General features: G+C 45.7%; 3 protein-coding genes and 1 long non-coding RNA gene across 10 annotated transcripts; 2 read left to right on the top strand and 2 right to left on the bottom strand.

Moving 5' to 3' along the window:
• The first annotated feature begins 6696 nt into the window (after nucleotides 1-6696).
• Nucleotides 6697-91450, top strand: LOC121825728 (uncharacterized). The gene is made up of 2 exons (XR_013051705.1): nucleotides 6697-7534; nucleotides 90295-91450. It is a non-coding gene; the product is annotated as an uncharacterized LOC121825728 (long non-coding RNA).
• Nucleotides 19623-24008, bottom strand: LOC121825727 (CD177 antigen-like). Its single transcript, XM_076561216.1, has 5 exons — nucleotides 23880-24008; nucleotides 21622-21796; nucleotides 20591-20815; nucleotides 20376-20501; nucleotides 19623-20077 (listed from the first exon to the last, which is right to left on the bottom strand). The coding sequence occupies exons 1-5, from the start codon at nucleotides 24006-24008 to the stop codon at nucleotides 19857-19859; spliced, it is 876 nt and encodes a 291-aa protein (XP_076417331.1). The 3' UTR covers nucleotides 19623-19856.
• Nucleotides 29669-52782, bottom strand: LOC102926461 (CD177 antigen). 7 transcript variants are annotated; one of them, XM_042271581.2, is made up of 17 exons: nucleotides 52699-52782; nucleotides 49166-49306; nucleotides 48779-48964; nucleotides 47412-47531; nucleotides 47110-47229; nucleotides 44733-44873; nucleotides 44352-44537; nucleotides 42638-42757; nucleotides 42322-42441; nucleotides 40223-40357; nucleotides 39925-40110; nucleotides 38345-38464; nucleotides 38024-38143; nucleotides 32728-32868; nucleotides 31614-31805; nucleotides 31376-31510; nucleotides 29669-30126 (listed from the first exon to the last, which is right to left on the bottom strand). In XM_042271581.2, the coding sequence occupies exons 1-17, from the start codon at nucleotides 52736-52738 to the stop codon at nucleotides 29852-29854; spliced, it is 2478 nt and encodes an 825-aa protein (XP_042127515.1). In that variant the 5' UTR covers nucleotides 52739-52782; the 3' UTR covers nucleotides 29669-29851. The 7 variants fall into 7 exon arrangements, with proteins under 7 accessions (XP_042127515.1, XP_076429609.1, XP_076429592.1 ...); XM_076573494.1 differs by having other exon boundaries at nucleotides 31614-31802; XM_076573477.1 differs by lacking the exon at nucleotides 52699-52782 and adding an exon at nucleotides 49401-49513.
• A 5261-nt stretch (nucleotides 91451-96711) lies between the features above and the next one.
• Nucleotides 96712-101743, top strand: Tex101 (testis expressed 101). The gene is made up of 6 exons (XM_006993245.4): nucleotides 96712-97571; nucleotides 98818-98922; nucleotides 99034-99174; nucleotides 99599-99784; nucleotides 101119-101250; nucleotides 101362-101743. The coding sequence occupies exons 2-6, from the start codon at nucleotides 98859-98861 to the stop codon at nucleotides 101592-101594; spliced, it is 756 nt and encodes a 251-aa protein (XP_006993307.1). The 5' UTR covers nucleotides 96712-97571; nucleotides 98818-98858; the 3' UTR covers nucleotides 101595-101743.
• The last annotated feature ends 3334 nt before the right edge of the window (nucleotides 101744-105077 follow it).

The raw sequence follows: 105077 nt of genomic DNA, 5'->3' as shown, positions 1-105077 counted from the left end.
GGGGTCTTTAGGATTCAGAGAGAAGTATACCCCTTAAATCCTGTTTTGTCTAGTTTCTTCTCTCTGGGATGTTGGTAGTGGTTATTGGAGCTAACTAACTCAGGAGAGCAAATGTTTAAATTTTCAGAAAAGAGTCAACCTAATTTCGAAACACAGACATTATTAAAAATTATGTGCATTTACTATTAGACTGAATTTTAAAGTAAATATTCCACAACCACTATTTGTCTTTGGACATTCCCGATTTCCAGTGTTTTTGATGTCACTTACCCTTGTCCCAGCTCTATGGTGGAAATATATGATTGCTTCTGAGAAAACCTATTCATCATCTATGCCAGTGTGTCCCCAGGTAGGTACGGCCTCAATTTTTGGGGGTCTGAGGTGCTACAATTAGAGCTTTGTACCTCACCTGGCTTGGAATTGTTGTTTATAAAAGGGGCCTCGTGTAGCCTAGGCTGGTCTTGAACTCACAGTGTAGCCAGAGAAGATAGCCTGGAACTTTTGATCCTCCTGCCTCTACCTCTGATATTCTGGGATTGCAGGTGTGCACCCCAACACCTGGTTTATACAGTGCTGGGCATCAAACTGGTACTTCATGCATGTGAGATGAACACTCTACAGTCTCAGTCCTTGGAGTTGTTCTCAAATGTTAGAGTGTCAGTGTGGTCTGGAGACCTTCTGCCAACAGCATGATCACTGCTGAGCTACATGATCACTACTGGACTGAACTACATGATCAATACTGAACTACATGGTCACTACTGGACTGAACTACATGATCACTACTGGACTGAACTACAATGATCACTACTGAATTGAACTATATGATCACTACTGAACTATATGATCACTACTGAACTACATGATCACTGCTGGACTACATGATCACTAATGAACTGAACTACATGATCAATCACTACTGGACTGAACTACATGATCACTACTAAACTGAACTACATGATCATTACTGAACTACATGATCACTACTGGACTACATGATCACTACTGGACTACATGATCACTACTGGACTGAACTACATGATCACTACTAAACTGAACTACATGATCACTACTGAACTGAACTACGTGATCACTATTGGACTGAACAGTGGAAATGCAATATGGTGATATTTTAATTGTACTGAAATGTGATTTTATTTGTATGTTAATAAATAAAGTTGCCTGGGGGTCAGATCTAATAGCAAGCCATAGCAGAAACTGGGCTGTGGTGGTGCACACCTTTAATCCCAGCTCTTGGGAGGCAGAGCTAGGCGGATCTCTGTGTGTTCAGGGATACAGCCAGCATGGAGACACACGCCTTTAATCTCAATACCAACCATGGAAGACCTGGAGGTCTGTACAGACAGGCAGTGATGAGGAGGTCATGTGGTTGGGTTTACAGCCAATGAGAAGGCAGAATAGAAAGTCTATAAAAAGACAAACAGACAGGAAGTAGGTCTCTTGCTGAGAAAGATAGCAGCAGCAGTGAAGGATAAGGTTTTTAGTTCTTAGCTATCGCTCTGACCTCTTGGGCTTTCATCTTTGCATTGGCTCTGTGTTTCTTATTTAATAAGATGGTTGCATCTACATTTGGCGCCCACATGACAAGAATTCATTAAAAACCTCTTGGCTTAGTGGTGGGTCTGGTATCCCGCCTGGGCAGAGGCTCCCTAGCTCGGCTTAGGACTCAGGCCTGCTGGAGCGACCGCTAATTGCAGTAGCTCCGCACAACTGCAGATAGGCTGCTCTCTGCTGAAACACCAACGCACATGGTCAGAGCTTAAGGAAGCTGGAGCACAGGCTCAACTGGACTCAAATGGGAACACGTGGCTGGATTTAAGCTTTTAGTCAGAAATTGTGGCTACACTTTCTTGCTTTCTCTCTCTCTCTCTCTCTCTCTCTCTCTCTCTCTCTCTCTCTCTCTTTGGATTCACACCTCGGACACTACGTAGCTGTTTTGAAATTCCCTTGGATTTCTACTGTTCTATGCAGACTTGGTAAGTCAATTAAGATATCAGATATTTTAAAGGAAACTATTTAAAAGAGAAATTTTTTCCACATTAAGAAAAATGGCTTTTATGTGTACATTGGAAGAAAACTGGGCTTTGTTTGAAATTTTAGGCAGTCTGACAATGGAACAACTATATGAGAAGATTGATGTTGATCGAATTATGCACTTTATTCATTTTCTTATCCTTATATTACTATTTCAAAAGATAGTCAATCTAAGTGCCAGGATAAAAGTTTTAGAAAAACCTGTTAAACCTGTTAAAATGAATTATAGAGAAATTTAAATTCAGACAGAAGATATTAACAGTGAAGCTGTTTCAAGATTGGATCATAAGGTTACAGAAAGAAAGCCTGTTTTCACACAATCACCCTTAATTTATCCGGTAACCGTACAGCAGTTACCTGATCAAGTGAATACACAAAATATTTGCACTGTAATTGAAATATTAGATTTACAAAGGTTTAAGGAGGCAATAGTATCTTATGGCATGCATTCCCCATATATAAAGCAAATGCTAAACACCTGATCAACTTATAATAGGATTCTACCACAGGACTGGTGGGAGCTGGCACAGGCTGTTCTGGAACCAGGACAACAGCTCCAGTGGCAATTGTGGTTCAAGGAGGAGGCTAAAAACATAGAAAAACAATGGAGGGATAAAGGAATACAAGTCTTCCAGGATCAGCTTGTTGGAGAAGGCCAATATGCTGCAGTACAAACACAATGTTTATATGATATCCAAACCTTAATTCTATGTTGAATGGCAGCCTTGAATACATGGGACAGAGTTGAGGAAACATGAAAGAAAACTGAGTCATTTACAAAGGTTATACAAGGCCCAAAAGAATCTTTCACAGATCTCTTACAAAGACTGGCTTCAGCAGTAAAGTCCCGAATTTAGAAGCTAGTCAGATAATAATTGAATCTTTGGCTTTTGAGAACACAAATGCAGCATGCAAGAGAATAATCAGGCCGATAAAGGCAAGATCTGCACCCTTGGAAGATTGGATTAGAGACATGGTTAATGTTGAGTCTCATGACCAAGATGATATGTGGGTAGGAGAAGCAATTTCAAAAGGTTTGAGGAATGTTAGATGTTTTGGATGTGGAAAGCAAAGACATGTGAAAAGGGACTGAAAACAGGTCATTCCTAGAAACAATGTTTCTTCAAGTAACAATGGCAACAGAATGACCCTTCCTTCTGGAGTATACAGAAGGTGTGGTAAGGGAAAACACTGGACCAATGAATGTAGATCAACAAGGGACAGACAAGGTAATACTTTGCCTCAGTTTTCGGGAAACTCCCAGAGGAGCCTCAGGCAGGCCCCCACAGTGAATCGAGTTAAGACCTTTCCTGTAGTCATAGAGGAAACCCCTACTCAGAGCAATTAAATAACCAAATGCCTATTGGAATAAATCATGTTGCTCAGGATGATAAAACAGAGAATATAGAAAATTAAGGAGAAAACATAAAGAAAAATTTTTGGCAAACTTATATAAATGAACAAAGACCAAAATTAACAATAAGAATAAATGGTGTTTTGTTCTCTAGTCTGGTAGACACAGGTGCGGACATTACCATAACTGCACCAGAATTTTGGCATCCAGCTTGGCCTCTTCAGGAGGTAAACTACAGACACTTAATGACTTTCAAAGATTATTTGGAGACATTTCTCATCTACAAACTATTGTTGGGGTAAAAAAATGATGAACAGAAAAATTTGTTCAAAACCTTAGAAGGTGACAAGGACTTAAATAGTCCAAGAGAATTATCACCTGAAGCTGAGAAAGAATTGGCCTTAGTAGAAAAGAAGGTACATGGTGGGCATATGGATCGTATTGATCCAAAGCTGGATTGCATTTTGGTTATTTTACCTTCTAGGCATTCTCCTACAGGAATATTAATGCAGAGGGAAGATATTACATTGGAATGGATATTTTTACCAAATAAACTGAATAAAAAATTAAAAACTTATGTGGAAAAAAATCTCTGACTTGATTTTGAAAGGAAAATTGAGACTTCGTCAATTAGCAGGAATATACCTGGCAGAAATTGTCATACCTTTAACTAAAGAGGACATTGAAAAATTATGGACAGAAAGTGAACCTTGGCAAAGAGCTTGCAGTAATTTTTTGGGAGAAATTAACAGCAAATATCCCAAAAGCGATAGAATTGATCTTATAAAGAGAGCTGATTGGATCTTGCCTCGAATTGTACAGGAAAAACCCATATCTGGAATTCGTACATTTTATGCAGATGCCAACAAACAAGAAAAGGCAGGTTACAAATCAGAAAATTTAAGTAAAGTGATTCAAAGTCCTTATAATTCAGTTCAAAAATCAGAATTGTATGCTATTCTGTTGGTATTAATGGATTTTTCAGAACATCTCAACATAGTAACTGACTCTCTGTATGCTCAAAGACTGGTATTACATATTGAGACTGCAGAATTTATCCCTGATGCTTCAGAATTAACTTCACTATTTATTCAATTACAAGATACAATCAGGAAAAGGAGTCATCCTTTATATATAACTCACATCCGATCCCATACTGGTCTGCCAGGCCCTCTAGCACAAGGCAATCATGAGATTGATAAATTAATGATAGGAAATATGCTGGAGGCCTCAGAATTTCATAAAAAACATCATGTCAATAGTAAAGGTTTAAAAAAGGATTTTTCTATAACCTGGCAACAAACCAAAAGAAATAGTAAAGAAATGTCCTACTTGTTCCTTCTACAATCAAACGCCATTACCAGCAGGATGTAACCCAAAGGGTACTCAGAGGAATAATATCTGGCATATGGACGTGTTTCACTTTGTAGAATTTGAAAAACTGAAATATGTACACCATACCATCGATACTTATTCAGGATTTCAATGGGCAACTGCTTTGAGTTCTGAAAAAGCTGATTCTGTAATCACTCATTTGCTAGAGGTTATGGCCATCATGGGTATACCTGCACAAATCAAAACTGACAATGCTCCAGCATATGTCTCTGGTAAAATGAAACAGTTTTTTATTTATTATAATATAAAGCATATTACAGGTATACCACATAATCCTACAGGTCAAGCAGTTATAGAAAGATTAAACAGAACTCTAAAGGATATGCTAAATAAACAGAAAGGGGTAACAAAAACCCCCAGAAACAGACTGCATAATGCTCTATTAACTTTGAATTTTCTCAATGCCAATGAGAAAGGAACAACAGCTGCAGAGAGACATTGGATAATAGAAAAAACTACAGAATTAAATCAGCCTATAAACTTTAAGGATGTGCTGACCTCAGAATGGAAACCAGGGTATGTATTACATTGGGGACGAGGTTTTGCTTTTGTTTCTACAGAAGAAAATAAGCTATGGATACCCTCAAAATTGATAACGGTTCAATTTGAACAAGAAAGACCTCTTAATTAGAAGAGGTGATAATTCATCAACCAGCATGACCATCCAATTTAAACTAACTTATACCAGTAACACATGCCTTTTCATTTAATCAGATAATAACTTGCCAAAAAGGAACATCCCCAAAATTAGTCTTGAGGAAAGGTTTTTGTTTTTGTCTTTTAGGAGAATGAAGGCTAAGGAATCTGAAGAACAAATGAGACAACTGAAGAAAAAGGACATCTATCCCAAGAAAGAGTGAAATGGCCTATTGGTATATCATCTATAAAATTTTGTAAGTCTTCCTAAATGTTTGTTTCTGCTCTTCTCTAAAGATATTTAACACTATTGGTCTTCTTGTAGTCCCAGTTCAATTAAAATTTAAAGCTGACTTTGGAGTTAGAGAATGGCTCTCTCTTTCTTTAAACTCAAGCATGTTGTTAAAAGGAAAATGCAAACTCCCTGTATCATGCCACAAGAAAAGAGCCATCTTCTGCTATGGGACAGGAGAAAAACCAAATTAATAAAGGGACTTTTCTATTACTAATCTCAACTCTTTGATTCTATTCTGATTCTTTAAACTTTTCTTAAAGTATGAGTCTATATCAAAATTCACAAGATTAATATACAGATATATATACATTTTAAACTTTGTTAAGATATGAATGATCATACAGAGTACTAACTAATTCTAGAAAAAAAGGCTTCAATTAGCTGCCTATACATGTCTTTGTGTTCGAGTCTCTTATCAGTTTTCTGCAGGAAATCACGGCCAGGCCTAACATCAACTGAAGTCCATGAAGAAGATGGGTCCCCACAACAACAACAATTCCACGTGGACAATAATAATATCACTAAGCTGACAAACATCATTTACAGGTCAGCTTTGAACTACAAAGTGCTCAGAGCAATTTTGAGATGACTAGCTGAGATGTTGCAGTCTCAAAGACTACCTGAATAAGGACTTGAGTTAAACCTTGAACTTTGGCATTATACACAGACTGGATAACGAAGGATATAGTTACATTTCCTAGAATTTGACAATTAACCTAAATTTTTCTTTTCAGGATAAAGATACCTTCGCCCATACCCAGAAGGAGGCAATTTTAAGAATACGACGTCCACATTCCCAAAGAGGTGGTATGGGGCAAGTGGTTTTTTGGTTTTTTAATGGGTTTTGGGTCTGGGATAATTTTCATTGTTTAGGGGGGGTGGTTACAAGTTGTTGACAAGGGTTAGAAAAAGGGCTAAGCAAAGGAGATTAGATTTAAGGTTCTTGTTTTTTGTTTTTTGTTTTTTGTTTTTTTAAAGAGCCGGGCAGTGGTGATACATGCCTTTAATCCAAGCACTCGGGAGGCAGAACCAGGCGGATTTCTGTGAGTTCAAGGCTAGCCTGGGCTACCAAGTAAGTTCCAGGAAAGGCACAAAGCTACACAGAGAAACCCTGTCTCAAAAAACAAAAAACAAAAGAAAAAGAAAAAGACAATTACTAGTTTTAAATACTTTACATTGGATTGGATTGTTTTATATTATATACAAATTATATATATTGAAATTGATATTGTTAGAAAATGCTATATGTATATTTCTAATTGTACTTATACCATTCATTTAACAATGTAATGCAATTTTCTGATCCTTGAATGTTATTATTACCAACTGTTAGGATATAAAGAAATGAAAGTTAGTAGTTAGACATTATAATAGAACTTGTAGTCATATTAGGTATGTTTTCAAGATTGAGCAGATATATTTTAGATAGACAGGTCATCTTCAAACCCTTCAGAGATCTACAGAATATGGCATTTGAAATGTTTTAATAACTTAGAAATTTTTTCCTTTTTGTTATGACATTTTGGCTCCTGGCAGTACCAATCTACTTCAGAGAGAATATGGGCATTGAAGAAACTGCATATGGAGTTAACTTTCATTGTGGCAAAAGTTAGCCACTGAACAACAAAGTATCCTCGAATCAACTGCTGACAACAGGACAAAATGGACAGACAAGACATGAAACAAAGGACTACTGATTCTTGCCAAAACAAGTGTGGTTATGGCTTTATCAAAAGGCATCTTCTGAGGCCAGGACAATATGGCACCATCCCTGAAGTGGCCTTCGCAATCCGGAAAAGGTACAGTGCCCTTTTCTTCGAAGGCAGCTGAACAGGCAGTGGGCCAATAGCTTCTGATGTGCAGCTTCTGATGAATGGCAACTGAAACAGTTATTTTTGAAGAGTAACTAAACTCACACCTCTCAATAGTAGACTGGCATTTAATAGAAGGATATGGAGAAGAACGGGATGCTGAGATAAAGCCCCCCCCCCCACACACACACACATAGCCAAGAAGAATGGACAGCTGAATTCAAAAAACATCAATAATTTCCAGAAATTAAAATCCTGAATCATGGCATGACACCAGTGGAATTCAGGTGTTTCTGGTACATAGACTGCTCTCACCCAATGTCAGGTCGAACTATTAACTATTGTAGTAGTGTACATCCTACTTCACAAATGAGTCTGTCAGATACACTAAGCCTATAGGCTGGAGATGCTGCCCCAGCACTGCGGAGAAACCTCAGGTGACTGTCCAGGCAGCTGGCTCTTTCTGTTAACTCACACTTTTTTGGGAAGCTGCTTGTATGCACTTCCTGTTTTTATTTTTTTTAGGTAATATTATTTACTTCTTGGGTCTCTGAGGGAGTTAAAATAGTTAGTTATAGTTGAAGATTAGTTATGATAGAAAGTGAATTAGGTACATTTTGGACTTACCAAAATAGGATAGATAATGGACTTCTTTTCTGTGAATTTGTCAAATACAAATGGACTAGACATTGTTTAGGTATTTATTACTTGTATATATGGTATATAGTTATTGTACTTTTGTATATAGTTTTTCTTATGTTAGTTATAACCTTTTTCCTTTTTTCTTTTTACTAAAATAGAAAAGGGGAAATATGGTGATATTTTATTTGTACTGAAATGTGATTTTATTTGTATGTTAATAAATAAAGTTGCCTGGGGGTCAGAGCTAATAGCAAGCCATAGCAGAAACTGGGCAGTGGTAGTGCACACCTTTAATCCCAGCTCTTGGGAGGCAGAGCTAGGCGGATCTCTGTGTGTTCAGGGATACAGCCAGAATGGAGACACACGCCTTTAATCTCAATACCAACCATGGAAGACCTGGAGGTCTGTACAGACAGGCAGTGATGAGGAGGTCATGTGGTTGGGTTTACAACCAATGAGAAGGCAGAATAGAAAGTTTATAAAAAAAGACAGACAGGAAGTAGGTCTCTTACTGAGGAAGATAGCAGCAGCAGTGAAGGGTAAGGTTTTTAGCTCTTAGCTATCGCTCTGACCTCTTGGGCTTTCATCTTTGCATTGGCTCTGTGTTTCTTATTTAATAAGACTGTTATATATACAAAATGCTAACAACCAAAATTTGTTTTCTGTTTTCATTTTGAGACAGAATCTCATGGAGCCCAGGCTGGCTCTGTAAGAGCTTCTTTTTTTAACCATTTATTAATAAACAAATCCTGTGCACAAATATTAAGGAAAAAGAAGACCAGAGGCTAATGCAAGTGACTTTGAAATACTTCCTGGCTGGAAAAGGCCCAAGCTCCTTCTCACCCTGCCTCTTCTTCCTGGTCTTGTCCATCCCTAATATAAATCCCACCTCTTAGACTAAAAAGCTCCTTTCAATTGGATAATGGACCAGGGATAGAATTCCAGTAACATTTCCTCCTTTTTGTCTAATTAAGAAGGAAAGGTTCTAAGCCTAATGTAGTACAATTATATACAATAAGAATTATTATCAAGTATTGTCCAAATAGGAAAGAAAGGTAATAATTTAACAAAAATGAAGCTACATACAACAAGAACAATTATCAAGTAAGAAATACATTCTCAATATGCTGTCCACAAGGGATTGTCAAATTTATAGAGATTATTCCATTAGTTGTCCTCTCCTGAAGAGTCCAAATATCTTTCACCAAGATTCAGGAAAGCCGAAACTGTAACTGTCTAGTCTACAACCCCATCAAAGACCTGAGAAGGATGGGTGTGCATAGCAAGCGACTTCCAAAAATATGAGAAATGACAGAAAGAGCTGTCTGTCTGGACAGTCACCCAAGGTTCCTCTGCAACATTGGGACATTTGTCTTGCTTGCAAGCATAAAATATCTGACAGACTTTTCTCAGAAGCAGGAAAATTTGAAGGTCTGTCCTAATCTGTCTTGGCAAAGTTCAATAGTCACTTTTCTTTTGTCCTGCTGGTCCAGTTTGGACAGCATACTGTCAGTAGTCAAGGCAATGGCATTTACTTGCCCAAATGGCTAGCTTTTGCCACAAAGAAACCAAACTCCATAAGAGGTTTCTTTTGCCCATCATTCTTTTTTTTTTTTTTTTGAAGTAGATTGGTGCTACCAGGAGCATATGTGTCTCATGTCATAAAAAGCCAAAATCATTAAAACATTTTAAATGCCATATTCTGTAGGCCTTTCAAATATTTGAATATTACCTATCTCTCTACATTATATCTCTGTATGATCTTGAAAACCTAACTAATTTGACTGTAACTTTGGTAGTTACAGGTGGCTATTAACCTGTATTTCTTAATTATGTTAAATAGTTTACACAGATAACTTTCAAGAACTAGAAATTTACATTACATTGTGAAATGAATTACAAAGGTACAATACCTTAAACAAGAGCATAAATGCATGTACAGTATGTTCTAACAACAATAACCTTAAATTTGTATCAATATACAAAAATCCATACCAATGTAAAATATTTGAGACTAGTATTTGGGGTTTTTTTGTTTTGGTTTGGTTTGGTTTGGGTTTTTTTTGGTTTTTCAAGGCAGGGTTTCTCTGTATAGTTTTGGTGCCTGTCCTGGATCTCACTCTGTAGACCAGGCTGGCCTCAAACTCACAGAGATCTGCCTGGCTCTGCCTCCCGAGTGCTGAGATTAAAGGCATGTGCCACCACCGCCCAGCTATTTGTGTGTGTATGTTTTTTTAAGTTTAAAAGTAGATTCAATGCTGGGCGGTGGTGGTGCATGCCTTTAACCCCAGCACTCGGGAGGCAGAGCCAGGCGGATCTCTGTGAGTTCGAGGCCAGCCTGGGCTACCAAGTGAGTCCCAGGAAAGGCGCAAAGCTACACAGAGAAACCCTGTCTCGAAAAACCAAAAAAAAAAAAGTAGATTCAATAATTTTCCCTTTTATCTTATCATCTCCATATCCCCCTTTTTCTTCTCAGAATGAGATACCCGAATCTAATCTCCTCTGTTCAGCTTTTTCCCTGACCATTACACATAACAACTTGTAACTAACTCCCCTAGCGATGACAAATATCCATCCCCCAGTGAAGGACCAAAAACCACCCACCCCACCTCTTGTGAATGTGGGTGTCATGTTTTCTAGATTGCTTCCTATTGTATTGGGGACAGAGGCGTCTCTAGGAGACCCTGATAAACTTGAAACAGTGGTCAAGTCCTGGGAGAGGTAGCTGTATCATTTGTTGTCATCTCTGTGTGAAAAGAAAGTGTAAGGCTTATCAGAAGTGCTGGACTATCTCAGCTAGCCACCTTGAAATTGTCCTGAGCACTTTATAGTCTAGAGCCGATCTTTGGGTGGTATTCTTCAGTTTATCAGCATTACTACAATCCAAGTAGAATCATCCTTGTGGGACCCCATCATGCTTTTGGAGACTTCAGAGACCTCTGCTACTAATGTTTATTGTTCACTGTGGAAAGCGTAGACACATTAAATGTCATATGCTGTAAATCTTAGGTAGGTTAAAGGGGCATGATCTATTAAATATATCTGGGATATACAGGCTTAATTCCTAAATATCTGCTTTAGACTCCAGCCTGAAATCACATACAGGAAGGTACATGAAGCCTAAGGTTAGAATTAGTACTCTATGAGACCATTAATATCAAAACAGAAAGTTTAAAATTTTGAGATAATATTCACACTTTAAGAAAAATTTTAAAGATTCAGAATAAATCTGAGGGGTATGAGATTTGACAATAGCAGTCCCTAGATTTTGGTCTTCATCTGTCCCATACCAAGTGGCTCTTCTGATAGGAGATAGTGACTGGATTTTCTTTTAACAAGCATGCTTGGGTTTAGAGAAGGAGAGGCACACTCCAACTCCAAAGCCAGATTTAGTTTTGAATTGGACTACATAAAGATCACCTGCTTAACCTGTATGTAGAGTCCAGCAAAAACAGACTTTGAAAGGTTTATGAAATTTTACCCTGTTGGAAGTATTCTATATTACTAGGGCAGATTACCCCTTTTTGGAGGGATAATTTTTGGGGAGTGGTTCTCTTTTTTTGATGTTACATTTGTTTAAAAGTCTTTAGATTCCTCAGTTGGATGGTTTTATTTTCCTGGAAAGACAAAAGCAAAACCCTGCCCTGACCTCAAAGTTTTTCCTTTGTTGGGTATCATTTGATGTCATTTTAATCAAGAGGTCTCTCTCGTTTGAATGGAATCTTTACCAGCTTTGATGGTATCCATAGGTTTTCTTCTCCTGTGGAAACAAAAGCAAAATCCACTTTACTTAATTTCTTGATTTATAACCTGCCTTTCTTGATTTATTTGCATTGAGGTAGTATGTAGAATATAGAGGCTTCAGAAATTGGTGTTCCTCATACAATGTGAGGAAGAATACAACTAGTTCTTTTTGTAAATTGAAGCCTGTTGCTTTTGGGATATTTGTTGTTAATGTCTCCCAAAAATTACTGCAAGCTCTTTGTCAATGGTTATTTTCTGCCCATAAAGAAGAAATTTCAGCATTAGTAAAAGGTACTACAATTTCTGCTATATTCATTTCCATTAATTGACAAAGACTCAATTTTCTTTTAGAATCAATTTAGAACCCTGTTCTATATAGGTCTTTATTTTTTGTTCTGTTTGTGTGGCAAAACTATTCATTCCAGAATGTTATCTTCTCCATACACAAGAATTCCAGTAGGAGAATGAGTAGGAGATAGAATGACCAGGATACAGTCAAGTCTGGATCCAAGCAATACACATGGGCATCTGTAATTTTTTTCTCTACCAGAACCAATTCTCTCTCAGCTTCAGCTAACAAGTTTCTAGGACTATTTTAAGTCCTCATCACCTTGTTAGGTTTGAAATAAAATTCTTAGTTCTTGATTTGTTAATCTAGTTGTGGGCTCTAGTCAGTCAATGTCTCCCAGTAATTTTTGAAAGTCATTAAGAGTCTGCAGTTGATTTCTCCTGATTTGTACTTTCTGTAGTTGAATTTTTCTTGTAAACCTATCTTATATCCTTGTAGTTAATAGAATCTCCTCTTTGTATTTTTTTTCCGGGAGCCATTTGTAATCCCCAGCAAGACAATATTTTCTTCACTTTCTTCAACTTTTCTAAAGTATCTACATTTGAATCAGATAGTAAAATATCATTAATATAATGGTAAATTATAGATTGAGGAAACTGTTTACAAATTATTTTCAATGGCTGTTGTACAAAATATTGGCACAAGGTGGGGCTGTTTAACATCCATTGTGGGAGAACTTTCCATTGCTACCTTTAAATGGGCTAGGAATTATTATAAGTAGGCACCAGGAAGGCAAAGTTTTCTCTATCCTGTTCTTTTAAAGGTATAATAAAAAAAAAACAGTCTTTTAAATCAAACACTATAATACGCCACCTTTAGATAATGAGAAGGCAGGTTACTTCCAGGTTGTAGGGAGTCCATTGGCTGAATTATTTTATTTACAACTCTTAGATCTGTTACCATTCTCCATTTTCCAGATTTGTTTTTAATGACAAATATAGGAGAATTCCAAAGACTGGTTGATTCTTCAGTATGGGGAGCTGCTCCTGTACCAGCTAGTCTGACCCTTGTAATTTTTCTGATGTCAAAGGTCATTGTTCCACCCAGACAGCCATTTAAAGGTAGGGTTGTTGGTGCCTTCAAGAGGTCATCAGCTGTTTTGACCTGTTTATGTACAATTTGAACAGTCTGTGACTGCTCTAGAGAATACCTTTTAATATTGCTCTCAGAAGCATTCTCTACTTTATGGTTTGTTTTTGAGATTGGAGGAATGTTGATCTCTGTTTTTTACTGCTGTAATAAATCACATCCCCATAAGTTCATGGCTATATTAACCACATATGGATTTAATTTTCTTCACTGTCATTTCGGCCCTAAGCATTCGACCCATCTTGTGCTTTGTTTCTCCTGAGATAAAGTTCTAATTCCTAGAAGCTGTATGTTTATCTCCTGAAGAGGCCAATTTGAATGCCAAGATTTCAGCTCAGTTAGAGTTGCATTTGCTCCAGTGTCCATAAGACCTTCATTTTCAATGCCATTTATCTGTATTGTTAACTTTGGTCTTTGATTGTTTATAGAAGTTTATCAAAATATTTGTTTTATGATTTCTCCTGAAATTTTTGCTTTATCTTCTAAAGCTGTTCTGTCATCCAGAGCAGTCTTTTTTCTTTTCTTTCTTTCTTTTTTTTTTTACAATAGGCATTAGGTCTTTTAATTGCTCTGTGGAGGAGTTTCCCTGATGGCAACAGAAAATGGTTGAACCAAAGTTCACATGGGGACCTCTGAGAGGCATCCCCAAGAGTCATCTTGATGGCAAGGGGTTGCCTCGCCTGACCTTTGTTGATCTGGATTCATTAGTCCAATGTCAGCCTTTGCCACACATTCTGCATATTCCAGAAGGCTGGGGCCTTGTGTTTACATGATTGCTAGGAAAAAAAAAACCCAAACTATTGTTTTAGGAATGCCCTGCCAACAGTCCCTTTTTGGGTGATCTTGTTTACCACAACTAAAACATATGACATTTTGATTTTTCTTTAAGCCTTTGGAAACCACCTCTCCTATGCAAGCCTTGTCATGATTATGAGATTCAATATTGAATGTATTGCTGTGGGATGGTCTGTATGTCAAATGTGTTGCTCTGATTGGTCAATAAATAAAACACTGATTGGCCAGTAATCAGGCAGGAAGTGTAGGCGGGACTAACAGAGAGGAGAATTGAGAGAACAGGAAGGTGGAGGGAGACACTGCCAGCCTCCGCCACAACAAGCAGCATGTGAAGATGCCGGTAAGCCACGAGCCACGTGGCAAGGTATAGATTTATAGAAATGGATTAGTTTAAGATGTAAGAACTAGATAGCTAGAAGCCTGAGCCATTAGGCCAAACAGTTTAAATAATATAAGCATCTGTGTGTTTATTTTATAAGTGGGCTGTTGGACTGCCAGGGCTTGGTGGGACCCAGAGAGAAAACTCTCCAGCTACAATATATCTTGGATTCATTCCTCAATGGGTGCTGATCTTGCCTTTAAAGGCCTAATTACCCTTTTGCATTATGAATTAGAATTTTCTTTTTTATTTTTATAATAAGCTTTACTTTTTTTCTTAAAATAGATCCTCCACTAAATTAAAGAAGCACACTTAATGCCATTCAGTCCTTCACAGTTTGAATAATGAGATCTTCTTCTACTTGATCCTTTTAATAATTGTTATTCACAGAGAACAAGTGCTGATGTGTAATCGTGGGTCAGAGTGCTTTTGTCCAGGAACCAGCAAAGCATTTCTGAAAGTCCAGAAGAATCATTTCCACCTGTGTGAAAGTCCAGGCAGAGCCTAGGAATTTTCAGTAGACCATGAAGGCTGGAATTCTACTTCAAACTTTTCCTTGAATTTTAAACAGTCTCTTCTTTTGTCAAAATATTTTATCCAATGGTGGGGGCAGCTGGCCTTGAATGAGCTCCTCAGCGGATGGCACTGAGCTGCGTGCGTCCTCTGCCACTACACCTGCCTTTCCTTCACGGACAGGGCTGCCATTCCTGAAGGGGTCATGCAGGGAAGGATGTGACTGACATGTGATCACAGGACTAGCCTACAACCTGAGGCTGAGGTGCTAAGGGCCCTGAGACTTCTGGTCCCACACTCAGCCAACTGAGGATCAGCCAGCGTGGGAGAGTGTGGTGCAGAGTTCAGTTCCTGTGCTGCAGAGTCGCCCAGCAAATTCATGACCAACACAAGGAATCTCTCACTGAGAAAGTGCCAGCCTCGGGTTGACCCTTCCGGACCACCATGAATTAACATTTTCAAAAGCCAGATATTCAATTAGTATTTGTCTAGCTTCTGGAGTTGGCATCATTCTATTTACAGCTGAAGTCAATCTTTGTAAAAAAAAAAAAAATTGTGAATGTTTCTTTTGGGCCTTGTATAACTTTAATAAATAACTCAGTTCTCTTTCTGACTTTCTTAACTCTGTCCCAATCATTCAAAGCTGTTGTACAGCCTAGAGTCAAGGTGTGTTCATCATATATAGAGTGTCTTTGTACATTAGCATAATCATCCTCTCCAAGAAAGGGGTCTTGGGAAATAACAATACCTCTAGTCCTACTTCCTTGTTCAACAGTCCTAGCCTCATCTTTCCACCAATTCTTCCACTGTAATTGAGGACCAGGCTCCAATACTGCTGTAACTAAATCTTCTCAGTCTTGTGGGACAATTCTGTTACTAGTTGCCCATGAATTTAACATCTGCCTCACAAAAGGGAATGCATATCATATGAGACTATTGCTTCCTTAAGTCAACTCTAACATTTCTACAGGATTCCAGTGAGATCTGACACAGCTTTGAGGATATCTGTCATTTGGTGGTTGTTCCTGTGTGGTGACTGGATAAATTAAGGTTTATTTTTTTATAATCTTAGACTGCTCCTTTCTAATTTCATAATGTAATAATGAGGTTGGTTCTCATTTAAACTCCTTTGTCTGTATCTGAATATTTTTATTATCTGTTTTAATAACTTCTTTCAATGCTTCTAACTTATCAGTCAAAAGTTTATTATCTTCTTTAGTAATAATTTGTAGGACTTATATATTATCAGTACTAATATTTTCTAAGGCTTATATCTTGTGGTGTTTTCAAGGTTGATTTCTCATCAGTCCATTTCTCCTATTTGGCACTGATATAAAAGCAATTTTTAAGGATAAAATACAAATTGCCAGACTGATAATATGACCGACTTTATTTAGTTGTTTATCTCCTCATTTATTTTACTATATGTATCCTGTCCATAGTAGGAAGACGGCCTCGTTCTCTGCATTGTGATCATTCCCATTTTTAACATAGGGAAGGTTTTAAAATTATCCTTTCCCTTTTTTCTTTTTTAAATTTGATTATTTATTTATTTTAATTAATAAATTCATTTAATAGCCTAGTTTACCATTTAAAAGTTCTCAGGTGTCTTTCCAGTTCTGATGCCTATCCTCTGGGTTGTGCAGATGTAGTGACCATGTCTGACCAGCAGGTGGAGCAGGCGCAGCACCAAGGCAGCATTGCTATGGGAGCTGCAGGTGCAGAAGCTGCAGTGACTTGTGCTCTGGCTGGCGTCCTTGGTGACTGCCTTGGGGAAATTCAGCAAAGCAACTGGGCTAGCCTCTACCCTGGTGCTTGCTAGTGCCAGGTAGAATTGGCCGGAGAGGCACAGCTATGATACAAGGGCCTTGCTGGAGGCAACTACAGTAGCTGTGGGGTGTGGCTTTCCTTCCTGCCGCCAGGGGCTTGATAACAGCTGTAGGGCCCTGGCCCCCCATTTTGGGTAGCTGTTGCCTTGCTTGCCGACCTTGACCAGGTGTCCTCCCTATGCTGATTCCCTGCTGGTTTTATTCCTCCTGAATGCTCACCTGAGGTTCTTTGTTTGTGTATCCTGCATAATGGGTGTTAACAGCTTAGATGCAAGAATGTAGCGAACTTCTGCCCTCCAGGGTTCTCCCATTGTGCTGTAAGCCTGTATTTAAGGTTTCCTCCCTCCTTCAATAAACAGCATTCGGCATTCTGCTGGGGCGAATGACCCGCTGTTTCTTGTCTCTATTTTTTAATCCACAGCCCCTCACTCAGATGTGGTGATCAGGTGGTGGTAACCACAACAAACAGCAGCCTCAAAAGTTCCAAGCCCTGAGCCTGTCTCAAGGCCAGCTGAGCTGCCTGGATTGGGAGCCTGGATTGGTTGGAAAAAGCTCCTCAGGCAGGAAAGCAGCCTAGAAGGGGGTATGAGGAAATAGTGAAGGGTCACTCTGGCTCCCCTTCTCAGGACTAACAATGGCGCTCATAAAGTCTACCAATGCCCTACTTTGAGTGCCAGATATAAATGATTTCTTTTACCATTTATTAATAAACAAATCCTGAGCACAAATATTTAAAGGCAAAAGAAAACCTGAGGCATATCCAAGGGACCATGAAAACATACCACCTCTGCTCGTTTCTCCACTCGAGAAGTCCCTTGCTCCTCACCCCACCTCCCCCACCCCAGCTTTTGTGGTCCTAATTTTTTTGTTTTAAATTGTTTTTGAAACAGGGTTTCTCTGTACAGTACTGGCTGTCCTGGAACTGGCTCCATTTACCAAGCTGGTCTTAAACTCAGACCGGCAGGCCTCTGTGTCAGGAGTGATGGAATTAAAACAGCGTGTTTCAAAGGCAGGTCTGTGCCTTTGTCTTCCAGCATCTGTTTCCCAGGACTCTGATGCTCCATCACTGGGTGTGGTGGCATGAACCAGGATGGGGTGCAGAAGCAGGATGTCGGGAGTCAAGGCAATTCTGATTGCTACCAGCTGTCACCCCCACCCCGAACTGCTTTTCTGTGTAATCTTTTCCCTCTTTTTCTGTTCATGATGTGAACTAAGGGGGACGCTGTGTAAGGTTATTACATAACAATACGATGATGGAGCAATGGTTCATGGGATCTTACCCTTCTATACGGAAGACTCCAACATGTCAAAGAAAGGTGGCTAGTAAGGATGTGGTATCTTTTGATAAGTAATTAGATTGAGAGACAGATAGGGCATTAATAGCACACATTTGGGGATGTGTCTCTTGAGTGTGTTTCCAGAGAGAAAAAAATGGGAGTAGGGGCAACCCACCTGGCTATGGGCAGGGCACCATGGCATGGCTGAGACCCATCATAACAATGTTGCCATGCTTCCCTTCCAAAATGAGCTATCATGCTGCCAACAAATCTTCCCTCCATTTAGACTTTTTTTTTCAGGTTTGCATCACAGCAATGAAGAAATTGATTAATCCATGGGCCAGTGTGTGTGGACTCCCCTGCCGCAGTGGATCAATGGCCATTTCTGCCTCTCCAGATCCACTCTTCCAGAGTTTCCCTATCTCAGCAATGTGGGTGTCAGATCTATGGGGACTGCCTTAGTCTCTAGGTTCAGCCTTTGCATGTCCAAAAGGACAGTGACAACTGGGATATGAATTTCCCAGCTCCCTCCTTACAGAGCCACTGCTGGGCAGGATGCAAGTTTCAGCCCAGAATGAAAACTCTAAAAACATCAGTCAGTGAGATGGTTCATTGTGGGTAATGGGACCTGCCTCTCTCTAAGCTGATGAACTGAGTTCAATGCCCCAGAACCACACTGTGGAAAAATAGAACCAAATCCTCACACACACAAACAGCCGAGCGAGGGTCACAGGTCACACAGAGTAAGGCCCAGTGACCAGTGATCTCCCAGGCCCCAGTGAGGCCCTGTGCTTTAGCTGCAGCACCAGGAAAAAGCAAGGCAAAGCAAAGCAGCCTTGGAGTCACCCATGTGTTGTGAAAGTTTCCTCTGAGATGGAAACATTCCATCCTGCAGGGCAGCTGCTTAAGCAGGAAGCTAAACAACTCAAAAGACCTTCAGGAAGTCCCTGAAACCAACCAGATCCCCCAGGCCCCTCTCAGCCAGGGCAAGCAGTAAGTTACAAAGGAGACTCAAAGACCAGACCAGCTGCCTGGAAGAAGCAGAACCCAGGCGAGCTGCCTGGATGAGGTTTAGACCAACTGAGGCCCCTGGGAGGACGCCCTCTGACATGCTGAGCTGCCTGCAGGCTGTGCTGTGTGCTCCAGGATCCCAGCTCTGGGAGCTGTCACTCATGCAGGGGTGGGCTCTGGTGAGGAGCTGTCTTTGAGTCATTTCTGCTCCTGTAAGTAATTCTTGACCCAAACATTTTCTTGTAAGTAACTCCAATATAAAATGGATTGGTTCGCCAAGTTAGACTTTGGCCAAGGGGTCCCAATCTGCAGTGAGTAGATGTGTATGTTGAGTCTCCCCAGGAAACATTTTGTCACAGAGCACTATGGAGGCCAGGCCTTGGCAGAGCAATGGATCCCACTGTTGGTGTTCAGCTGGTTACATAGAAAAACAAGTATTTGGGGAAAAAACAGTGAGTTTATTATTCCACATGTGTGTTGAACGTGTGTATGTCCCCTCTGGGGCACAGTGAGTTCAGCGCCTCCCATGTAGAAATATCAGGAGGCAGAAATGTGTGGTGAGGGTTGATGGCACCAGGACAGCACAGGGTGACACTTTCATGTGTAAGGTCATAGGTTATGACGTCAGAGGAGGGATGGGTATGGGCAGCCAATAGGGATTAGGAATCACCGGGAAATGGGTTCATCTGAGAGGACCAAGCCCTCCAGACAAAGGGCTAAGGAGAGCCCCAGCCCTAACACCCAAGCCAGGGTGACAGGGACAAACACATGTGTGAATGAGTTTAGTCATTGAGTTCATGTTTTCCAACACGCTGAAGATCCCAAGTGTTTCGTCTTTCTTAAATATGTCTCCAGCAGTCACGTCCAGACATCCTTTAATGCTAAAATTGGCATTAACTCCACCTAGAAGATGAAGATCCAGTCAGGTTCAAAAGGAAGGAAGGGATCGTTCAGGAAACCTAAACAACCTCACACCCAGGAGTCCAAGCTCCAGCCCCCCTCCTATGGATGCAGGAGCCCAGGTCCTGAATTTTTCCCTCAGTCCCAGGGTTCTAGACTCCATCCACATTCCCTCTGCTGCAGCAGTGAGGGCCTCTGACCTCCCCTCACACTCAGGGGTCAGTCCCCATCCCTCCTGCTGAGTCCCTGGAGTCATGGCCTCTGTCTCACTCATCCTGGGGATGCAGCCTCCAGCACTCACCTCCTTCAATGGCAATGTCGCCGTCATAACAACCAGTGTCCTTTGGACAGAAGACAAAGTTTTTGTGGCAGGAGCCCTGATAGTGCAAGCAGACAGGACACCTGATGTTTTTTGACTGATAGGAGGCTGAGGAGAGAGGAGGAGGTGGCTGCACAGTGCGTTCTCAGCTGCAGCCCCAGGCAGATCCCTCAAGTCTCTGTACCCAGAACCCAAACCTGAAATATTGATGTAGTCAAGTAGGACTTGGCTGATGGCAGCACTATTGTGCAGATCACTTTCACAGCATTTGATATACATGGCAGCCAAGATTCCAGGTCTATTGGCATAAACCTGGACATGTCCTGCATCAGGAAACTCATCACCACACATAGTGAAATCGTGGGTATCCTTATCTACATGAATGCCTGAGCCTTTGCTCCTCACTAGGAGAGATTTTTCACTTAAGAGGCACGAGAATGAAAGCCAGGCTTGGATGGGGAGGATGGCCAGGCCTGGGCGCCCACTTCTTGGGTCCCCCGACGTTCCCCCTCCCAGGGAGAGCACACTGCCCAGTGACAGTGGGACACAGCATGTCCTGTGTCAGCCAAAGCCTGCAGCACAAGCCTGGCTCCTTCTGCCCTGCCCCTGCACATCCCATTGAACAGTCTCCACAGCCTGCCCTGAGCCCCTCCTTCAGGCTGCAGCCTCACTCTGCTCACCACCTCCTCTACCCTGCTGGATTTCCCTGCACACTCTGCCCTTCACACCCACAGCTGGCTCCCTGTGGTCTGCTTCTCTCCTTCCCCACTTCCCTGAAAAGCTGCCAAAGGACCCAGTGGCTTAGCAGAGCCGGAAACAGGCCCAGCATCCTTCCTTCCTGTTTCCCATCCTCCCTCTGTCCCTTAGTCCCTCCTCCCCGTTCCTGCACTCTTCCCCAGTCCTGAGTCTCACCCAGTCCAGGCTGCTCGGGAGCTCCCTATACAGCTGCAGATGAGGTCGGCTGTCTCCACCCACAGCTCATGCTGTCTTTACAGACAGGTGCCACACACACACACACACAGTTCACGTGATAGTGGGGAGCCAGCCCAGGGCTTTCCCCCTTAATCTTCCCAGAGCTTCCTCATATACTCCCATCAAGACCCGGAAAGCAAGGCATGGGAAGAGAGCCCAGGCCTGGGGGGAGCTGTGCAGGCACGGCAGGGAACACAATCCAGGGCAGGGCTGGGCTGGCCAGTACAGGAGTGTGGCTGTCCATCTCATCTCACACCTACGTCTACTTTCAGGACTGTCTCCTGGCATATCTCCTCATGTCCGGTTTCCTTGGTCGCAAATGATTTCCATTCAAAAGGTCTTTTAGTGAAGCCACTGCCAAATTTACACAAGATTCTCTTGTGACATTTCAGAGTATCTGTGGAGAGGAAAATCAGTAGGGTGTGTGAGAGTCAGGGAGCCGCAGTGTCTGTCCCTGCAGCTTGTAGCTTAAGGGAGAACATTACATTCTGAGTTACATTCCCAGTGCCCTGGTTGTGACATCCCTGTCTGGATTAAGAAGGGACTCAGAAGTCAAGGCTTCCAAGTCTGCAGCTCTGCTCACCCTGTTCCTCCCTGAACACCTGCTCTTCTCAGAGCCTCCTCATGGATTTAAGCTGGTTTTTGAAACTTGGGAAGAATTTTGAAAAATGTTAAGAAGCAACCATGAAAAGATTAGGGACAATATGTGGTGTTTAGTACTCTGCTTGTATTGGTTAGTGTTAATGGGAGAGACAGAGAGATTGGAACATACTAAGTCTTATCAGAGACAGATTATTTTAAAGCACCTGTTTCCTTTACTAGTTTAGCATCTAGGAGACAGGTGATCAATTGTTTAAAGCATTTTACAGTAATAGATGTTTACATTAAAGTCTTTTTTGTAGCGCCCAGATGCTTTTGGATCTGGGGGTGTAAATACCTTTTAGCTGTTACAGTTTCTTACTTGATGATCCCTGGACTCCAGTTCTGTGGTGGTCCTGTACCATTAGCTGAACAGTGAGTTAGAACAGGGAACTGGGAAGAGAAAAGCTTGTGGTGAATGAGAACTTTTCTTTTTTGGAATTAGGGACAAGGCAAAGATCAGGGCCCTGTCTGTGCATGTGAGAAACACAGGCGAGTAGATCTGGAGTGAGGTAATGAAATGAAAGCTCCTATCTTAGCTGGAAATCTTTTCCCATTAAGTAACTCTCAAAGTGCAATTAAGTCTGGTCAGATGGGTAAAGCTGTCCTCTGTACCCCGACAATAGGGAAATGAGGAGAGGTGACATCCCAAAACTCCCAGGACCAAGTCAGTGGCTCTGGTGTTCAGAAGGAAAGAAACAGATCGCTTCCCTGCTGCGTTCTGGGTTCCCTGCCATGTCTGTAGCCAAGCCTAGGTCTGCTGGAGGTCTTAGCTTGATGTACCCATGTGTCTTGGTGCCCGGGGGCAGTCAGCTGACCGGTTGTCTTTCTAGGAGGCACTTTCAACAAGGCTGTTGATGGCCTGGCAGGGCATTCGCTATCCCGTGGCCTTTTCCGCACTTAAAACAGGGACCCAACAGCTTTTGGGAGTTAGTGAGTGCCAGCACTTGGCAATTTTGTTTTCAGCCTTTTGATCTCTTCCCTGGCACACCTTAAATGCCACAGATGACTCTTTTGTCTGTGGGGTCAGGAGCCTTGCTCTCCAGATGCTTAAGTTTTAGTCGGGGAGATCTGGGGAACAAGAGATGGATTTTACTCCATGTCCTGATTTTTTTTTTAATGATTGATGGCTTAAGGACAGCTTTTGGAAGATCTGCCAGGAGGCAGACTATACACTGATCCTTTTGGAAGACTTGCCTGAGGCTATAAGCAGATTTTTGGTTTAAGAGCCATCCTGACTACTGTAAACTTGTTTGCATGGATCTTAGCCACTTCCAGACCGACTGGGCCTCTCATGGAAGTTTGAGTCAGCAGAAGAGGAACAGTACAGAGCCCACCCACCGCCAGAGACCGGAAGTCAGCAGAAGAGGTTGCAGGTGGCAGAGGAAAAGAAGACATCAGACATGGGGAGGGAGGAGGGTTCAGAGCTTTAGCAGAAAGCTTGGGGATAAAGTAACTCTTTTATTTGCCCGTTAGCTGGCAAAAGTTCCCGCAAAGTTGTTATGTGGCCAGATTTACTGGTATCCACCAGTGTAAGGGGTAAATGTATCCGCCCCCTTGTCCCATGGCTGTAGCCGAGAGAAAAATAAAAAATTAAAATAACAAACTGGGATCAGACTCCAATCTCAGGCAATCCCGAGGAGAGAAGAAAGATCTATGAATCAGCTCAGGTTAACCCTCCGCTTTGTCAAGGGAGAGCTAAGGACTGAGGCATGTGCGGCAGGTGGTCCACCTGGTGGACCAAGGCAGCACTGACCCCCTCCTCAGGAGCAAAAATGTGCCATTGCCAGCGCAGCAGCCCGAGGACAACCCCAGGGGTGTCCGTCACAAAGAATATAGGTCAGACCGCAGCCGCGAGAACGGGGGAGCACTCACTGTGTAGTGAAGAAACATGGCAGTAGTGGCAGCAGTTGCGGTAGTATTGGGGGGTCCAGCGGAGGCGAGGAATGTGGGCTCGAGGTCTCGCTGGAGTGGGGAGGAGGTGGCAGCAGTGGTGGTGGTCATAGCTGGGCAGGTCCTCGGTGATCTCCCTGAGTCTGAACAGCACCAATGAAGGGGTGGAGTGGCGCTCGTGGCTGGCCGTGGCTGCTGAAGGTATACAGTGCTAGTGGCTGGCACTAGATGCTGTGGTGGTGGCAGAATCATGAGCCATGGTTACCTTTTTAGAGCTTTATTAGGAGAGAGAGAGAGAGAGAGAGAGAGAGAGAGAGAGAGAGAGAGAGCCAAAGAGACACAGAGACAGAGACAGAGAGACTGTGTGGAGGAAGAGTACAGAGAGAGAACACAGAACATTTGAGAAGGCACGTTCACATTTTAGGCTGGGATGCAGTTGCCTGCTGATGAGGTAATAAGGCACCAGATGAGATTCCGGAGCAGCTGAGCTGCTGCATGTATACAGAATTCTTACACCCTTCCCTTCTCCTCCACCTATTTACCACCCATAACTGGTGTCCTCTTAAAGGATAAGGTAATCATGTCAGGCCTCTGAGAAACTCTGAGAAGCCTTTAGAAGGCAGAAAATTGTGGTTGGTCCCCATCTCCCCAGATTAAAGCCAGCTTCTTAAAGGGTTGTAGAGATGGCTACAGAGCACTTGCCGCTCTTCAAAACACTGCGTTTGGTGCCCAGTACTTAGGAGCACATACCCTCCTGCAGGCAGACAGGCAAACAGGTAGGCAAGCAGACAGAATGAAGAGAACTGAGAAGGAGCTGAAACCCTGATTATTGCTCTTAAACTGACGAAGCTGTCACTAACCTAGTCGTCAGTGCTATCAGAGATCTGAGAAGGATGACTTTCACCTGAGTAAGCAGGAAGTACAGACCAAGCCACTCCCAAATCTATTAAAAACCACAGTGACATGCTAGCTCCCTGGACAATCACCGTGGGTTCCTCTGCGGTCTTTGGGGACAGAGGTCACAGGGCAAGGCCAGTCTGTAGCCACCAGACTGTGAACATCTGACAGGCTTTCCTGTGGAGTAGAGACTTGGACGGAACTGGCCTACCCTGCCTAGGGAAAGGGAGGCAATCAGCTCCCCATATCCTGCATGTCTACAGTTTGCACAGGGTCCTGGTGGCAGGCAAAGCAAAGGGTAGTTTTTCATCCAATGGCTGGCTTTGTCACATTTAAAGCCAGCTCCAGGTGGAGTTCTTCTGGGCCCTATCATCTTCTTTGGAGAGCTTGTGGTCACTGCCAGGAGCTGGGGTCTCTGTCTGCCATAGTAAACTTTTTCCATTAAACATTTTAACAGCTATTTTTTTGCAGATCTCTGAAGAGTTTGAGGACCATCTACCTATTAATATCTATACTAAACAAACTTGGCTTGTTGCTAGTTATTTGTTTCAGGCTTAGCTCTCAATAGATATACACAAGGCTAAATAGTGCTTGTTCCTGTAAGTTATCACATTAGTACATAGCATGACTACAAGTATAGTTCTGAACACATTAAAGTATTTGATCATTTATACGGTGCCTATTAACTTGAATGTCTTAATCATCTTTAACAGTTTTCAATATGTTAATATCTTTTATAATATTTGGATTTTATAGCTTTATCCCTGTTAAGCTTGAGCCTTAAAAACAACAATTTTTGAATCAAAGTTCTTTTTGTATCAAAATAAAACTTTTAAACATAGCCACAGTCCATAGGGAGACTGGCCACTTTTCTGATCCTTTTAGAGTGCACCATTATAGAATATTGCAGTTTTTGTGTGGCTTAGTTTATTCAAATAGCTAAAGCTTAAAGTGAGCAAAGATGCAGAAGCTAGACAACTATTACTGTGAATCCGAGTGGACCTTAGACATCTCTAATTCTTATTTATCAAATAACACCTCATTTATCAAACATATGTTGTTACTTACCTAAAATTTTTTTCGAAGCCTAGTGTTGAACACTTAGCAAAAACATAAGTAGTTAGGTGTAAATCTCCAAGTCAGCTTTTGTTAATCTGAGAAGATCGTTATAATCTTAAAATTTCACCATCATATACAGTATATTCCAAACCAGAGTTGAATCACATGTGTAGTGTAGCAAATGTAATCTTACATTTCTATCATCATACAAAAATCCATACCAAGCTACTGTATTTTGGAGACTCGTTGCTTCTTTTGTCTGAGAAGAGGTACAGTGATAAACTACAGGGCTTAGTGGGCTGATTTTATACTTGTTGCTGTATGCCACATGGTCATCTAAAAATGAAGTCACTTGGTCTGTACTCCTTAACCTTAGTCAAGGTGACTGCTAGTCATGTGGCTGCTTACATCTTCATGAGGTCATCAGCTAAGATGGTTGCTGCTTAAAACATGTTTTCCTGGTAGATCTATTTTTCAAAACAAGAGTTGAATCCAAGTTACATAAAGAATGTACTCTGCACCAGAGTTAAATCACATACATAGGATGTGGTAGCAAATTAAAATTCCTATGTATAGGTTTTATTATAAGCCATTTGCTGTAACTTTGTAGCCAAGTTTTATTACAGATTTTACAGATCCTATAACCACATGCAATGAATTTACAAATCCTGAAATAAGCCCTGTTTACACAATAGTCTTTACAGATTTCTTGAGAGCAGAACACAGAAATCATAGAGATAAAAGATTTAAGAGTGGAAAGTTGTAGAACCTTAGAGATAAGAGACTTTGGGATCACTGGCTTGTGCTGGCAGAAGCTGTTACAGTCTATGAGAATTTGGAACTTGAGTGTGCTGTCTTTGGCCATTGAGCTCTACTGAGGCCAGGCTGTTTTCAGTAAGACAGCGAGCAAGACTTTGTAAGAAAATCTCTGAGTCTGAGAAAGGAATTGAGTCAGAGGAGAAAAGGTCGAGAAAAGAACTCCACCATGGGGAGGGTTAGGCAGCTAAGAAGAAGAGAACAGTGTGACCCAAGGGACAAGGAGGAACTAGCAGGAGCTGCACTGAGGGAGGGCTCCAATGTCACAGAAGGCACGAGGACATAGGGAAACTGAGGGACTTAGCAGGCAGCTCCTAGGGGAGGCAAGGCAACTGGCAAGATGAAAGCCCAGGAGGGCTGGAGAAGAGACAGACAGGTAGCTCTGAGGGGAAGGAGGCCAGGAAAGGGTCACAGACCCAGGAGCGTGTGGAGAAGCTGTGGAATTTAGTAGGCAGCTTCTACCGGCAGGTGAGGAAGTTCCAGGAAGGCACTGAGATGAGCCGTGAGGGAGCTGCATGGGTAAGTGCTGTAGTAACAAGAATTTCAATCCAGGGTGTCCCCAAGCAGACTTAGAGACTAGTCAAAGAGAAATGTCCCAAAGCACAGGGGGAGACATCCATGTCGCAAGTGCAGGAAAACATATGGACTCCAGCTACTATCCCAGAAGCTACTACTTGGAAAGGTCAAGGACTTTTCTGAAGGTCAAGCCATGGCTTAAGAAGGCTTGGTGATATTTTGGCTTTTGTATGTACAATGATTTTCTTGTAGCTATATATGCTTCCAAGAACTCCTAACAGTGTATTTTATCTGAAATACCTGTCAAGTACCCAAGGCCAAATGATCTCCTGAATTAAGGCCAGTTAAACTCAGGCCCTCCTTTCTTATACAGCTTTAGTGGTGTTTATACTAACATCATAGACTCCTAAAAGTTACCTAACCACCTCTAGGAATGTAGTTTGAGCATATAAATTCCCTTTTTTTGATATACTATCTAATCTTAGCTCTTAGTTGACTTCCTCTACCACTCGCCTTTTGGGTTGTAAAAGAAAGCCTGATGGTCGCTGCCTGCCTTTATGACCCTGTAAGAAATCAAGCCTGAGCCGCGTGGTGGTGGCGCACACCTTTAATCCTAGCACTCCCGAGGCAGAGGCAGGTGGATCTCTGTGAGTTCGAGGCCAGCCTGGGCTACAAAGTGAGTTCCAGGAAAGGTGCAAAACTACACAGAGAAACCCTGTCTCAAAAAAAAAAAAAAATCAAGCCTGGTGAGCTTGCCTTAGCTAGAGCACTGCTATTGCATGGTATATAAGTGTGAACCTCAGAGACAGAGGAGGATTTTGACTGGAGAACTAGAAGAATGAGATAGAAGATGGGAAGAGTCAGATGGGTAAGAAAGAGATGAGAAAGACCAAGATGGGGCAGAACTAAGATGAGAGAATTAAGGTAGAACTTAGAGGGGACAGCAGATAAAGGTAGAGAGGGATCAGGCAAGGAAGGAGCTGGGCGTGAGAACAGAACTGAAACTGTGTAGACAGAATTTTATCCCAGAGGAATAAAGAAGACGGACGAAAGAGTTCGGTGTACTTAGATTTATTTCTTGCAGATTATTCCCGCTGTTCGTAGCTTCTCCTCTGGGCCCCTGGGAAGAAGATCATCAAGGCTGGACCATGATAATTTTCAGTGAACCCCTTTGTCTTTGAAAGTAGAATTGCACACGTGGTGGGCACCCCAAAAGGGTGTCGCAGGGGGTGGACACTTGCTGAGTAGGTAAGCACAGGTGGATGTTTGGTAATGTGGGGGAAAGAAGCAGCTGAAGAAGTGGGCTCTAGAATCAAGTGATGGGTGGCGAAAGCCAGCAGGAACATACTGAGAGCTCCAGGGGCTGCGGTATCCCATCACCATGGCAACCTTGTTTCTTCGGGCATTTCTAGAAGGCCAGCATGGGCCAACAAGAAGGATGCAGAAGTGCTGGTGTTGGGATGGAGATGGTGGGGGTCTCCTTCTGTGAACCCCATCTCCTGTCACCTGTGGTCCTAGGAGCCAGTGTCTGTGTGGACCGCTTTTGGAGAGCCAGGTTAAGTGCTGTTAAGGAGAATTCAAGGGATGGGCTTGGCTGCTGCCCCAGCCTGTCTAGGACTTGCAAGTAGAGCACATGAGAACCCAAGATGGAGCTCCAAAACCCGTGTGAAAGTTGCCTGCAGTCTCTTCCCCTGGTCCTTCCACATGTGAGGAGTGCTAGCTGCATGCTTTCCTCTGCCAGCGTGCCTTCCCTGCATCGACCCACCTACATCCCAGCAAACCCGGAGGCATGAGGAACCTTCCCTCCCTAAGCTGCCTTTTGTCGAGGCAGTGACTGAGGGGCCCTGTGGACTGGCCTGGCTGCTTCTGTGTCCCTAGATTCATTCTTCTTTCCACTTCCCAGGGGCGTAGACGTCAGTTCTGTGGGAACTGCCTTATTCAGCCCATGCAGGGTCCCAAGAACCACCGCTGGACAATGCGAATTTCAGCCTGGAATGAAAATGTCTACAATGCCTGTCTTTGTCTGACTGACTGACTGACTGACTGACTGACTGACTGATTGTGTGTATATATGTTGTGTGGATGTGGTGTGTGTGGATGGTATGTGTGTGTGTCCTCTGATCCTCACCCTCTCAAGGCTACCATGGCAACACTCACCTGGTATAATGAATGGCCTGAGAAACTGTATCAAGCCTTATTCTCAGCTCCTTTCCTCCCGACTCAATTACCCGCCCTTCGTGCCACTCACAGCCCCTTGCCTGGCTCCTCAGGTGAGGGGCCAGCCCTTGGCTGTGGTCCTGCCCTTCCCAGGTCACAGTGAGGCCTGGTGCTTTAGGCCGCAGCATCCTGAGGGCTCTGTGCTGCCACAGGTTAGGAAGAAGACATGGGGGTGGGGTGGGGACACAGGGAGACCAGGCCTTGGCAGCAGGTCTCTCAATGGATCCTCTGAGTGCTATCATTTCCTCACATAGAGAAACCCAGTATTCGGAGAAACAACAGCAACTTTATTATTCCACAGGTGTGGCCGATACGTGGATGGCCACCAACAAGGGTGAGTTCAGCGCCTCCCATGTAGAAATATCACCACACCTCACCATGTGTGAGGGTTGATGGTACCAGGACAGCACAGGCTGACACTTTCATGTGTAAGGTCATAGGTTATGATGTCAGAGGAGGGATGGCTGTGGGCAGCCAATAGGGGTTAGGAACCACAGGAAAATGGGTTCATCTGAGAGGACCAGACAAAGGGCTAAGGAGAGCCCCAGCCCTAACACCCAGGCGAGGGAAGGGGCTGAGGCACCTCCATCCAGAGGCTTTTCATCATTTTCGTCCTCAAAGAATTCTTTTGCGGAGAAGATCCCAATTGTTTTGGAGTCCCCCAGTAAAGTTTTGCCAGATGAGGACATGCATCCCTGAATGCTCATTGTGAAAGACAGGTCACCTGGAGGGTGAAGGGCAGTTACAGGCTATACAATCCAGCAGTGCTGGGAAACTCAGACCCAGGAATCCCAGCCCCATCCTTTTCCCCAAACCATGAATCTAACCCTGCCTTCCTTCCTCCATCCAGGACTCCAGGGCCCAGCTCTACTCCCTGACAGGCTAAAGGCCCAACCCTCAGCCTCATGAGTCCAGACCCAGCCCTCCTCCTTCAGACCCAGGGATCCAGGCCCAGCCCTCCTCCCTCAGACCCAGGGGTCCAGACCCCAGCCCTCCTCCCTCAGACCCAGGGATCCAGGCCCAGCCCTCCTCCCTCAGACCCAGGGATCCAGACCCCAGCCCTCCTCCCTCAGACCCAGGGATCCAGGCCCAGCCCTCCTCCCTCAGACCCAGGGATCCAGGCCCAGCCCTCCTCCCTCAGACCCAGGGGTCCAGACCCCAGCCCTCCTCCCTCAGACCCAGGGATCCAGGCCCAGCCCTCCTCCCTCAGACCCAGGGATCCAGACCCCAGCCCTCCTCCCTCAGACCCAGGGATCCAGGCCCAGCCCTCCTCCCTCAGACCCAGGGATCCAGGCCCAGCCCTCCTCCCTCAGACCCAGGGGTCCAGACCCCAGCCCTCCTCCCTCAGACCCAGGGATCCAGGCCCAGCCCTCCTCCCTCAGACCCAGGGATCCAGACCCCAGCCCTCCTCCCTCAGACCCAGGGATCCAGGCCCAGCCCTCCTCCCTCAGACCCAGGGATCCAGGCCCAGCCCTCCTCCCTCAGACCCAGGGATCCAGGCCCAGCCCTCCTCCCTCAGACCCAGGGATCCAGGCCCAGCCCTCCTCCCTCAGACCCAGGGATCCAGGCCCAGCCCTCCTCCCTCAGACCCAGGGGTCCAGACCCCAGCCCTCCTCCCTCAGACCCAGGGATCCAGGCCCAGCCCTCCTCCCTCAGACCCAGGGTCCAGACCCAGCCCTCCTCCCTCAGACCTCAGGTTTTGGGTCCCAGCCCTCCTCCTTCATCCTAATGAGTCCAGACTCCTGTAATCCTCCCTCAGATCACAGATTCCAGGCCTCAACTCTTCCTTCAGATGAGTCTTGGCCACAAACCTCCTCTCTTAGACCCAGTGGTCCCGGCCCATCCCTCTTCCATCTGAGGTAGACTCATCTCTTCTCCCTCAGACCTAGGAGTTAGGGAACAACCCTCCACCCTCAACCCTGGAGCCCTGGCCCTGCCTCTTCCAATCCTGCAGCCTAGCCTTCAGCACTCACCTCCCTGGAGCACAATGTCACCGTTATAACAGCGAGTGGTACCCCGGGGGCAGGCGACAAAGCTGTTGTAATTGAAGCAGGATCCGTATAACCCCACACACACCGGACACCGCAGGTCTCCAGGGGCAAGGGCAGCTGAGGACAGAGAGAAGAGCTGGGATGCACTGCACGCTCTCAGCTACAGCCACCCGCTTAACTCCCAAATGTCTGGGTCCTTCCATGTTCCCGGATCCCATACTTGGACGAGGGAGGGGGCTCAGCAGGACGCTGCTGCTGTTGCTGGCCTCGTTGCACAGGTTGGAGGAACAGAAGCGTGAATAGGAAGCCACCAGTATTCCAGGGGGCCGGGAGTGTATGGAGACACCGGCACTGTCCTCTGCCCCAGGCCTGATGCAGCCTTTGCTCCCTATTAGGAGTGTTTTTGGTCCTGCTGGTATAAGAGAGTGAAAGCCAGGCTTGGATGGGGAGGATGGCCAGGCCTGGGCGCCCACCTCTTGGGTCCCCCGATGTTCCCCCTCCCAGGGAGAGCACACTGCCCAGTGACAGTGGGACACAGCATGTCCTGTGTCAGCCAAAGCCTGCAGCACAAGCCTGGCTCCTTCTGCCCTGCCCTGCACATCCCATTGAACAGTCTCCACAGCCTGCCCTGAGCCCCTCCTTCAGGCTGCAGCCTCACTCTGCTCACCACCTCCTCTACCCTGCTGGATTTCCCTGCACACTCTGCCCTTCACACCCACAGCTGGCTCCCTGTGGTCTGCTTCTCTCCTTCCCCACTTCCCTGAAAAGCTGCCAAAGGCTGATCCCCAAACAGGTGTTAGACTCCCCCCCCCCACGCCCCATGCCCTCACCCGGTCCCTCTTCTCCCCTCCCCCGTCCCTCCCTCCCTTCCTTCCTCTCTGTTTCTCTAGCTCTTTGCCTCACTCTCTTGTTTGTCTCTCGGAGAGTCTCGGATAGCCCAGCCAGGTCTTGAATTAACTATATAGGTGTGGATGGCATTGAATTTCAATTTAACTGTCTCTTCCCTCCCAGCCCTGGGATTACAGGCATGCCCAGTTTACCTGGTACCAGGAATCAAACTCAGGGCTTTATGCATGCTAAGCAGGCACTATACCAAATGAGCCACACCCAGCCCAATAATCCTCCTTCAAATGATGGAGGTCATCAGGGTCCCTTGGGTTTTTACAGCACCATTCTCATTTCTGGGCTTGGGGCTGGGCTTGGGGCTACCTTACACCACTGCCCAGCAAGACAAGGCACAGAGAGAGGAGCTGGGCAGGAACTGCAGGGCACACAACCGAGGGCAGGGCTGTGCTGGCCAGTACGGGAGTGAGGCCGTCCACCACATCACACACCTACGTCCACAAGCAGGAGGGTCTCCTGACATAACTCCTCAGGTTCACACGCCAGGGTGGATGGTGCAGACCACTCGACAGCTGTCTCAGCAAAGCCACTGCCAGGTTTCACAATGATCCCCTTGTAACAGGTCAGAGTAGCTGTGGAGAGGAAAACCACCAGGGCTTGTGAGAGTCCGGGAGGCACCATGTCTGTCCCTGCAGTGTTTGGGCTAAGGGAGGCCATGACACTCTGAGTCATACTCCCAGTGCCCTGGCTGTGACCTCCCTGTCTGGATTAAGAAGGGACTCAGAATCCAAGTCTGCAGCTCTGCTCACCCTGTTCCTCCCTGAGCAGACGCTCTTCTCAGAGCCTCCTGAGGAAGGCTTGCTCCTCACAGATGGCTCCCCCTTCAGCCGTTCTCTCCTCCCCATCCATTTCATGTCCTCCTTAGAATAATGAGTAAGGTGGCCTGGAGCCTTCTCTTCCTCTGTGTGTGTGTGTGTGTGTGTGTGTGTGTGTGTGTGTGTGTGTGTGTGTGTGTGTGTTTGTGTGTGTACACGTGTATGTATGCCTGTTCATGTGTGTGGGTGTACATGTGTGTGTGTGCATGCATGTAGAAGCCAGAGGAAGCCGCAGCTGCCATCTTGGGGGAGTTACACATCTTGCTTCTCTGCAGTATGTACTTTTATTTTGTTATCTCCCTAGTCGACCTTCTCCGTTTTTTACTTATATAACTTTTATTACATTGAAGTGTGTGTGTGTGTGTGTGTGTGTGTGTGTGCCACAACTTTGAGAGTTAGTTCTCTCCTGCCACAAGGAACCGAGGGAGTGCTTTAACCCGCTGAGCCCTCTCAGCAACCCTGTTTTTTGAGACAGGATCTCTCAATGATCTGAAGCTCTTGAAGTAAGGCAAAGAAAGTAGGCGAGGAGGGCTGGCCAGCAAGTCCTGGGGGTCTGTCCATCACTGCCTTGCCAGGGCTGGGATTACAAGCATGTTCCACCGCCTCCCCCTTCTCTCTCTCCTCCCTCCCTCCCTCCCTCAACATGGATTCTAGGAATTGGACTCAGATTTTCATGTTTGCATAACAAACACCTACTGACTGGGCCATATCCCCAGCCTTAGACATTTCTTTGGACTGAGAAGCCCTAGATTACAAACAAATCCCTGGATCCACCTCTAGTGAGCACTGGGTCTGCTGGGTGCTAGGGTACAGAAGTGGCTCTCCACAGATGAGTGTCCCCGTGTGTGTGTGTGTGTGTGTGTGTGTGTGTGTGTGTGTGTGTGTGTGTGCATGTCTGTCAGCTCTGCTGTGTGGTCCAGGCTGGCCTCCAGCTCGCAGCCCTCTAGCCTCTGCCTCTGGAGCACTGGGATTGCAGAGCAGCTCTGTCTTCGCTGCCCACTGGACTGTCTCATGTCCCCACCACAACCCACAGCAAGTGGCAGCATCAAGGCAGGGAAGCAGAGCAGTAAGTGCTGAGGACTTTGCCCAGTGTCACCAGGCATTAGGTGGCAGAGCTGGACTCACAATTCAGGCTTTCTGTCCCCTTAGAGTCAGGGTCGAACACAGCAGTCTAGTTTGAGGACCTTGAACTTGGCCTTCCCTAAGGACCTGACGTGATCATCATCACATAATGTCGAGTACCCGGTGATGAAGAAACTCTTAGAGCTGGGACTGGGTGTCCACCAGCACCCCAGCCTTCTCGATGGCTCACAGTGGGGTGCTGGCCAGTTCCTCATTTCCCAGGTGACAAATGTGCAGCTCCAGCTGCTCTGCTCCTGCAGACCAGATGTGCACTCTCCCCGCTCCACCCCTCCACACCCTCCCCTTTTGCTCAAAGGTTCCCCTGTAGCAGAAGGAGCATGGCCCCCGGATTCTCACCCACGTTTTCTCTCCAGCCCATGTGGCCGTCTCCAGGAAACCCTGTGGCTTAGGCTGCACAGTATTGCAGAACCCTAGCACTGTCACCACCTCGAGTGTGCTGCAAGGTCCCAGGGCCGTTGCCTGACTGTCATGGGTCTCTCTGAGCCCCCCTTACCTTCTCCTCCACCTATTTACCACCCATAACTGGAGTCCTCTTAAAGGATAAGGCAATCATGTCAGCCCTCTGAGAAACCCGAGAAGCCCCGAGAAGGCAGAAACTTCTGTTAGGTCCCCATCTCCCCCAGAATAAAATCTGTTGTCTTAAAATGGTCCCCGGGCCCCCGTGTGACCTATCCTTCCTACTTCTTCATGGTCGCATCCTCCTGTCTGCCTGGTCACTATGCCACAGAAACAGCCCGTAAGGCTAAGGGGATGACAGTGTCAGGGACTAATGGAAGACAGAGGATGTGCTCTGGGGACAGCCAGGGGAGGAAGGCAGTCTGTCAGTCTGCCGTGGGCCATCACACAGCTCACACCTAACTCTCTCTCACCCCTGAACCTTCGCACGAGCTGTTCTGTTCCCCCAGACCTCCCCACCTGACACATCCTGTGCTTCTAGCATTTGCCACTGGCTTTTGCTGATCCCCAATAAATGTTTGCTAAACTGCCCAGCCGAACCCAACCCCGGGATGGCCATGCTCCTCCAAGGCTTGGCTCCCATGCCAAGAGCTCATTACCTGCAGGATAATGGCTGTGTTTTATGCAGCTGGCATGGGGTTTCTGTGTATGCTATTTGGGATGTGAGGGGTGCACATGTGGTGTGTGCAGATGTGTGATTTGTGGCGTAGGTTTTCGTGTGTTGGGTGAGGGGGGTGTTCTGTATTGTCAGTGTTTAGTCTGTGTGTGGCCTGTAGCACGAGCTGCGTGTATAATGCACTGTGGGTTCTATGGGGGTGTGGGCACATGAGGTTTCTGGGGTTTCCATGTATATGAGGAACACAGGATCCAAAATGCATGAGACAGGATTATGAAGCACAGTGTGGTGCATCTGTGAGGCTGCTGTGTGCATTGTGTGTGATATGCACAGTGTGTGTGGAATGTGTTTTCTCTTTTTAAAAAAATTATGTGAAATGTCCTTTTCTATTGCTTTTCATCTTATTCCCTCCCTTGAGACAGTGTCTGTCATTGACCTGGAGATAGCAATCAGCAGGAGTCTCCTGTCTCTGCCTCTCACAGCACTGGGTTACAGGTGTGTGTGTGTGTGTGTGTGTGTGTGTGTGTGTGTGTGTGTGTGTGTGTGTGTGTGGTGTGTGGCCATGCCCACCTTTGTAGGTGAATGCTATGGACTTGAACTCGCGTCCTCATGTTCACACAGCAAATACTCTTACCCACAGAGCCCTCTCCTGGTGTGGAATTCCCTTACATTGTGTGCAGATGTGTCACTGTGATTGGTTTAATAAAAAGTTAAATGGCCAATAGCTAGGCAGGAGGTATAGGTGGGACTCCTGGACAGAGAGGACTGTGGGAAGAAGAGAGGTGGAGTCCCCATCCAGATGGGGGACAACTGCTGTGGGATGTTAAATGTGTTGTTCTGATTGGTTGATAAATAAAACACTGATTGGCCAGTAGCCAGGCAGAAAGTATAGGTGAGACAAGGAGAGAAGAGAATGCTGGGAAGTGGAAAGCTGAGTCAGAGAGACGCTGCCAGCCACTGCCATGACAAGCGAGATGCAAGGTGCTAGTAAGCCATGAGCCACATGGCTACTTATAGACTAATAGATATGAATTAATTTAAGATAAAAGAACTAGATAACAAGAAGCCTGCCATGGCCCTACAGTTTGTAAACAAACTGTGTGTTTACTCAGTTAGGTCTGAGCAGCTGCGGGACTGGCGGGTGAGAGAGATTGATTTGTCCTGATCGTGGGCCAGGCAGGACTGGAGAAAACTCCAGCTACAGGCAACCAGGATGGGCACAGTGGAGAGATGAGGTAACAAGTGTGTGGAAAAATATAGATTAAAAATTATGGGTTAATTTAAGTTATAAGAGCTAGTTAGAGACAAGCCTAACCTAAGGCCAAGCTTTCATAATTAATAATAAGTCTCCATGCCATTTTCTGTGAGCTGGTGGCCCCAAAAGAAAAATCCATCTACACTCTCTGCAGTCCCTGACAAGCCATTTCTACCAGGAAAGCTAAGACAAGTTACCTCCTTGACAGAGCTCTTTCTGACACCACCGTCAATCTCTGCCAGTTGTGGGTCCCATATTCAGTACTGCCTCAGCTCAGAATGACCAAGTGGAGATGTCTCCCCCGGACAGCCCAGGAGGCCCCTTAGATGTGCCGCATTAGTTTATGCTGTGAATATTTGTTTAACTATGTAAAGATGTTTGCATTTGTTCATGCTGAGGAATATTTGCTTAATTGGGTGAAGGTGTGCTGCATTTGTTTATGTCACGGAATCTCTGTTTAACTATGTAAAGATGTGTTGCTATCTTACCTTGCCTGCCTAAGGCATCTGATTGATCTAATAAAAAGCTGAATGGCCAATAGTAAGGGAGGAGGTATAGGTGGGACTTCCAGGCAGGGAGAATAAGTAGGAGGAGGAATTTAGGCTGGGGTCGGGGAAAGGTGGGAAGGAAGAAAAGAGACGCCAGGGGTCAGACCGACAGGGAGGAAGCAGGAAAGTAGCACATACAGAAAAAAGAAAGGTAAAAAGCCCTGAGGCAAAACATAGATGAATAGAAACCATTTAAATTAAGGAAAAGGAGCTAGTGGGACAAGCCTAAGCTAAGGCTGAGCGTCCATAGTTAATAATAAGTCACTATGTCTTTATTTGGGAACTGGGTGGAAGCCCAAAGAAAATTCCAACTATACCCACCCATTCTTACGATTTTCTCTCCCATGGAGCAAGGCCACTGGAGTTCTACAGCCTCATGAATGGGGATGAAAGGAGGTGCAGAGAATGGGGGGGTGTCATCTCAGTGAAGTGGGATATATGGGGTGACCAGAGGTCAGGGTACATGGAAATGAAATCAGAAATAAACACTTGTGTTCTGAATGAACCTGGCCAGGCGCCAGGATGCTGACAGTAGCAAGCGCTGTGCACCCCAGCTGTCCTCCTTACATCTCACCTCCCACATGGACGGGTCACCCAAGTTCAGTTTTCTCAAACTTATTTAAAGCTCTCCCCAGTGGGCTCGTTGTCCCAGTGCCTTGGGCCACACTCCCTCCCTCTCTCAACAGGACACCTCTCTCCGGCCCTCTACCTCCCAACCTCCTCTAACCTTGGAGAATTACTTCCTGTGTGCATGGCTGAAAGGATGATGCTCCTTTAAATGTCGGGGTGGCTGGTTCAGTTGATAACTTTCGGTGTCCCACACCCCATAAGGATCATCTTGCCTTGAGGTTGCAGTGTAAGGTGTGGCTTACTTTTCTCCCATATGCTTCTCACCTTTCTGAGGACTGCAGTCCTCACGTACATTCATGGGTCCAATTGTCTGGGTGCCATTGAGCAGATTGCAGCCTGGCTGGGACATGCAGCCCTGCACCCTCAGATTGGAGATGATCTCCCCTAGGATAGGAGGAGAGGGGAGAGAGAGACCTCACACACGTAGGTCATGAGAGCCTCGGAGGCAAGCCCAGCTCTGGGAGGTTGGTTTCACACTCCTCGAGGCTCTTTCCTTCACTCAGTTTACCTTTCCTCCCCAGACACCCAGATCCCCACTCCCAGCCCACCATGTTCAGTCCCGCAGGGTCCTCCATCCAGGCTTACCTCCCCTGAGGCTGAGGACTCCACTGTAGCAGTGTGAGCTGCCTGCAGGGCAGACCTGCTTGGGTGGATTCTCACAGCCATGGGTAGAAAAGCAGAGTGGGCAGCGTGTGGTCCCTGGGACTGGGAGGCAAGGGGCGTAGTGAGGGGCAGTGGGAAGCTCTGGGTTTGGATCAGATATCCCTTCTTAGTTCCCCAAGGTGCCTCACTTTCCCTAGCAAGCGCTCCTGGGCTCCTCTCATGCAGGCCTGCAGGAACTGGGGCTGTGACTGGAGGACAGGGGAACCTGCAGAGACCCTGGGACTGGGTGTAGGAAGAGCAGCCTGTGGGGACCTTTGGGGATAGCCACAGACTTCACTGAGTAGGGGGAGGGGCGAGAAGCAGCCAGTGGCTCTACTCACAACCTTTACTAAATAGTTAAGAAAATCCCCTCATAACAAAATATTGCAGAACACAGAAACATGAAGCCTGCCAGTTTACCACCCGACAAGGACTGTGGAAAGCCCCATCCCACTGTCCAGTAGGAAGAAGAAATGGGAAAGTCCCAAATGAGATACGAGTGAACCAAAGCCAGCCATATGGAAAGAGGGCAAACACACAAGAAAAGCAGGGCTGCTCAGGACTGGAGTGTGAGGCTGGGAGTTTGGCAGGAAACCCACCCAGGGGGTCAGTGAGATGGCTCAGCAGGAGAAGAACCTGCCACCGAGCCAGACAGCCTGAGTTCAGTCCCTGGGACCCACATGTTGGAGGACAGAACAGATTCACGTGGGTTGTACTCCACAGACTCACTGGTGCTCGTGGGCAACCCCCACTTATAATTAAATAAAATAAAAAGACGAAAACGATCCGGGGCTGGAGAGATAGCTCAGCAGTTAAGAATGGATAACACCAGTGCCAGCAGGGGCTGTCTCTGACTCTTTTGCTGGCTTTTGGGATCCTGCTCTTCATACTTAATACATGGGGAGGTGCTTAGTCTCACCACCATTTGATGTGGCAAGCTGTGTTGATGTCCATGGGCGGCCTGCCTTTCCTGAACAGAAATGGAGGAGGAGTGGATTGCAGGGTGGGGGAGAGGGGCTGGGAGTAGATGAGGGAGGGGAAACGTTGGACAGGATGTAAAAAAAGAAAAAAGGATAACACCCTTGCAGAGGACCCAAGTGTGGCTCCTAGCACCCATGTTGGGAGGCTTACAACAACCTATAACTCCATCGCCAGGGGACCCAATGCCTCTTCTGGACGCACGCACGCACGCACGCACGCACCTAAAAATAAGATTTTTTTAAAGGGAAATCCACTTTGTTCAGGGTTGCTAGAAGAGGTCAGCCAGGGGACTTTGGAATTGTGGGTCTCAGGGAAGTGCAGATGAGGGAATGCAGAAGGCCTGGAGAGGGAAGGGCCCTGAAGAGGGACTGGGAACTGTGGGCTGTGGAGAAAGCAGGAGCAGGCAAAGTGGAGGAAGTGAGCTGGCTGGGTGCTGTCCAGCAAGGGAGAGTCTGTAAATGAACGTCTTCCCTCAAAACGCACTTCAGCAGCTGGCACCCTGCCTTTCTCCCCAGCACCCAGCTTCCCCCTGATGCCCTCACCTGTCACAGGGGGTGGAGCCCAGAGAGGGGCTGTGGTAGACAGGCCATTGCAGAAGTCTCCTAGGCGGCACACTCGGGTGTAGGAGGTGACAGACAGCCCCGGGCCAGTCCTGTGCTCTGTGACTTTGGCCTCTTGGTCCTCAGCAGTAGTGCAGCCCTTGGTGAGAACCAAATTCACCTTCTCCCCTAGACAGATAGAAATGGGCGGGTTGAGGCAGAGGTCAGGGCAGTTGCCCAACAGAGCTAAGGGGGCAGGGCCAGGAAAGGGGGCGTGTCTGTACCCAGAGGGCCTTCTCACCGTTCTCTATCATCACCAGCGTGTCTTGGCAGCCTTCACCAACATCACAGGTTGTCTGGCCAGCTGTCCATTGGAGCGGCAGCTGCGATACATTCCTTGTGATCTCCAATGTCCCATGCTGGCATTTCAGAGCCTCTGCAGTTAGAAAGAGGAGAGAGAGCAAATCCCTCTCAGTATTGAACTGACCCTGCTTGGTGGGACTTCATTCACAGGCAGCAACAAGTGGACCCTTCCAGAATCTTCTCTCATGCTGTTCAAGGCAGGAAGCCTTGGTGCCTGTGACATCCAGCCCATGCCCTGCAGTCCCCAGATCTAGCTGTGGGAAAACCAGCGAACATGAAGATTAATGTTGGTTGAACTCAGTCCCCCCTTGAAGTTAGAGAGACACAGGCAGATGAGGACATGGAGACAGGGTCAGAGCAGACCGTGCTTCCAGGTGAGCCAGGGTTCCTATGGGTCTTCTTTCCCTACCATGACTCTCTATTGCCTTGCCAGAAAAGGGTCTAGATGCTGAACAAGAAAATAGTTCTAACTGCAATTTTACTTCTCGAGATACAAATATTTCTCCAGTGTCTTCAGAGTGCAGTGTTGTGGAAAGAACCATTGCTGTCTGCCGAGAATCCCGGAGAAAATGCAAAAGCTACATTGTTATGTCTCCTGAGAGTCCTGTAAAATGAAGTTTTTCTCTTACTTCCACTCGAACAGCATGGCCATGTGTGTACTAAAAAAATAAATAAAATGCAAGCGGAACATTTGAGGAAACCACTCAAATGTCTAAAGTTTTTATTTGTGTGTGCATGCATGTGTGTGTACGGATGTGTGAGCGTGTGTGTGTGTGTGTGTGTGTGTGTGTGTGTGTATGGATGTGTGAGTGTGTGTGTGTGTGTGTGTGTGTGCTTGGTTGTGAACATGCATGTGTGTGTACGGATGTGTGAGCTCGCGCACGTGTGTGTGTGTGTGTGTGTGTGTGTGTGTGTGTGCTTGGTTGTGAACATGCATGTGTGTGTGCTTGGTTGTGAACATGCATGTGTGTGTGCTTGGTTGTGAACATGCATGTGTGTGTGCTTGGTTGTGAACATGCATGTGTGTGTGCTTGGTGTGTCACGAGCATGTGGAGGTCAGAGCTTGATGATGGATATCTCCCACTCTGACTCTCACGGAACCCGGACCTCACTGATTGGCCAGCCAGGAGACTCGGAAATTCATCTGTTTTTCCCTTCCCCCTCCCAACCGCAGGTCTAGGGTTTTGGGTGTGTGCTGCTGTGCTCAGTTTTATATGGTGCTGGGGTTTCAAACTCTGGACTTCACGCCATGTGGCAAGTACTTTCTCTGCTGGGCCATCTCCCCAGGTCCCTCTACACTCTCTCCTTGAAGCTCTGAGGGTTAAGACGACACAGGCCTATTAGGAGACTGAGGCAGGGACAGACAAGACCATACGCTTAGGGAAGATAAGACTCTAAATCTATTTTCCATCTCTACGATAGCTTCTCTTTGCCTTGCGACCCTTCTGAGAAGCTCCACGCCACCCCCATCTGCCAAGTGAATGCCACCGTGGCTGCGTGTGAATGCACTAGTAGGGACACGCCTGGAGCCCTCACGTGACTCTTGCATTCTCCACCATAACCAAACCCCCTTGATTCTCTCTCTGATTTTCTTTCCAGTGGAGCGTGGAGGCTGCTGGGTATCATAGATGAGGATGGGAGAAGGTGATGGAGAGACTGGAGGCGGTCAAAATGAACCATGAGACCTGATATGACACCAGGTCTGGGTGTGTAGAATGGGGACAACCAAGCAGGTGGCTGTGCACCAGGCACTTTCCCATTGAGCCTGGACAGGCCGTGTGAGCTCACTTGTTCCAGAATTATTCAAAGCTCCCTCAACACTTTTCTCTCCTGGGCCACACCCCCTCTCTCCTTCACATGTACAGCCTCCCTGGAGAATCCCCCCCACCCCCACCTTGCTTGCACACATCTGAGTGAGTGATGCTCTGGGCTGGCTAGCCATGCTGGATGGCTTTGAGTGTCCCACACCCCACAAGGACCACCTTGTCCCTGGCTGCACTGCAGGCGATTTGCCTACTTTTCCTATGAGAAACTCACGTGACTGGGGTCCACAGTCCTCAAGCACATCTATAGGTCCAATTGCCTTGGTACCATCAAACAGGTTGCAGCCTGCCTGTGGCACGCAGCCCTGTACCTTCAGGCTGGTATCAATGCCCTCTAGGAAAGGAGGAGATGGGGAGAGACAGAAACAGAGACATAAGGATCATGCAAGTCTCAGAGGCAAGCCCAGCTCCAGGAGGCCAGCCCTGCTCCCCTCTGGGTCTTATGCCCTGTCTCAGTTTACCCTTGTTCTCCAGACACTCGGCTATCAATGCCTAGCCCACTCTCCCAGGGTCCCCGTGTCCAGGCTTACCTCCCCTGAGCCTGAGGACTCCACTGTAGCAGTGTGTGCTGCCTTCAGGGCAGACCTGCTCAGGGGCGTTCTCACAACCACGGGTTGAAAGGCAGTGTGGGCAGCGCAGCGTCCCTGGGACTGGAAGCAGCAGATGCAGTGAGGGACAGTGGGAGGTTTTGGGATTTGGTTCAGAGGGCCCTCAGCTCATTCCCCCAGCATGCCTCAGCCTCTCTGGATAGGCCAGACGCAGGGAATTTGGGCTGTGGCCTAGTAGGGGAGCAAAGGTGTAGAGAGTGTGGGGGAAGCCCTCTGGCCAGGAACACCAGAGGTGCTATTTTCCTAGGTGGGGTCTGCAGGGAGTTTCCAGTCTGACAAGAGACATGAACTTAGATAGGGAAGAAGGGGGTACCCAAAGGGACCACTGACTTTACGCCAAACTTCTTTTTAAAAAAGGATTTATCTTTATTATTTTATTCATGTGTATTTGTGTATAGGTGGAGGGTGAGGGGTGGGTTTGTATATGTGTGTGTAGGTGCCCAGGCTTCAGGGTCTTTGGAACTAGACTTGTTACAGGCTGTTGTGAGCCATCCAAGGTGAGTGCTGGGAACTCAACTTGGGTCCTTTGAGAGCAACAGGTTTCTTAGCTGCTGAGTCGTCTCTCTACCCCACCCCACCCCAGTTGCTCCCGAGGTTTGTCAAATAACCAAGAGAAAGAAGACTGCCCTGTTCTCAAACTATTTCAGATTAAAGAAAGGCAAAGCACCATCTGAAGCTATTTTTGATGCCAGGCAACAAGAAGGGAATGTTCTAGGCTCATGTTCAACAGGAAGAGGAAGTGTGAAGTACATGATCTGTGAAATCAGGATTCCACATCAGCCGTAGAGGAAGTAGAAGGAACAAGGTGGGAACAAGGCCTCTCTGAGGTTGGTGGTGCAGCACCAGAAAACCTATAGGGGAGTTAATGAGGCGCACATAGACAAGGCCAGTGTGGGGTCACAGGAAGGAAGTGCAGAAGAGACACACAGTAGGAACCTGGAGGGTGTGCAAGTATTCAAGGCCAAGGTGGAGGGAGCTAACAGGCTGCCAGCCAGTAGAGTTGATTTTAAAACAGCCCCAAGGGTTGGGATGTCACTCAGTGGTAGAGCCCCTGCCTAGAATCCCCCAGTGAGGGCCTGGGGGTGTGGCTCAGAGGTAGAGCCCCTACCTAGAATCCCCCAGTGAGGGGCTGGGGTGTGGTTCAATGGTAGAGCCCCTGCCTAGAATGCACCAGTGAGGGGCTGGGGTGTGGCTCAGTGGTAGAGCACCTGCCTAGAATCCCCCAGTGAGGGGCTGGGGTGTGGCTCAGTGGTAGAGCCCCTGCCTAGAATCCCCCATTGAGGGGCTGGGGGTGTGGCTCAGTGGTAGAGCTCCTGCCTAGAATCCCCCATTGAGGGGCTGGGGGTGTGGCTCAGTGGTAGAGCTCCTGCCTAGAATCCCCCAGTGAGGGGCTAGGGTGTGGCTCAATGGTAGAGCCCCTGCCTAGAATCCCCCAGTGAGGGGCTGGGGATGTGACTCAGTGGTAGAACACCTGTCTAGTTTGTACAAGGCCCTGGATTCCATCCCCAGTACCACCAAATATATTAAAAAAATTACAATAAAGTGAATAACCCCTGTGTACTTATTTCTTCCCCACAGCCCTGTCTTTCCTCTAGACAATCCCTTCCCTTCTCTGGGGATCTGCCTACTCAGATACCTGTGCCAGAGGGTGGGATCCAAAGATTTCTAGTTGTAGACAGGTCATTACAGAAGTCCTGGTGGCGGCACACATGGACGTAGGTGATTATGGAGATTCCGGGGCCTGTCCTATGCCTGGTGATTTGAGCCTCTCTGTTTGAATCACTAGTACATCCTTTAGTGAGAACCATGTGAAATTCTTGTCCTGGAAAAAGAGGGAGGCTGTTGTGAGCACAGACCTTTATTGTCCTCGTGAAGGTGGTTTAGATGCAGGTGAGGAGAGGACCAGGCACAGGAGGGGGTTCATCTGATCATGAAGGAGCCCTAGATTCCAGTGCCATGGAGTCCTTCCCAGGATGCAGTGGGAGGGGCTAGTGACAAGGGTGGGGCCTCTTCTTACCATTCTGTATTAGCATCAATGTTTCCTGGCATCCCTGGCCGGCCTCGCAGGTTTTCCAGCCAGTTGTCCAGCTCAGGTGCAGATCCAATACGTTCCGTACAGTGTCTAAGGTCCCACTGTTGCAGTCCAGAGCTTGTGGCCCTGGACAGGGAGATCAAATCCACCTCAGGGGCTTCCCCAGCTCCACGCCCCAGGAAACCCCTTCCTGGTGGGACATGAATCATAAACACTAACAGGTCGGCCCCCTTTATGCACCATTCTTGTGGTACGTGAGGCAGGAATCCTTGGTGTCAGTGACATCCAGCCTATGTCTTCAGGCTTTTCCATCTACTTGGATAAAAAGATCACTGAGCTGGGGAGATGTGCTTCAGTCGGTACAGTGTTGACTATGCAATCGTGAAGGCCTGAGTCTGGGATCCCAAAGATTCATGGAAAAGCTGGGTGTATGATGGGGCTCGAGAGGTGACTCATCTTGCAGAGGACCTGAGTTCAGATCCCAGCACCCACATCAGACAGATAGTGACCACCTTTAACACCAGCTCCTGGGATACCCTTTTCTTGCCTCTTTGGGAACCTATACACATAAACACACACATTAAAAAAATCTTTTTAAAAAGCTGGATGTATGCACACACCTGTAATCCTAGTTCTTGGGAAGTAGAAGCAGATGGATTCTTGGGACTCACTGACCAACAAGTCTGGTCTAATTGGCAAACTCCAGACCCTTGAGAGACCTCCATCTCAAAGGAGGTGGATGTTGTTCCTAAGGGTGATGTCTGAGGTTGTCCTCTGACCTCCATACACATGTGCACATGAACACACACACACACACACACACACACACACACACACACACCTGCTCACACATGAACACACCACACATGCATCGAGACACACTCACTGAATTAAAAACTTCCAGAAGACCTAGTGTTTTTCCAAGGCCAAGCAAAGAAGGAACTCGTCACTTCCTCCAGTGTCAGGAGCCATTTTCACAAGCTATTGCAGGCCACGAGGCCATTACCGTTTATAGCAATTAATAATTCGGATGTCAACCCACCATAGGAATGATTCTCAGATGGGGTACCCGGGCAGGCAAGGCTTGCAGGCCACTGACTCGGAACACTGTTGCTTCCATCTGTAACTTCTTGTGCAACAACAGCTATGATATCTCCCCAGTGTGTGCATATTCAAATAATGTGTATATGTAATCTCATGATTACATCTCAATCTTATGGGTACATATATCTGTGGGTGTTCAGGAAGATGACTTTTCATTTAGTTGTATAATTTTGATATATAGAAAATATAGTAGGATATGCTTCATGGCCAGATCCATTGTCTCATGAGACTGCAGACACTTAAAGCCTGCTTTGTTCCTTTTGCTCAGACTAACAAAAATAATCTCACCTCAGACTAACACACTTAGCTCATTTTTATTTCAGAGCAAGTTCGAACTAGACTAAAGGCCTTTATATATAGATCATAATTTTAAAACTTTACAGTTATGCACAAGGTCAGAGTCACAGGTGCCTACCAAGATTACTAACACAAAGCAACCTAAGAAAAGCCTGCCAATTCTTCACTGGCCAAGTCTGCTGACAATAGACCTGTGTCTCAAAGTTTGTCACTGGGCACTGTGTCCCCCTCCCTCGGGGTCTGGTCAGTCTTACTCCTGTAACCTTGGAAGCTTGTGTTGCCATGGTAAATGGCTCTGCCCTTATCACTTCCCCTAGGAATGTGCTTTTGACTAATGAGAGGTAACTCTTGTAACTTTTTCTATTGCTTCAAGTGTCCTGTGAAAGGAGAATTATTAGGCTAGAGGAGAAGAAACAGGGAGATGAGAACAGAGAACTAAAGCTGAGAAATTATAGACAATTAGGCCAAGGAAATTAGGAGAAGAGCAGAAGAATAAAGAGATATGCACAGAAGGATCGCAGGGTGAGCAGATTTATTCCTTCGCCATTGGTCTTTCCCAAGCTTATTGTGGTGAATCCTTTGGACCCTGAGAGGAGGTCTTTAAGGTTGGCCCTTAAAGCACATGGTCCTGATCTGATTGTTGCAAAACCTCACAGAGGAATTCTCCTCGTAGCAATCTTTCTCCTCACCCTTCTGTTTCACTCAGTTCAACATTAGCTGAGATGTCTGTTGTTGTATCTTTGTCCGTTAGTTCTGACAGTGACCACACCCCAGTTCTCCTCTCCCACAGCTGGACATCTCTTGCAGGCACACACACCCTAACCCTCCAGCCACCCTCTGGAAGAGTCCTCTCAGTCCTGAAGTGAGTGGGAAGCATCTGGATTTCTTGGGAATGGCCAGCCTTGGTTGGTGCTTACAAGGATCATCTTGTCCTGAGCCTGGGCCTCGTTTTCCTACTCACCCAACTGAAGACCACAGTTTTCACTCATATCCAAGGGCCCAATTGCTTTGGTGCCATTGAGCAGGTTGCAGGCTGGCTGGGGCATGCAGCCCTGCACCCTCAGATTGGTGGTGATGCTCTCTAGGAAAAGGAAAGAGGACTATAGGTATGAGGGGGAGGGGACAGAGAGCTGACACAGAGCTGCTATCCAAGTCTCAGGCAAACCCAGCTCCAGGAGGTCCTACTTTCTTGTGGGTTCAATGCCCAACCTGTTTACCCTTGTTCTCCAGACACTCTCCCAGGGTCCCCGTGTCCAGGCTTACCTCCCCTGAGCCTGAGGACTCCACTGTAGCAGTGTGAGCTGCCTGCGGGGCAGACCTGCTCGGGTGCATTCTTACAGCCATCTTTAGAAAGGCAGAGTGGGCAGCGCAGGGACCCTGGGACTGCAGGTGACAGACACAGTGAGGGGCAGTGGGAAAGCCCTGGGTTTGGTTCAGATGCCCCCTCCCCCACTGTGTTCCCAACATCCCCTCCTGCAGTTCCCCTCATACAGGTCCAGCTGCAGGAAATTCAGGCTATGGTCTAGTTGGGGGATCAAGGACAGAGGGTGTGGGGAGGTCAGCAAAGACCCTGGGGCTGAGGTCAGGAGGCACAGGGCCTCGGGAAGGGATGGCTTTTGAGACAGGATGTAGATACAGATTAGGCCAAGGAGAGGGGGGTGCCCTAGAATGAACCAATGGTTTCACCCACAACTTCTGCTAAGCAGTGAAAGAGGAAAAAAAAAAAAAAAAAAAAAAAAAAACAGTTATTCAGCAAATCTTCCAGCATGCCACAGCCCCAAATGCCATGCAGAAGCAACAAAGGCAGCATAAAGTCTCCAGCCAGGGCTGAGGAGACATGCCTTGGGAACACAAGGACCTTTGTTCAGTTCCTAGCACCCATGTATAAAACTAGGTATACTCACCCACTGAAGGCCCTAAAACTGAAGAGGCGGAGCCAGTGGACCCCTGGGGCTTGCTGGTCAGCTCGCCTAGCCTAATCTGTGAGCTAGCCTAGGTTCCAATGAGAGACCTGGTCTCAAAGACACTAACTGGATGGTTTCTGAGGAAGGGCACCCCATGTTGGACTCTGGCTTCTACACATCTCCACATGCATATGCACCATCCACCACATGCACGTGCTCATGTACACACACACCTGCACACACATGAACACACTGGCACACCCACATCCTCATAGAACAAATCAACCAGTCAACCAAGTTGGAGGCCAGTGCCCCTTAGGGAAAGGAAACACAGAAACCCAGTGTGAGAGCCACCAGGGGATCAATCCCAGCCACATGGAAAGAAGGGCTATGCCGGCAGAACAGGGGCAGGATCGAGCACCAGAGTTGAAGGCATCAGAAAATATCAACATCAGAAAATATGGCTGACTCGTGGCTCCAACCCTGTTGTCAAATGCTGGCAGGAGTGTTCTGAGGCAGGATGGGGGGAGTAGAGGGCGGGAAGACAAGGAGGATGAGTGAATTAGAAGAGGAAAAAGGACAGGGGTGCAATCAAGGCTGGGATGGAGCCAGTGAGCTGGCCAAACTTCCGTGGGCAAGTGAGTGTCTGTAAAAGAATAACCCTGTATACTGATTTCTCTCCCAAATCCTTCCCCTCCGACATGTCACCCTTCCTCCCCGTGGCACCTGTGGGTGTGGGTAGGTCCCCAAGAACCTCAGTGCTGGACACATCATTGCAGAAGTCACTATGGTGACACACACGGGTGTAGGAGACGATAGAGAGCCCGGGACCGGTCCTGAGCCAGATAACCCGGGGCTCCTGGTCCTCAGCCTTAACGCAGTCCTTGATGATCAGCAAGTGTATTCGGGGTCCTGGGTGGAGAAGGGAAGGCGGGTGGAGGTGGGGGTTGGGACCCCAGGGTCCTGGCGTGAGTTTGGACATCCCAGGGTAAGGTGAGATGTTAGGAAAGAAAGGACTGGGCATGGATGGATCGCACCTGCAGCTGAGGAAGAGCTCCTCCCAGGGATGCAGGATGCTGGAGGGCCGTGGGGTGGGTCTCTGGAGTTTCTTACCATTCTCCAGGAGCATCACCAGGTCTTGGCAACCCTCACCAACCTCACAGGTTTTCTCACCGGTTTTCCACTCAAGGGGCAGCTCCGAGGCATTCCGCACAGCCTCTATTATGGCCCTCTGACAGCTCAGAGCTGGTATACCTGGCATGAGAAGATCAGCTCCATATCATCAGATGGTTACCTTGTGCCACTTCCTGGGACAGACGTCCCCTTCCAGATGAGATTTCTCACGTACAGGGTGACAGAGTGGTGACTCCCAGGAGGGTCAGCACTGGCATAAGGTTCATGACTTCAGTCTGTGGCTAGAAACGCTTCCAGTGCTCTTTAAGCAGGAAATGCAATCCTTTTATACCCAGGATTACCCAAGGCAGCCCAGGAAATGGGGAGTGCTGCCTTGCAATACACACCAGGCCGGCGCCCTGCCCGCAGTCTACTACAAGAAAGGCTAGGCTGTTTGGATAGTTCCTTCCCCTGGACTGAAGAGTACAGACCCAGACTTCATCTCTTAGAACCAGGGGTCCAGCTCCCAAAACCTCCTCCCTTAGGCTCAAAGGTCCTGGTCTCAGTCTTCTTGCCATTAACCCAAGGGTCCAGACCCTAACACTCTCCTCAGAGCCAGGAGACTAGGACCCAGCCCTCCTTTCCACAGTCCTAGGGATTCAGACCCCAAACCCCTTCCCTCGGACTTAGGAGTCCAGGCTTAGCCCTTCTTCAGACCCACAGCTCTAGGCCCCTAGTCCTCCTTCCTCAGACCCAGGACTCCAGGCTCAGCCCTCTGCCCTCAGATCCAGGACTCCAGGCCCAGCCTCTTCCCTCAGACCCAGGACTCCAGGCTCCAGCCTCCTCCCTCAGACCCAGGACTCCAGGCTCCAGCCTCCTCCCTCAGATCCAGGACTCCAGGCTCCAGCCTCCTCCCTCAGACCCAGGACTCCAGGCTCCAGCCTCCTCCCTCAGACCCAGGACTCCAGGCTCCAGCCTCCTCCCTCAGACCCAGGACTCCAGGCTCCAGCCTCCTCCCTCAGACCCAGGACTCCAGGCTCCAGCCTCCTCCCTCAGATCCAGGACTCCAGGCTCCAGCCTCCTCCCTCAGACCCAGGACTCCAGGCTCCAGCCTCCTCCCTCAGATCCAGGACTCCAGGCCCAGCCTCTTCCCTCAGACCCAGGGCTCCAGGCTCCAGCCTCCGCCCTCAGATCCAGGACTCCAGGCCCAGCCTCTTCCCTCAGACCCAGGACTCCAGGCTCCAGCCTCCTCCCTCAGATCCAGGACTCCAGGCCCAGCCTCTTCCCTCAGACCCAGGGCTCCAGGCTCCAGCCTCCTCCCTCAGACCCAGGACTCCAGGCTCCAGCCTCCTCCCTCAGACCCAGGACTCCAGGCTCCAGCCTCCTCCCTCAGATCCAGGACTCCAGGCCCAGCCTCTTCCCTCAGACCCAGGACTCCAGGCCCAGCCTCTTCCCTCAGACCCAGGACTCCAGGCTCCAGCCTCCTCCCTCAGACCCAGGACTCCAGGCCTAGCCTCTTCCCTCATACCCAGGACTCCAAGCCCACCTTCCCTCCTCAGACCGGGCTCCTTCCACAATAAGAACTGGAGTTATCCTGAACTCCAGTGACCCTATGGTTCTTCCCCCTTGAGCCACCTGCATGGCCCCTACCATGTTCCCAAATACTACAGGAATCCTATTTCTTCAACTCAGCTACCTTCTAGCCAGGTGGGGCAATGACTCACATGTCTGTGAGGATATTGCGAAGTGTGCCTCAGGCCTTCTTGCCCTTGCTTCTGTCCCCGGCTGGTGATCTGTATCTCCCTTGCCTTTTTTGTCCTTTGAAATTGCTTTTCTGTCTATTCCTCCACCATCAGAGCTATTCCTTTTGTTCTTTACCTCACAGAATAATACAGGAAGCAGTGTGATCACTTCCTGAAAAAGGTGGTATCTATGGAAGAGTACCCTATTTCTCGAGAGGCTGGAGAGAAGGTGGTTCAATGCTTTACCATTGAACTGGCTGCTCTGACGGAAACCCCAGATTCAGTACCAGCACCCACATGGCGGCTCACAATCACCTCTCACTCCAGTCCCAGGGCATCTGACAAGCTCTTCAGACTCTTTTGGCACTGGATATGCATGTGATATACATACATGCCCGAAGGCAAAACACTTATGCACATAAATAACAAAGTTGCATATTTCTTGACAGTGCAAGATGTCTTTGTCTCAAAAGGACTTAAAAAGTGGTATGCTAGAAAACCATTGTTATTACTATTATTATTAGAAAAATGGCATCCATAAATATTGACATGATTTGGGAGTTAATATGCATTCGCTTGCAACACTCAGTTTATGTAGAGCTGGGCCTAGAACCCTGGGCTTTACGGGTACTAGGCAAAGCACTGTATCAACTGAACCATGGTCCCATCCCCTTCTTTCTTTTTTCCATTAGATTCTGTTGCTAAAATTCATTCCCCCAGAGACATAACATCTACCCCTCCTGCAAAGGTCCGAATCACAATCCAAGGTACAGTTTTACCAAGTTCACCCTCGGGAACTAGTGACTTTATTAGGCTCATTGACAGAGCAATGGAGGTCACAGACAGAAGCCTAGGTGGCTTTAAAGAGGCCACACTGGGAGGTGGCTGACCCCTCAAGGCCACATAGGTGGAGCCTAGTCTTTCCCAGTCTATGTACTTCCGGACTGTCTCTGAGGCCACATGTAACTAGGGAAGAATGCATACACCTGTTGGGAGACTGGGCTGGATACTCAGGTGAAGGTCCCATGACACACTCTCCCCTTCCCCTCCTTGCTACGGGCCACAGGAATATAAGAACTCGGCTGGTTATGGCAAAGCCACTACCTGAAGGGATCAAGGAATTCCTTCACAGGAAGCCAAATTCCAAGGAGCTTTTGGTGTTCTTTGGCTTGTTATATATCAGCTGTCTTCTGTTATGAAAATCACGTGTGCCTTCATAGTTTTCCCAATTGATTTTTCCCTAAGAATTGCTAACAGTGTGGACTGATCACTCTTTGGACATATACATTCAAAGTATTTGGAGAACAGCCTCAGGAAAGGGTTCGTTCCCCCCAGTCCATCCATTTCTCCGCTTTCCGCACTGGAATCAGATATCTCTACCTTAGCCACATTCAAGGACTAACAGAAACAACAATCCAAACCACCACATAATAAGTCTTCTGAATTAAGGTAAATTCCACACGGAGACACTGCCTAGGTTAGATGGGACCCTTCTTTTCTTACAGCCTTACTAACTTTATAGACCTCTAACTCCTTACCTAACCACTTCTAGGAATATTTAGATAACTTTCTGTGCTAACAGCTATGCTCAGCCTGAACCCCAGTTCAAGCCTCCCTGTAATTATCATCATTGGCAGCATCCAGCCAGGTCCATCCCCAGATGGAGGAAAGTACCTTATCAGAGATACCTCTGTACTCTCTAAGAACAGACTTAAGCATCCAGACTACCCGTTTGAGAAGGCCTGGCGGATGTGCCAATTAAGCTTAACTTCCTCCTTTCCCAAATCTTACCTCTAGTTCCAGATCTCCCTTTAACTATCACCAGAGGCATCTAGCTGTGTACAGGTTGCCTAGCAACCAAGCACACTTTCCCCCACCCTGTAGAAAAACTGCAGATAGCTTGGACAGATAGAAGCTACAGGAAAAAGAAGGCAGTTTTTTTTCTCCCATTGATCTAGCAACTTACTGATCCTTAACATTTTCTACCAATCACGTTTAAGGTTATAGTTGAGCACATAAGAATTCTTTTCTTAGATATTACCCAAAATGAGCCTTTAGTTAATACATTTCCCCATTAGTCACTTCCCTCTTTGGTTGCAAATGATAATTAACAATTACTGCCCCTCTTTGTGATTCTTACCACCCCTCCATTTGGCCCTGGAAGCCTGGCTTTGTACTGCCAAGGGATTACTGCTTGTAAGTGTACATATACCGGGACTCCCAGGGCGCGGAAAGACGGAAAAGAAAATTTGGAAGAATACATGATTGGGCTAAGAACTCGGTGTGCTGAGATTTTATTTCCTGAAAATAGTCCTCGCTGTTCGTAGTTCTCTCTCCTGAGCCCCTGGGAAGTATAATATGAAGGCTGGTCCCGCTAATATTATACAAGACCTCTTGCTACAGGTGGCACCCGGCAGGGAGTGATCAACAGTCAACAAGCCCAGCTGTGGTGGTCTTTTGCAAGTGGGCACAGCTGGACTCATGAAGACTTGGAGAATAGGCCAGCAGATGCAAAGACCGAAAAACTACCAGTTCTTTGTCTTAGAGGGGTCCTGAAACTGACCGGGGGGGGGGGCCTGCTCGAGGCTTTAGAGGCCAGTCATTGTGTTCAATCTAGAATCAGTTCTGGGTCCTGGCTGAATCACTTGCTTAATTTTTCCTTCTCTACTGGCAGAGGGGCTCATCCACTATGAGGAGGCCAGATCATGTTAGAACTTGCACCAGATATTTGCTCAGAGTTTTCAGCCAGATTCCTGAGCACTTGAGTGGCGATTTCTCCATGGAGACCAGTATGATTCTAGAAAGCATCATATGAACATTTCTTCCTTAGAGATAATGATGCCACATAACACCTTCCCAGACTTCCTTACTGACATGAGAAGGAAGTACTTTCCCTCTGGGTTTCCTCCAGCTCCAACCTTGGCACCTGTCACATGTCTAATCTTCCTGGGGCATGACTGTCTCTCCCTCCCTAATTCTAAGCAGGGCCCTGTATGAGGCCTCTCTAGGCACAAGGTCAGTAGAGTGACAAGGATCTCCCATTCCACTCATCTTCAGAACTGCCCAAGACACAGTTTTCCTTTCCATTTTATTATTATTCTATTATTATTAATATTAATTATTATTATTATTATTATTATTTCTACTACTGAGTGCTAGAGGTTGGACCTAAAGCCTCACGGGTGCTTGTCAAAGCACTCTGCTGCTGAGCTACAGCCCCATCCCTGATTATATTGGTTCTCAACAACAGTCTTGACCTCTTAGTCATTGAATTCTTGGCTAATTAAAAACACTCTGGGGCCTTTGGATGGGTGGACAGGGGCTTTTTTAGGGTGAACAAAGCCCTGGGTTTGATCCTCACCTCCAGCTGAAGTGGACCTGGTGGTACATCCCTGTAATCCCATCACTCTGGGGGCTGAAGCTGAAGGACCTCAAGTTCAAGGCCAGTCTAGGCTAACTAGGGAGATTTGTGTCTAACAAGACAAGAAGAGAAAAGAAAAGAAAAAGAGGAAGAAAAAGATGGCTCAGCATTACGAGGGCTTGCTGCACCCATGCTGGACACTTCATAACTGCCTGTAACTACTTCTGGAGGGGCTTCCAGTCCCCTCTTTTGGCCTCTAAGGATATATACACACACCTATTCATACTCACACAGACACAAGAATACATGGTTTTAAAAAAATAAAAAAGAAAAAGAGAAGTAAAAGCTTTCTTCACAAAGCCAGGAAATGGTGGCCATGAGCAGGAAGACTGGCTTTTAACACCCTTTTCCTCTGCTCAGATGATCCCCAAGTCACTTGAATGATCCACTTAGAATCTCTTTACCTGCCAAGTGCCCAGGGTTCTCTGGAAAATGAAAGTTATGCCCTTGGCACAGTGACCTGCATTTGGGTTGAAGGATTGATTGCATATGATAAAGAAGGGAGACAGTTCTGTCAGGACATCACTGGGCGTTTGCACGAATGAGGACTTGAGTTCAATCCCAGCATTGGGGAGGCAGAAACCCACAGACTCTAGAGTCTTTTAGACACAGCCTAACCTAATCAGCAAGGCCCAGGTTCCAGCGAGAGACTATCTTAAAACACAAACCATATCAGGGGAGAGAATGGGAGATTTCTCAGAGGTTAAAGTGTTTGTTTTGCAAGTGTCAGAACCAGAGTTCAGATCCCCAATCCCCAGGTTAATGTCAGGTTGTAGATGCTACTGGAGAAACACTCAGAAAACAAAAAACAATGAAGGACAGAACCCAGAGTCATCTTTAAATGCTTTTTCAGTACCAGCTCGCTCTCTCTCTCTCTCTCTCTCTCTCTCTCTCTCTCCTTCCTTCTTTCTTTTTGTATTATTTGTTTGTTTTTACATCCCAACCACAGTTTCCCCTCCCTCCTCTCCTCCCAGTTCCCTCCCCTCACCCCCATTCCCATCCACTCCCCCTTCCTGTTTCTCTTCAGGAAAGTGCAGGCCTGCAATAACTATCAACCAGCCCTGGTATACCAAGTTGCAGTGAGACTAGGCACCTGCTCTTCTGTTAAGACTGGATGAGGCAACCCCTTAGGAGAAGGCAACAGGGTCAGAGACAGCCCCTGCTCCCACTGTTAGGAGTCCCACAAGAAGACCAAGCCACACAACTGTAACATCTATGCAGAGGGCCTAGGTCAGTCCCAGGCAGGTTCCCTAGTTGGTGGTTCAGTCTCTGTGAGCCCCTATGAGCCCAGGTTAGTTGATTCTGTGACAATACCAGCTGTTTCTAAGTGTGGTCATGCATGTCTGTATTCTCAGCACTCAGAAGACTGAGGCAGGAGGATTGCTGTGAGTTTGAGGCTAGCCTTGGCTACACAAGTACTGGGCCAGCTAGCGTTACACAGAAAGACCCTGTCTCAAAACAAGCAAGCAAACAAACAAACAACTTGTCAAATATATCGTTGGAGACCAGTAAATAATGTCTATTAGGACCAGAGGTGAGTCCCCGGGTCCAGCCCGGACCCCATCCCTGGGCACCAGCCACTGCGGGGAGGCCTGCACAGCTTGGCGCTGGGTTCTGGCCACCGGGCAGCTCCCCTTCTAGCCCCACCGGGAGGGATCCCCTTTTCCAAGCCCCTCGACAGCCCCTGCAGTCTCCGCGCCCTGCCCCCACGCCCATCTGCCCGAGACCCCAGCCACTTCCTGAGACTTGAGACCGGCCCCCAGCTCCCAGCCTGCCCCCGACTTCCCTTCTGGACCAGAGGTGAGTCCCCGGGTCCACCCGGACCCCATCCCTGGGCACCAGCCACTCCGGGGAGGCCTGCACAGCTTGGCGCCGGGTTCTGACCACCGGGCAGCTCCCCTTCTAGCCCCACCGGGAGGGATCCCCTTTTCCAAGCCCCCAGCAGCCCCTGCAGTCTCCGCGCCCTGCCCCCATGCCCATCTGCCCGAGACCCCAGCCACTTCCTGAGACTTAGAGACCGGCCCCCAACTCCCAGCCTGCCCCCGACTTCCCTTCTGGACCAGAGGTGAGTACCCGGGTCCAGCCCGGACCCCATCCCTGGGCACCAGCCACTGCGGGGAGGCCTGCACAGCTTGGCGCCGGGTTCTGGCCACTGGGCAGCTCCCCTTCTAGCCCCACCGGGAGGGATCCCCTTTTCCAGCCCCCCCGGAAGCCCCTGTAATCTCCGCGCCCTGCTCCCACGCCCATCTGCCCAAGACCCCAGCCACTTCCTGAGACTTAGAGACCGGCCCCCAGCTCCCAGCCTGTCCCCGACTGCCATTCTGGACCAGAGCTTGCCCCTGACTTCCCTTCTGGACCAAAGAGTTGGACAAGAGAACTCCCTTTTGGACAAGAGAGTCTTCCTGAGTCTGTCAGCTCTTTGTGAAACAAGTACACTGATAAGACCAAGAAGGAACCACAAGGAGATGGGCAGACGTCAAGGCAGAAGTACATACAGCAAAATGAAGAGCAATACAGCATCACCAGAACCTAGCTCGCCTCCAACATCTAGACCTGAACACCAAAAATTGGAAGAAGCAGAAGAAAGTAGCCTTATGAGTAACTTCATGAAGAAGGTAGAGGCTTGTGTAGAGGAAAAGACAAGAAAATTGGAAGAACGATGTAAACAACTAGAGGAAAGGGCAAACAAATTAGAAGAAAACAATAAAGCCCTCCAAGAAAACAATAAAGTCCTGGAAGAAAACATTAAAGTCCTGGAAGAAAACAATAAAGCACTGAAAGAAAATCATGAAAAAGCAATGAAACAAACAAAGGAAACAGTCCAAGAACTGAAAAGGGAAATTGAAAAAATAAAAAAGACACAAACAGAGGGAATGCTGGAAATAGAAAACCTGAGTAAAAGATCAGGAACTTCGGATGCAAGTATAACCAACAGAATGCAAGAGATGGAAGAGAGGATTTCTGGCATCGAAGATACAGTAGAAGAAATAGTTCCATCAGTCGAAGGAAACACTAAAGCCAACAAAGTCATGAACCAAAATGTCCAAGAAATCTGGGACACCATAAAAAGACCAAACTTACGAATTATAGGGATAGAAGAAGGTGAAGAATACCAACTCAAAGGCACAGAAAATATATTCAACAAAATTATAGAAGAAAACTTTCCCAACTTAAAGAAGGAAATGCCTATGAAGATACAAGAAGCCTATAGAACACCAAACAGACTAGACCCCCAAAAAAAGTCACCTCGACACATAATAATTAAACAACTAAATGTACAGAATAAAGAAAGAATATTAAGAGCAGCCAAGGAAAAAGGCCAAGTGACCTATAAAGGTAAACCCATCCGAATAACACCCGATTTCTCAATGGAGACTTTGAAAGCCAGAAGGACCTGGACAGATGTAATGCAGACACTAAGAGACCATGGATGTCAGCCCAGACTAATATACCCAGCAAAACTTTCAATCATCATAGACGGAAGGAACAAGACATTCGAAGACAATGCCAGATTTAAACAATACCTATCCACAAACCCAGCCCTACAGAAAGCACTAGAAGGAAAATTCCAACCGAGGGAAGTCAGATACACACTTGAAAACACAGGCAATAGATAAAGCCACAACAGTAAACCCCAAAGAAGAGAAGTACACACACTCTACCACCAAAAATAACAGGGATGAAGAATCACTGGTCATTAATATCCCTTAATATCAACGGACTTAATTCACCTATAAAAAGACATAGACTTACAGAATGGATACGAAAGCAGGACCCATCTTTCTGCTGCATACAAGAAACACATCTCAAATTCAAAGATAGACACTACCTAAGAATAAAAGGCTGGGAAAAGACTTTTCAATCAAATGGTCTTAAGAAACAAGCAGGGGTAGCCATCCTGATATCCAACAAAATAGACTTCAAACTAAAATCAATCAAAAGAGATCAAGAAGGACATTACATCCTCGTCACAGGAAAGATCAACCAAGATGAAGTTTCAATTCTGAACATATATGCCCCAAACACAAGGGCACCCACATATGTAAAAGAAACATTACTAAAGCTTAAACCACATATAAAACCCCACACATTAATAGTGGGAGATCTCAACACCCCACTTTCACCACTGGACAGATCTCCCGAATCGAAACTTAACAGAGAAATAAAGGACTTAACTGATGTCATGACCCAATTGGACCTAATAGATATCTACAGAACATTCCATCCTAACAAGAAAGAATATACTTTCTTCTCAGCACCCCATGGAACTTTCTCTAAAATCGACCATATACTTGGCCACAAAGCAAATCTCAACAGATACAAAACAATCAGAATAACCTCCTGTGTTCTATCAGATCACCATGGTTTAAAGCTAGATTTCAACAACAACAAAAACTACAGAAAACCTACAACCTCATGGAAACTGAATAATGCTCAACTGAATCACCAATGGGTTAAGGAAGAAAGAAAGAAAGAAATTAAAGACTTCCTAGAGATCAATGAAAATGAAGACACCACATACCCAAACTTATGGGACACTATGAAAGCAGTGTTAAGAGGGAAATTCATAGCACTAAATGCCCACATAAAGAAGTTGGAGAAATCGCACACTAGTGAATTAACAGCACATCTGAAAGCTCTAGAACAAGAAGAAGCAAAGTCTCCCAGGAAGAATAGACGCCAGGAAATTATCAAAGTGAGAGGTGAAATTAATAAATTAGAAACTAAGAGAATAATACAAAAAATTAATGAAACAAAGAGTTGGTTCTTTGAGAAAATCAACAAGATAGACAAGCCCTTATCCAAACTAACCAAAAGACAGAGAGAGAGAATCCAAATCAACAAAATCAGAAATGAAAAGGGGGACATAACAACAGACATTGAGGAAATCCAGAGAATTATAAGGTCATATTTCAAAAACCTCTACTCCACAAAACTGGAAAACCTAAAAGAAATGGACATTTTTCTGGATAGATACCACATACCTAAGTTCAATCAAGACCAGATAAACTATTTAAATAGTCCAATAACCCCTAAGGAAATAGAAACAGTCATTAAAGGTCTCCCAACCAAAAAAAGCCCAGGACCAGATGGTTTCAGCGCAGAATTCTACCAGATCTTCAAAGAAGAGTTAATACCAATACTCTCTAAATTGTTCCACATAATAGAAACAGAAGGAACATTACCAAACTCCTTCTATGAGGCTACAATTACCCTGATTCCTAAACCAAACAAGGATGCAACAAAGAAAGAGAACTACAGACCGATCTCCCTCATGAACATTGATGCAAAAATACTCAATAAAATACTGGCAAACAGACTCCAAGAACACATCAGAACAATTATCCACCATGATCAAGTAGGCTTCATCCCAGGGATGCAAGGGTGGTTCAACATACGAAAGTCCATCAATGTAATACACCATATAAACAAACTCAAAGAAAAAAACCACATGATCATCTCACTAGATGCAGAGAAGGCATTTGACAAAATCCAACACCCCTTCATGATAAAAGTCTTGGAGCGATCAGGAATACAGGGAACATACCTAAACATAATAAAGGCAATATATAGCAAACCAACAGCCAACATCAAATTAAATGGAGAGAAACTCAAAGCAATTCCACTCAAATCAGGAACAAGACAAGGCTGTCCACTCTCCCCATACTTATTCAATATAGTACTTGAAGTTCTAGCCAGAGCAATAAGACAACATAAGGAGATTAAGGGGATTCAAATTGGAAAGGAAGAAGTCAAGCTTTCCCTATTTGCAGACGACATGATAGTATACTTGAGTGACCCCAAAGATTCCACCCAGGAATTGATAAAGCTTATAAACACCTTCAGCAACATAGCAGGATACAAGATCAACTCAAAAAAATCAGTAGCCCTCCTATATACAATGGACAAAGAAGCTGAGAAGGCAATTAGAGATACATCACCCTTTACAATAGCCAAAAATGACATAAAATACCTTGGGGTAACACTAACCAAGCAAGTGAAGGACCTATATGACAAGAACTTTAAGTCCCTGAAAAAAGAAATTGAAGAAGATCTCAGAAAATGGAAAGATCTCCCATGCTCATGGATAGGCAGGGTTAACATAGTAAAAATGGCAATCTTACCAAAAGCAATTTACAGATTCAATGCAATCCCCATCAAAATACCAACACAATTCTTCACAGATCTGGAAAGAACAATACTCAACTTCATATGGAAAAACAAAAAACCCAGGATAGCTAAAAGAAACCTGTACAATAAAACAACTTCTGGAGGCATCACAATCCCCGACTTCAAGCTCTACTATAGAGCTACAGTAATAAAAACAGCCTGGTATTGGCATAAAAACCGACATGTGGACCAATGGAATCGAATTGAAGACCCTGACATTAACCCACACACCTATGGACATATAATTTTTGACAAAGAAGCCAAAAGTATACAATGGAAAAAAGAAAGCATCTTCAACAAATGGTGCTGGCATAACTGGATATCAGCGTGTAGAAGGATGCAAATAGATCCATATCTGTCACCGTGCACAAAACTTAAGTCCAAGTGGATCAAAGACCTCAACATAAATCCAGCTACTCTGAACCTGCTAGAAGAGAAAGTAGGAAATAGTCTTGAACGCCTTGGCATAGGAGATCACTTCCTAAATATAACACCAGTAGCACAGACACTGAGACAATCAATCAATCAATGGGACCTCTTGAAACTGAGAAGCTTTTGTAGAGCAAAGGATACGGTCAACAAGGCAAAGCGACAGCCTACAGAATGGGAAAAGATCTTCACCAACCCCACATCTGACAGAGGACTGATATCCAGAATATATAAGGAACTCAAGAAATTAGACATCAAAAGGACCAATAGTCCAATTGAGAAATGGGCTTTAGAACTAAACAGAGAATTCTCAACAGAGGAATCCCAAATGGCTGAAAGACATTTAAGGAATTGCTCAACTTCCCTAATCATCAGGGAAATGCAAATCAAGACAACTCTGAGATACCACCTTACGCCTGTCAGAGTGGCTAAGATCAAAAACACTGAAGACACTTTATGCTGGAGAGGATGTGGAACTAGGGGAACTCTCCTCCACTGCTGGTGGGAATGCAAGCTTGTACAACCACTCTGGAAATCAATATGGCGCTTTCTTAGAAAATTGGGAATCAATCTCCCCCAAGATCCAGCTATACCACTCCTGGGCATATACCCAAGAAATGCTCAATCATACCACAAGAGCACTTGCTCAGCTATGTTCATATCAGCATTGTTTGTAATAGCCAATACCTGGAAACAACCTAGATGCCCTTCAACTGAAGAATGGATAAATAAATTGTGGCACATATACACAATGGAATACTACTCAGCAGAGAAAAACAATGACATCACACGGTTTGCAGGCAAATGGATGGATCTAGAAAAAATCATCCTGAGTGAGGTAACCCAGACTCAGAAAGACAAATATGGTATGTACTCACTCATAGGAAGATGCTAGATGTGGAACAAGGATGACTAGACTGCTACTCACATCACCAGTGAGGCTACCTGGAAAACGGGACCCCAAAAAAAGACACGGAGAAATGGACAAGATCTACATGAATAGCCTGGTCATGAGTGGGAACAATGAAGGGCGACAGTCGAGGGAAAGAGTGGGAGATCCTAACTGGATCAAGAAAAGAGAGGGAGAACAAGGAATAGGAGACCATGGTAAATGAAGACCACATGAGAAGGTGAGAAGGGGAGGAAGCAGAGAGCTAGGGAGGCCCACGGAGATCCACAAAGATACCCCCTCAAAAGACTGCTGGCAATGGTCACGAGACGGCAGGAACTGATCTACTCTGGTGATGGGATGGCCAGACACCCAGATAGTGGTGCCATAAACCCCATCCAAGGACTGAGGAATCTGAAGGCAGACATCCACGGCTGGGCCCCTGGTGGAGCACTGGGAGTCTAATTAGTGAGTAAGAAGAGGGTTTATATGAGCGAGAATTGTTGAAACCAAGGTTGGATAAAGCACCGGGACAAATAACCAAATGAATGGAAGCACAGGATCTATGAACCAAAGGCTGAGGGGCCCCCAACTGGATCAGGCCCCCTGAACGGATGAGACAGTCATTTGGCTTGATCTGTTTGGGAGGCAGCTGTGCATTGGTGCCAGGTCCTGGGCTCGTTGCATAAGTTGGCTGTTTGAATCCTGGGACTTATGCAGGGACACTTGGCTCGGTCTGGGAGGGGGGAATGGACCTGCCTGGACTGAGTCTACCAGGTCAACCCCGGTCCTCGGGGGAGACCTTGATCTGGAGGAGGTGGGAATGGGGGGTGGGCTAGGGGGAGGGGTGGGCGAGAGGGGGAGAACAGGGGATTCTGTGGCTATTATGTTGAACTGAATGGTGTTGTAAAATAATAATAATAATAATAATAAAAATAAGGTAAAAAAAAAATAATAATAATAATGTCTATTAGCCTTGGTTCCTCAGTACCTGATCCACAGTAGAACCTTGGGACATACTATTGGAATTAAAATGTAAGCAGGAAATGACCTGGGCTGGGGAGATGGCTGGGGGTGGGGGTAAGAGTGATTTCTGAGCAAGTTCAATGACTTGATTTTAATCCCTAGAACCCATGTAAAAAGCCGGGAGTGGTAGCATGCACCTGTAACCCCAGTGTTGTGATAGGCAGAGGCAGGAGGATGGCTAGTTCTTTTTGGCCAGGTTCAATGAGGTGAGAGACATGTCTCAAAGGAAACTGATGTCATCCTCTGGCCTCTGTACATGTGCACACAGGTGCATATCCCCCCACATGAATGTGCATATATTATACACACATCTCACACATCACACACACACACACACACACACACACACACACACACCAGAAGGGAAGAAAAAGGAGCAATTGGCACACTTCTTGGACACCCCACATGTTAGCATTTTCTGTTGTAGGATGCAAAGATGCAAAATCATGCATGGCCTCAAGGATACTTTGAAACATGTTTCTGCAAATCACTGGGGCCTCCATGGGATATTTGTGCTGTGTGCATTTATAGAGATAAATGAATGTAAGATCCAAGTGTCTTCCTGATATGTTCTGCACAAATTCTGTTTTTCTCAGCTCCAATATATTTGAATAAAAATAGTCAAGACAAGATTACCTTTTGAGCAGAACTCAGTGGCACAGGCCTGTAATCTCAGCTATTTGGGAAGCTGATGCAGGCAGATTTTAAATTTGAGGCTAGCCAGGGAATCTTAATGAGGCGCTGTCTCAAAGTAAAATGGTTTTTTTTTTTGTTTGTTTGATTTTCTTTCTTTCTTTCTTTCTTTCTTTCTTTCTTTCTTTCTTTCTTTCTATTTATTTACTTATTTATTAAGAGCTGGAGGTATAGCCTGGGAATGTGAGAACATTTTGTTTTTTTAAACCACGCAGTCTGTGACATTTTGTTATAGCAACTGGAGGATGCTAACACAAGGACCTCAGAGGTGTGTCTTGGGAATTGGTATCACCTATTTCCACTGCCTCACCCCCCACCCCCGTCAGAGCCCCCCCCAAACAATCACATAGCCTCTGGCCAACAAGGCAGGATTTCAAACCTAAGTCAGTCAAGGTAGAAAAAAAAAAAAATCCCACCATTTCCAAAGAAGCTACTGAAGCTCACGGGGGCAGAGGGAATCATTTTGGGAAGGCTAAGAAATACAGTTTCTGGTCCTCAGACCCTCTCTCCTCAGCCCCTCTCTGCAGCAGCCAGACTGTAGCCTTGAGGGACAATCTTGCACTGCTTTCCTCTTCACAACCCACGGAAACCTCTTTAAGGCTCTCCCAGCAAAGCAGCCCTTCCAGGGGATCAGTGCGGTGTGACTAGTGTGGCCCCTTTCCTGGTGGTGTGCCTTTCCCACAGATCTGGGAAGCTGCTGAGGACACTGTCCACCCCACCCCGAGAGCCTCCTGCTCAGCAAATAGACTCTCACGGGCGTGTGCGTGGGACACTCTGGCTCTCACTCTGTATCCATCTCCAGACATCCGGATGCCTCCCCGTTCCCAGTTATAATTTTATTCTTTTCAAGCCCTTAGCTGTAGTGAGAGTTCCTGCAGAGCTCTGGAGCTGGATGGATTCCTGGAATGTTAGCACCGGCTTTGATCTGCCTTTTGTGACTGCTGCCTCTTGTGTCTGGCACATTCTGTTTGAAGTATGTAAATCTTATCTGAGAGCTTCCTAAAGGTTCAAAACCTATGCAAAACTTGGTTGTGGGAGGATTCAGAAAACTGAGATGTCCTTTGACTGGGAATTGCTTTGTCATTTGTCTCTTTGGGGAGCCTCAGATAAGTGGCTTTGGTCTTCTGAAACTGACTTGGTAAGGTGTAAATTGTATAAAAACAAAAAACAAAAAACCTCTTGCAAAGCTACAGTCAGTCAGTTGGCCAGAGGCTGACTCCCCTGCAGCTTCGAAAGGCTAGAATTCATCCTAGAGTGACACTGATTCTTCCATGGACCTGAGTGAACTGAACACCCAGCACAACACTCAGCCATGCAGCTCAGCATAGACCCACACCAGAGTGGACAGAAGGCCATGCTTGGACTCCTGAAGTTCTGCCTATTAGAAGGATGTCCTACATCTCTCATTCCCGCTTCCTCTGAGTGGGAGCCTAATGCAACCGCCATCCACGTGTGCCTGGTGTCCACCCACTGTGATGGACCACTCAGAAACCCAGTTTGCATTTTCCTTCTTCTGGAAGGAGTCACAGGCCATCCCCATGAGCTGTAAATGGGGTGTTAGAAGAAGGAGGAGGAACAGGTGCTGTAGGAGTCTGAGATACACGCTAAGCATTCACCTGAGTCCTCCACGTTGATAGAATCTGATCCCTTAACATCTTTCCCCTGGGGAATGAAGTCTGTTGCATGTCCACAATGTCAGGGCTTTGTGGCACAGACTGTACCTGGGACAGGATGTTCAGGTCAAGTCATGATGCCCTTGATGTTTTGTGGTCCAGGATATTGATTAACCTGGGTCCAGTCACAGCCAGAAATGACCTTCCGGATAAGAAACTGGTTTTTTCAGCAGACATAGATTTTTCTCTTAGACCTGTACTTCAGCACCATGACTCTCCTGTTGGAGCTTCTAAGAGGCACTGTTAAAAAACGTGCTGCATTTCCCACAAGTGTGCTTCTCCCCCTGCTGTCTTACAATGTATCCCAGGCTAGCCCCCAGCTTGAGGTCCTCCTACCTCAGTCTTCCAAATGCTAGAATTACAGGTGTATACCAGCACATCTGGCAGTCGCTCATTGCTCCTAAACACACTCAGCCAAAGGCCAGTTAGAAGAATACTGTACAGTCCCAGTGGCACTGTGGTTAATTTCGGTTCGAGTCTGTTTGATTTGGACAGTTAGTTCATCCTCTGTATAATTTGTTATTCTCTCCCAAAGGGTCCGTCTGTCACCTGTGGCCTGATGTTGAATGTGTTCGCATTTATCGACAGCTGGTCCTATTTCAGTGCTGGCCAAGGTTGATTTCCTCTTGCAAGGAGTGTTTGCCCCATTGTATTTGTGCAACTAGGGTTGCAGGGTTAGAGAAATCTGTTGCAGGTGACTGGCCCATTGCTGAGTGAGTTAGTACATACTGGCCTGCTCTCACAGGAGAAAACATCAGGGTGTAGGTTTGACTTGTCTATTTGCAGAATCATGAGCTAACATGAGCTAACATGAGAAAACATTAGGGTGTAGATTTGACTTGTCTATTTGCAGAATCATGAACACACACACACACACACACACACACACACACACACACACACACACACACACGCACGCACCAGGACTGAATACAGGCTTCCACATGCTCCACCATACACTTCTGCCATTCTTTGGTTTCTTGTTTTGTTTTTCCTTTTACCACGTGGGTCCCAGGGATTGAACTCAAGCTTGGTGGCGTCGCCTTTAACCCCTGTGCCATCTTGTCACCCCTCAGGCCATTCTGAACTGGACCAGAACACCTTCTCAAGACTGGTTCCTGACCCTGTCTTGGCCGAGCCCTGACCTCAACCTAAAACCCTGACTCTTTTGTGCATTTCCCACTTGAACATTAAAGAGCCTAACATCATAATTCCCAGAGGCTACTCAGTCTGAAAGACTGCTTCCCGCACTACCAACCTGAACCCTATCAGTCTTCAGAGTCACATTCTCCAGGAGCTTTCTCCTGCTGTAGGATATTCTGTATGGCAAATGTGTTGCTCTGATTGGTCAATAAATAAAACACTGATTGGACAGTGGCTAGGCAGGAAGTATAGGTGGGGCTAACAGAGAGGAGAAAAGAAAGAATAGGAAGGCAGAAGGAGTCACTGCCAGCCGCCGCCAAGACAAGCAGAATGTGAAGATGCCGGTAATCCACAAGCCACGTGGCAAGGCATAGATTTATGGAAATGGATTAATTTAAGCTATAAGAACAGTTAGCAAGAAGCCTGCCATGGCCATACAGTTTGTAAGCAATATAAGTCCCTGTGTTTACTTGGTTGGGTCTGAGTGTCTGTGGGACTGGAGGGTGACAAAGATTTGTCCTGACTGTGGACAAGGCAGGAAAACTCTAGCTACATTCTCCCCTCCTAACTCCATGGCCTCACACAGGTTAGACAGTGCCTCACTGCTGAATACACCTAAAGTCCATCATTCTGTGCAAAGTCTATGTACTGAAGTCAACATGCAAAAGAGATGCCTGAAGCATTTATCTAATTATCCTTTATCAATAAAAAATCAGGAGTCAGAACCTGAATGATCAGAGAAACTGCAGAGAAGCCCCCCCCAACCCACCCCCATTCCCATCTCCTCCAGGGCAAGGACTCCCCTGGGGATTCAGCTCAACAGAGGCCACCAGGCAGTGGGACTGGGACCTGTCCTTAGTGCATGAGCTGGCTATTTGGAATCTGGGGCCTATGCAGGGACACTTTGTGCAGCCTGGGAGGAGGGGACTGGACCTGCCTGGACTGAATCCACTAGTGACCTCTTATCTCTTCCATTCCTCCATCCCAAAAGGCTCAAATCCTCTCTCAGTCCCACCTTACTACTTCCTGTTTCCTATCTGTCCTCAGTCCTCCAAAACCTCTATGGTTAATTTTGGTCAGCTAGTGACTAGTTCTGTCTTCTGACTCAAAGCAAACTTTATTGTCAGAATGCGATCAAAATATCACACAACAGATACCCACATGCCCCCAGCAGCAGGAATCAGCTTAGATGGTTTATACTCTATGTGAAGTAGTATTCAGCCACGAAGATCATTTTTGCTGCTAGCAAAAAAATGGATGGAACAGGGCTGGAGAGATGGCTCAGAGGTTAAGAGCACTGGCTGCTCTTCCAGAGGTCCTGAGTTCAATTCCCAGCACCCACATGGTGGCTCACAACCATCTGTAATGAGAGCTGGTGACCTCTTCTGTATACATAATGAATAAATAAATCTTTAAAAAAAATGGATGGAACAGGAAGGCATTGTGTTAAGCCAACAAACCAGACTCAGAAAGACAGTATCACACATTGTCTCTCATATGGGAAAATTAAGTCCTTTTTTTTTTAACCCCCTTTGAGACAGGGTCTCGTTATATAGCCCTGGCTCTCCTGGAACTCACTATTGTAGCACTAACTGTTCTTGTAGAGGACCTGTATTTGATTTCCAACACCCACATGATTGTTCACAGGCATCTGTAACCCTAATTCCAGGGAATCTGATAACCTTTTATGACCTCCATGAGGATCAGACAAAACGTTCATACACACAAAATAAAATAATAATAACAAATAAAATGTTCCTCTCACCTCCCCCCCCAGGAGATCCAGTCCCTCAGGCTCACCCTAGTGCTTCACCAGAACCCCAGGACACCCGCCATAGCCTCCGTTCCCTCCAGGATAAGAACACCATCAATAATAAACAGTCAATAACAGCCAGGGCAGCATGTCTCCAATGGAGCCCAGCAACCCTACCACAGCTGACCCCGAACATTCCAACACAGCCAAAGCACAAGAAAAAGACACTAAAACCAGCTTTATGAAGATGATAAATGTTCTTAAAGAGGAAATGAATAAGTCCCTTACAGAAATTCAGGAAAACAAACAATTGGAGGAAATGAATAAATCCCTTAGAGAAAGTCAAGAAAGAGCAAACAGTTGAAGGAAATGAATAAATCTGTTCAAGACCTGAAAATGAGAACAGAAGCAATAAAGAATACACAAACTGAGGGAACTCTGGAAATGAAAAGTGTGCTCAAACAGGAACTACAGAGGCAAGCTTCACTAACAGAATATAAGAAATGGAAGAGAGAACCTCAGGCATTGGAGATACAATAGAAAAAAATATTAAATCTAAAATATTCCTGAAACAAAACATCCAGGAAATCTGGGACACTATGAAAAGACCAAACCTAAGAATAATAGGAATAGAAGAAGGAAAAGAATCCCAGCTCAAAGCCCCAGAAAATATTTTTAACAAAATCATAGAAGAACATCTCCTAACCAAAAGAAGGAGGTGCCTGTAAAGATACAAGAAGCACCAGGCAGTGGTGGCCCATGCCTTTAATCCCAGCACTCTGGAGGCAGAGGCAAGTGGATCTCAGTGATTTCGAGGCCAGCCTGGTCTACAGAGTGAGTTCCAGGACAGGCACTAAAATTACACAGAGAAATCCTGTCTTGAAAAACAAAACAAAACAAAACCAGAAAATGAAAAAGAAAGAAAGAGATAAATGCACATTGGCCATTAAGGAAATGAAAGTCAAGCTACAATCTGTAGGCCCAGAGAGGTTAGGTAAAGAGGAGGGCTGAAGGAGGGACACGTGGCTCTAGCCCTGAGACGGGAAACAAGAATAGATTTTTGCAGGTGGTGTGGGGATGAGTGGGATTAGGCAGAGGAGGAGATGGGATGGAAGGAGAGAGGGAGAGAGTGCAGGGAGAGACAGCTGGAACTGAGAGGCATTTGGGGGGACCTAGTGCAGTGGAAACTTCCCGGAATCCATGAGGGTGACCCTAGTGAAGACCTCTAGTAATGGGGGATATGGAATCTGAACTGGACAGCTCTTGTAGGTAGGCAAGTCTTCCAGTGGCAGGACTGCATTGCATTTCAGTTGAATTGTTGGCTGAAGGGACTCCATGGAGCTCCCCAACACCCCAGGCTGATGTTGTGATAGAGGAATGCTCTCCATAAACTGACGGCAGGAAGGCCGTGTTGTCTAGCACAACATCCACACAGCTCATTGAGTATGGAGAGGTCAAACTGGTGCCTGCATGGAGCCTTCACCCCTAGCTTCTAGTCTCTTTGGTGCAGGAAGGTATTTGCAGGCTACCTAAAGAGAAATGTGGACACCAACCCAAGCACAAAACCTCTGACTTACAACCTGTCCTGTCTGCAAGATGTGTTGGGGCAATGGTGGCACAGAACTTGTGAGAGCAGCCAACCAGTGTCTGATTTAACTTGAGGCCCATGCCACCAGAGGGAGCCCATGCCCAACGTTTTTTGAATGGCCAGGCACTGAAGACTGCGCAGCGTAGAGACCTAGGGTAGAACCAAACATGACTTATCTAAAGAAAGAAAAAATCAGTGAAGTGATTCCTGGTGATATTCTGCTGTACTCACAGATGGGTACATTATCTAGACATCATCAGAGAGGCTTCCTTCAGCAGCAGACGGACCCACAGTCAGACATTATGAAGAGAGAGAATCTAAACTGGATGTCTCCATCGGGTCCCTCCCCTTGGAGCTCAGGGGATTGTGCAGAAGGGGAGGAAAGATTGCAGGAGTCAGAGGGGATGGGGGACACCAGGAAAACACAGCCACTGAATCATCTAAGCAGGGCTCACATGGGCTCACAGAGACTGAAGAGGCAAGCACAGGGTCTGCAGGGGTCTGCACCAGGTCTTCTACATCTGTGTTACGACTGTTAGTTTGGTGTTTGGGGGACTCCTAACTGGGAGCAGGTGTGTCTCTGACTCTTGGGCTTGCTCTTGAGACTCGTTTCCTCCTATTGGGTCCGGAGGAGACACTTGGTTGTTCATGTTGTGCTTCTGTCCAATCTCACTTTTGTTGAGTGGGTGTTTGGACCTTGGTTACTATGACCCTAACTTGTCATGTTGGGGAGCAGCTGAATTGTGCTCAGGGTTGATGTGCCAATAGGGTATGAGTAGGGGTCCTCGATCAGCAAGGGACAGGGGCAACTTCCGAATCCAGGAGTGAAAAAACCAAGTAGACGCCATAACAGGCTGCCCAGTCTTCTTCCAGAGATCAGGCCTCAATTTTAGTTTCCTGAGACTTGAGCAAGCAGTTTCTGGGAGGGCCATGAACAAAAGACATAGTCCTTGAAGTAGCTCCCTTTCTGCACGTATTCTTGTTATGCCCAGATCTTGGGGACCCCCAAGAGACACCACAGAGACTGAACCCCGCATGTAAAAGCAAAATGCCTTTATCTTCAAGCTCTGGGCCTTGGTCTGTCTGTCTCATTAGCCCCCACAGCCAGTACATGCTAGACCAGCCAGCCTCCATGGCAACTCAAGGACAAAGCCTGGGACTTTGGATAAAAATGGAAAACTATAAACCCCAACCGACCCTAGCCAATTAAAAGTTACTAACATGATTGCCACTCGCATAAACTAATCCTGAGTCTGTTCCTATGCAGTCTGTAGACCCCAAGCCCTCCTTGCTTTAAAAACCCTGCCCCATTGCTACTCAGGGTCTCTCCTGCTCTGCTGCTGCCTCAGATGGACAGAGTACTGAGTTAACTTGTAACAATACAAAGACTCTTTGCTTTTGCATCGGATTCGGTCTCTTGGTGATCTTCGGAGGACTCTGGATACAACAGGAGCAAAGCTCCTGTAGAACTAGGAGACTCTTGCTGCTGGTCTTCAGAAGTCTGTGAAGTTTCACAGGTGGACTCGGGGTGGCAGGGACGGGTCACTGTGGGCGTGGCCAGGCCTCCATGAGGACAGGGTTCAAGAAGCCATACAGTCCCTAGGTGGAGGTGACTGGGATGGAAGCCAGGCTTTGGGTTCCTACCTGTGGTTAGGGGACAGTGTGGCACGTGGTCCCTGGGGATCCACCTGATGGGTGGGGTGGCAGGATGACTCTGGGGTATCTTCACCGGGTCAAGCGCCCAGAATGCCATGCAGTCCTTATGCGGCACCATAGGTAGAGTGATTGGTGGGCAGGTAGAATGACTCTGGGGTTCCCACCTGGGGTCACAATTACAGGACACAAAAGAGTCCCCCGGGGGGGGGGCACAGTGGGTGGGTTGGCTGGCAGACGGGCAGACTGGCTCTGAGCGTTCCTATCCTGCATCCCAGTTGCAGGTTGCTGTGTGGTCCCCAGGTGGAATGGTGCGTGGGGTCAACAGTTCTGTTTTTAAAGAAGAATATGGGGCTGGGAGCTCAGTGGCTAATGAATGCTCTTACTCCACAAGCACAGCGGCCGGGCTGGGCCCTGAACTCAGTGAGACGCAGAGGTGGGTGGGTGAGGCAGGCGCTCTCACTGCTGCCCTTTGGCAGCCTCAGCACCCGCCACAATCTGAGAGCAGCAGTGGAACAGACAGGCCAGAGCTGAGCTGGGAGGGCCACCTGCTGTGCAAGCCTCTGGGACTGGAACCCTCAGCCCCGTGGTGACAACCGTTCCAGTTCTTTTGTATGTCTAGGAAGTTGGGATTCCGCAACCCTTGGCTGCTGGTACAACTTCTGGGTCTGTGAATTCTTGATGCCCCAGCCCATGATAGCAGCCAGAGCCACAGTTTTTATTATGGCTTCTGTCATCCTTTCATTGGCTGCTGTTGGTCCTGCCACCGTCAGCCACTGGTCTTGGGGCCCCTGCCCCTTGTACCATCGTCAAAGCAGCTGGATACTCCACGATTCCGTTTTGGGGCTACCGGCCTCTCCCTACAGCTCCACCTTTGCCACAGCCACCTGGTGCCCAACTACGCTAGTTCAGCCTTGGCGGCTTCTCAGGGCAGCTCCACCTCTCCGCCAGACATTCTGCCATATTCTGCTCAGCCTGTGGAACATTCCTGTCACTTGTCCTCACTCTACTGCCACCGTGGCCACTGCTTCCTTCTTGGTGTCTTCAGCTCAGGCAGGGGTGAGCAGGAGAGAGCAAGGGAGAGCAGGGGTGAGCAGGGGGATCAGGAAAGAGCAAAGGAGAGCAGGGGTGAGCAGGGGGAGCAGGAGAGAGCAAGGGAGAGCAGAGGTGAGCAGGGGGAGCAGGAGAGAGCAAGGGAGAGCAGGGGGAGCAGGGGGAAACAAGGGTGAGCAGGGGAGAGCAGGGGGGAGCAGGGGTGAGCAGGGGAGAGCAGGAGTGAGCAGGGATTAGCAGGGGAGAGCAGGGGTGAGTAAGGGAGAGCAGGGGAAAGCAGGGGAGAGGAGTGAGTAGAAGAGAGCAGGGGTGAGCAGGGGTGAGCAGGGGAGAGCAGGGGAGGCAGCGCAGGTGCCTGTCTCCCAGCGGCTCAAAACCTGAACCCAAGAGCTGGCTTACACAGCCGGAAAGCGATGTGTGTACCAGCCACAGCAGACCTCCATGGAAAGGGCAGGTCGTGCTGACAACAACAATGACACTGTCCCTGTTGCATCAGTCCCAACAGTCCTCTGCTGGGCCTCCCTGCAGTGTAAACCCCAGCTGTGCGGAAATGTTACAGGGGAGTGTGCGGCGCTGTGTGAAACAGCTGTGCCAGGCCCACACCCGATTGTCGCGAGAGCTTCCTCAAAGCATCCCTGAGTGCCCAAGGGGCTGGTGCTCCCACAAGGTTCGTCCAGGTGGTGATTTGACTGACATCTCATACTCAGCCAAGCAGGACGCCTGGAAGGGCCTAAAGTTGGCAGCTGGTGAGTCAAACTGACCGTTGTCCCCACTGATATTCTTGCTTGTATACAGGAAAACAAACATAAGGAGCACTAAAGATAACAGCTTTTATTAGCATCGATTTCAAGTGCTTAACAGGACTTCAACAGACATGGGGCCCAGTGCTCCAAGGAGAGGTGGGTCCACCATGCCTGTTTTCCAGCGGCCAAATCAGGACACGGCACCAACATTCATCAAATTAAACCTTGGAGACATGAACATGGTGCTGGCGAAGGAGGTGGAGACACAGCCTGTACACCAGCCTTTGTTTCCACTGATCCTAGCAGCTCCCCCAGGTGCCTGCTGTACCCTGACTACCCAGTCTCAGGCCTGCTCTGTCAGGGGTCCCTGTGCACTCCCCTCCCTTCAGGCATCTCCCACAGACAAATGCCATAGACCACAAGAGAGTTACCTGGGGTAATTCTGGAATTTAACAAGGCAACTCCATGTATTTAAAAGGAGGTTTATTTTGGGGTAACTTACCGCCAGTAAAGGGGTTGGTTATAGGATCCAGGAAAGGTGAGGTGCAGTCTGGTGGGGTTCTCTGGAGAACTCTCCCTCAGTCTGCCATCCAGCATCCAGGATCACGAGGAACCAAGAGAGCCAGCCCGGATGGATCTTGAGTCTTAAGGGTTCCCAACTCAGCCATGCCCCAGGGGTAGGTCCTAGGTAGGTGTGACAGTTACTGGAAGCCTCACTGAGGTGGTGCTTCAAGGTCAAAGCTGGAACAGCTACCCACTACATCTCCCCCTTTTGTCTAAATAAGAAAGTTCTAACCTAATACAAAACTATACACAATAGGAATGATTATTCTGGAAAGTCAAAAACAGAACCCTGCCCAACCCTTGTTTGTTACAATTTTCTTACAACTTGTAGAGATGTCACATTGGTGGATGAGCTTTTACTTCTCCTCATTAAGGGGTTTCTCCCATTCAGATCAAATTTTTATTAATTTCGTTGGTATCCATAGCTTTTCTTCTCCTACAGAAACAAAAGCAAAACCCCCTCCCCAACAAAGGACGCATCAAAATACCCATGGGGGAATGTCTGGGAGGAGTATGACCAGAATGCCTTTAAGTTCTGGATTCACACGATCCACATGTGGATCCTCAGAATTAAGCTCTCAGATCTGTCATCATTCTCCAATTACAAGACTTTTTTTTTTTTTAATAACAAATACAGGAGAATTCCAAAGGCTGGTAGATTCTTCAATGTGTTGAGCATTTAACTGCTCTTGAACCAGCTGTTCTAAAGCTTGTAGCTTCTCTTTTGTGAAAGGCCATTGTCCAACCCAGACAGGTGTATTAGTTAGCCATTTTAAAGGTAAGGCTACGGTAGTTCTGAGAGTTCAACAGCAGTTGTGCTATGTTTATGTACAGCCTGAACAGTTGGTGACTGTTTTTTATAGCATGTCATGATATTATTCCTAGAAACATGCATTGGTCTGTATTCCTTTTCTGAAAGTGTAGGAATTTTAATCTGAGTATTGCACTGTTGTAACAGATCTCTCCCCCAAAGATTCACTGCTACATTTGCTACATATGGCTTCAGCCTTCCTCTCTGTCCTTCTGGCCCTATGCATTCAACCCATCTTGAACTCTGTTTTATCTGAGATAGGGTTCCAATCCCTAGAAATTGGACATATACCTCTTGAAGAGGCCAATTCAGATGCCATGATTTTGGTGTAATTATAGTCACACTTGCACGCATGTCTACCAGGCTCTCCAGAATAGTGTCATTAATTCGAATTCTAAGCTTTGGTCTTTTTTCATTTATGGAGGTCTGCCAAAATATTCATTTTATTATGTTCTTTGGAACTTTTAATTCATCTATCAGAGCTGTTCTATCATCCAGTGCAGTGTTGCTCCTTACATTATACACTAGGTTATTTAGTTGTCCTAGAGAGAAATTTCCTCCACAGTGGCTGGAAATGTTTGGACCACATTTGATTTGGGGACCTGCAAGAGACCCCTTGAGGCATTTCCCAATGGTAAAGGATTGCCTCGTATATCTATTATTGATCTGTGCTCATTGGTCCAATGTTGGCCTTTGCCCCATCTTCTTTATAATCCAGAAGTTTGGGGTCTCCCATTTGGGTTATTTCTAGAAGGAGTATTACTTCTAGGACCACCCCATGTACAGTTTTTACTAATATGACCTAGTGTACTACATTTAAAGCATTTGGTACCCCAGGGCCTTCTTCCACCTCTGGGAATTACCTCTTCTATTCAAGCCTCATTACTATAGATAAGAGACTCAATACCATTAGTATATTGAATCCATTCTTCCACAGGAGCAAATCTGACCTTTAATGGCATAAGTATTCTTTTGCATTCTGTACTAGTATTGTTAAACACCAAGGACTCAGTTAATATTTATCTTAATTCATTACCTGGCACAGCTTTCATTATAGCTGTGGTCAGTCTTTGTAAAAAAAATTAGTGAAAGGTTCTTGTGGTTCCTGGAATATCTTCATGTATATCTCAGTTGGTTTTCCTGGAATTTTCCCCAAGCATTTAGAGCTGCTGGACAGCATAGGAATATTGTATATTCATCATAAGTGACTTGTACCTTCCTATCAGCAAAATGTCCCTCACCAAGAATTTCATCTTGGGAGATCTCAAAACCTCTGATCTTACCCTGCTGTACCAGGTTCCTAGCTTCCTCTCTCAGCCCCCTTTCCCATTGTAACTGCTGGCTATATTCTAGAACAGCTGAAATTAACTGATTCCAGTCATCTTGTATAATTCTATTTGAGGTAGATCATGAATTTAACATCTGTCTTACAAATGTTGAATGTATACCATATGTGACTACCACTTCCTTCATATGTTTAAAAATCTCTTATTGGAATATGTTGTAATCTATATTCCACATATGGCTCAGGGTGTCTATCATTTGCTGGCCTCTCATGGATGATGACAGGATAAGCCATTGTATGAGAGCCATCTGGAGAGGTTATGATCTGTATGGTCTTACCCTTCTGCTTATTAGGGCCCTTGCGATCTTTACTGAGTGTTTCTTTCAGGTCTTGCAAATGAACACTTAGGGTCTGTCCCAGGGAGTGAATCCCCTCTCTTGCAAGGGATTCCAGATTTCTCTTGGAATCATGCAACCTTTTATGTTCTTCTAAAACACATGATTCTATAGACCTTATTCTATCAGTTAATGATAATCTTTCTTCCTTCTAAAGTTGTCTGAGTATTGACAACTTCACCCTGGAGAGTTATTGTTCTATCCATTAAGTATTCTATTTATTATAAATAAAATCATATCTGGCTATACATTTATGTTTAATGGACTGAAGTTCTTATAATAAGTTAGCAGATTCCAAACTAAGGAGCCTGTTTTGTAAATCTTTATTACTAATTTGTAAATCCTAGATGGCAGATTCCAAAGAAAGAATCTTTTTATGTAAGCCTTCCTTGCTATCTTGTAAAGCCTGTATCAGTCCCAATAATAACTCATCTTTGTTATTATTATTAAACCAGTATTTGAATGCTGTGTGTTATTATGGTAAATGCCAAAATGATACATGCCAGATATGCCCTAGGAAGGTCATGTATTTCCAGGAAAATGTCATTCGTCATATAGGCAAAAAAGTTTCTAAGTTTTTGTGAAGTAATATTTTTGGCCATATTATAAGAAATATTCAAAACTTGTTAATCATTTTCAAGGTGTAAAATTATCAAGTACTTTTTTACCTAAAATGAAACACTGATGTTGGGCACCAGATAATATGGGAATTTAACAAGGCAACTCCACGTAGTTAAAAGGAGGTTTATTTTGGGGTAACTTACAGCCAGTAAAGGGGTTGGTTATAGGATCCAGGAAAGGTGAGGTGCAGTCCAGTGGGGTTCTCTGGAGAACTCTCACTCAGTCTGCCATCCAGCATCCAGGATCACTAGCCAGCCCAAATGGATCTTGAGTCTTAAGGGCTCCCATCTCAGCCATGCCCCAGGGGCAGGTCATAGGTAGGCTTGACAGTTACTGGAAGCCTCACTGAGGTGATGCTTCAAGGTTAAAGCTGGAACAGCTACTCACTACACTGGGGAGAGGAAAGAAACTTCCCATAAGGGTTAGCCAGGACAGGAGCAGACCTGCCCCCACACAGAGTGTCTTCCTAAACCTTCTGAAGACGGTGGAGCTCATGGCCACCCAACCTCTCACTACCAGACCCCATCCTTTCTAGGACACACATGTCACTTCCTCTTCCATGCTCAGGACATGGAGCTCCTTCTGAGACAAGTGATCCTACATGTCTGTCCATGGGGCAGAGGCCATGATGGTGACAGGCATATAGGACATTGCTCAAGTCCAGTGTGACTCCAATGGTCCCTTAGCATACTGCAGAGCACCTCTGTCCCTTCCCATTGGAGTAAATCCTACTTGAGAGAGCGTTGGACACTGGGAAAGCCAGGTGACCAGCTGTGTCACAAAAGGAAGCAAGGGCTTGTTGGGGACCCCGGGCCTCTCTGTGATGACCGTTCTGCTGCAGGATGCAAAATTATGAAGTAGGAATTCGGCTGATTATGACAAAGCTATACCTAGAAGAAGGCAAGGGCCTTCCAGAAGTCAAGCTGAGGCTTAAGAAGTTTTGGTGATATTTGGTTTTTGAATATTAGCCGTTTCTTGCTATGAATTTTTCATGTGCTATTGTAGCTTTTCCATCATTTATTGGGCACCATTTCCTCTCTACTAAAGGAATATTTAGATAACCTTCTGTGCTGACAGCTATACACAGCCAGAACCCCAGTTCAAGCCTCCCTGTAATTATCATCATTGGCAGCATTTGGCCAGGACCATCCCCAGATGGATGAAAGTATCTTATCAGAGATACCTCTGTACTCTCTGAGAACAGACTTAAGCATCCAGACTATCTGTTTGAGAAAGCCTGGCAAATGTGCTAATTAAGCTGTTTAACTTTCTCTCTTTCCAAAGTCTTAGATTTACCTTTAACTACTAACTCAGAGCTAAAGGGTTTCTACTTACAGGTACATCAAGGTGACTCAGGCTGCCCAGCCACTGAGTACATTCCCCTGCCCTGTCAGAAACCACAGTAGCCAAGATAGCTTGGACAGATAAGGGGCCAAAGGGAAGTAAGACAGTTTTCTTTTCACTCATCACTGATAGACTCCTAACACTTTATCACTTCTAAGAATGTAGCACATAAAATCCTTTTTGCTCAGATATTACCTGAATTTAGCCCTCAATGGATTCTATTCCCCATTAGTCACTTCCCTTTTGGGTTGCAGATGATGGCTGGCAATTGCTGCTCCTTGTTGTGGATCTTATTGCTCCTCCTCTTGACCCCAAGGGAATTCAAGCCTGGTGAGCATTAACCAGAGCATTACTATTGCATGGGTATATAACTGTAAATCTCAGAGACTTGGGAGAAGTAGACAGAGAAGAGAAAAGAGAATGGAAGACCTAGATGGGTAAGAACTGGAGGGGAATGAGCTGAGATGGGGAAGAACTAGATTGAAGTACTAGAAGAGAGGACTAGAGGAACAAGATGGAAGATAGGGAAGAGCCAGATGGGGAAGAACAAAATGAGGAAGAACAAGATGAGAAAGAAGGAGATGGGAGAGGAGCAAAGATGGGAAAGAACTAGATGGATGAGAACCTAGATGGGACAGAACTGAGATGAGAGAATAAAGGTGTGAGCCACCACTGCCTGGCCTCTAGAGGCCAGCTCCACACTCTGATCTCCAGGCAGGCTTTATTTGTTAGACCACAAACAAAACATTTCCCCTTTTTTGTCTAAAATAAAAAAGAATGTCATAACTAATATAAGAAAACCTATATAAAATAAGTACAATAAATATATAAAATATATACAGGCAATAATTGCATCAAAGATGTATAGTCCATTAACAATTGACAAATTCAGAGAAAATACTCCATATCTATCCTATCTTGGTGAGTACAAAAGGTTGTACATGATTCACTTTCTATTCTAACTTGCATTACCAAAATTATCTTTTAATGTCTTTCAACCTTATACATTTACACCTCTTTTGTGAGTTTATTTTCTGAATTTGTTAACAAGGAAAACTATATAACTATAAAGTCTTCAATTCCATCAGAAACCTGAGAAGGAAATATTAACTGAGTAAGCAGGAAGTACAAGCAAGCAACTTCCAAAAAATGTGAGAAATGACAGAAACAACTGGCTGTCTGGACAGTCACCCAAGGTTCCTCTGCAACATTGGGGCATCCATCTCTGACCTACAGGCCTCGCATATCTGACAGAATTTTCTCAGAAGCAGAATTTTCTGAAGGGCTAACCTACCTTGTCTTAGCAAAGTCTGGCAGTTCTTTCTTTTGTGTCCTGTTTGTCCAATTTTTTATTAAGGAATATTTTATTCATTTTAGATACCAACCACAGATTCTCCTCTCTTCCCTTCTCCCATCTCTCCAGCTTTCCTCCCCAACCCACCCCTCAATCCCTCCTTCAACAAGGTAAGGCCTCCCATGGGGAGTCAGGAGAGCTTGGTCCATTCAATAGAGGCAGATCCAAGCCCCTCCCCCTGCATCAAGGCTGTGCAAGGTGTCCCACCATAGGTAATGGGCTCCAAAAAGCCAGCTCATGCATCAGGGATGGATTCCTATCTCACTGCCAGGGGGCCCCTCACTGCTTGTCCAATTTGGATACTATATTGTTAGCAGTCCAGGCAAGAGCAGTTTCTTGCCCAGTGGCTAACTTTTGCCACAAGGAAAGTAAACTCCATATGGAGTTTGTTTGATGCCCATTATCTTTTCTGAAGTAGATTGGTGCTGCCAAGAGCAGATATGTCTCATTGTTATAAAAAAAGAACCTATGTTATTAAATCATCTTAAATGTGATATTATATAGATCTCTGAAGTGTTTGAAGACAACTGTCTATCTAAAAATGTATCTCTGATTAACCTTGAAAACATACCTACTATGACTACAAATTTAATTGTAATAGATGCCAAACCACTTATCTGCATTTCTTTATATTCTAATTAGTTGGTAATAATAACTTTCAAGGACTAGCAATTTGCATTACATTGTTAAATGAGACGTATAGGTACAATACCTTGAACAAGATTAGAATGTATGTGCAGTATGCTTTAACAAAAATAATCAAATTTGCATCAATATACAAAGATCCATATTAATGTAAAATATTTAAAACACGTAGTTGCTTTTTTAAAAGTAGATTCAATAATCTACCCTTTTATCCTATCATATCTATATACTCCTCCTTTTCTTTTGAGAGTAGATTCATTAATCTGCTCTTATATCTGATCATTTCTATATCCCTTTTTTCTTTTTCTTTTTTTTTTTTCAAAACAAGAACCCTGAATCTAATCTCGTTTCTTCAGCTTTTTTTCTTTTTCGTTTTCTTTTTCTTTCAGAGTTGAGGGCCAAATTCAAGGCCTTGCACTTGCTAGGCAAGCGCTCTACTGCTGAGCTAAATCCCCAACCCCTCTTCAGCTTTTTTTTTTAACCATTACCAACAACAACTTGCAACCAACTGCCCTAAATAATGACAAATATCCATAACCCATGGAATAACCAAACCACCCACCCCACCTCTTGGGAATGTGGGCATCATGTTCTTAAAATTACTTCCTGCTGTCTGGGGGTGACAGCAACTTTAGGGGATCTTGAAAAGAAAAATTTGGTTGTCAAGTCCTGGGAGAGCTAGCTGTATCATTTGTTGTCCAGTCTCCTTAATGGGAAAGTTTAGGGCTTGTCTCAAGTCCCAGCTAGAGTAGTCTGTGAGGCTGGATCATCTCAGCTAGCCACCTCAAAATTGTCCTGAGCAGTTTGTAGTCCAAAGCCAATCTTTGGTAGTGTTTGTCAGCTTAGTGGTGTTATCATAGTCCTGGTGGAATCATTGTTGTGGGGCCCCATCATCCTTTTGGAGACTTCAAAGGTTACTGTTAGGCATGGTAATGGTTCACTGCTGAAAACTTAAATGTCACATGCAGCAGATCTCAAAGGAGTTAAAGGATCAATATTTGTTATGTCCATCCAGAGTACAAAAACTTAATTCCTAGTTACCTGATAGAGACTCAAACCTGAAATCATGTAGGGGAAGCTTTTGTCTAGAATAAGTTAGTACTCTATACAACCATTAATATCATGACAAAAAGTTTTCATGAAGCCTTTGTCTAGAATAAGTTAGTACTCTATACAACCATTAATATCATGGCAAAAAGTTTTTTAAAAATATATGTTAATCTTATACATTTTGAGATAATATTCATGAAAAAAAATTTAGAGTCAAAATAAAACCAAAAGATTATGAAATTAGTAGCAATAAAATAGTTCCTACATTTTGTTTTTATTTCTGTCCCTTATCAGGTGGTTCTTCTGACTTGAGACAGAGATTTTAGATTTTACTTGAACCAGCAGGCTTGGGTTTAGAGAAGGAGAGAGCCACACTCCAATTCCCAAGCCAGCTTTAATTTTTAATTGGACTGGGACTACAAAAAGACCATTTGTATTACATATCTGTAGAGAAGAGCAGAAACAAGCATTTGGAAAGATTTATGAAATTTTATCCTGTTGGGGATGTGACATATCAATAGGCCAACTTACTCTTTTCCTTGGGACAATTTTCTCTGGGTGATTCGTCCTTTTTATTCTTGCTTATTTGTCCAATGTTCTTCAGATTTCTTAGCCTTCATTCTCCTGAAAAGACAAAAACAAAACCCTTCTCCAACCCTAATTTTGGGGAGGTTCCCTTTTGGCAAGTTATATTTGATTAAACAAAAAGCATTAGTTAGTCTTGAAGTTAGTTTAAATTGAACAGCCATGCTGTTTGATGAACTGTCACCACTTCTAATTAAGATGTCTCTCTTGTTCAAATGGAACCTTTATCAATTTTGATGGTATCCACAGCTTATCTTCTCCTGAGGAAACAAAAGCAAAACCTTGTGCCCAACGTAACACACATCCTGGTTTCCATTCTGAGGTCAGCACATCTTTAAAGTACACAGCCTGATTTGATTCTGTAGTTTTTTCTATTATCCAATGTCTCTCTGCAGCTATTGTTCTTTTCTCATTAGCACTGAGAAAAGTCAAAGTTAATAAAGCATTATGCAATCTATTTCTGGAAGTCTTTTTTAACCCCTTTCTGTTTATTTAGCATATCCTTTAGAGTTTTGTTTGATCTTTCTATAACTGTTTGCCCTGTAGGATTGTGTGGTATACCTGTAATATGCTTTATATTGTAATAACCAAAAAACTGTTTCATTTTACCAGAGACATATGCTGGAGCATTGTCAGTCTTAATTTGTATAGGTATCCCCATGATGGCCATAACTTTTAGCAAATGTGTGATTACAGAATGAGCCTCTTCAGAACTCAAAGCAGTTGCCCATTGAAATCCTGAATAGGTATCAATGGTGTGATGTATGTATTTTAATTTTACAAATTCTACAAAATGAAACACGTCCATCTGCCATATTTCATTCCTTTGAGTACCCTTTGGATTACTTCCTGTAGTTAGTGGAGTTTGGTTGTATAAAGTACAAGTAGGACATTTCCTTATAATTTCCTTTGCTTGTTGTCAAGTGATAGAAAAGTAATCTTTCAAACACTTGCTTTGACATGATTTTTTAATGAGATTCTGAGGCTTCCAGCACATTTCCTATCAATGGTTGATCAATTTCTTCATTACCTTGTGCTAAAGGGCCTGGCAGACCCGTGTGGGTTCAGATGTCTGTTATATATAAGGGATGTTTCCTATTCCTCATTACTTCTTGTAACTGAATAAATAATAAAGTTAATTCTGAATCACCAGGGATAAATTCAACAGTTTCAATATGTAAGACAACTCTTTCTGCATACTAAGAGTCTGTAACTATGTTAAGAGGCTCTGTAAAGTCCATTAATAACATCAGAATAGCATATAATTCTGACTTTTGGACAGAATCATAAGGGCTTTGAGCCACTTTACTTAAATTTCCTGGTTTATAACTTGCCTTTCCTGATTTGTTTGCATCAGTATAAAATGTAGAAGCTTCAGATAGTGGTGTTCCCCATACAATTCGAGGAAGGATCTATTTAGTTCTTTTTATGAATAGAATTCTCCAGCTTTGGGGATATTTGTTAATCTCTTCCAAAAAAATTACTTCAAGCTCTTTGCAAAGGTTCACTTTATCCTTATAATTTGTCAATTTCATCATTAATAAAAGGTACTGCAATTTCTGTTTGATCTATTCCTACTAATTTATAAAGTTTCAATTTTACTTTTAGAATCAACTCAGAGACCTTTTCCACATAGGTTTTTAATTTTTTACTCTGTTTGTGTGCTAAAGAGGTCCATTCTAAGATAATATCTTCCCTCTGTATTAATATTCTTGTAGGAGAATGCATAGAGGGTAAAATAACCAGAATACAATCAAGTTCTGGATCTAAACAATCCACATGTGCATCCTGTAATACTTTTCCAACAAAGCCAATTCTTTTTCAGCTTTAGCTGATAATTCTCTTGTACTATTTAAGTCCTTTTAACATTTTGAAAAAAATTATTCAGTCATGAATTTAACCACAGTAGTGGGTCATAGATTGGAAATGTCTCCTAGTAAACTTTGAAAGTCATTAAGAGTCTGTAATCGATCTCTCCTGATTTGTACTTTTTGGGGTCTAATTTCTTGTAGAAGAAGAAATTTATATCCTTTATATCCTAAATAATTAATAGAATCTCCTTTTTGTATTTTATCAGAAACAATTTGTAATCCCAAACAAGGCAAAATTATCTTTACTTCTTCAAACATTCTTTCTAATGTATCTACATTTGAATCACCTAGTAAAATGTCATCCATGTAATGGTAAACTACTGATTGAGGAAATTGCTTATGTATCATTTATAACAGCTGTCATATAAAATATTGGCACAGGGTGGGACTATTTAACATTCCCTGTGGGAGAACCTTCTATTTATATCTCTTAACAGGCTGAAAATTATTATAAGTAGGCACTGTGAAGGCAAACTTTTCTGTCTTTTTCTTGTAAAGGTATAGATTGAAGAAACAATCTTTTAAATCAATAACTATAAGAAGCCATTATTTAGGTAACAGAGAAGGCAAAGGAATTCCAGACTGTATAGGGCCCATTGGCTGAATAACCTTATTAACAGCTTTTAGATCTGTTACCATTCTCCATTTTCCAGTTTTCTTTTTAATAACAAATACAGGAGAATTCCAAGGACTGGTTGATTCTTCAATATGCTGAGCATTTATCTTCTCCTGTACCAGCTGTTCTAAGGCCTGCAGTTTCTTTGTTGTTAAATGACATTGCTCAACCCATACAGGTTCATCTGTCAACCGTCTTAAAGGTAGGGATATTGGTGCCTTTGAAAGATCAGCAGCTGTTATGTCTTGTTCTTGTACAATCTGAATGGTTGGTGACTGTTCTTTATAATATCTTCTAGTATTTTTCCTAGAAACATACGTTAAATTATGGTTTGTTTCTAAGATTGGAGGAATGTTAATCTGAGTATTCCATTGCTGTAACAAATCACATCTCCATAAATTCATTGCTATGTTAGCCACATTTGGCTTTAATTTTCCTCTCTGTCCTTCTGGCCATATTCATTTGACCCATATCATGCTCTGTTTTACCTAAGATAAAGTTTCAACCCATAAAAACTGAACATTTACCTCCTGAAGAGGCCAACTTGGATGCCAAGATTCTAGTTACATCTGCACCTGTGTTTACAAGACCTTCAATGAGGATGTCATTTATTTGTATTTTTAACTTTGGTCTTCATTCATTTATAGAAATTTGCCAAAATATTCACTTTATGGTTTCTCCTGAATTTTTCATTCTCCCTTTTAAAGCTGTTCTATCATCCAGAGCAGTATGGTTTCTTACAATAGGCGTCAGATTCTTTAATTGCTCTGGGAATGAGTTTCCTCCATGATGACAGGAAATGACTGAACCAAATTTGATAACAAAGGGTTACCTTGACTGTTCCTTGTTGATCTATATTCATTAGTCTAATATAGGCCTTTGCCACATCTTCTGCATACTCCAGAAGGGAGGGGCATTCTGTTGGGATTATTCTTAGAAAAAACATTGTTTCTAGAAATGTCCTGTTTACAATCCCTTTTTAGTTGACTTTTTTTTAAACCACAATTGAAACACCTGACATTTCAATTTTTCTTCAAATCTCTGGAAATCATCTCTCCTATCCAAGTGTCATCAGGGTTATGAGATTTAATATTGACTGTATCTCGGATTCATTCCTCCAAGGGTGCTGATCTTGCCTTCAATGGCCTAATTACCCTTTTGCAGTGTGCATTAGCATTTTCAAAAGCCAGAGATTCAATTATTGTTTGTTTAGCTTGAATTGGTATAATTTTATTTACTGCTGAGGTCAATCTTTGTAAGAAATCAGTGAAGGTTTCTTTTGGGTCTTTCATAACTTTAATAAATGATTCAATTTTCTTTCCTATGTCTTCAATTCTATCCCAAGCTTTCAAGGCTGCTGCACAGTATAAAGTCAGGGTGTGATCACCATATAGAGATTGCCTTTCTACATTAGCATAATGTCTCTCTCCAAGAAATTGGTCTTGGGAGATTTCCATACAACTAGCTCTACTTCATTGTTTAATGGTCTTAGCCTCATCTTTCCACTAGATCCTCCATTGTAATTGAGGACCAGCCTCCAAGACAGCTATAACCACATCTCTCCAGTCTTGAGAGACAATTCTATTACAAGTTTACCATGAGTTTAACATCTGCTTCACAAAAGATGAATGCATGCCATATGAGACTATCACTTCCTTGAATGTCCTTAAATCTAACATTTTCACAGGAGTTCATTCATCTCTGACACAGACTTGAGGATGTCTATCATTTAGAGTTTTCTGTAAAGTTGCTGGATAAATTAAGGTTGGCTGTTTGAAAACCTTAGGCTGCTACTCCACAACTTTATAGTACAATATTGACATTGGTTCTCCTTTAAATTCCTCTGTCTGGGTCTGAATATCTCTATGATCTGTTTTAATAAGTTTTTCTAAAACTTTTATTTCGGCACTCATATTAACCAACTTTTAAAATAATAAAACAAAAATGATCAAACATAATATTTATAATTGAATTATATAAATCCCACCTGAATTAATTATCCTCTCATTTAATTGCTCCATTTTTAAACCATCCAGCATATTATCATACAGAGACTTAACTTCTTCCATCATAATAGTGTTTCCAGTTTTTTAATGTGGGGAAAAACCTCTCTTTTTTAACTAATTTCTTCTTTTAAGAATTCTCAATTTTCTCACTAAATCCGCTGCTGCTGCTGCTGCTGCTGATTCAGATGATGGTGAGGATGTGAGGCTGACTGCTTTACATGAACAGTAGAAGCCTGAGTGGGTTTTCAAGGCAGCTACCTAGTTTGGCAGCAGCTAGAGGAGGGGGTCCAGGGAAAACCCACAACCCACTAGGAGAGGGAACTCAGTGTCTGGAAAATATCAGCAGGGTAGTAACTCTGACCATGTGTAGCTCTGGCCTGTGCCAGTAGTTGTAAAGCCACAGGCAAGAGGATTTCTTTGTGAATTAATGCTCTGAAAGTTGGATGCCAGATGTAACTTGAATTTAATTGGTCTTAATAAAAACCCAGAGCCAGATATTGGGGTAAATACTGAGAGATAAGTAAGACAAAGGAGTCAGCCACTAGAGACTTCTTACCTCAGGTGGAAGCGGGGAAGATCCTGTCTCTATGAATCCTAAAACTGAATGGAAGCTAAGCTCCTGTCTCCTCCCTCCTTATATTCCTCTCTCTGCCCAGCCATATCACCTCCTGTCTCCACCTCCCTAGTGCTGGGATTAAAGGCATGAGATCCCAAGGGCTGGGATTAAAGGTATGAGCCACCACTGCCTGGCTCTGTTTCTCTTTTAGACTGGATCAATCTTTTGTAGCCCAGGGTGGCCTTGAACTCACAGAGATCTGTCTGCCTCTGCCTACCAAGTGCTGAAATTAAAAATGTGCACCACCACTGCCTGGCCTCTATGGCTAATTAGTGGTTTACCTCCTCACTCTGATCTTCAGGCAAACTTTGTTAGATCGCAAACAAAATATCACCACAACTCAGAGATTGTTGTCCTTCTAACAGCTACTGAGTAAATATTTTAATTATAATTAGGCTGAGTCTATGGTCTTTTCCCAGGGGCCACACATTCCAGAACAGTGTAGGACACTTAGGAGACAAACTGCAAAGGTCAGAACCCCCACTTGTGGTGATATATTGTGTACTCCCAATAAACTTACCTGAGGATCAGAGGACAAAGCCAGCCACTATATTAAATATACAGGTCAGGCAGTGGTAGCACATGCTTTTAATCTTACCACTTGGGAGGGAAAGATCCCTACGGATCTCTGTGAGTTCAGAGCTTCACTGGGCTACATGATAGAAACAGAGCCAGGCAGTGGAGACACACGCCTTTAATCCCAGGAAGTAATGTGGACACAGAAATAAGGCACAAGGAAACAGGAACTCTCTCTTTAGACTGAGGATTTCATAGAGGTAAGAACATGGCTGGTTTGTTCTGCTTCTCTGATCCTTCAGCTTTCACCCCAATATCTGGCTTTGGGTTTTCTATCAATAAGACCATTTAGCAATTCATGTTACACCCACCAGAATCTGCGCTAGAGAGAGGAGGACCTGTGGAAGGGTAACTCAAAAAGAAGACTATCTTCAGCCAGACTCTTGGGGTTCCCCCACCAACATGGCCTTCAGAAAGATCCTGTGGGACTCAGGCAGGGTCTGGCTGATGAGACCCGGTATTTCATTAGACAGGTGGCTGCTTGGAAGGAAGGCCTTGCTCCAGATCTGTCTCAGACTCAGCTCTCAGTGACCATAGCGAGTTTGTCTCCAGGGCTAGAATTTTGGGGAATTCAAAAGACTAACACACCAGGAATTACCAACACTGAGAAGCTTGCAGGGTTAGGTTTTGCTTTGCTTTCATTTTATGTTGTAATTCCAAAATGTATTATTGTGGGTGGATGAATGTACTTTATTTTAAAATCTAAAGTTGGGATAAAAGGATTTTAGAGTGAGCAAAGGAGTTCAGTATTCCTGTCCTGGCAAGATGTACAAAAATCTAACAAACACACATGGGAAAGGGGGCTCAACATCATCAGTCTTCATGGAACTGCAGATCAAAATGGCAGTGATTACCTCAGCTATTCTAGTCTCCAGCAAAAATCTACCTAGATCCTCAAAGGCTGCTGCTCACTGGGACCTTCAGGTAACTTGGTGTTCAGCTTCATTCCAGCATTTGGAGCTTGGCTACCATCCTTGTAGTAGCCCAAACATGAGCTGCAGGTCTCCTCATGAACACCAGGGGGCGACAATAAACCCCATATTCAACAGGGAAAACTCCTTGAGGTGACAACCTATCTTGCAGCCTTGTCTCCATCCCAGTTCCAACAGACCTAGGCTCCCTCACATAATCATTTCCTGTGTCTCTGAGACCCCCACTCTTCAAGAAAACCCTATGTGGTCCCCTCCCTCCTCTCATCATCCATGAGGAAAAACAGGAAGATCACAGGGCAATCACCAAGGAGAGCAAAGGCAATCCAGAAGGTCGAGGAGGGCATGGGCAGACCTGAATCACATTCAGCCAGCACAGGAAGCTGGGGTCAGGAACTTTCCCTGGTGCCCTCCATAAGAAGCTGGAGCACAGGGTCCTCTTTCTAGGACACACAGGTCGCCTCCTCCTTCACACCAGGATATGAACCCCTGAGATAACGTGTATCCCTGGATCAGACACCTGACTGGTGGCACCAGTGATGATGAATCTGTTCCCTCCCCAGTCATCACTCAATGCCTAGAGTAGACTGCCACTCTCTGCAGGGAATAAATCCCACCTTCACTGAGCATTGAGATCACAGGGCAGACTGGGCTCTGCTAGGTTTTGGAGTCTCAAGGAAGTACACTCTTGGCTATAGGAAGTTTAGAGACAAGGCTCTGGGGTGAGCTGCTGTTCTCTTAGGACACAGGACATTTCTCAGCCTTGAGGCTCAGAGTATGTTCTAGAACACTGAACAACAAAGGAATAAAAGAATGGGAGGCAGCACTCACAGAAGAACAGAGCAATGTACACACAGAGACTCCACCCCCAGCCCATCTGACTCCAGGAAGTGCCCTCCTCTGGGAGGAGGCTGAGGTCTGGGAAGAAAAGCAGAGCAGACACCACAGGAGCCCAGCTTGGCAGCAGCCTGAGAGATAAACCTCCTCTCCAGAGGAAGAGCCTAGGCCATAATAGAGACCATGGAGCTCACCTCAGCCCCTCTCCACAAAGAACAGGTCTCCTGGAGGGGACTCCTGCTCACAGGTGAGGAGACTTTCCTCTGGAGTAGAGAGTTGGACAGTTCATAGACTGGATGGGGTCTTCTGGGAGAGGGAAAGAGCCTGAGAAATGACATCTGGCTCTACTTGAAGCCTGAGACCATCAGGAAGCTCACAGTGGATCGGAATTGGGAAGTGGGGAGGAAAAACTCAGTTGTTCCCCATTGTAGATTTATCAGCACTGGCCACTGTATCCTGAAGACTCAAGCTGACAACTCCATCAGGGTGACTCTCCAGGTCAAACTCAAAGTGGGCGAGTAAACAACATCATTATGTAGGACCCTGAGAAATCTGCAAATAAACCCCAGGCTCTGGGACACTCATTTGCTCACTGGTATCTGAGCCTGTTCGAGGTAGAGAGGTTTAAACCAAAATTAAACTAGTCCTCCTCACACATCCCTACTACTACTGGACAGGAAGACAGAGCAGCAAGGACATCTAGAAGGTGAGCCCAGGGGCTGACAAGCACTTCAGAAGAAACAGAGCAGGGAAAGGTCAGAAAATGAAGGCACAGAGTCTTTAGAGGAGGAGATCAGACATGACATGGTACACTCACCATGGATTCTGAGTATGAGTAGAGATCTGAGGGCAGTGAGGCGTGAGCTGTGTAGACACCAAGAAAAGTGTCATACAGTGGAAAGATTCAGGGGGTACTGATGAATGGGGGTGATGCTGCTGACCTCCCCTCACCAGGACACACACACCAAGGCTGAGAGTGATCACACTCAAGTTTCCAATTTCTACCAAATGCAAAGGTATTGATAATTTTTCTCTCTTCCCTCTTAGCCTCTCCCACCACTGCCCAAGTCGCTGTTGAAGCAGTTCCACCCCACCTTGCTGAAGAGAAGAAAGTTCTACGTGTACACAATCTGCCAGCCTCAGTCCTTTTGTTTTACTGGTACAAAGAAGAATCTGTGGTTGGGAGGAATGAAATTGCAGGATTTATAATGTCCAATAATACAAGCAAAACAGAGCCTGCTTACAGCAGCAGAGAGACAGTATACCCCAGTGGATCCTTGCTCACCCAGAACGTCACTCAGAAAGGTGCAGGAGCTAAAGTAATATACATGTTGTCGGAAAACTGTGACATAAGAGTTGCATTTGTGCAGTTCCATGTACACCATAAACAATTGTATCCTCTTGGTGGTGGGTGCAGCTCATCCTACTTCTTCACATACATGGTTGTCAGTCCTGGATGGCTCTGTGTTATGGTCCCCACATTGTGGTTCAAACATTTAGTAAAGGACACACAGTGGAGAAAACGGCAATAAATCGGGATGCCTCACTTGAATCCACCCTCAGAGAAGAGGCGGTGAGGTAACTGAGCTCAGGCATGTTAGACTCTTCCCAGGGTGTTAGATGTTCATCATGAACTTGTCCTTGAGGAAGACTCTTCAGGACTCAGGCAGGGCCTGGCTGAGGAAACCATCAGAGTCTCACAGAGAGATGAGCATCTGGAAGCTTTGCTCCAGATCTCCATACCAGATTGGACCAGGAATCCTTGAAAACTTGTAGACTGGGTTTGAATTTAACCTCCTGTTGGAACTGACAGGGTAAAATAATAGATTGTTGGCTGGGAGCCTGGGCATCTCCTGAGACTCAATGTGTTCAGCACAGGTGGAGAGGTACCAAACCAATCAGGCAGCTCTTCTGATGTTCTTCTGAAACCTCTCAGGAATTCGAGAGGCTAAAGAGATAGAAGAAAAGGGGTAGAAATGGCAGCTCCTTGTCCTCCTTTGGTCCAGGTTGGGGATTTTTCCCTGCAGGCAAAGGCAATGGACATTAGGCACGTGGTCTTTAAACCCAGCACTTAGGAGGCAGAGCCAGGCAGATCTCTGTGGGTTCAAGGCCAGCCTGGTCCACAGCCTGGTCCAGGACAGGCACCAAAACTACACAGAAAAACCCTGTTTCAAAAAACCAAAAACCAAAACCAAACAAACAACCCAAAAAAAACCAACCAAAAAAAATTTGCAACAGACACTGCTTGGTGGTAGGTCAGGTCATTGCTCTCATTTCAGGTTAACGTGCAGGCATGGCAATGAGCATTTACCATGTGTCCTATTATAAGAAAACTGAGACAGGAAACAGAGTCATTGAGTCAGGGTCACATAGGTTATGGGTGGCACAAACTATCTGTCTAGAGGCACATCTCCAGCCTCCCCACCATGGAGACCTACCAGGTGACCTTCAGTCTTCTAGATCATTTTATAGACTCAGATTCTTTGAGGGTTCCCTGATTCGTGTCAATCAACATCAAACACCTGACAAGAATGGCCAACCTGGCCAAGCCCGACCTGAATGCCAGTGTTATCCTGATCTGTGTGAAATCTCTGACAGGCTGTCAGGTGTCTCAGGGAAACTCAATGGGAAGACTAATCATAACCTATCTATAGGACAGCCCTGAACAACAGAGTCTTGGAGGGCACAGGTCTACACTCAGCAGTGGAGGTCAGTACAGCTGGAGGGACTCAAACCTTGTGTCTCAAGGCAGGCAATGGGTCAGTGAGGACCAGGAGATAAAATGAGGTCTCTGATTCCAAGTCTTGAGCTTGGAATCACCAAGCACTGCAGCTCAGTTCACTCATGAGAAAGTCCTTGCTTCTCCCATGCACAGCACAGAAGACCCCATTATCTCTGAGCACTCATTTACTCTATGGACCTAGACATGTAATTTGCTTCCTGCCTGATTTTTTTAAGGATCTGGGTTGTTGGGGAGTTACGAGACTATCTCTGGTTGTAAGAGGCCTTTGCAAGAATCAGAAGTACCACACATGACAATCATCTCTCTGTGGTCAGCACAGCACTGCTACCCAAGCCCAACATCACAACCAACAATTCCAATCCCTTGGACGGTGATGACTCAGTAGCATTAGTGTGTGATCCTAAGACTCACAATACAGCCTACCTGTGGAGGATAAATGACCAAACCCTCTCAGGAGAGGACAGGTTGAAGGACAACAGGACTCTCACTTTACTTGGTGTCATGGGAGACCTTTTTGGGGGTCTTGGCTGGTCAAACCTGATGTATCTTAATCTGGAACAAATCCATAGCCTCTGGCTTTCTGTGGAAACAAAAGCAGAGCCTCTTTTCCAAAGCAACATATCCTTATATCCAAATTTTGAATTCAAGGTACATTTAAAATATACATTTTGGCATAACTCAACAACTTTTATAATCAAATGTTTTTCTTCAGTTATGAATATCAAAGAGAACAAAATCCAGATTCTCTGTGTGATAGCCATCTTTTTGTGGCTTATTTTTTATATTACCTTGAACCTATTGCTTTAAACTGCAGCATTCTAAGACTGAAATGGCGCTGTGGCTGCTGGCTCTGCCCACTTCAGCTTCCCAACATGGTGATGGTACATTTTCCGCTTAGCTCTGGGAGACATCAACCCTCAGAAATAGTGGGTCTATGCTTCTATCAAAGCAGTGTGTAGCCCAGAAACCTCTTTTTTTGTTTTGTACTAGCAAAGGCTAAATCCACCACGCAGCTTAATGTGCCACTTGCAGAGGCCTCATTCCCGCCATACTGCATGCAGGTTGAGTGCGCACGCCAGGAACCCGCCATAGTAGCTCAAACATGCAGGCTGCCGCTAACTTGAAAGAGACAACTAGGAACTGTTTTTAGCTCCTTTTTAAATCTTTTTTTTTTTTTTTTTTAAATCAGGTTTTAGGTGGAAACTCTTGCCAACCCATTGGGCACCATTTGTAGCTGGAGAGCTTCTCTCCAGGTCCCACCAAGCCCCCACAGTCCCACAATCCACGTATAAAATAATCACTTAGACGCTTATAATACTTATAAACTGTATGGCCGTGGCAGGCTTCTTATCTACTTCTTTTATTTTAAATTAACCCGTTTCTATTCATCTATAAGTTGCCACATGGCTCGTGGCTTACTGGTACCTTACATCTCGCTTGTCATGGCGGCGGCTGGCAGCGTCTCTCTGACTCAGCTTTCCTGTTCCCAGAATTCTCTTCTCTGCTTGTCCTGCCTATACTTCGTGCCTGGTTACTGGCTAATCAGCATTTTATTTATACAGAGTGATATCCACAGCAGCTATCATTAGTTTTGATGTTGGGAATAAAAAGCTCTTGGGAGAATGACTGGAGCTCTCCATTGACAAACCAAGAGTACTGTGCAGGTGGGTTAGCATCTGTGTGGTAGAAAAGGTTAATGTTTGTCCTTGAATGGAAATGAATATTTGAGGGGGATGTGATAGGAGCACCTAGATCATCTGGAGCAAACAGAATAAAGTCACATGTGATGTCACCTGAGGGAAGGGGAAATCCCGGTCTGTAGAAGGCCATAGTATCTCTTGAGCTGTGCTTTAACCTTAGTTGAGCAGGTCCTACCCAGAGCTTAGGTCAGACTAGTAGAAGAGTTTTCATGCAGCATGCACAAGCCCTGATCTATCTCAAGCACAACACACAAACATCCCCTCTGCACACTCATGTGTGCACTGAGCCTGAGTCTGACATGTCCCCTGTTTACATAACCCTCAACCTCTCTAGGCAGTAAAAGTTCCTGCAGCCCATTCAAGCTCTATGCTGGGCCTGTCTACATGTGCTTGGGCTGGGCCAGGATGCCCTGACAGGTATCTGTATGGTAGGTCTGTGTCATGAACCCAAGGGGACTGGGACTGAGTGTGGTAGATCTAGCCCTCTGTATTTAGGCAGATGTGGCCAGGATGAAACAGAAAATACTTACAGGTAATGTTCAGAGTGAATGGGTTACATGGGAGTCCCTCACTGGCTTCCAGGTTCACATTCATAGGGTCCTGTGTCAGTCCTCACAACATGATCCAACATCCAGAACCGTTTCAAGGCAACTAGCTCAGACAATACACCCTCACGGACTACTCCATAATCCTAAATTTTTCTTTGTGTCCCCATAAGATACAGCACCCCCCTTCAGCAGGAAGTAGTAAGAGAAGCTACACCCAAATTCCCAAATATACCAAGCTGGCTTTTGAGATGGAATTGGCTAACTCCTTCTCCAAACCCAGACATATTGCTTAAAAAAAAAAAAAAAAAAAAAAAAAAAAAAAAAAAAAAAAAAGACTAAGAGATTCTTGTATCCCAAATCAGAAGAGCCCTCTGGTATGGGACAGAGAAAAACCAGTATTTTTATTTAAAGTAGGTTGATTATAAATACAATGTCTTTCTAAAGAAAAAAGGGGATAGTATAGATATGATAGGATAAAAGGATAGATTAATGAACCTACTTTTAAAGAGCAACTTGTTTAAAATGTTTTACATTGCTATGGATTTTAGTTTATTGATACAAATTTAAAGTTAATTTTGTTATACTGTGTGTATATTTCTACTCTTGTTTAATGTATTATGTTTATGTAACTCGTTTAGATTGTAATGGATAATTAAGAAATACAGATAATTAGTCTTCTATGATAGTCAAACTTGTAGCATGTTAGTTAAGTTTTCTAGGTATACATAGATATAATTCAGATAGACAGGTAATCTTCAAACACTTCAAAGACCTACAGAATATAGTATTTTAAATATTTTTAAAAATTTAGACTTTCTGGACAGTGAGATATGTCTGCTCCTGGCAGCACTGATTTACTTCAGAGGAGGATGGGCATCGAAGATACTCCATATGGAGTTTATCTTCACCTTGGCAAAAATAGCCATTTGGGCAAGACTATTCTTGCCTGGACTGATTGAAAAAAATGTATCGACTGGACATGTAGGACCCATAGGAAGGTGACCACTGAACTTTGCTTGGTGAAATGGTCCTTCAAGTTCCTGCTTTGCAGAGGAAACTGCCAGACATTCTACTGGACACAGAGAGAAATGACTGAGACATTCTAGCCCTGTGGGCTGAAGACAGATGCCCCAACTTTACAAGAGAACTTTGGATGACTGTTCAGGCTGCTAGCTGTCTCTGTCTACCCTGCAAGACTCCCAAAAGTTGCTTGCATCCTTCTCCCATTTCCCAGGTAATATTATATCCTTCTGAGGTCTTTGATGTAGTTGAACACTAGAGATAGTTATAATTTTCCTTAGTTATGATAAAAGATAAGTTAGATATGGAACCTTAGACTCACAAATATAGGATAGATAGGATATCTTCTTTAATATTGTAACTGTAATTCTTGCTTGATAATTGTTTTGTTATATGTAATTTTACTATGTGAAAGTAAAAACCTTCCTTTTTGAAAAAAAAAAGAAAAGGGGAAGTGCTGTGGATATTGCTCTGTATAAATAAAATGTGGGTTGGCCAGGAGCCAGGCACGAAGTATAGGCAGGACAAGCAGAGAAGAGAATTCTGGGAACAGGAAGGCTGAGTCAGAGAGATGCTGCCAGCCGCCGCCATGACAAGTGAGATGTAAGGTACCAGTAAGCCAAGAGCCATGTGGCAACTTATACATTAATAAAAATGGGTTAATTTAAGATAGAAGAACTGGATAACAAGAAGCCTGCCATGCCATACAGTTTATAAGTAATATAAGCATCTGAGTGATTATTTTATAGGTGGGTTGTGGGACTGCAGGGGCGTGGTGGGACCTGGAGAGAAGTTCTCCAGCTACAGATAGCAGATCCTATTCCTGCCTCATCTATAACTTTTTCCCTGGAGTCAATAGGACCACAGTCAAGAACATTACAGTCCTTAGTAAGTAGATTTCTGAAATATCAGCACCAGGTTAGGAGTGGAGTCTTTTGGCTTCCTGGGAAGGTGCAGAAGCATTGAATTTCCAGCCCATGTCTATGGGAACAAGCAAAACTCAATCCTCCCAGAGCTTCCTGCTCCATCCCTATGTCTAATGGTCTCCTGCTTCTCTGAGTTCTCCTGGCTGATAGAGATGGAGCTTGGAATGCGAGCAGGAGGTTCTCCCAGTTTTGGAAGGCCTTTGGTTGTGTGAGGGATACTTAAAGTCAAGATTTCTTTCTGTGACTCACACAAGTCTTCCTGTCCCCTCTATTTTCATTTAATGACCTCCATGACCTAGAAGAAACACTCAGGGCTGTGCTCACATGTTTTTTCTCCAAATTGGGGGAGAAAATTCCCCACAAATGGGGACCAGCAGTCCAGAGCTCTGCTCCCAGTTAACTCTGCTCCTGTCTCATGGGTGGCTGGCTCAGCTCTGACTCTGTAGGATGGGAAGGGTGGGTGGAGAGGGTGCCTGGGACCCTGTTCTGCATCAGGGTGAACCATGTCACTGACAGTTGATGATGCTCTTTCACTTACTCTTCTCAAGGTTCAAAAAACAAATGTCATCTGAGTGTGGTGGCACATATCTTTGATGCCAGCACTGAGGAGGGAGAAGCAGGTAGATAGTGTGAATTTGAGGCCAGCCTAGTCTACATAGCAAGTTCCAAGTGAGCTAGGCTTGTACAGTGAGAAAAAAAAAAGAGTACTGAGGATTAGAGTGGCAGGCTGTGGTCAACACTGATTATTCACTTCTGCGCTGTGGTATTTAATCCATATCTGTGATGCAAGTACTAACATTTATCTTTAAACAGAAATTCTTTAGTTTGGGATTTCTTCCAGTCCTGGAGTCTAGGTTTTAACATATTTAAGATTAGCTCGGCAGGAAGAGGGAGGAAGATCAAGTTGACACATGGTAGCTAGGGCCACTAGGTGGGTTTCAGGACATGGGCAGGTCGACAAATATGAGAGACCCTTCTGATAAGTATTTAGTTCCGTGGGCAAAGGCCACGTTTACTGTCTAGTGCAGCTGGAGGAGGGGAGGCACAGTGTCCCACAAATTGAGGGAAACCTGTGGCCTGGAGCAAACCCCTTCTGCATACACCTCAGGCAGCAACAGCCAGGGGGCGCACGAGTGCCTTCTAAAGCAGCCAGTAATTGGCTTCTCTGGGGACCAATGAGATGCAGCCATTCTCCATCCAATGAGACCATGTGGTGAATCCTCTTCAACCAATGGGACTTCGAGTATCATGACGGGGCTGGCCCCGCCTTCCGTGCCTTCTGGAGCCACGCCAGAGACGCTGTACGGTACCGGTCGCCATCGAAGCTGCGCACAGGGAGGACACGCTGCAGTCTGAGAGAACTTTGTCGTCTTAAAGAAAAAGAAGGGTAGGGAATCCATACTCCCCAAGCCTGAGGAAAGAAGCTAGATGGAATGAGGAAGGAGGGACCATGGGCGGAACTCCTGAAGGAGAAAGTGCAAGAGCCCTAGGTCTGAGGGAGGAGGGCGGGGAGCCCGGACCCCTGGGTCTGAGGGAGGAGGGCGGGGAGCCCGGACCCCTGGGTCTGAGGGAGGAGGCCTGGGATCCTGGACTTCTGGATCTGAAGAAGGAGACTACAGTCTAGCTACTGGGTCTGAGGGAGGAGGCTAGGATCTGGTCTGGCTACTGGGTCAGAGGGAGGAGGCTAGGATCTGGTCTGGCTACTGGGTCAGAGGGAGGAGGCTAGGATCTGGTCTGGCTACTGGGTCTGAGGGAGGAAGCTAGGATCTGGTCTGGCTACTGGGTCTGAGGGAGGAGGCTAGGATCTGGTCTGGCTACTGGGTCTGAGGGAGGAGGCTAGGATCTGGTCTGGCTACTGGGTCTGAGGGAGGAGGGCTGGGAGCCTGGACTCCTGGGTCTGAAGCAGGAGAAGGCTAGGGTCTGGCTACTGAGTCTGAGAGACTGAGGAGAGCTGGGGGTCTGGAGCCCTGGGTCTGAAGGTGAAGGGCTGAGTTTGAGGAAGGGAGGACTGGCCCTCAGCCCTTATTCTGAGGGAAGGGAGGCTGGAGTGGGTCCCCTGTGCCTGAGGAAGGAGAGCTAGATTCCCTTCCGCTGGGTCTTTCAGAGAGCCCAGCTCTGGACTTTTGGTCTGAAGGAGGAGCCTGGAGTCTCTACTTCTATATCGAGGAGTAGAATTCACCTTGACCGCTGGCTGCCCAGAATCATGGGTCCTTTGTGGGGGGAAGGTAGCTGGAACTTAAACCCCTGGATCCCAGGATGAATGGGACAGGGCTCTCAGAATTCAAGTTCTGGTGGAGCTGGGTCCTAAAAGCTGAGATACTGAGGCCTTGAGAGATTTCTGCTGTGGATCTGAATCTCTGAGGTTTAAGGCAGAGGATTCCTGGGCCCGTTCTCCTGTGTCTGGACACTGAAGAAAGAGAGTTGCCAAGATCCTGTTAACTATTGATGGCTGGGTCTTAGAACTGTGAAAACTTAGGCACAGTAAACCTGTGACCTTGCCACCAACTCACAAGGCCCTTCAGGACAGACTTCACGGTCTTGCATACCATCAATCTACCGCGAAGTGGACACTTAGAGAAAACTGAGATTTAATCCCCGGCTGGCTGACTGAACAGTCTCCTGTCCTCCATCAGTTCCCAGGTCCTGATTAGCTCTTCCCAGTCTCAGAGAAGCCATGGCAGACTGCTGTGTCCAGTATTTCCTGCTCCTCTTCCTGCTGGGAGCCTCCCACTGGACTTGTAAGTTGGGGGACAGAGGGGAAACAGCTGTCCCACAGAGGGTGGGTTTCTGGTGAGAAGGGGCCACCCCACAGAGAAGGGCAATTGGTGACTTTTATCTCATCTTCCCAGTGACCCAAAATCTACACTGTGAGGTGGGTAGAAACCTGCATTTAGAAGATGACCCGGGCCGAACCTTTAACTGGACGTCAAAGGTTGAGAGGTGCGACCCGAACGAACTTTGCCAGGAAACTATTCTGTTGATTAAAGCAGGTAAAATGGGGGCAGAGCGGTGGGTCTCGGTGACCGGTTCCTCATTGCTGGTGACAGCCGTCCAGTTGTCCAGTTTGGTCTCCAGGCCTAAAGCCACCTGACCTCGCCCATCTTCTCAGCTTCATTCCTTTCTTATCACTAATATTGCAACCCTCTGGCAGTACAGCTGAATCACTACGGCGCTTGTCTCGAATACATAAGGATCTCAGTTGAAGCCCCAGAACCCACATAAAAATGCCAGGCCTGGTGGCATGAATTTGTAATCCCAGCACTGGGGAGGCAGAGATATGGGGATGATCCCTTGGGCTTGTGGGAAAGGGTGGCCATGTTATTTGCTCTCTCCCTGCCAAGTATCAGCCCACCCCCCGCCCCCCCACCCCTCCCCACCCCCACCCATCCACTTTCTCTGCTCCCTGTCTTGCAGAAGGAACCAAAACTGCTGTTTTGGCCAGTAAAGGTTGCGCTGCTCAAGACATGGAGTCGATGACTTTCATTCAGTACACCCCACCTCCTGGCCTGATTGTTGTCTCCTACAGTAACTACTGCAATGACACCCTCTGCAACAACAGAGACAGCATTTCCCAATTCTGGAAACCGCCAGAGACCATAGGTACCTGGGTACCGGGGAGATGAGCACGTCTGTCTTTGCTGTGTGTCTGCTTAGCATAGGCCTCAGTGGGCCAAATTCGAAAAGAATCCCCCAGTCGGCTTGGTCCTGTCCTGAGTTGAAGTCCTTTGCAGCCCAGGCTCTCCTCGGGGCAGAGGGACGTCAGTAAAGTCAGGATCGACTGGGAATGTGTTCCTTGAGCAATAAGAGGTCTCCGTAAGTGTCTGGGCTGGTGGCGGGTAGTGGCATTCTTTTTAACAGTTGTGGGTCCGTCGCTGCTAGGTGACGCAGTCCAGTCCCCTAGTTGGGCATCCGGACCTGCGTTGTGTCTTCCCACCTATAAGTGCCTCTCTCCCCTTTTGTGCCTTGTGTAGTGTCTTAGACTCACAGTCACACTTTGTAACACTATAGATGGGTCAATAGGTAAAGTACTTGCCCTGCAAGCCTGAGGGCCTGTGTTCAGTTTCCCAGAACACACATAAAAACGTCAAGCATGGCAGCATGAGCTTGTGTGGTCCCAGCCCTCAGAGGTGGAGGGAGACAGGAGGAGGATCCTCTGGCTGGGCTGGCCTAATTGGTGGGCACCAGGCCAGTGAGAGGCCCTGGCTCAGAGAGGGTGGACAGCGTGTCTGAGGATGATACCTGAAGCTGGCCTCTGGCCTCCACACTCATGCACCCGTACATCCACTTAGAAAGTAACTTTTTCTTAATGTAGATGGTATAGGTCATTAAAAAAAAAAAAAAGCCAGTAGCGTACTTCCCACCACCTGAACAGCAACCCTGTCCCACCTCTGTCCAAGCCCGTGTTCTAATACAGCCTTCTCAACTCAGATTGTCCTCCAGCTCCTGGGACACGTTTACTGAAGCATCTTGGGCAGCAGGGTGTCCCTCCGGGTCTTTGACTATACCTTGAGTGCGGTACCGAGTTGTAATACCGCTGGTCACCCCCAAATCTTTCTGCTAGCACTATGCTTTCAGCTCTGTCACACGTGTAAAGCAGAGTGTGGAAGTCCTGTGGTCGCCGCGACCTTCTTTGGTGTGTGTGTGAGTTCGCGCACCCACCGTGTGTGGACGTCAGGAGACAGCTCGGAGAGCCGGCTCTCTCTCCTCCCACCTTTGTATGGGTGCCAAGGATTGAACCCGGGTCTCCAGGCTTGCGAGATAAGCGCCTTTTCCTGATGAAAAGGAAATCCCCTGGGGAATGGTAGGTGGGACTCAGCAGTGGGCGTGGCTAGTGCGGCCTCCCCAGGACACAGGTGGAGGAGAGAAGGCAGCCGGCCCGGACGGTTCTCCAGGTGCTGGACGCACTTAACTCCCCTCTCTTTATCCCCGTCCAGCAACTTCTCGGATGTCAGGAGCCCTCCGCTGCCCGACATGCGTGGCTCTGGGGCCCTGTTCCAGTGCCCCCTCTCTGCCCTGTCCCAGCAATACAACTCAGTGCTATCAAGGAAGACTGGAACTCTCTGGAGGTAAAGGCCCCTCAAGGCTCTTGCACTTGGGGTTCCAGAGGTGAGGGAAGGCTGGGCTCCCCATCCCCTAAGTCGTCTTGTCTCTGTCGCCCCACCCCGTCTGGCTCGCAGGAGGTATGGACTCCGTCGTCGTGCACGTCAAAGGCTGCACCCCGATGATCGGCTGCAGGCTGATGGCTACCATGACCTCGGTGGGACCCATGACGGTGAAGGAGACCTGCAGTTACAGCTCGTTTCTCCAGCCCCGAAAGGCAGAAAGTAGGGCCTCCTGGAGGCTCACCCCACTGTGGCTGCTGGAGCTCCTGCCGCCCGCGCTGCTGCTGCCCCTCAGCCACTTTGCCTGAGAGCACTGTGGGGGCCTGGGTCGGAGGGAGCCTTCTGCCTGCTGCTGACCACCAGTTTGAAGAGTGGGGGGGGGGGGTTTGAGGAGCCGAGAAATCGCACGAATGTACGTATATTGGATACAAATAATAAATTTGGCACTTGGTTTTGAGATCGTGTATGTGGTGAGGGGGACTGGGGGTGGGAGTCCAAGGACAGCTTTCAGAAGTGAGTTCCCTCCTTCCACCATGTGGGTCGCAGGGATCGAACTCAGGTCAGTGGGCTTGGTGGCCAGCACTTTTGTTCACTGGGCCTTTTCACCTACCCACATTTGTGATTTGTGTATGCCTCAAGCCGTGCGATGGGGTGTTGGTGCTGAAGAGGGATTACTAACGTGTTGTTCCTGACATACATTTTCCAGATAAGGAAACAGTTTGGATAAATTTGTGTTTCTCACATTCACATAACTTTAGGCAAAGCCAGGCAAACTGGTGCATGGCTAGAATCCCAATGCTCAGGGAGTATCAGGCCAACCTGCGCGACATAGCAAGATTCTGCCGAGGAAAACGGCTGGGTGAGCAGTGCACAACTTTAATCTCAGCACCCCAGAGGCAGGGACAGCCTGGTGGATCTCTGGGAGATCCAGGACAGCCTGGTCTACAGAGCGAGTTCAAGGCCAGCCAAGACTACATAGTGAGACCACATATCAAAAAAAGAGTGTATATATATATATATATATATATATATATATATATATATATATATATATATAGAGAGAGAGAGAGAGAGAGAGAGAGAGAGAGAGAGAGAGAGAAAGAGAGAGAATCAAGAAATGGCTTTGGAAAGAGCCAGGACATAAACATAGGTATTTGACTAAGAGTCTGATATTTCTTTTACTCTAACATCTTTATTTCTCTGTAGGATTCCTAACACAATCTTTTGTTTTGTTTTGTTTTTTGAGACAGGGTTTCTCTGTATAGCCCTGGCTGCCCTGGAACTCACTCTGTAGTAGACCAGGCTGGCCTTGAACCCAGAAATCCACTGCCTCTGCCTCCCAAGTGCTGGGATTAAAAGGCGTGTGCCACATCAAGGCCCCAGCTCAATCTTAAAGCCAAAGCCAGCTGCTTTAAGATTGTCTGTCAGCTATGGCCATGGAGCATGAAGGGAGAAATAAGACTCTCCCATCCTCCGACTCTGACAAGCCCATCTCCTGATGCCCACTCTGCATCTTTCCCCTGACCCTGACTCACAGAGTATTCTGTGGGCCATGGGAATGGATAAATGTGGTCCTGAGACATAGGTGTTATATAAAGGATTTTTAATTTTTGCTTTACTATTCTACTTTTTGTTTTGTTTTTTGAGACAGTCTCACTGTGTATCCCTGACTGGCCTGGAACTCACTGTGTAAACCAAGATGGCCTCAATTTCAGAGATCCACCTGCCTCTGCCTCCTGAGTTAGATTTTTTAATATAATATTTTTATTTATTCCTCAAGAATTTCATATGTGCATATATTCACTTGCCCAGCTTCTCTCCCTAACTCCTCCCAGTTTCGTTCCCACCTCCCTGCCCCTTCCCAACTTCATGTCCTGGTTTGTTGGTGTTTGGATAATGAAATGCTTCCATTTTTCCGGCCCCATACTCATGTATGTGGGGCCAACCTCTGGTATCTACCAGGGGCCACACCCTTTAAGAACACTGATTCCAGCTGGGCAGTGGCGGCGGCACACGCCTTTAATCCCAGCACTCAGGAGGCAGAGGCAGGCGGATCTCTGTGAGTTCGAGGCCAGCCTGGGCTACCAAGTGAGTTCCAGGACAGCCAGGACTTTGTTACACATAGAAACTCTGTCTTGGGGAAAACACACACACACACACACACACACACACACACACACACACACACACACACTACTGATTCCCTCCTCAGCTAAAGGTTGGGGGCTTCCGAGCCCTCCCTGATCCGCACTTCAACGTCCGCCAGCTCAATCTTGTGCAGCCACAGCCGCTGGAAGGATCCTGACTGTAGTAGTCCTACCGTGTCCAGAAGACAGTTTCTCTCCTGTCCTCTCTGACCTCTGGCTCTGAGGATTTTTCCACTCCCTCCCCAACAATGGTTCCTGAGCCTTGAGGGTGGGAACTGAGAAGAAGGTCAGGCAAATATCGTGAAAGGCTCCAAATGACTCAGTTAAGAATTAGGCCTCAGTTCCTGCTTCTTGCAACTGAACAGGCTGTTTCTGAGGAAGGCCACAAAGGATCATCAATCTTTCACACCCCTGACAGCAGCTCAAGGTATACTAGGCCTGAATGCCTCCCCCGACAACACACACATACACACACACACACACACACACACACACACACACACACAGCCTCAGAGCAGCTCAAGGTAATAATGAAGGACAAAGCCTGGGACTTGTCCAGGCCTGCCCAAAAAAATGGAAAAACTATAGTCTTAGCTAGCCCTTGCTAGCCCTAGCCAATGAGGAATGTACTGACATAGTTGTCACTTGCTTAAGCCAATCGTAGATAAAATGACCTAACTGCCTTAGGAACTCCCCTTAGCTATGCTTAAAATGAACTTACAAGAATTTGACATTGTTGCTGACATTGTTGCTGTTATAACAGTGACGACCACCACTACTACTGTTTCTGGGATTGCCATTTCATAATTGGTTACTACAGCTAGCACAGTGGAGACCCTGGCAGCAAAAGTAGCTACCACAGTTAGTTAATCTTTCATTCTATTGGGCATGACAAATCTAAATCAATAGTTATATACATTTCGATTGGCTTTGAAAGTTATAATTTTACAAACTCAATTCCATTTGCTTTTGGGATACCATCTTACAAGGACTCCAATTTGCAGTAAGGCTCGTTAAGGAAGGGAATGGCTCAGCTGCCTTTAGCCTACTGGCTATGGGTGGGTTAAAACTTCTGTTGGTCTTTTATGTGTTGAAAACACAGATTGCAAGCCCAGCGCCACTTAGAGATCTTTGGCAACTTTTAGCTCTCTAGCTCTCACACAACTGAGCCTGTACGATAATGAGTATTCAGAGATGGGTAATCCCTGGGGGGCGCTCACCAACCTAAGACAGAGCACCTGTGTAGCCTGATGCCAGTCATCTGGGATGATTCTATGTGAGGTAGACCATGAATTTAACATCTGTTTTACGTATGTGGATTGTATCCCATACGTAACTACTGCTTCCTTTATATTTTTAAAGTCCCTTGTTGAAATTGGTTGTAATGTATATGTCATATATGGCTCTGGGTGTGTGTCATCTGCTGGCTTCTCATGGACGATAACAGGATAAGCCATTGTATGAGAGCTGTTTGGAGATGTTACAACCTCTAAACCCAAGCATATTGCTAAAAGAAAAGTTTAAGAGATTCTTCAGTCCCACATCAGAAGAGCCCTCTGGTGTGAGACAAAAGGAAACCAATAAAAGGGACCATTGTCTTCTAATTCTAATTCTCTCCATGCTTACTCTTGATTTCTCAGAATC

This window comes from Peromyscus maniculatus, chromosome 1, assembly GCF_049852395.1.
Source record: "Peromyscus maniculatus bairdii isolate BWxNUB_F1_BW_parent chromosome 1, HU_Pman_BW_mat_3.1, whole genome shotgun sequence".
Lineage (NCBI taxonomy): Eukaryota > Metazoa > Chordata > Mammalia > Rodentia > Cricetidae > Peromyscus > Peromyscus maniculatus.
The sequence above is the reverse complement of the archived record's forward strand: the minus strand, read 5'-3'. Positions and strand labels throughout refer to the sequence as shown.

Coding starts and splice junctions, on each gene's coding strand:
- LOC121825727 (XM_076561216.1), bottom strand. CDS start 24,008: ATGACCACCACCACTGCTGCCACCTCCTCCCCACTCCAGCGAGACCTC. Junction 20,816..21,621: donor AGTCCTGAAAGTAGACGTAG/GTGTGAGATGAG, acceptor CGTGCCTCTTAA/GTGAAAAATCTCTCCTAGTG. Junction 20,502..20,590: donor TGACTACATCAATATTTCAG/GTTTGGGTTCTG, acceptor CTCTCTCCTCAG/CCTCCTATCAGTCAAAAAAC.
- LOC102926461 (XM_076573477.1), bottom strand. CDS start 49,452: ATGAACCTTATGCCAGTGCTGACCCTCCTGGGAGTCACCACTCTGTCA. Junction 48,965..49,165: donor GGTGATGCTCCTGGAGAATG/GTAAGAAACTCC, acceptor TTCTCCACCCAG/GACCCCGAATACACTTGCTG. Junction 32,869..38,023: donor GGACTGCAGTCCTCAGAAAG/GTGAGAAGCATA, acceptor TCCTCTCCACAG/CTACTCTGACCTGTTACAAG.
- Tex101 (XM_006993245.4), top strand. CDS start 98,859: ATGGCAGACTGCTGTGTCCAGTATTTCCTGCTCCTCTTCCTGCTGGGA. Junction 98,923..99,033: donor GGGAGCCTCCCACTGGACTT/GTAAGTTGGGGG, acceptor TCATCTTCCCAG/TGACCCAAAATCTACACTGT. Junction 99,175..99,598: donor TATTCTGTTGATTAAAGCAG/GTAAAATGGGGG, acceptor CCTGTCTTGCAG/AAGGAACCAAAACTGCTGTT.